This window comes from Podarcis bocagei (genome assembly GCF_964188305.1).
Source record: "Podarcis bocagei genome assembly, chromosome: 10".
In the NCBI taxonomy this organism is placed as follows: Eukaryota; Metazoa; Chordata; class Lepidosauria; order Squamata; family Lacertidae; genus Podarcis; species Podarcis bocagei.
The window spans coordinates 34601196-34723091 of record NC_138135.1 but is presented as its reverse complement, the minus strand read 5'-3'; the positions used below and the strand labels follow the sequence as shown (position 1 = coordinate 34723091).

The window sequence follows — 121896 nt, the reverse complement described above, 5'->3', positions numbered from 1 at the left end:
ACCCTTGATCCACAAAAGCTTTCTCTTAACATGGTATCATTTTGCATTAACCAAAACAATGATTCATGGCACCTGAATATTAAGAAGGTGATGCGTAAAGTAGCAAAATAGATTATTTACTGAGGTCAAGCACTTAGGGAATTTATCAGAAGTGCCTGCAAATTCTTTTCTTTATCAGTGCTCAAAAACAACTCTGAAATGCATGCTTCGCTTAACACATTTCCAAGGCAGACAAAAAACAGATTTAAAGTTTTTAATTTACAAGTTTAAACATAAACTACAGACTAGATTACAAAATCACTTCTGTAGGCTTTAATCACTTGTATTATATTCCTTTAAGCCTTTGGCTGGTAAGAAATTATAAAGGCAAGTTGCTTTATTCATTATGTTCTCTGTTCAGTATTGTTTGCCTCCTCATTTCAGTCTCTGATATGTGAGAGAGAAACTGCCACGCCTCCAAGACATCTGAATTCAAGGGCTTGAGTGAAAGAATAAAGTGTTGAAAGGATAATACGCTGCTTAGAAAATGTATTCGTTTATTCTTTTCCCGAAAACTCTGAAATATTTGCCATATGAACACATGTTGGCAAGAGAGCAGAAAATATAAGTTGCTCAGAAGTTTTGACTGTCAGCATCTAAATTTATCCTATACACACAGTACTTTGATGTCCAGAAAACACTGATGGAGTGTTTACACTCCATACCCATCCGCATTCTATTTTATACTTTCCCCCATAACTTTGCAAAGCACAAAAAAACGGCATGGGCTAGAGTCAACTAATAAGCCCTGAAAGTGGAAGCTGGCACAAGAAAGAACTTCCACTTGCACAACAGGTCTTCTCTCCCCAAATAAACCTGGCTTGGAGTGAGTGTTAGGAGAACCCCTGGAACAGCTGTGCGAGGTGAAGAGAGAGGGGATGGTTGCATCTGGCAAGCTGACAAGCCTGCCCTGACTGAACATAGCATGATGTTCCTCCCTGTGTATTTTCCAAGCGCCTTGGTTGTGCTAAGGCAGGCATGGCCAAACTTGGCCCTCCAGATGTTTTGGGACTACAACTCTCATCATCCCTAGCTAACAGGCCCAGTGGTCAGGGAAGATGGGAATTGTAGTCCCAAAACATCTGGAGGGCCAAGTTTGGCCATGCCTGTGCCAAGGCAACAGAACCCATTAACCCATTTAAACTGCACAAACCCAAAGTTCCAGTATGCACTTCAATTGCTCATGCAAAAAAGTAACAATCTGAAGGCACCCAGGGACATTCTGCAAAATGCCACAAAACCGACTCCCTGTTCTTCATTGCAAACATTACTAGTTTAAGCACTGCTTTGTTTGCAATCTAATACGAACAATGAAAAATATTAATGGAACAATGAGGAAGGCAAACAAGCAAGCCTTTGGATGCCTTCCGAGTTGCCTTTTTCAAAACAGGACTTTTTACTTTATTCAGGACTTAAGTAATTATTGTAAAGGGACGCGGGTGGCGCTGTGGGTAAAACCTCAGCGCCTAGGACTTGCCGATCGCATGGTCGGCGGTTCGAATCCCCGCGGCGGGGTGCGCTCCCGTCGTTCGGTCCCAGCGCCTGCCAACCTAGCAGTTCGAAAGCACCTCCGGGTGCAAGTAGATAAATAGGGACCGCTTACCAGCGGGAAGGTAAACGGCGTTCCGTGTGCTGCGCTAGCTCGCCAGATGCAGCTTGTCACGCTGGCCATGTGACCCGGAAGTGTCTGCGGACAGCGCTGGCTCCCGGCCTATAGAGTGAGATGAGCGCACAACCCTAGAGTCTGGCAAGACTGGCCCGAATTGGCAGGGGTACCTTTACCTTTAATTATTGTAAACTAGGGCCCTTTATATCTAATGTTGACTGCTTTACGTTGTCTGAGTGCAAGTGATGAAAAGGCAAAAAGCACTTTGACAGGGTTTTCTTTTTACCTTTTTGAAACTATATTCATACTCTTCCCAGTGGATGTCACAAAATAGGCAGTCTAGTCTCAACCTCAGACCTACACAGATGGCGGCCTGTACCTTACTCCAGTAACTTCGCACGCATCCTGCCAAAAGGATACATCATGCCTGGAAAGGTCGGCTGACTCCTGCTTGTTGCCGGGAGGCTCTCCAGCAAGGTCTGAACAGATGCTGCTTGAGTTGAATCCACCTGACATTTTCCCCTTTGAAGCTTACATCAAAGTGAAAGGAATTACAGAAATAATTAACAGGTTTGTTTCTTCCTATCTCCCTTTCCTTCATTTCCTACCATAGCAATAAAAACCAAAGGCATAGCCATATGTCAGCTTTCCATGCTGGCTTAGTGCTGTAGTACTGAACCAGAGGAACAAAGGGCACGTGGAAAGAGTGCTTCTCTGTAAATTAAGGAATAAGTAACTGTAGATGGAATCTAACATTTAGTCATACTCAGAGGAGACCAATGAAATTCATGGACTTAAGTTACCAACCCCTCTGCAATCTGTTTCCTGAAGCAAGTGGCTTTTGCTAAAGTTGTTAGAACCATTTCAGAATCACCATGGAGGTTACTCTCATTGAGGAATCACTGCATCTTATTTAAGGTATTTATTATTACCTTCATAATAAATATCCTAAGGCAGTTTACAATCCCAGTTAAAAAACTGCTGTTATCTTTTTTAAAAAAATTAATATTTTAATTTGATTTTTAAAAGTATAAACATACAACAAAAAACAGTTACGAATCCAAATATCGAGATTGCTCTGAATCTCCTGACTTCCCCCCATCCCTTCCATGGGTCCTAAATATATTATTTACAACTACATAGCAATACTTACCCAAATTTTTGATCCTTCTAAATTATCCATACATTCTATTACTTTACAAGTGTGGTTAAAATCCTGCTAATGTTTTAACCTGCCTGCAGGCGACCCCTGAGTGGAATGACTCAAGACAACGTGCCATGGGATTAAAATTGGCCACAACTTTATTAAGTTTCAGATGTAGGGAGACCTTGGCGTAGACACTGGGTGTTTATCCTTCCCAGTCCCCAGCTGGGGATCTGGGAGACATCAGGGTTATCCAGAATGTGTGGGAATTGGGCCGGCTCTGGAGAAATATGTTCAAGCAGAGAGCCCACCCCCCATTTCGCCACCGTCACAGGGGAGAGCAATGACAACCTCTCGGCGTATGGCCAATGCCTCCCCTCAAGACCCCTTTAACGGGGAACCCTGGGATCACCGCCACAAGGGAGGTGTGGGTCGCCGCTTCACCCCCCTCCACACACATTTAGGAAGATAGACTAAAGGATTCCGCCCAAGGCCTGAAACTCGAGGCTGCAAAATCAGTGCTGTAATGTGAAATGAACTTCCATTAATGATGATGATGAAGATGATGATGGCAGCAACAACAACAACAACCCATAACAACCATTCTTATGATATCACTCTCAAGTTACTGCTTACTGTTACGAGATCATTTCCAAAGGGCTCACCTGAACAAGAAAGGAGCGAAGTGCACTGATTGTGACATCAGAAAGTTCTGGCAATTTAGTACTAGCTGCTTCTTCAAGTATGCGGCCAATTTCAATTGGAGAAATAATTCTAGTGTTCTGATACCTTATAAACTTTAAAACATAGTAATTAAAGTTAATTTATTTTCTTGTGGCATGGAGTTCCATAGTTCAGCTTTCCTCAAGTACGATACAAACACTGGCTCCACAGCAGGGGTGCCAACTTGAATAAAATATTGTGGGGGCCCAGGTAAACCCCACCTGCATAACTGATCACATGATGAAGTGCACACTCACAGCATTTGAATGGGAATGCCCATCAACTTTGTGATTTTATTGTGGGAGCCGAAGCCCACACGGCTCCTAGGAATTGGCTCCTATGCTCCAGAGGTATCATAAAACAACTTCCCCATTTTTTAGGCAGAACTTGCTGACCTTGAGATGTCAGGGATGAAGAACTGGCTGTGACCCTTCAGGTCTTGTTGAACTCCCATAAGCCTCAGCTAGCATGGACAGTGGTCAGGGATGATGGGGATTTGAGTCCAGAAACATCTGTAGGGTCACAGGTTCCTTAACCCTGGTCCCTGGGGGAGGGGTATCTTTCCCTACTGTTCACAAAATCCCCAACTTTTTTTTAAAAAAAGTTTTTTATTTAAGTGGGTCTCCAATTTTGACTCGAGCAAGAGCATTGGGGAAGCAGCACTTAATCCTGCCTACTCCAACATTTCCCTGATGGAAAACGCCACTCACACAGTGAAGCTGCTGTTGCCTTTCTGGAGTGGAAGACACACTATACAGAGCTGGCGGGGGAAGATTTTGATCAAGGAAATAGTGCAGGATAAAGCGACAAGTAACTTCTCTCCAGTGCCACAACTCTGATCAGAATAAGAGCTAACAACTATATTTGATTGTTTTTGTTTTATTTTAAAATCAGGAAATTCAATTATTTATACCTGTTTTGGCCCTAACAAACACTACAGGGCTACAGATTTTGCCTGTATGTTACCCATTTTTAATGTACACAGCATAAATAGCTGCAGATACACTATGTTCTTTAACAATATACTAGAAACTTTCAGGATTGCAGTTTATAGCCCCCATACTCACCAAAGCAACTAGTCTTAGAATTTCAGGGTGAAGAAATGAATTATCGACACTATCTAGGAGTGAGATCAGCAGGAATTTATTCCATGGTTGTGAGACAATATGGGATGCTAGAAATGTAGAATGCAACCGCAGTTAGCTTTTTAAAAACCAACCGAGTGGAAAACATTCTAGCTAAAGAGACTTACTCATATGGAATGAAACTTCCTTGAAGTCATCAAAAAGAATTTCCGGAGATAAAATTTACTATTGCACCTCCCTGCCCCTCCCCCTGCAAAAAAATATTGCTGGTAATAATTTAAACTCTTACCTAATTCATTCATTCACAACAAAAATGTACTGGAGTAGTGAAGCAGGGAAAAGAAATAATAATTTCAGGGAAGGCAAGGTGTAGGAAAGTGACTATGTTATCATAATTGAGCTTAGACCACTGGAATATTATCTACTTTATGTGAAATATAGTATGAAAGTTGTTCAATAAGGCTACTTCTACCTCACTGCTGAATATACCATTATAAACGTCACATGACCCCACCTTAATACTGAAAAAGCTTTTTCACAGTGGTCATTGACACACCATTTCAAATCCATCTAAATGAAACCTTCCATAAAACTCTTCCCTACACCAGGGTACAATCCATATCAGCATTATTTTGCAGGATTGCCACTTTTTGCTTGCTTCTGGTGGGTCACATGACACATCTCTCTACCTGTAGTTATTTAATAGGCATGCAGAGAGGTGCATGTGTTTGCCTTCAAGGAGGAAAAGGGGGAAAGCACATCACATTTTAAGCATAAATGACTGTCTGTACAGGTGCACGTGCACTTTACCTGCGTGAAACGAAAACATCTTTCAAATACCACCCACTTCCTTGTTCAATTAAAACTAATTACAGTGATGTATGTCACGGAACTGAGTGATAAGGAACTACACCGTGATCACTGAGCAACAACGGCATTTGCAAAAAGTACAGGAATATCTTGGGATAGGGGCTTTGGTGCAGATTGTGCCCAGGTGCTTTTCTAAGGCAATTGTCAGAGACACCCTTATGCTGCTGGTTACCATTAATCCATAGAATAATTTACCAAACACTCTCTGCCCTAGTAATGCACCTTTTTGCTTGGTAAAGGCTGACCAGAACGTATCCTGTTGGCTCTGACCAAGATTGCCGTATAGGCAAGAGAGTTTGCAATGTTTTCTTGGGAACTGAATGAGATTCTTAGAACTGGAAACTTACATTTTGCTTTTCCATTACGTAGAGCGCATTCTCAACCACCTACCACCCTGATGCAAAGCAAGAAACACTCCGGAAAATGAGAGGGCAGCTTCTTCCCTCTCCTGCTACTAAAAATCTCTCCTGCAACTGGTGAAGATACTGTGCCCACTGATGCAGACAATCACAGTCAATCAAGTGAACACATATAAGGATGCTGAAAGGAGTACCAGCAATCGGGTTCCTCGAATACAGGTATTCCAACAAGACTTCAAGACAGCCAATAACAGTTTGAGACAGCAAAAGGTCCTTCTGTAAATATAAGGGAAAGGGTGAGGGCATGAATCACTGCCACCAAATCCCACAAAAAAACTACTTATTAGGTTTGAACTGATGTAGAAGTGGCTCCCCACCCCCATTCCACTATCGAAAGAATGCAAAATGTTGCTCAGAAAACTCTTAAGATTGCATGGCAGCCTCTTTAGTAAGGTAGCAGAAGTGAGCTGCTGCTAGTGAGGGACTTAAGCTGTAGGAAGCTACAGTACAGTACTTAAAAAAAGACTTGTCATGGACAGAGTCCTGGGATCTATATTCATTCTGCACTAGAAATTAAATAATGATCCAAAAAGCCTCTCAGTAGTGAAACAGTTCAGTTCTAGAAACAAGGAAAGTTTGCGAGGCGGCAGTGGACTGTATGCCTTCTCCTGTGTTTGAAATAGATCAACAGTGTTGCTGATGGCAAAATGGTTTCAGTTATTATCACTAGACTTCTACCTGGAGCAGGAGGTTCTGTAGACGGATAACCAAGGACACTACATGCCGCATGGCTACTGGACACAGAGAGGCATCCCCTTCTGACTGTGGAAGTTCATTCCCATGTTCATCTGTAGACCGGACAGCAAACTTCACAAAGGATGAGCAGAGGTTCTGCCTAAAGAAGGCTCTCAGAAACTGAAGGATGCTGACTGGGTATAAAACCATCTATTAGTACTTTACATTCGTACTTTAGCAACAATGATGTACTATTCTAGCATGATGACGACAATTGTATTTGCTAGTTACCTTTCTTACAGGTAGCTCTAAGCAACTTGCATTGTCCCATCCTACATGCGCAGTGCATGTTTAGCAGAGGCTGGTACACTAAGTCTACAGCAGCACAGCCTTCCCAAGGAACATGTAAAAAGAAAAATAAAAAATTCCCCCCAAATCTCAAAGACATACACTCTCTTTCCTGTCCTAAACATATTTTATACTTCTGTTTGAATCTACTGTTCTCTCTAGCCTATCAGGCCTCTGTATGTTAATGCCTGGATTAATCTTTTCGTTTTGTTTTGGGAAAGAAAATGGATTAGCTGACTTATTTATATGCAGTGTTAATTTCAAGTACTTTTATTCAATATGACTTGATTAAAAATGCATCTGAAAAAGACATAAAACCCATTTTAATGATTAGCCTTCTCAGAAAATAAAAACTAATGTTTGAAAGTTTGCAAGTTCCCCCCCCCCCCCATCTTTTATATAGTAATCTATAATGTATTCAAATGCTGCTATGATCTTCAAGCCACTTGGAGCCCAGTGAATGGCCTGGGAGCATTTGATGATGCAGCACTGTTGAAGTGTGTGTAGATTTGATCAGTGCTCAGGCAGACACCACTGAGAACAGTATGAGCTGTTAAAACAGAAGAACAGGTCAAAGGGGAGGGAAATTCAAGCCTCCCCCCATTTTTTGCTTAATAATATACAGTTTCATGTTCGAGAGGGGGAGGGGGGAATGTTCCATATTTACTTATGAACGTTCACCATTATATTAAAACAATAAATTTAATAATAATAATATAGTTTCATGTAGGAATTGAGCAAGCCCTGCATATAGATAAGATGCCCTGATCCTGCACACATAAATGAACTGGGAAACCACAAAGGACTGCAGCTTCCCAGGGATTTCTACATTAGGCCAGATTTATGCCATTTCTTAGCAAAAGTGACTTCTGTTTTTATAACATGTGAAGCAGCCTTTAGTGCTCTCTTAGCTGATGCTGGCAAATATGCAGCCTACCAAAGAACAGGGTGGGTTTCTTCCTCTTGAAGGCAAGTGCGCTGAAGACCTGGTCCACATCAAGGCAGATGATATGATCAACCTTTCAGAAATGAATCAGAAAATGTTTGGTGACGGGAGCGATTGGAGTGAAGGAAGCAGCCGGGCTGCTAATTTTCTTTGTCCAGCCGTCTATTACCAACCCCTCAAAAGACACTGGATCTGCAGCTCATTAAATGTATTCCCAGTATTATTCACTTATGGAATTAAATAGAGCTTCCATGACTTCTAAGGGATTATAGACAGAATGAGGGAACACAGGCAGTCAGCTATGCAAATCTGCTTTTGATTCATCCTCATTATTAACACTCTGGTAAAATGAATGAGGCTAATCATTTACTAAACTGCTGTTTCCCCTTCAGAGGATTAGGGAACAGCACAACATTAGCTCACATTCATGAGCTTTAGACGCATCCATCTAGCCATTCTGAACATTTTGTGCTTGCCAAAACTGAGGGAACAACATCAAACAACAGGAGACCATCAGGAATTATCCTAATTCACACACAGGATAAACTAAAGTTCAATTTCTGAATATGATATCAATACAGTGACCTTATATCACCTGTTTCTAAGCCATTCATGTAATGCCTCGTTTACATATAATACCTATCTATCTTATGGAATAACATGGTTTGGGACTTGAAATGCTGATTTTGCCGTTGGGCTAAATTATTCCTAGGCTGGGGTATGATAAACTATGTCTGTGTTCATTATTAAGCCAAGACAGGAACCAGATCTTTGCCATACACCAGTCCCTTCACAACGTAAACAATAAAACCAGCATGAGTGCTGTTACATACATATCATGTCTGTGGGTATTTGGTTTGCCACTATGGGAACAGAAAGTTGGACCAGATAGATCTCTGGTCTCATCCAGCAATACTCATCTTACATTCTTGAGTCTCCAATTAACCATGGTTTCCTGTTTCATTTGAACTGGGAAACTATTAATCCTAAACCTTAATTTGAAGTTAGTTTAAGACCTGAGTAGTTCCAAAGCTCACAACCATCATTTTTGATGGAAAAGAAAACAATGGCTAATTAGAGACCTCCTGGTTTGATTGATCAATTTGCAAAGAGGGGAGCAAAGGGCTGCCTATGCAGACAAAAGGCTAACTATTATCTCAGCTTAATAAACCAATATGAACTTTCAGACTGGGATTACAGTTAATTAATGCAATAGATTTAGGGAACCAATAATAAAAAAGTTAATAATGCTTAAACTTTGTGCATTGTGCCTATGAATAAAAGCAGTAATTTTTATCTGGACTTTCTAATGCAAAAGTTTTACAGTATTTCTAACCTCTGTATTGTAAATGTGTTGTTGAGTCAAGAGAGAAGAAATCAGCAGCCAAGCAGAGCAGAGAAGTGCTTCACTGGATGAGGGCAAAGCAGGTTCAGAAGAACAGGCAGGCAACCAAGTGAGGTGGATAATTTTCTCAAGTAGCTCTAGCAAAGGTGTGTTGGAAAATAACATAGCCACCACTGTGAAGGAAGAAAGGGTCTAACAAGCCATGTGCAACTGGCATAGCAGAAAGGCAGCAGAAGCCAAGAGCACCAGGAAGGACCAGTCATGAGCAGCTACTGAAATTAAGGGGCACCATCCTTTTCTGCCCCAAGTCCACCACGACTCCAAGATTCTTGGACTATCAAATAATATATTTTAACTACATGCATGATACTGTTACTCAGCAATGTAATACTGAACAATGCTTGTTAAGTACAAGTAGGCTCTTTATGATAGATAGATGATAGATAGATAGATGATAGATAGATAGATAGATAGATAGATAGATAGATAGATAGATAGATAAATGTGACTGTCCTCCCTTCTTTTGCACAAGATAGGCAGACAAAATATTCAGAATTTTTAAAGCCAGTGAAGGAACAAATGCCCCAGCATGTCAGAAAATTGATGTTCAATGTCCTCCCCGTGCCCCCTACAAGGGCTCCTGTAGATTTGCATCATGTAGTGGAAAATCACAATTAAGTTTGTGCTCTATACCTATTTTAAATAGAAAGTAAGTTAATGAGTTATATGTGCAGAATGAACAAGTAGGAGAGAGGCCTTTTTAAATAGCCTTTTCTCCTGTCATGCCATGTCTTTAGCAGTCCTCATAGTCAGATGTTGAAAGAGGGAGGTTCTGGCATCTGCACTGGATTCAAAGAAAGGCTCCAGACACAGCCTCTAAGAAGGATTTTTTCCTCCTGCCTTCCCATCACAACCGGCTGCCTACAGCATATTCTTTCTACTTCTTCATTTTGTGGGAGGGATTTATGCTGGGTGGGAAGTTCGGTGTGTGACTGGACCTTCGGTGGCTTCCATACTTTCCTGCTAAACTGCCGCGACTTGGCTGAATCATCTCATGAGAGGCTGCAGGCCTCCCAGCGCCCCTGCCATGTATTTGGCCATATGGAAGATGCTCCTCATTGTGTGGGGGCTTTTGGGAGGGGATTCCTGAAAGTGCGATGCCCTTCCCTTTCTTCTCTCTCCTCCCACCCCAGTAACTTCCCACTCCTTCAGTTTCCCTCAGTCTTTAACAAGATGGAGCCCTGGCGCCTACTCCTTTCTTCTCTGCACATGGCTCCTGTTAAGTTGTGGGTGAACATATCAGACGACACAACGATTCTTCAAACAGCTCTTGTTTATTCACAGGCCAGAACAGAACTGAACTGAAGGGTTCAGCCAGCCTGCTTATATAGAGCTCCACTACAACGCAACTGTAACAAATTTCTGTAACTATCCAATCACTGAACGTCACTTTCAACCCCTTATTTGCATATGTGGACCTGAGTGAAAACTATCTACAGTATCCCCTGCTGGCCCAGGGTGAGAACTTCAGTACATAACAGCTCCAACACCTACTAGTATGGACCAGAGAAACTGTGATTTCAGACAAGGGGGACAAACTCATTTTGCACATGCATATACTACAGTGGCTGAATTCAAATGGGGGAAATGTGGATTCACACAGCAACAGTGCTCCAGTAGGGGCAGGCCCCTTGTAGCAAACTGCCCTGAGACCTGCGGGTATAGGACAGTACACAAATTTAATTAATAATAAGGTTGAAGGGGGAGTGGGCAGTTAGAATCCATTTATCACTTTTTACCTGTTTTCTGGCTGGCTGGGGTTGTCTGCTGAAGGCTGCAATACAGGTAGTTGAGGGACGGATGCAGAATTTCATGGTCTGTTGGGCTGCATTTTCCAGACAAATTGCTGACTGTGTGATAGAAATACTCAATATAATTTTCATCTTTTTTCAGATTCCAATATGCTAAATATTTGGGGGGAAAGGCTCGATACGAAAACAGCTACACCTGCTCAGACCGCTAATCAAATCAGCGTGCAATGCAATTCACAGACACTGACAAAATCCATCTGGCTTCAAAGCAGAGCACAAGAAATCCTGAAATAAATATTGCCACAGCTGTGCATCATAATTAGGAGGTATGTTACAACTCCTCACCAGCATACATTTTGGAGGTTAAAGCAGGATACTGTTGCTACCATCAGAAACATATTACAGGGAATGTAGAAAACCTGGGGAAAGCTGACACATAGCCAGAGTGGCCTAGTGGTTAGAATGTTGGACTAGGATCTGTGAAACCAGCAGGGAGAACCATGTATGCCACTTTGAGCTCCTTGGAGAAAAAAGTGGGAAATAAATGCAGTAATAAATAAATCTATAAATCTTCCAGGGAGCTCAGAGTGGAGTTATTCATCCCCATTTTATCCTTACAGAAAGCTCTCTGAGATTAGGCAAATAGATAAACGCCTCACCCAATGTCACCCAGTGAGTTCAGTTCCTGAATGGGAATTTGAACCTGAATTTCTTTTACCCTAATCTGGCACTCTAGCCACAACACCACACTGTTGCTATTAGGCCCGTCAAGTAAGATGCCCCAGATAAAATATTCTCATCTCTAAACCAAAGATCCAGCCTGAACAAATTCAGAAGCTCACCCAGATGAAGCAATCTGAAATCCGTGCTGTCCAGCTCTCTTTCAGTCGCATGCCTGAGTTGAACCAGGAAGAGGAGGTTCAATAAAAGGGGCTGGGCCTGGTTGACTAAAAAGAAACATGAAAGAAAATTACTAATTGGCCTCTAGACTACAAAAACTGAGAAAACAAACAGGTGCTGCAGGAACTATCTTCTGTGTACATGGTGAACACCTTCTTTGTCAGAACTAATTTTTTTTAATCTGGAGAGCTAAAGAGTCATTATGTCCTGTTAGAAGCAGTGAAAAGCTATAATTAAAGTAACAGGCTGCTGTGGGCTGTCCTAAACAACACGTACCATTTCAAATCAGAACATGAGATTGACTCTAAGGCTGTGTTGCATTACAGCAGAGGGTCAGCTGATTTTGCATCAGAAGGACGCTGATATACAACTAACAGATGGCATGCTGCATATCAGATGAGCAAGGATGCACAGTGATCAACATGATTTGCCCTGCAAACAGATGTGCTCTTAGTAAAGACTTCAATGTCTGCCCTGAATCAAACATAGTGCTGGCCCAATTGATGGGTGTAAAACATGTTTGTTTGATAAAAAACTGTGTCAGTGCTAATTCATCACATATCTGACAATTTCTATCCCAATCAAGAAGGAAGAATCAAGTAGCATAATGGAGGAAGTATGAAGAACCACCACTTATTTCAAAGCAGGGATGATGATATCATGTCCAGGGGCACCATTTATTAACCCGCTGCATGGCAAATAGTAGGCTTTTCTCAGAGAGAGAAACCCACCAAATAAGCAAATCAGGGGAAGAGACAGATTACATTAGCAGGCATAGCTAAGGGTTAAACTTGCAGTTATGTTTGAAAAATTCCCAAATTCCTCCGTTAAATTTCCCCAAAATATTGTCTTGCTCTGACACATAGGAACAGGGAAATACTTGGCCCAAGAGCAGTATTTAAATTACTTGAGGGGATTTGGTACCCAACCACAGCTTCCTGCACTTAAGGCAGGTCTGTCACTTACCTTGCAAAACGCTGGAATTGTTTTCTACCAGAAGATTTTGCAGAATCTGTAGAAATTGGCTTCGAAGAAGGTCACAGACATGGGCATTCTCATCTATTTTCAGGAAGGCCTTCAGGGTAATGAGGACTTTGTGGGCTACTTCACCGGTGCCAACACAGACTAGATCCTGAGAAGAGAAGCAGATCAGGCCCAGTTTAAGCGAATATTGCCGCTGCTGCTCTCTATGGTTATGGCACAGCGACTTATCTGGACCCCTACCTAGAAGCCAAATTCCAAAATCGTCAAGTTATCATACTAACCTGGATGCATGAGACATCATAGCAATGCAGATATTCAAATGAAGTACTTTTTTAATCAACAGGCTGCGTTACAATTAAAGTCTGAATTACTAAAATAATTCTTGTAGCCTAATTATTTAAAATAAAAGCCAAGGTGCAGTCAAGCACAGCCCCCACCCACCAAGAGAAAACTGGGTGGCTCTGCTGCAATGCAGTCAAATTAGTGACACGTTTTAAAACCATTAAGATCAAAATTATTTGTGTGTTTGTGTAATGCACAATTAAGGTCATTAGAATGTTTCTTGACTGTTATTAAACCCAGTAGCACAAACAAGGGCCTGGCTGGCTGAAGAGGAGTGATGGGAGGCACCCAGAGATGGTTGTGGGCAGTATTTCTACATTCCAGGGGGTTTGAATAAATGACACACACACACACACCCAAGGTCCCTTCCAAATCTACAATTCTATGATTCTATCTCATAAGTGTTATTAGGTTTTTAAGAAGGAAAAAGGACTGATTTATATTCTATTCATGTCAGCTAAAATATGAGTAGCCTATAATTGGAAAAAAGGAGGAAGTCCCCCAAATAATAGCTTGGAAAGTTGAGCATTGATTAAACTGGTTAAGTTAATTTACTGGACTAAGGATGCAGAAAGACAAGGAAGAAGAATTAAAAGATTTTTTTGTAGATATCAGAGGAATTCCAGTTTGAGGAATATTAATTAAATTTATGGAATAATAAATTCTAATAAATATGGATAATATTGTATGTATGGAAGGTTTTATAACATTGTGCATCAATATTTGTAAGTATTTTGGTATGGCATTATTTTTTTTAACAAGAAAAACAGTTATGGCTAGATCTGTTAAGAGTGTTAACGCTGCAAACCCTTCCATCTTATGTTCAGCCTGTATGTACAAATAAAACCATACATCACAAAGACACCACCGTCTCCAATGATCGTCATTCTAAGAAAACAAATCTGAGGCATGCTACTTTTCCTCTTTAAATGTGTGTGATATTTAATGCTGCTGATGGTGATGATGAAAACAAACAGATTTTGCAGCACATGGAATCTAGGTAGGCAATCTAAATATTTCTACAAGGTGATCTTGTATTGATTTTTTTTAAAAAATATTGCATACCAGCAAGACAAGCAAAGCACTGGGATTGCCCTTCAGCATGCAAAGCAAACTGTTGAAGTTGTTTAAGGAGTCAGAAAAGCCAGCAGAGAGTCTTTTGTCAGTATCTTCAGATTCAGTGTGGCTGTAGTCTTCACAGGAAAGCCATAGATGAAGGATGCGGTGACCAAATCTTCCCATAAATTCAGGATAGCGTAAAAAAAAATTGAGGAGCAGAGGATGATGGACATACACCAGGCTCAGATCAGATATACTATCCAGGATCCTCCTTATAGCAGAGAGTGAAGCCTGGATTTGGAGAGTTGGAAGGGGAAATCAGAAAAGTCAAAACAACCTCTTTAGGGACTGGTACATTTATAGTCTCTCTTATGAGGAACATAATCCTCCTAAAAGGAAGAACAGGAAGAATTTCAGCATTATATCCATCAATACAAGGGGAATAGTACTATGAAAGCATATTGAAGTCAACAGCTTCACAAGCAGACAATACCATTTTCATTAAAAGTGTCATCACATGCACAACATTTCTTTAAAAATTAAAAACTGCACCCTATAACACTTTGAATACTAGAACAAAATTAAACAGCTATGTATTTTCCAAATGTAAATGGCACATTCCGGATACAATTTATGACAGCACTTGTGGGTGGGGACAATCCTCTCACTATCTTTTTGCAAAGGCCTGCCTCGTTTCTTTTAGTGTTCTTGGTGCCTCCTGTACACTCTTTTCCACTCTCACTTCCGAGTGTGTTACTACAGCACTGGAACAGGCATCTAAAACTGCAGACATCCAGTATTCCTGTACTGTCTCACTATTCCACAAACTTATTCAGGAGGAGTTTTCTCCTTGCTAGATGGGTCCTACGCTACAACACTACGCAAAACCAGAAAATGAATGATGGCTATTCTCCTATAGCAAGGCTACTTTCTCATGAGAAAGTAGATGAGATATTGTGCTGCTGGTGTTGTATCCTGGATACTAGTACTAAGGGAACAAAACAGTGACTTTTAATTGTCTCGAAAGGAACATCAATAACAAACTTTCAGAAATGTGACAGTGTAGATTTTAAAAGCTGCTCTTGGAAGCAGTGATTACCAAGTCTAAAGCTTCAGTCTTGTCTTGACAGATTGCCAGAAGGTACAAAACAGCTTTGAAGACATATGGGGGTGGACAGTCTCCTTGGTCTTGGATTGACAGAAGAAAACTTCTTATAGCTGAGAAAAGCTCAGTTTCTGGAACAAATCTGAGAGCAAGAGGGTTTGTTTTTTGTTTGTTTTTTAAGTTAAGCGGATTGATCTCACCTACTGTCCCCCCCACCCTCCCGGTTCCAGGCACTTCACTTACTTGTCTCCCTGACTAAAAGCAAAGTAGAAAAGAAGCAGGAGACTATACTGGTGACTACGAAGAGTTTCATCTAAACAGAAAGATTCTGGGGTCTCAGATAAGAGGCTGAGGCTTTCCTGTATCCCGAAGTTCAACTGTGGCAGACTCTTTTGCAAAAGTTCTGATAGGTCATGCACTAAAAAGAAAGGCAATCAGAAAATGGCATGAAAATGTCAGCAGCACACAAACACAAAATAAAATGCTGGGGGCACAGAACCCCAATGTCTGTTTACCCCCCTCCCCCAAAAAGAAATATTGAATACACTGGTATCTCTGGTTACAAACTTAATTCGTTCAGGAGGTCCGTTCTTAACCTGAAACTGTTCTTAACCTGAGGTACCACTTTAGCTAATGGGGCATCCAGCTGCCGCCGCGCCACCGGAGCACGATTTCTATTCTCATCCTGAGGTAAATTTCTTAACCCGAGGTACTATTTCTGGGTTGTGGAGTCTGTAACCTGAAGTGTTTGTAACCCGAGGTGTTTGTAACCCGAGGTACCACTGTAATAGTCCATGCTTCTCTCATATTGCCCTTCTATTCCACCTTACCCCACAAAAGAGACAGGGACATAAAATATGCTCCATAGCTCATGCTATCTTATATGAGACCGCTGGCCAGAAAGTGATTACATTCAATTGTTTTAAAGGTTTTTTTTTTGGGGGGGGGGGAATGGGCCATGCAGGTGTTGCAAGAGCCTCCACTCACAATACAAGGCTGTGTACACACACACACCCTGTTTACTCTGCATTGAATATGAGCCCATCATTGGTTTGGGAAGCAATGGGCTTTGGTCGCAATTCCTTATCTGTCCTGTATCTATCCTGTTGGTTCTTAAGAAATACTGCATTTTGATGTGTTTTCCTCCAAACCAGTTTCAATCCAAATGGAGAAAAAGAATGACCTAGCTGCACTTTAAGCTAGTAATGTATACACAGCTTAAATCATTTTATATTGCCAACATGCTAATGTCACTGTAGGCAGCCAACTCAAAGAGCGTATCTTCCCCAAACCTTTTGCCACTATTTCTGTTCCCAGACCCAGCTGTATGCTGCCAGGTTCAAAGACACATCACACACACACCAATCACTTTATCAAACTTGCCCTCTTGGGAAGAATCCTCCGGCTTCTTTGAGGATGAATGAAGATTGAGGCATATGCTATGCAGGAAACTTGAACAAGCATGATTCAAACCAGGGTTACTTGAAAGAGAAAATAAATTATGCAAAATGAGAAACTGGAGGTGCAGACTTGGTCAAGACACCATCTCTAGTTTATTAATATCATTAGCTTTGAAGTCACCAAGCCTTAAGGCAGTAGTTAATTGTAGGCTTTATTTGCCATTTCCAGAACATCCAAAATTAACCTGGTGCTCTATGAAAATCATAAATCTCATGTCTAAGGGTCAACGTTACAAATCTATTAGAATGTCTAGAGGTTAACACGGGAAATGAAGAGAAATGTTTCAAGAGAGATGAGCGTGAGAATTAGTTTTACTATCCCAATTTAATACCTTTGTGCAGTGCAGAATTTGGCCTTCAGCTCCAGGTTCAGTTGGATGAAAGAGGAAGATGCTGGAGGGAAGGAAAACTGTGCTCACACAAAATGTTTGAGTTAGGATTTTCAATTATACAAACTTAAGAGAATCTGCAGAGTACCTAGCCAAGCCTTACTCAAGCAAAGGCAACAATAATTTCAAGGCTCTGAATATTCTAAAGGATTCTCTACATACTAAACATGATTTCATGTCTCACGATGTCTCGCTGACATTTCCAAGCGTCATTAGAGATGATTCCAGAGTTGCCACTATGGAATTATTTGCTTTTTATGGGGCATTTACATGATATTGTCACCAAATTGTTGTTCTTCTGCATTTTCCTCGTGCTCCTCGTTTCTTCCTCAGATCATGGATAATCCAAATTTATGGTAGAGCCAAACAGTACCGTAGTCTCTGCAGGTGCAGGTACTCCTCTGTCTTTTTAAAGGTCTGGTTCTGAAGTGCACAGTGACATATTCAGGTGAGCCTATCCACATGCATCTACATTTTGGCTTGTCTTCATTGTTACCTTTCCAACTGGCCCCATTGAGGGCTTGTCTACACTTCCACTTGTCCTGCCGTTTCCCTCGAGGAAACCAACTTTTTTCCTGCTGAATTGAAACAAACATCAGCTGGGTTTTCTGCTGATTGATGTTTACTCCAATTCAGTGGTATAGAGTAGGTTTTCCTGGGGAAAGTGGTGGGACAAATGGAAAACAGCTTGTGCCCATGCCTGGAAAGCACGGGACAAGCGGAAAACCTATTGGACCCCTGCTTTCTACTCACGGGGCAAGCGGACGTGTAGATGAGCCTTTAATCAAATCATTCTTAACAGATTTTTAAAAATTTGTTTGTGCAAATAGTGCTTAAATAAAGAGGCATTTTATCACATCTTTTAAAATGGTTAAAAAACACGATGCCCTTCCAGAGGGCACAATTTTAGCATCATGGTATTATAAGTTTAAGTCTGCCTCTTTAAAAAGTGATTAAATAAATCATGCAAGAACGCTTAAAGAAAAAAAGTGTATTTGTACAAATTAAACAGAATATTAAAAATGGCTGTAATTTTTAACTCAATTTCCCATCCTTTCTTTCACGGCTATGTCAAATTCACTAATGTGGATGAAACAAAGCAGTATGTACACACACATACAAAGTGCTATATCCCCTGAAGTGTGATAGTTAAATTTTAATTCTGCATGTAGCTTACAGCAGAAGAGCAATAATTGGGGAGAACTGAGCCACTAGCCTGCAGGCACTCTAGGTACAGAACACTTCCATTTTGATTGCAGAATGAAACATTTCAAAAACACATCTACTCTAATAGATGCTTTGTTAATGTTAGGGGTTATTACTGAGCTTTATGACACATTAACATTCAGCAGCAACAAATTCTACAGCTTAATAATATGCTTCTGAAAGAAATATAGAAAATAGCCTCTTCCAGTTTTCCTTACCCAGCTTCATGGAGAATCTCTTACTTGAGTCTGGCATAACACTGAATAAGATATTGAGGGTCGAAATTAAGACTTCCATGAGAGCTGGGTGGACAGCTCTTTCAGAATATTTCTGCAGGGAAAGGGGGCAAATATACTTTCACTGCTACAGAAAGAAATAACATGCAACTCAGATAAGACATGAGGAAATCTTTTTAATGGGCCTGACAAGTTTGATAACTCCGAACCACAGGGTATGGTCTAATAGAAAGCTCCTGTCCAAAAACAGCTTGTAACAAGAATCTAGATCTACAGTGACTTCTGACAATAGCCTTAATTTAATCTTTGGAAAGGGATGCGGGTGGCACTGTGGTCTAAACCAGAGCTTCTTGGGCTTGCCGATCAGAAGGTCAGCGGTTTGAATCCCCGCGATGGGGTGAGCTCCTGTTGCTCGGTCCCAGCTCCTGTCATACCAAAAAGTGCAAGTAGATAAATAGGTACCACTCCGGCAGGAAGGTAACTGGCGTTTCCATGCGCTGCTCTGGTTTCAGTGTTCCATTGTGCCAGAAGCAGCTTAGTCATGCTGGCCACATGACCCGGAAAAACTGTCTGCGGACAAACGCAGGGTCCCTCGGCCTGTAAAGTGAGATGAGCGCAGCAATCCCAGAGTCATCTGTGACTGGACTTAACTGTAAGGGGTCCTTTACCTTTTTTAACTTTGGATGCTCCTCTTTATTCCCCACATACCTAATAATTGGGGCAGGAAGTAGAGGGAAGGGCACAGCATCACTGCCTCCACCAGCCAATCTCTTCTGCATGGGGCACAAACTCTGTCATGCTTCCTTTCCTAGTGCTGGTGTACTCAGGTCCTGCTAAGGCATCTAGTTAGCCACTGTGAGAACAGGACGCTAGACTAGGTGTTCCTTGCTTCCATATAAACATATGTGAACCACTTGATGCTTGGGTGGGGTAAAAGGAGACCCTACCATGACTATGGGAATGCAAAGAGAGTCAGAGATCCTCAGCAGAAACTCAGAAAAGCTTTTCAGTGTATCTTCATTCTCTGAGTTGGGAGCAGTGAAAGAATTCTCCTGAGCCACAGGGTCGTTTTGTGATTCCACAGCTAATCTAGAAAGACACACAGGACTGTCAGACAGACAGAAGCTATTGCATCGTGTTTCTACAGCATCCTGGCCGGACCTCAACTCCATAGCCAGAATGTTGAGTTTGAATGTGTTTAATCTCCTCTCTGGTTTTAATGGCCTCTCAGAGAGCTTTATGTCAGCAGAATCCCTCTCAAGTCTTCAAAATGTGTTCATCTAACTCATGAAAGGGGAAAGAAACCAAGACTGTGCCTACTGTCCCCTCCCAAATTCCGCACATTCAGCAAAGGATGATAGAGCTCTACAGACACACAGTTGTGCATCAGGCATGTAATTGTAAGCACAGAGTTCCATTCACACCTTCCACTGAACATGTAAAGGACAGAGCCACCAGGCATGTTCCTGCTTTACTTTCCATGCACTTTGAAGAGGTGAGTATGACTCCAAGCACTCAACCCTGCCTAAATTCCAGAGTTGTTACAAAGATCTTAAGGATACTGCTATGAACTTTTGGGAAGATGGGTAGAGTGTAAACACAGCACAATCAACAAATAAATGGTGCTACTTTGTGTTGGGGAGCCTACTTTAAAAGGCCCCACTGGGTTCCACTCCCCAACCCCCACCCGAGCCTGCTAAAACTTTGGGTTGGCTTTGTCCCTGGGGCTGGTGAGAGCCAGAACTGTGGCCCCCCAACCCATCCCAAAGCCAACTTGGCTCCCGGCCAGAGCACAACCTTATCCGCTGCACAAAGGTGGTTTACTGGTATTTTTAGCACATACAAAGAGTAAATCTCCAGGTCATCAGCTATTGAGCCACTTGAATGTAGAGGAGCAAAGCAGGAAACCCTGGTTCATACCCCTTTAATCATATCCTCAGACACAGATGCAAGCTTTGCGCATCTCCCCTACAATTTCAGAAAGCTGTGAACAAATTGCTATCTGATCTCTCTTAAATGTTCTTAGGCTAAAGACAGACAGAACTTCCTCACCTGCAAGCATTTCTGAAGCTTTCTAAAGCACTCTGCAGGAACTGTCCCTGCTGTGAAACTGTTTTGTTCTGATGTCTGCTGCCTGGTTGACCCTATGACATTGAGATGAGAGAAAAAGACTTTCTTATGACCTTCTACTTCATGCCACCAGAATATCACGTTAAATTAACAATTGCAGTCACCAAACGTTAGCTTGAAAAGCCCTCTAATTGTTTGAAACACTAAGGCTGCTCATCCATTTCTTCTCTTTTGCTATCATGAGCCACTGTTAATTCTTGTTCAGCAGATGCACACTAGCTTTTTGTACTGAAAAAGGCAGAAGAGAATTTCCCTCTTTTCTAGTGAGCAATAAATAGCAATAGAAGTTTTCGTAACTCCCATGTGTTTGGGTTACAGCACGTTATAGATAAAAGTAGTAATTCTGTCACACTATAAAAACAGGAGAGAATAAAACTAAGTTCTCCTAGAGATTAGCCTCTTTCTGTTTTAATGTCACTGCAAACTGATCCCTTGATTCTGAAAATGTGCCCCTGCACTGCACATATACTTGCAATACTTGTGTAATGTCTCTGGAACATGCACATAAAAGTCACATTTTGTGAAATTGCTCATCCTACATGTGTGGTATTGCAATTAAGATTGCAATATTTACACATCTACTGTAGAGGAACTCCAACTGAGCTCAATAAACCATACTTCCAAGTAAATACAAATACTGGTCAAATACAAAGATGGTCAAATATTGAGAGCCAGTGTGGTGTAGTGGTTAAGAGCGGTAGTCTCGTAATCTGGGGAACCGGGTTCGCGTCTCCGCTCCTCCACATGCAGCTGCTGGGTGACCTTGGGCCAGTCACACTTCTTTGAAGTCTCTCAGCGCCACTCACCTCACAGAGTATTTGTTGTGGGGGAGGAAGGGAAAGGAGAATGTTAGCTGCTTTGAGACTCCTGAAGGGGAGTGAAAGGCGGGATATCAAATCCAAACTCTTCTTCTTCTTCTTCAAATAGGATTTGGCTGCACATGCTCACAATGTTCTGGAAAGCAGGTAAACATCAGGTGCATGTGCAGAGGGTGTCACTCATTCCTGTATTTTGGAATGACAAGAATTCGTTTCTTCTCCATCAAGACACTTTGTAACCATCTCTGCGATCCCCAGTATAGTACTCCTGACTTTGGGCTACACTATAAGGCTTAGCATCAACATGCAAACATTTATTCATTTCTATATTTCTATATTTTAAACTTTGTTGAAAACGCATGTTTTGCCGTTCCATTATTTGGACCAGCTTTCTTTTAAATCCCTGCTGTTTGCAAGCATGTTACTGGGTTAGTCCCATGAGGAAATCCAAGTGGAAAATTCAGTCCCAAATATAAAAAAGATTCAGAGAACACCCTTCGGAAAGGAGTGAGGCAGATCAACTATCTCAAACTTAGCAACAAGTCTGCTAACATGAGAGGAGGGTTTTTCGTGGAAAGGACTGCCAGAATCCCACCACTATTTGAGGGTGGGAGCACGAAGAGAGGACTTCGTCACACATCTGGCCCACATTACCTGCCAATCAGAATAAAAACACAACACTGAATGACTAACCATGAGCCTCCTATTAAGAATTGGCAGTGGAAGATCACTACATCGTTTTAATACACCTTCGACCAGCTTCTGTAACTCTCTGTAAAGTACGGGAGGGATGGTCACATGATCCTTTCTGAAGCGAAAAGAGTAAGACAAGAAAGGCAATTAACTTGGAAGCAAACCTCAGGGGAGACAGAAATTCATGGTGGTCCAGATGTCAGCAAAACCAAGAGTGCAAGAAAGGACTAACCTGGGTGTCCAGCTACAAAGAAAAAGTTCACCAAATTGTTTCCCACTTACCTCAGTATTGCAGCCACAGCTTTCACAGCTTCAGCTGCTACTTCAAGAATAGGACAGTTTAAAGCTTCTAGAAGAACACTAACTGCATCTTTAAAGACAGAGGTATTTGTAAATAATTTGATTTCTGCTGGCTGCCTGAAAAAGAAGAAATGCAGATCAAATCTTTAAGTCATAGCCTCCTATCGAAAGACTGTCACATGCACACCAGTATAGGAATAAATTCTTTATCGGTTACTGCTCAGTTGGGATTTGGTCTGAAGCTTTAAATTATATTATTGGTAACAGTTTCTCAATAATAACCCTAAGCATGCTTTGTATGAACAACATGAAGGCTTTCGCTACAAAATACCTACAGGAACAAACAGTTACATTGTGAGTTCATTGCCAAAATTGCATATTTATTTATTGAATTGCTTTGCATAAAACATACCAAAGCAATTTAACAATAAACAGCAACAATAAATATTTGTGCATGTATGTACTGTATATAATTTCATGTCTAATACAAATGGAGTCCAGGATAAAAATCTCCACTTAATTTTTAAAATTTTATTTCACAAGCAAGCTAGTGGACAGTGTGTTATCGCTTATGAGAATATACCCTGGATATATCCCTTTCACCTAAAACCTCCCCCCCCCCAACAAAAAAACCACCAAAATCATCCATGAAAGGTGCTCCCACACACATTTTGCATATTAAAGGCAACCTGGAACTTTGAAATCTCTTACCATTTTAAAATTTCAGTGAAAAGTAGAAGTCCCTGCTTTTGCAATTCCACATTATTGAGATGCAAGATTTCTTTCAGGCTCCTTAAAATGGGTTCAATGCCTGGAATAAAGTCAAAAATATTTAAGCAGGCCCCAATCCATGAAAGGGGTTCCAATAGTGAAGTAGAAAGGTGGAAAGATTTGGGCAACCTATTTCCTGAACATCAAGTGATAGAGGCTGTTTGGGCTCACTTTAGCCCATCACCACATATGTGAAGTACTTTGAGCATGCTGCTTTATAGATGTGAGTCGTGGGCAACTTATAACCGTCAGGAGCAATGCCTGAACACCTTCCACATGAACTGCATCACAAGGATTTGGGGTAGCACATGGCAGGACAGAATTTCAAACAAAGATGTGTTCTCCCAAGCCCACATTCCCAACATGTTCGCCATCCTGTCTCAATGATGTCTAAGCTGCCTTGGTCATGTCCACAGAATGGAAGATGGCTGGATTCCCAAGGTCGTGCTCTCAGTCAGTTTCAGTTCCCCATTTTGCAGGGGATGGAAACTTTAATTACTCATTGCTTTTCTCAATCTGCCCCCCCCCCCATCCTTTTACAGAGAAGCGGCATTATCTTGCTATAAAAGTGAAAAGAAAATAATGAAAGGAAAGCCACAGGGAACAAAAGCTGAGCAATTAAGAGGCAATTCATCACCTGTCTCCCAGTCATGCCAAACTGGACACAATAAATGATCAGAACAGGTAGCTTTTGATTAAAGACACTGCAGCTTTTTAAAAGCCTTAGTAGTACTTGTGGAGTTGCAGTTGTATTACACTGCAGAACAACAGCCACAAATAAAGTTCAAAAACTCATGGAAGGACAACGAACAAAACCCTAGAATGCAGTAATTGGGCAATGTCATCATCTGGATTCTCTGAAAAGTTAATGAACAAAGAATGATGAGATAACAATGGATAGCAATTGCAGACAAAATGGCTAGTGTGGAAATGTTGAATGACATGGCAGCAACTGCATCAGGCTGCGAAGAATGGTGATTTACCATAGACAGTGTGACACTTGGAAAAGAAAAGCTGTTCCTCAGTCAGCAGCAGCAGGCAGCAATAAATTGACCAGGTGAGAATTTCGCTCATGCAGAAGAGACACTCAAACAGGAACTCTGCAAACAAAAACAAAAATAAATGTATTCTAGCATCAGTTGAGCCCAACACAACTACTCCCAAAAGGAGGGGAAATAAAGAAAAACACAAAAGAAGTAAACGTTAACTTAAAACTCTGACACATCTTGAAACTACCAGGGGGGGGGGGGAGGTGAGCGCCGAACCCTGCCATCTGCCTGCAAAGGAAAATGAAAGGCGAAAAAAGATTTTTACTGACCTGGCTGCTGTGCAAGTTGCAACTCTGCTGCTACAATTATTTTAACTGTTTGTAATTGGGGAAGGGGGGCAGTTCTTGTTGTTGTTTGCTCTAGTAACCTCTAGGTTAGATTACTGCAAAGTGTTATTCATGGGGCATAGAATTCTCCTTATACTGTACTTACAATTTCTAGTTTACGTCACTCTGAAGTATTATTGGTTAACAGTGCTGCAATAGCTGCAAACATAGCTTTGCAATCAAGTACCATGATAACCTGCAAAGTGGCAAACAATAAACAACAGCACATTATTTTTGTTACCTGGGATATCGGCATTGATAAAGGCAGGAGCATATGTTGCTGGAGAATGCACCAGTACAGCAGCCATACACTGAGCACTTGCTACCTGTAATACCTCATCTCTAGACAATAACAGCTGTGAAAGACATAAGACTAGGTATTAAAGAGCCATTGTTACACTAAATTACTGCAGCATTAGAAAAAATGTGTTGACCAAATGCAAATCAGAAGAATAATAATTTAAACTAAAAAGAAATGCTATTGTCATAGAGCCACACTAAGCTAAACCATGGTTTAGCATTCAAATATTTATTTAAAGAATTATTTTTAACAATTCAGATGTCTTGGTTCGCATGTCACACTACGCATGGGGTGGACAAATTTTTTGGCTCTGCAGGCCAGATCTTGATCAGGTTGTGCCTCATGGGCCAAATTTGACACGAGGTAGGACCACCTACCTGTCAATCATCTGACATCACCTCATAAACTGGAAGATGCTGCTAAAATGAAGAGGGTTTCTTAAAATAAATAAAAATAATGACAGACCTTGGTTACAATTCATGGTTAATCTAGCAAGCTAAACCACAAGCCCGAATTTGGACCATGGCTTAGATCATTACAAGACAGCAGCAAGACAACTGGGGGAAAGCAAGCCAACCACAAACTCCTCTCTAGGAGCCCCCACACTCATGCATTTACGCTAAACCATGGTTAGGCTTACTCTGGCATGCAAACCAAGCCATCTGAATAGATTTTATCTCTAAATAGAAAATACTGTTAGAATAATCACAAAACTATGGGCAAATACATCAAACAGCTGTGTATGCTCCATCTAGTAATCATAATGGGCATCATCCATTGTATTGTTACACACTACCCCAATCTTTGTGCAGTGCGAGGTTCTAGGGGTTCAGGCACTTACCCTGGGTTTGTGTCTCCTTTGGAAATGAGGCACAACAGAGACTGTGGTGTCTTTATGATATGTGGTTTATTTACAGATATATACAACCTAAGCCTACAATGGAGGGGCTTCCAGCATTACACTCCATGATGGTTCCATTTCTCCCATTGCTGCCACCTTGGATTCAAACTGTCAGCCCACATTATGCTTTGACCGCCCTGCCCACCCCCCAGCTTCAAAGGCTGACCCCTTTTTCCTTTTTCCTGCCACAAGGAACTGAAACCCTAGAAAACTTCCTAGAAAACTGGCACTGTCTTCTGGCTAACAATCTCAGAGCTCAGAGAGGGGCTCCCCCCATTTGTTGGCTTGCACAGTCTTTGCTTTGATGATGGCCCACCTCCCTATCTTTGTTCTCTGCTGATGGCCCATCTCTCAAGCACAGAAAAAAACTGGTTTGGCCTGTATTTTGACACGGATAAATTCAGCATCTGGCAGCCCATCTTAATACTCCAAGCATTGATTAAACTCCAACACTTACGAAATCCAAGAGTTATGGGTGTCTTGCACCCACAAACTCATAACGGTATTATGAAAATGACCCCATGTGCAACCAGGAAAAAGCATTCCCACCCATTCTCGCAGAATACATTTAGATGTAGCATAGCACCTTTAATTTTCTTCTACAACACAAGGTATTCACTAATACCTATATTTAGTGAATACGTAACAAAAACTTGCCATTAAGCAAGTTCAGCATTCACCATTAATGCGTCAACTCAGAATAATAACAAATCTAGCACCAGATGTTAGGAGGATGGGTTAAATCTTTTTGGCAATTACCTTCTTGATCATTAAAGGTAATGGACTTTCTCGCTCAAACAACTCTGGGCTTGCAGAATCTGCTCCTTTTCCTGAATTACTCATAATAACTGAAACAAACTTATCATATTTCAGTAGCTGCTTTAGCAAACCTGAAATACAGCAAGGGGAAAGAAAATGAGAAACTAACAAAACAAGAGATATTTAAACATCACATCATTGGGTTCTGAAACATCTTTATGATTCCGATTCTATTGTTGCTCTACTACCAAACAATATTTTGACCACTCTATAAGCAATATTGTATTATCTATACAGATATCTACATAAGATTTTTTTTATTTTCGAATTTTTCATCAGAAAAGCAAAAAGCCATTGTCCCTCAACTTTTTTTTTCTGGCTCTGTAAAGTCAAACTGACTCCTGATATTGCCTGGAACAGATGGTTAGCTATTAAGGAGTTACGCTTTCAATTTCCAAATCTCCTGTCCCTTCCCCACTTTAAAAAAAAACAACTTTTTTATTTTGCTAACAGAGCAGCTGGGCATTCTACAAAGTGCAGGACCAGCAAGAACCCAGCCATTCACCAACTTAATATGCCATAGATCTAAATTTGCATATATACATATAAAAATCAATCAACTCAACTTTTGTTGATTAAAATTTGACCATAAGAGTACAGCATAGCATATCCAAATTTGTGTTAGGTGCCCAGCCTTGAGGGTTTTTTGGGGGGGGCTGTTTTTGGTTTTGAAAAAAAAACTAGCAACATGCCTACACATGGGTTCAGAATCTGAAAGGCAAATTAAATCCTTATGTGCATGATAAAAGAGATTGAATTTTAAAATTGCTTTCTTCCACTTTCTATTCCAAAGCATTCCAGAATGAAAGGAATTACTAGCAGCATTTGAGAATACATCCCAAGCTCTTCCCCTCCTATTCCACTGATTGAGCACCTTACCCAAACAGTTAACTTGCAGCTCCTTGGTCTGTGAATTCTTTAGAGTAGTCAGAAAGAGGCCACACAGCCTCTCTGTGAAATGAACAAACAGCCTCTCTGCAGCACTGGGGACAGAGTACAGCTTGCCATAAAGATAACATACAGCAGCCTTTATGCTCTCATTTGGGTACATCAAACCTGCAGCCAGATGCTCCATCATGTTACATGCAGAGAGAACAGAAAAGGCAATTGTAAAGAGAGAAAACACTGATACCTTTGTCAATTGTGGGCTGGCCAACAGGGGCATCATTTAAGGAAGACAGAGGAGACAGTCACCCTCATCCTGAGTTTCATGCAATTATTCCTCATGAGACCCTTATCCCCAGAAAGCTCATTGGTTCTGTATGCTGAGCAAACTGATTTTTTAAAAAAGTTAACTGAGCCTACATACTACATCTGCACATCAAGGTACAAATCCCTTTACTTAAAAAACACACAAACTACAATTTGGTTCTTGATAACTGATAACATAGCTAATATGAGATATCAAAATAAACACAATGTATGTATGTATGTTTAACTTCTGGGTTTTTTAACAATTTAACCTTGCACCTTATTGAATCTTTCCTCCATACACAAATGGGGACCCTACTGGCTTGTGAAATGGTAGTCTTACAAAAGCCAAAACTCAGCTATTTCCAAATAGCAGGTGACAAAAACCCTAATCATCTCCAAGTCATCCTTGATGTAAGGTCATCCCACAGTTGTGCTGCTTCCATTCTTTTCATTTTTACTACCTCACATGCTGCCCTTAGTCTAAGTTCCTGGATCTTTTTATTGCCTCTGCATACAGAGACCTGTAAGCCAACCTAGCTAACCACTCTCAGTTTAGAGTTTTGCCATGTTTCCAGTTGTTGTGTCCCAGCAGCTTGGTGTTGCTACTGCTTATCACGTCCCACTTGTGTGCCTCTCCTTCTCTAGTTCACCCAATGTTTGCACATATAGGCATGAAAAAACATTCTCCTTCACCAAAACATTGTCTGGATTTGTTCATTTGGATACTTATTCAAACTTGAAGCAGGCTGATCTACTAATCCAGTCTCACAAAGACTGCTCATGTCCAGTTTCAATACACCATATTTGTGGATCTTGACATAAGCTTGTGGTTTTTCCTCATACAGTATAGGGAAATTGAAAATATTTTTGGAATTTGTTGAATGAGTCACCATTAGCTATATGGAAAGGCTTCCTATTAAAGCACAAAATGTTTTATGCCCCTTAAAGATATGCCCCTTAGAGACTAAACACTCATTTCCACTTAGTTAGATTTACAAGGCTGACCACCACCTCTCCAAAAAAGAACAGGTAGTCTTGTGAATGGCTTTCATGAGCTTTGCCAAGATTACATTTTAGTCTCCTTGTTTGCTGCCACAAAAAATTTTAGGAGCATTTAAAAAGACAAAATCTCTCACCTTCACAGGAGTTGTATTATACTGTATTGTTTTAATTAGTGTTTTTATAGTTGTTTTGATTTTGTGTGGAGTGCCCTACCTGGGTGGATGGAGCAGCCAAGTAATTTCGTTGTCCCCGAGAGGGGGCAATGACAATAAAGATATTATTATTATTATTATTATTATTATTATTATTATTAGTTCCAACACTGCATTTACAGTGGTACCTCGGGTTAAGAACTTAATTTGTTCTGGAGGTCCGTTCTTAACCTGAAACTGTTCTTAACCTGAGACACAACTTTAGCTAATGGGGCCTTCTGCTGCCGCCCCACGATATCTGTTCTTATCCTGAAGCAAAGTTCTTAACCTGAGGTACTATTTCTGGGTTAGCAGAGTCTGTAACCTGAAGTGTCTGTAACCCGAGGTACCACTGTACTTGTAATACTTACTGTGTTCAACCACCCATACATCAGCAAAAATTGGGATGGAGTCTGCCAGTTTTCCAAGAAGAATAAACATGGGCAAGCTGCTTCTTGTGGCAGCTACCTTGCATAACTATAGTGGGGGCAAACAAGTGAAAAATCAAAGCAGTGAGAAAATGTCCTTACATTAAAAAAAACCAAACCAGACAATTCAGCGGACTATCTTTTTGAAAATGCCCTTCACCTCACAGATACAGTCACACTGTAACTTGCATGGCAGGGTCCATATAGTTCTGCTTTCCCTAGTATGCTTTGAACTTGCTATTCAGAAGGAAGTGCCCTCACACCACCACCCACATAGTCAACTGATAAAAGTTTGTTATCACTTATCTTCAAGCGCATATGTTGGGGAAATATTTGTGTACAGGAAACAGAAGTTTGGTCAGAGTCAAGTGGCAAAGCACAGAGCAAATGACACTTTGCATTCACTTATACTAATCAGCAACCAATTAGCAACCAAAGACATCTGAATTAGCAACAGACAAGAGATGAAAGCTTAGGATAAAAGAATTTACAATTTATTGCAGGAGAGTAATACAGATGCATGTTGGAGGGAGGGTTAATAGGTGTGATGTCTGTCCCTTGTGATTCCTGAGGTCCTGCATTCAGCAGGGTTAAAATCCAATGAAGGATTCCATTGTTGAATTAGCCAAGCAAGGGATGTAGTTGTCACCTAAGTGACAACCCCTGGATAGTTAAGTCCAATTGAATTCGACTATGGGTGCAGCGGTCATCTCGCTTTCAGGCCTAGGGAGCCAGCATTTGTCTGTAAACAGCTTTTCATGTTGGCAGCATGACTAAAGTGCTTCTGGTGCAACAGAACACCGTAACAGAAGCCGGAGCGCATGGAAACGCCGTTTATCTTCCTGCCACAGTGGTACCTATTTATCTACTCACGCTGGTATGCTTTCGAACTGCTAGGTTTGCAGGAGCTGGGACACAGCAACGGGAGCTCACCTCATCATGTGGATTCAAACTGCTGACCTTGCAATCAGTGACCCCAAGAGGTTCAGTGGTTGAGACCACAGCACCACCTGCATCCCACAAGTTGTCACCTAAGTCTAGCCATTAGTATAACAAAGGAAGCTGTTCTGTGCCAAAGGACAATTGGGTGGGCTCCTTCCCTTGCCTGGCTAGTAGTGAGAAAGACAAAGGCCAGAGTTTTGCATGTGAGCTGAACTGGAAGGAGGCAAGAAGCCTGAGAGTGAGAGCCATACTGAATGTGCATAAGTAGGAGTGGAAATCTGTACATTTGAAGCAGCAAAGAAATAATCTGTACCAACCTCTTTCTGACATTCATCCAATAGATAGTGCAGGTACCGCTCCAACTTCAGTTCTACTACCAGCAGTACCAAAACTGAACACAAGGAGGGGAAGGTTAGACACAACACATTTGCCCCCTAAATTGATTTTTGAATTCTGAATTTATTGTTATTCACGCTTTATACTGTATTTTATGCTGTTTTTTGTTGCATCAATTGTTTTAAATTTGTTAGCCGCCCTGAGCCCAGTTTTCTGAATTATTATTTATTATTATTTCTCACTTGCTTTTAATAGGTTTTGCTGTGACTACTGTCTCTCATACACTTCCACTTATCCCATGCCTAGAAGGCACGGGTCCCAGCAGTTTTGTCTCTGTCCTTCTGCTTTCCCCTGAGAAACCCACTCTTTACCACTAAATTGGAACAAATTGCAATCCACGGAAAACCCAATTGTCATTGGTTCCGATTCAGCGCTAAACCGCGGGTTTTCCAGAGGGGCAAATGGAAGTGTGGATGAGCCCTACAGCTGGCATTATTACATAATAAAATATTGAACCCCACCTGCCTCACCAGGCTTTCCAGTGCAGCTCTTCCCTACAGAGCATTTGTCTGAAAGGAGTTGGGGGGGAAATGTGGCCTCCTTATCAGAGAAAAGGGCATCTTGCTCTTTTCCTTTAACTCAAGCACTACATCATAAGGTTATACATGATAACAGAAAGGAAGTCAACAGCGATGTGTCATATTTATAATGAAGAGAAATCAAGAAATAGCAAATCCCTACACACAACCAGAGCAATAGGTCCTGATGTCAGCAAATCTTTCAAGAGAATGATTTTTCAGGCTTAGGTGAAGGGAAAATTGTTTTCTCATAAATATACTCTAGGCTCTCTCCTCCGCATATCGGAGCAGGACACAGAGAGAGAAATACAACTCAGAAAACATAAATTAATTTGTCAGGTATTCATATCATAAGTGTTTCAGTTCCTCAACACCCACCAACTGGGACGTATTTTCTTGGCTCATAATCACTGCACAGTGATCCTATTCCATCTGTTCTACCAAAAAATAAGCTCATGGAAAACCTTGGCTTTGTTAAGAAGAGTGCAGCAGATGGTTCATGTGAAGCTGGTAAATCATTTTCCTAGTTTGCATAAATAGTATTAATGTAATTTTGATTCAAGAATTGGGTGTGTTCTTTGAATTCCAGTAGCTGAGACCTATAGAGTCAACCTCCTTAGGTTCCTTGCTAAACTACACAGCTCCTTAAAAACTAGGGAAGTATTTGAAAATATGGCTTGAGAGAAGAAAGCCACTTAAGAGTATGCTCCAGTTACTTATTTGATGCCAATTCACTTGATATAACAATTTGAACTCCAACCCAGTTCAAGAATGGATTGGGCTGGTGGGTTCAAGGGTCATGGCAATATCTGTACTGAGTCGTTTTCTACTGAAATCTGTATCATAGAATTGCAGAGTTGGAAGGGGTCCTGATGTGTAAACTCTGCATTAACCATAGCTACTACTACAGAAATATTTAATTTCCATATGTATTTTCTCATTAAGAATGTATGAAAATCTTAAAAGCTGAGTTACTCTCTACACAGTGCAACCTTAAGTGTGTTTACTCAGATTAACAAACACTGTTTGATAAAACTTACTCTGAAGAAAGTGAGTTTAGGATTGCAACCTTTACGAAATTTCTCATTTCATTTGGATTGGAGCTTTTTACACTGATAAAAATGCTAATGCAATTTTGACCTAAAAATAGTACAGTAATTGCTTCCCTTAAAGGTAAAGGTCCAGTCGCTTCCCTTAGGTCCAGTCGTGACCGACTCTGGGGTTGCGGTGCTCATCTCACTTTATTGGCCGAGGGAGCTTCTGGGTCATGTGGCCAGTATGACTAAGCCGCTTCTGGTGAACCAGAGCAGCACACGGAAACACTGTTTACCTTCCCACCGGAGTGATACCTATTTATCTACTTGCACTTTGACGTGGTTTCGAACTGCTAGGTTGGCAGGAGCAGGGAGCGAGCAATGGGGGCTCACCCTGTTGCGGGGATTCGAACCACCGACCTACTGATCGTCAAGTCCTAGGCTCTGTGGTTTAACCCATAGCGCCACCCACGCCCATTGCTTCCCTTACCAAACAGCAATTCACCATTTGCTTCTCACCTTCAATGAGTAAATCCAGTACACTGCCATCTTCCACAGTTTGCAATATCTCTGTTAAGATCAACCCACAGATTAATCACAATTATTTTTTGTAATCTATACTGGGGCTCCCATCTGTAACAAAATTGAACTTCCTTCTAAGTAATCATACACAGGATTGTGCTGCAGGGCTTAGAATTTTTTATGAAGATCATAGGGGCAGAGGAGAAAGATACGTTCTTCCAGCATTATCACATTTCCCCTTTTGGTAACCCTATTCTAGGTGTCATGAACCTGGGCTTCTGGTCAGGAGAGTCACAGCTCTTGAGTAGCAGGAAACAAGATAAATCAGCTGGGAGAGTTTAGAATGTGGTATATCTGGGTGTTAGAATTGCACCCAGGGTCAGCCTTTTAATGAGGCAATATGAAAAAGTTCTGTTTCAGCTGGCAAGATCCACAGGGGCAGCAGATCCAACCATCCAACAGATCAACTGCTGCTGCTGCTGCTGAAGAAAGGAGAAGTGGCTGTGCCTATGGCTTCTGGCCTCACTGATGTGGAGCAAAGGTAAGGAAATGAATATATTTGGCACCAGCTTGGCTGCAGGAACTTCCAGGAGGCATACAAGGCGCCATCCAATTATCTTAGGGACTCCACTCCAGATTTGTGTAGTGTTTACTCCATAGACTTTTGTTCTCCCAGAGACATCCCTCAAGGCAGTGGGGATGGATTTTTCCTCAGGGATTACTCCCAAAGCCATTCTCACGAATGAGTATAACCAGGGGTGTACAGAAACCACAATATTTACTAGCACATGTATTGTTCCAATTTGCTTCATTATTAAGGTGCAAATCTGATCTGTTAAATCCAAAGCTCTGTTTCACCCCTGTTGACTCTAATGGGAAATCCAAAAATGGCTATAATTTTTCTTTCTTATTATGTAAGTAGATGAAATTCACAGGGAGAAAATGTGTCCCTCTAAACTTCAACATCCTTCCCCAAATCCCTGTGATTGGAATGCACTTGGAAAATAATTGTGATTAACAGTTAGACCAACAGTTGTTATTTACCAGGGGCAGAGGAAAAGAATAGACATGTTAAACACAATCACACATTTAACATTCTAGTTTGGCCTTTCCATCAGCTTAGTCTCTATGGTACACCATAGTGGAATAAAATACTTGCTTCCAATCTTCTATCCCAGAAAAGCCATGAGTAATACTTCTATACCTGTTACATTCACCAAGTTAGTATGCTTTTCTCTTACCAAACAAAGTTGCTATGAAATGAGCACACACTCTTTCGTCTTGTGCAAGCAATGGCATGACCAGGGTTGCATGCCGAATCAGAACATCCCAAAGGCAGGAAAGCACATGTTTCTTGCGTACTAGCTAAATATTAGAAAAGCAAAACTGTATCAGTTATTTATTGAGAAAAATAAGCAAAGCTTAAAGCCTCGTGCCAACCTGTACTGGAAGTTTTCGAATTCACTCTTAATTTCCTCCTAGAATGGAACACAGGATATAAAACTCCCTGTGCCTTTTACCTCCATCACCCAGTTATAGATCCCTTCTTGGGTCCTAAAGCCTATTTTATGTACATGGCACCATCATTACTGTAACAAACGTCAAGAGTAAACAAGAGGCCTTGCATTGCGGATAGGTCAGAGCCCCAAAATACAGGGCACACAGACCACCGGGAAGGTGAGGCAAGGGGCAAGGGAGAATGGGTGCTGCTGGCTGCGTGCCTCAGAGCCGGGCGCACCCACCGAGGCCCCGCCATCCTGGAGCGTCTCAATGGCGCACGCCAAGCAAAGCGGCGAAGGCGGCAGCTCCAGGAGCCAGCGGGGGTCGTGCCGCGGGTGGAACCGCTCGCAGACGAGGAGCTCCGCCATCGCCGCCTCCATCCCTTCCCCGCTCTCGCTCCCTCTGTCGGATGAGGCGAAAGCGAGAGATTTGGCGGCAAATGTTTGCGCAGGCGCAATGCCTGCCGCGCAGCGCCGTCCGAAGGAGCAGCGCCTGCTGCGGAATCTGTAGCGCTTCCGAGGCTGCTGTCTGGTGGCTTCGCGGATGTAGAGCCCACCGACGGAGTCATCCTACGAAATGGAATGATTATTTGCAGCACAGGTTAAATCATTTTCTTAAAAGGTTGTGGGTTGGGTTTTTTTTCCCCCCTTCGTTTTTTTAGTATAGTTCTCTCTGTTGAAAACTGCTTGGAATTTCTTATGCTTGGAAGAACGTGGCGTGTAAATCCTGCACGCCGATAAAATGCACCTGAAACAAAGGCGGGGCTTGCCGCGGGATCCTAAGCATGCCTTCTCAGAAATCCCAAGAAGTGCATTGTGCTTTATTCCCTAATGACCACTTAAGGAGTGGAAACCCCACTGCACTCAGCGGGTCTTTCTTCATACAAACTGCGTAGAATTGCACTGTCAAGTGACTTGGACCTTAAGGATTGCATCCACATGTGCGCATCCGGGCAGGATTCTAGACTATTCCTCTAGATTTCCCCGAAAGGACTGTCGCTGAGTGGTTAAGTACCTGCTTTGTAGGCAGGGAGTCCCAGGTTCAATCTCGGGCACCTCCATGTCGAATTATCCTTCTGGAAACTCGACGCCACTCGGTGTAAGCAATCCTGGGCTTAGGTGGACCGATGATCTAATTTAGCATAAGGCAACTTCCACCGGCCTTGTGGTCTGTAAATTCAGGTTAAACTATTCCTGGCAAGCTGATGTAATTTTGAGGACGAGAGTCACACCTGTTTTAATTTCCGTCTCGCCGCTGCCAGCTGCACAGGAGTCGGGAACAGGTAAATCCTAAATTTGAATCAAAGCACATTGTGGATGCGGCATACTGTGGATGGACCAGGCACTACATAGTTGTACTCTTGGCTGGCTGGCTCAAAATAACCACCGGATCAATTTCATTAAACGCCTTTATGGAGAAGGCGATCCCGCTAGGCTCCATGGGATTTACTCCCTGGTAAGTAAGATTGCCGCATCCCCTCTGAGGTCCTGTCCAGTCCTTTCCTAGTCCGCCAACGCTAGAGGTCGCAATGGCGAGGTTGTGGGGGTTCATTTTCTCTCCCTAAGGGAAGGCCTGCGCGGTGTTTCCTGCCCTTTCCCCCTCGACGTCACTTCCAAGAGCGCGCGCGTCTGCCTTGCGTTCGAGAGCGTTGCGAGGCTCTTCCTCCGTGAAGCTTTCGGGCCGAGAGGATCGATCCAGAGCCAGGCGCTTCGAGTGGTTCTTCTGCTTCGCAGCAATGGTGAGTGGACTCGGGGCGAGGCGGGCGGAGCAGGCGAGGACCCCGCTTTCCGTCTGCGCTGGGGTCGCAGCGCAGGCGAGGACGCCGAGCTAGCTGTACTGGCGGCGGGGGCGAGGGAGTGGTCCGTGGGAATGTCACGCGTGGGGAACGAGGGAGAGGTTTCCCCGGCATGGCCTGCCCCTTTCCTGTGAAGGGGGGACTGCCACGTGCGAAGGAAAGAAGCCTCGGCGTCACTCACAAGGCGGCTGTTTCTTTTAATGTTAATGCGCTTTTTTAAGCAGCTCTGATTTATTGGAGAAACTTCGCCTTCACTCGTGCCGCTTAGAAGCGCCTTTGTAGGCACGTTAGGGAGGCCAGGGCTTCATCTTGGCACCCACGTGCTCCTACTGCCTCGTTTCTCCGGTTCACATCCGCTCTTTTTATTTCGCCCCTCCCCACCACCAACCATCTCATGATCATGCACATAAGAATCAAGCCTTTACCCCCCCCCCATAGGAGCCCCGAGTGAGGTTAGGCCAGTGGTTTTCAACCAGTGTGCTGTGGCACCCTGGGCCTTGAATTATGATCAGGGGTGCAGTGTACAATACTGGCCCCTGACCCTCTTCCCTCCCTTCTCCGATGCCCTCTTGCGTCTCTGCCTCCCAAAGGTCTGCACAGCTGGCTACGAGCTCCGCAGGCAAATGGTGCCTCAGGGAGGCACCTCTCTTTCGGGTGGGGTTGCAGCTCAAAGACCAGAGGCGGCAGCTGCCCAAAGGACTCATAAGGAGAGGAGGCTGAGGGAACACTCCATAAGGGAGGGTGCTCAAAAAAGGGTGAGAGGCTGCCAGCTCTGCAGGCAAGGGGTGACATAATTGGGCTCCTGAGCCCCACAGGGGTGCCACAGAAGGATGTAGTTGGGTAAGGGACTCGAAAAGGTTGAAAACCTCTGGGTTAGGCAGATTGCATGTGGCTAACCCAAGGATTGTCAGCTAGTTTCATGGCTGAATAACTACTTAGACTCTGCCCAGGTTCTGTGGCCAGTATGTATTTTGCCTTTTTTCCTCATTGGCTTGAGAGAAGCTGGAAAAATGGAATACCTGAACAGTGGGAAGTCTCTTTTGAACCAGATGTGGCCCTTCTTACATTGACCTAGCCGTTGTAGCAACTCACAGACTTACAGAACTATCTTAGGTTACACAGAAAGAGGTCGCTGTGACAGCAAATGCTTAGAAGAAGAGAAATTGTTGCCTATACCTTGATTCTTTGTTTCCTTCTATAGACTGAGGCAGAAGTGAATCCTAAAGCTTATCCACTAGCTGATGCTCAGCTCACCAAGACACTGCTTGATCTTGTACAGCAGTCCTGTAATTACAAACAGCTACGCAAAGGAGCCAATGAAGGTGAGATTGGGTTGAGCTTGTACCATTAATTGCCCATTCTTGTAGAGTATTAGGTTTGCATTGTCTCTTGTGGAAAAAGTAGTTCGTACTTTGCCTAAATATGCCCCCAAACACCTCTGCCTATTCTGTGGTTGTCATCCTGATCTTGGTGATTAGATTAACTTGCTACCATCAGCCCAGACACCCTGACTTTTCTTACTCACTATTCCAGTTCTGTAAATTTGGGGCAGTAGCAGGAAAGTTATCACAAATAAGCAATCTTAGTTGGGGAGATTGTTTTGTTCATGGCCAAAAATTCCAGTGGGCAAATGGAAGTTTTGGGATCCACCCAAAAGTTCTTTGAATCCCTAAGCTTGTCTTTGACAAGTAACGGAAACTTTAATTTTTTGTAGTAGCCAAGCAATTATCCAATAGATAGGTACATAAAACCTTTTACATTGGATTTGCCCTCTTAATGTTGCAACTAGCTGCTTGTTTGATTTTACTGAGTGAGTCCTGGCAGAGTGAGGAAATGGAGTTTTCATTGTACCAATTTCTTTTCCACAGCTACTAAAACTTTGAACAGAGGCATTGCTGAATTCATTGTGATGGCTGCAGATGCGGAGCCCCTTGAGATCATCCTTCACCTCCCACTGCTTTGTGAGGACAAGAATGTGCCCTACGTGTTTGTGCGCTCCAAGCAGGCCCTGGGGCGGGCATGTGGTGTTTCTCGGCCTGTCATTGCCTGTTCAATTACTATCAAAGAAGGCTCACAGCTAAAGCCACAGATTCAGTCTGTCCAACAAGCTATCGAGAGACTATTGGTCTAAATCTTGTCAGACCACTCACTTACTAAACTAAAATAACTCTGAAAGACGAGTCTTGTCACTTGTACAATGTTTACTACTGTTTTTGTTTTCTACCAGATCTCCCTTCTGCCTGTCTCCATTACACTTGCCATTTAGATGTTTAACAAGAGGATGTCCAGTCTTTTGTTTTAAATTCTTCATTCTGATGCAACTCTCCCCAGTGGAATTTTAGTTAGGCTATCCTTTTCGGCAATAAACAAACTTCAGTTGCAGAAGATTAGGCTGAAGATTTGTAAATACAAAACATATGACCTTGTTCTGGTCAATATGATGTTCACCCATTGAGGGTGTCCATCTTTCAAATACTAGTCCTAATACAACTTGATAGAACACTGTTAGAAATAAAGGGCAGATGAAATAATATTGTCAAAGGCAGTGGCTTTAACTTTTTATATATATTAAAAACACAATTATGTTTGTATGTTGTGTGATCTCAGTCTTTTGCATGGTTTAAAATATTTGCTGGATGGCCCGAATATAACAGGATGACTAAAGCCTTAGTCACTATGTTTTATATGGGACCAAGTTTTTATGAATATAAGCTATCAATGTTTGCATCTTCTGCAAGAGGGAATAAATAATTCATCAGGTGGTAGTGACCTGGATAAATTCTTCTTTGTGAAAACAATCCCCAGCAGCTTCAAACAGACCGGGGAAGGGGAACCTTTTTCAGCTCCAGGGCTGCATTCCCTTCTCAGCTGAGAGCCATGTGCCACTGGTAGGTGAGTCCACAGTGGAAAGTATAATGATGATGATGATGATGATCATAATAATAATGATAATAATTGCCATAAAGGCAAGGGCTGAGGGACATGCACAGTCGGTCAGACCTTTCTAAGCATCATGTCAGCCTCCTTGGGCCACAACAACTGAAACTAATCCCATATACTTTGTGCTGTGGACACTTCACTGAATCTGCAGCATCAAGTTCTGCATGAATACAAGCAACTCTGTGCTCACTATGTTTATGAAACAGCAAAAGAAACAAGAAGAAAAGCAGGGGACAGATATACATAACAAGCTCATTTATTAAGACACATTTTCATTAAGTCTAGAAACAGATGGGGAAAATGAAGCATTTTCCCATTAATCCTCATTATTACATAGTCTTAAACTCTCAAGAAAAAAAGTCCCTGTTCCCTTTGATCTATGGCTATAAAGATGCTGCACCCCTTTTCCTTGTCAAAATCTTAGGGAGGAGAGTGAGCATAGAACTCTCAGTGCCTACTGAAGTATTCAGTCACAGCATCTAAGAGTTCTTGCTTCTTCGTTCCTGCTGTCAGATTGTAATTTCTGCACACTTCCTTTAAAACTGGCACAGTCAGTTTACCCAAAGTGCCTTTTTGAACATGATTCCTCAGGTCGTCTTCAGAGATTTCGATCTTTGCTTTCTTTTCTAGTGGTATGGTACCATCCCCTACTGGAAAGAGATTTTTGGATTAATTGTGTGTTTCCAATACCTTGTTATAAATAAAATATATCTTACACAGCCATTACAAAATATCCTGCAACAGTACACTGACACAGTGTCAAGATAGACTCCTACCTAGCCCATGATAATCCAACCACAATATGGTGTGATAGAGCAGAAAATGAACTTGGAGGATGTAACTACCTCTCTCTTTGGGTTCTGTTGCAATCTTACCTTGTTTACGCTTTGTGGTTTTCCCATCCGGATCATAGCCTGGTGGGTAAACTAGTTGTTTGAACTCTTCTGCAAGATTACCCATTCTGCAATCCATCACCTCAACCTTGGGCACTGGAGAATAGGGAGAAAATGTCTGCATAACACACCTCAAAACAGTAAAAATATTCAAATATACAGAAATAATGGTTCTACAGAGGAAACATACAAAACACTGAGCTTTAAGGTAGATAGTTCAAAAGCACAACTGAAATATATACAAATTATAAAACCGTTTTAATTTGGAAAACGGCGTATCTAATACAAAAGAGCCACAATGAAATGGGGAAGCAAAAAGCTAGAATATACTGGAAAGACTGAAGAGCTTAATTTTTGCTTCAGTCTTCATGAACTAACAATCGGGTCCATTAGCAAAAATGATGCTTACACTGATAAAGAAGGAACCATAGATCACAGGATAGAGTTGTAAGGGTCCCACAAGCTAACTCCCTGCAATGCAGGAATCTTTCGCTCAATGTGGGGCTCAAACCCATGGCCTTGAGATTAAGAGTCTCATGCTCTACCAACTGAGCTCCATTGTTTCTAAAACCTCAAGAAAACAGGAGGTCTAAGGCCCTTTTTTATGAGATCCTGATTACAGTGGTGCCTCGCAAGACGAAATTACCATATTTTTTGCACCATAACACTCACTTTTTTCCTCCTAGAAAGTAAGGGGAAATGTCTGTGGGTGTTATGGAGGGGATGCCTACGGGTGGCATGCCTACGGATTTTTCTCCTCAAAAAACTACGTGCGTGTTATGGTCGGGTGCGTGTTATAGAGCGAAAAATACGGTAATCCATTCCGCGAGTCTCTTCATCTAGCGGTTTTTTCGTCTTGCAAAGCAACCTTATTAGCGCTATTAGCGGTTTAGCGGCTATTAAAGGCTTAGCGGCTATTAAAGGCTTAGCGGATTAGCGGCTAAAAGGCTATTAGCGGCTTAGAAAAGGGGGGGGAGCGAAAACAAATCGGAACACTTGCAAGACGTTTTCGTCTTGCAAAGCAAGCCCATAGGGAAAATCGTCTTGTGAAGCAGCTCAAAAACGGAAAACCCATTCGTCTAGTGGGTTTTCTGTCTTGCGAGGCATTCGTCTTGCGGGGCACCACTGTATTTCATGCGGTCAAAAATAAGATTCAAAACTGAATTTTGGCTATCAGTTTATGACACGAAAGGCACATTGTTGTTCTTATGTAGTCTTTACCCCCAAGGGTGAATTGAGGCAGTGGGTGGTGCCAGAGCTAATGTCCACCCCCCTCTCACATTTATAGAGTGGTACCTCGGGTTAAGTACTTAATTCGTTCCGGAGGTCCGTACTTAACCTGAAACTGTTCTTAACCTGAAGCACCACTTAAGCTAATGGGGCCTCCCGCTGCTGCCGGAGCACGATTTCTGTAAGAAGCAAAGTTCTTAACCTGAAGCACTATTTCTGAGTTAGCGGAGTCTGTAACCTGAAGTGTATGTAACCTGAAGCGTATGTAACCCGAGGTACCACTGTACACTCATTCAAATGTATTCTCACTCACAAATTCTTTCCCCAACACACACAGGCCCACAACCTTCCCCACTCACTACTATTAATTATTATTATTAACAGTAATAATAACACGTTGACATCTCTCCCCACCCACCCCTCTCTCACACCCCTCCATGCACTTCAACCTCCCCAGCACTCCAGATTCCCTCAGAGCTTGACAGCAAACTTGGCTGCATCGGGATTACTGGAGAGTAGAGGTTTCAACCTCTCCCTACCCATCCCAATGATCCAAAATGCATCCAGTCCCAATCATAGCTGCCAACTTTTCCCTTTTCTTGCGAGGAATCCTATTCGGAATAAGGGAATTTCCCTTAAAAAAAAGGGAAACGTTGACAGCTATGGTCCCAATACTGCTTTGGGCTAACAGCAGCATGAGCCAGTATCTTGGCTGCATGGAGAGTGTTGGGGATAGCCGGTTACCCTCCCCTTCACAGCAATCCCAATGCAGTCAAAATTGCTATATCCATGTGTTGTTCATCAGCACAGAAGGTGGGGGGAACCTTTGGCCTCCAGGTGTTGCTGACGTGCAACTTCCATCAGCTCCAGAGAGCATGGGCAATGGAAGTTGGATGATGGAAGTTGTGGCTCAGCCATTTCTGGAGGACCAAAGATGCCACACACCTGCAGGACAGGAACACCTCTCTTTCCCTCAATACAGTTGGTGGTTAATCTGTCAGGCAGTGGTGACAAAATGATTAGGGCTCCCCAGGGTCTCATGTGAGCCACAGGTTACCCACATTTGCTTCAGCTGCAACTCACTTTAGTCTAAAACCTGCAATTTTTTGTATGATGTGCAAACATACCATTGGATTAAACAGTTTGTTGCTTGTGGGAAATTCCAAGGACTGCAACAGGGGGGAAATGTCAAACTACACTCACTAAATTAGTCTTACCTGTCAGATCTTCAGCTTTTTCAGGTTCCAGTAAGTCCAGGGCCAAGGCCTCCAGGTTCATATAGTGCTGCTGTAAAACTGGATTCTCAAAGCTCTCACTCCTGTTGAAATCCCGGGTTAAAGTATCAATGAGCGCCAGTGCCACTGGGTTGTCCAAGAACTGTTTGCACATGGGCATTGATCCTGCCTTCCTCCCAACTCTACTCACCTGTACTTGAACCGAAGCTTGTGGACTATTTCCATCATTTTGCTTACTTGTTCTTGATTAGCTTGGAGCTTCTCTGTAAAGTCAACTTTCCGTTTGTCGTCCGCATAAGGTAGGAAAATTAGATGAAACCCTAAATAGAAGGAACGAATATATACATGAAAGAAATTAGATGCTCAAAAATGTTCCCAAATGCTCAGATCTCTGACAAATGATCTCCAGATCTGAAGTCACATTATCGTTAGGGTTGCCACTTAGATTGAAATCAACATGTGAATGCTTGATTACTAACTAAAACTACCAGTTGTGAACTAGTTGTTTTGAGTGTCAGTGAATGGGAACGTTTTGAAGACAACAGAATAATTTGTCAGAATAGGGACATAATGTGCAAAAGACATTAACAGATGCAGACCAGAAAAAAGCTACAGCATGTCTTAATTTATTTTATTAGAAACAACTCAGAATAAGACATCTTTAAATACCCATAGTGAGAGCAATAAGCCAGGAAAAATATTATGATATCCTACTTAACCCAAGAGTAAAATGTATTTCACCCCACAAGCAATTAAGGATTTTTTTTTACCGTTATTGATAAACATTTCTGCTCTGCATTCTGGTTTTGCTCTAAAACTAGTCCACAAATCACAGTATCTCATGATAGAGATGCCATCATCTCAGCTTGAAGATAGAAATTCCTGTTCTGAGAAACATCACATAGGCTAGGAAGAAGATCTCAACAGCTTCTAAGATATAGCTTATGGAAGTTTACAAGGTGAAACAGGCAGAGCCAAGATTCCACACACAAAACATGTAGACTTTGAAGCAGTTTGGGAAAAGGAAACACTGGAGGCTGACTAGGATCTTTGCCTCGCCCAAAAATCTGTTTTTGAGAGTTAAGAGTAACTTCCGAATAGGGTGGTATTAGGTGGCAGGCAGGACTCTGTGCACTGAGCGTAGAAATTGGTGGTATTTGGATTACCTTACAAAAGCAGAAATATTCTCACTAAGGCATCTCTGGGTCCAGTCTTGTTAAGTCTAGAGGAACTAACCTATGCAATTAAATAGTGGGATATTGAAATGAACCCCAAAAATATCTTGTGTGTTACTGATTACCTATCTGTAGGAGATGAGATACCCTTAATGAATTCATCAGAAGCAGCCAAAGTAATCCAAACCATACACTGGAAACTATATAAGACACCAGTGCATAAAAAGTAATGCTAATATTATACAAGATGGGGGATAAATCTATAGCCACTCCATGCTGCTCATCGAAGTATAAACCTCCGCTCCTTAAATTAGATGGCAGAAAAAACTTCTGACAGTGGTAGAACAACACCACACTAGCCATCTGTAAGACAGAAATCCCAGCAACTCCAGTTACCTGAGGGGGTCACCTGCACATTCTGCTCATCCAACTCTTCTTCCTGAGGAACCAGGGCTATAAACCGAGGAGGAGTGTTCCGACGGGGTGTGTACCTGCATACAGCCATCACCCCTTTCTCCAGACACTTTGTCAGCAGGGCATTAAATAGTGTGGTGCTTCCTAAAAGCAAAAATCCATGCTTGTTACTTTAATGAAACAACTCTGGTGGCTCAAAACACATATGAAATACCTACATCAAGCTTCTGCAGAGGACTATATGCAACTATATCTCTCTGTGTGTGGCTGGTTACCACGGTTTTGGGACAGATAGGTATAGTTTCTGCTTTTTTGTAAATGTGCTTCTTTTCTAGATGGTAGCAATAATCAGCAGCTCAAAAGTTTAGTCGGGGGGGGGGGCAGAAGCCCGAGAGAGGGCAATCTCCATGGCAACCTCTTTAAGTTTTGGAATTTCCTCAACAGAGGTGTGCCTGGCGCCTTCATTACGTAGTGTCCATTGCATGCTGAAGACACACATCTTTCCCCACCCTATTATTTTAATGGTTTTTGTTTTGAAATCATTTTAATATTGTACTTTTAAATCGCTGTAACCCACCCTGGGACCTTGTGGTGAAGGGCAACAAATCAAATCAATATAATGATGTATTTGATTTCTTATCCGCCCTCCAGGGTAGATGTTGGGAGTTGACCAAGCTACTTGCTGTTAGATGACTGTTGTCCTACACCATGGGATTTAACCTGTGCAGCCACAAGGTTTCATCCTGAGTGATTTTAACATATATATGATGTTTGGAATTGATAAGGAATGCAACCTTATCAATATGCTAATCATGGCACTGAGCCTAATCCTGCTCTGTACCCTGACTGGTATGGGTCCAAAAAGTCGACCTCATATCATCATCCCCTATTTTCATGTTTGAAATCCTGCTCTGCACAATGAACTTTCACTGTCAAGTTACAAAGCAAACTATCCTTCCCACAATATGCTTACCACTAATCAAAGACTCTTCAGGATAGATGAACTGGGCAGGCCTGATGTGATGGTGTTGTTTCAACATTACCAGGGGCTTGAAGCCAATCAGATACAAGCCTTGTGGCTCAAACCTTTTTGCTTCTTCCGTCTCCTCTTTCTCCAGCACAATCTGACGGTTCCCATAGATCTACAAAAAGGGAGCAGGGGGAAGAAAAGTAGCTAGAAAAATAACAAGCCTCGGCCCCAAGTGAAGTAAAATATAGATCTAGTGTTAGTGGAAACATAATCATGCCTATAGAGTCTAGCAAATCTGAAGTTACACTGTAAAAAGTCAGCAAAGAGATCTATGGCAATCATTCTTGTCTCACTCGCTAAGAGTAATTTTATCAGACAGCTACTCCTGTTTTTATCCACATACTGTAAATCAGGGATGGCTAACCTCTTAATCTCCAGGTGTTGCTGAACTACTACAAACCCCATCATCCCTAATTCCTGGCCATGCTGGCTGAGGATGATGGAAGATGCACTCAAACAATATCTGGAGAAGAACAGGTTAGTCACTCCTATTTCAAAAGCTCCCACTTGCAGTGGGTTCCCTCTCTTTGCACCTCAGGGTGGGAATAGCTATTCCAGGGGTCCACAAATTTAGGCTGCCTTTGGTAGTCAGCCAAAATTTTGACCCTTCCCCAACATTCTCCCAGCTGATTCTCAACTAGAGGGAGCCTCAGGCTTAAATCACTTTCAAAAAGCAGCGGCCTGGGGACAATCCCTGGTTCTCCTGCACAGTTCCAAGCTCAAGAGGAGAACCAGAGGTTGTCCATGATGAACAGGACCTCCGAGGTCCTTGGAACTAGAACCACAATATAAACGAAAGCGGTCATGCAGCAAAACCATTCATATGAACACACTTTTGTTAAATGCTTGCCAAAAACGTTTTTGCAACATTAGCCACCTGATCTGCAACATAGAGCCTTAGCTTTACTCCTTGTGGAGGTCATTTATTTGCAGGCTACTTCCATTTTTTTAAAGAACCTAGTTGACTGTCCTTTAAAGACCTTGGAAATTAGTGAGAACTAACTGCCAAAAGACATTGCTCAAAGAAAATGGAAAATTAGAGAAAATGCTTAAAACAATTGCCAGTGTGTGACACAACAGGGCCCAATTATTTGCAAATAACTATTTATAAAATTATTCATCTACTCGTAGCCCAACCCAGAAGTCTGTTGGGGAAAGGGAAGAAAAATCAGTACATATATAATCTTTGGTATATAAATATTAAAGAGACCTTATGTGTCACACAGGGCCAGGTTGTTAGGGCTTGCTCATCACAACAGGTGCTATGGTGTGTCTGGATTGTTTCTTCCATTTTTTAAAATGGGCTTGCAAATTCTGCCAATGGAAAATGGGGGAGAGGAGACTGAGTAAATAATTCTCAAAGTACCTTACCTGAGCCCTCTTGGTGTCACTTGGCAGAAGCAAACCACCCGTCTGTCGGTTAAAGGTTCGAGTTTTTGTTTTCACTGGCTCATTGGTTTCTCTGTAAAGTCTCACTGGTGGCTGCTTGAAAGCTTTCTGCACTAAGTTGAAAATGCCAACAGAAAGAGCCACATCTTTTCCCAGATACAAATTTAGCCTGCCAAGAATCAACAAATACAGATTTAAGCCTTCTAGATCCTGTACTGTCTTTCAGTTTCTACTTTAAAGAGATAAAAGCATATGAAAAGATTCTCATCCCAAAACAACACAAAGGAAACTTTCCACAACTTAGCATTATGTACTTTAACATAACTGTTAAGTGGCTGGCATTTATTGAGAGGAAGTATTTTCTCCAAAATCTCTCTTGACCACTACCCCACAAAAGGAGGAGAATTTAATTTTTTTCTCAATACAACACCTGGCTAAAGCTCGCTTCCTGGTCTCTTTTGCTCGTACTTTCTTCATGAGGTCTTCTAGCTTTCCAGACTCATCAAACTGGACTCCCAAGTCCTCATCTTCTGCTGTATTAATTATATCCCTGTAGAACAAGGAGATATCAAACCCCCCAGGCTTCTTCAAGTGCATTAAGTCAAGGTAGATACCTGGAGTCAAAACAGAATTGGAGCAATATAGATTACCAATTTCCTAGAATTTTAAAGGTTTTCATTTTGCAAAAGAGCTTAAACAGCCCCAGAACAAAGCACAGGAGTCAGGGAAGGAACAAGAAGCATGCGTGCCGCCTTGATTGAGAGGGCCCTGGCTGCGTGACATCAGTGTGCCATGCACGTGACATCATTGTACTCTGCAGTGTGTGCACATGATGTTGACCACCCAAAAAATATGGAGGGGGAGCACCCCTCTGATTTGGGATTTGAGGGGCCCTTGGTCCTCACAGCTCCACATACTTGGCGCCCGTGGCATAAAGCAAAGAGTATGGAGTTCATACTAGCAAGGGTTAATGTACACCAACGTTCTCCATTAGCCTGCTTTCAAATTCAGCCACCAATCACGTTCTGCACTATGCTAAACAGCTTAAAAGAAGTTTGAGTGCACAAGCAAGTTCCAATACCCACTCATGCCATAAAGCTTTCAAATGGGTGACTTTGGCCTAGTCACTATCTCTTAAGAGTCAGACTAACCCAACTCACAGAGTTGTAAGAATACAGGAGGATGGGGCAGAACCACGCATGCCTCCATCAATTTCTTGAAAGAAAAGTGGGAGAAAAATGTAATAAATGATTGTGCCCTAAGATTACTTATAACAAATAGCATTGGGAACCAGTTTTGCAAACACTGTTTAGTTCGCTAAGAGGTGGCACCATTTTAGTTTGAAGTACTGACCTGTCTCTCGGAGGTCAGCGGCTTTGGTCCTAGCAAATTTGGCATTCACGCTGTCTTGACCGTGAGGGTTATCTTCATTGGTGAACAGCATGATCCTTTTGTGGCTCATCTTGAGGCGGACATCACTGAAGAGATTCGAGCAAACCCAGAATGCCTCACCTAGTGAGTAGTCAGCATTATGGCCAAAGGATTTGTGGAAGAGCGCTCTCCCTTGCTCTCCAATGTACTTGGCCAGCTCTAACACTCGTTTTGCCCCTAAAATAAAGAATAGAAAATGAATGACTACAGTTCAGTGTTGTCCTACAAAACACAAAGAGCACTACTCTTTTAAGCCATGATATGCCAGAATTTGTAGTTTGTCTACGATGTTTCTCGTTCAACTTATGAAAAGAGATCAAGTGTTCAGTAGAGCAGTTCTCTGTGTGCAACAAGGGCTACTGCCTTTTCTTAGTTGCTAATGAAACTTGGCTCAAAACTGGAACAGGCCTGAAACTGCAAGTTTGGCTAAGTGAAGCCTGAGGAGCATCAGAGATGAATGAAGTAACTAACGTCAACATTTGGTGATAGAACTTATCCACAAAAAACTTTTTGAGTATTTTGGAAGAAACAACAAAATACCTAAGTGGATGACTGAATTGCATTTGGTTACCAATGTTGGTGTTGGTTTTAATTAAATCTGGAGTTAAACTTTGTAATCATTAAAACTATATACATTTTTTGAAACTGGACTAAGCTGTAGTTTCTGGGATATAAGACTTCTTATGCAGCTACCTGCAGAACCTAATGCCATAACAAACACAAAAACCAATGGGTGAGATTGAGCAAAGTGTGAATGGATATCTGCTACAAAGGATTGGGGAACTCTCTGTAGCAGGTTTTGGGGGTGCACAGTGGGCTGGAGAGAGAAGTGAAATCAGAAGTCCCATTGCATGTGGATTTCCACTTTGCAAGGAAGAGTTACTGCAGAACTGTTCTGGTTTGACTAATGGCTGCTTTACACTTAGCCTATTAGCCTAACGCTAGTTTCTTTATGACTTCTAACATTAGCTTACTGAAATGGATTTTGCACTGTAGCTTGCAAGTGTCTGAAGCTACATGTCAAGCCATGTGACACACGTCAAAGATTCCACAAATGGGTTGATGGGGCATACTAAATATGGAGAAAGCTGCTACAACACAATGACTTCACTACAGACTGAACTCTGAAATGGACAGTCCCTTAGATTGCCACCAATTGCAAAAGCCACTTAAGTTGATACTAGTTTGGAAAATTGTATCTTAAACAAATATGTGAATGGGGTGGGGAGAGCAGACAGCCATAGGGAGGAGCTCTTCCTCCAGTTGTGACTATTATCAAGTATTTACAAAGCATCAACACTGGCAGAATTTAAGTATTTTAAAAGCACCAACCCTAAGCATTGTGCAGAATAGTGGGCCACCTCTGCTACTCAAAGTATCATGCCTCATTCCTGTATTCTTCCTTCACAGTTACACCTCATATTATTATATATTTACCTGGATTGTCCAAATCCTGAAGAACATAAATGTGTTTAAAATCCACAGAATTCTTATGTTGCTCAGTACCATAAAACACAACACCAAGGAGGTCCCGGTCATGGCTGATGATCTTGTTTGTGTACACATTCTTAATGCACTGGTAAAAAAAAGTTCAAGTGAGATGGGAAAAGAGAGGAAAAGTACCACTGAAGAAAACAGTGTTTACAGATCAAAGATGGTGTTAAAACATCTAGAAATACTTCCAAGGCTGTCACAGTGCTTTAAGACATTTACCCCCTAACTCCACAGGACATTTATAGATGAGAGAATCTAGATGTTCAACACTGAATTAGCCCATCTAGCACAGTGCTGTCTACACTGACTGGTAGTGACTCTCCAAAGTTTCATAGCAGTCTTTCCCAGCACTTCCGGGAGGCGCCATAAATTTAGCTGTGGCCCTTTTAGATGCAAAGCATGTGTTCCACCACTGAGCAATGGCCTTCCGCTTCATTCTATCTTGTTGGTATTCTCAGAATTGTGCTGGACTGTAATCCTACACACACTTACATGGAAGCAAGGCAACTGGACACAGGTGGGCCTCACTCCTGAAGCAATACATGCAAGATTTCATTTCTTTTCATTTTTTTGGTCTCACACTCTGATTTTTGCAGAACCAAGGTCCATCCATTTTTAAGCAGGGCTGGCTAAACTGTTTGGGCCTAAGGGCTGCATTCACCCACAGTCAACCCTCCAGAGAGCTGCTTACCAGTAGTGGGTGTAGCCATCCACATTCTCACAACTGAAAACTCATAGTCCACACCTCAGCTGATCACTGCAGATCAGCTAAAAGGAGGCGGGGTATAATTCCCTCTGCACTGTTGAAATAATCGTTCTGATTCATGGGGAGTGGGGGGTTTGCATCCTCCATCAGAGCACTAGGCTGGGCAGAGTTTGAATCCTCTCTGCTCATCCTAGAACTGTTCTACTTTATTTATTTTTCCCCCTTTTGCCACTACCACCAGAATTGTTGGGGGTTTTGGTGAACACAGCAGCAACTAACATTTAGAATGTATAATAAACTGGCAAAGACAGTAGGAAAGGGGAGAATCAGCAGCTTCTAGAAGTGTTCCTTTTGCAAACTCAGGAATGGAGAGGGGTTTTCAAAACTGCGTAAAATTGTGCCAAATAGCACTCAGGAAAGTGCCCCAGTACCACTACATACAGAACTCAGGAACTATGCTTAGAATAAAATATGTATTTTTTTATTGTAGCATAGCACAGGGACAATGCAACTGCCTGCTTTTCAAGTGTTTAAACTCTCCCATAGATGAAGACAGAAGACAACCATTTCCAGAGAATGTTGCTCTGCTCCCAGATTTGGTTTTTAATTTTAAGAACACAACTTTCATCTAAATTTCTATAAACTGAAAAGAATTTAAGAGAAAAGTAGAACTCAGCATTACTTTGTTCTCTCTGCATAAAATACCTTTCATTATCCTAAGAAAATTGGAATAATATGGCAACTGCCAAAACATAAAACAGAACTGACAGCTAGTTCTATCAGGTTATACTACAAACAACACATTTAAGGAACTTTCAAAACATACAATATGTAATATTAAATTTCTGAAGGGTCATCTTACCTGGATTGTCATATCAAAAGGAGTCAAATCACCATTATCATAGGAATCAAACATGGCTTTTGAGGCATCCACTAAGAAAACCAAGGTATCCCGACCTGAATATTTATATTCTCCTACGGAGAAAAAAATGTCAAACCCTGTATGCAAATCATTCTCATTTCACTCAATTCTTGTACTTCATTATGTTGCCTTATTACAACTCACACATTCTTTAGACTATGCACAATTAAACGTGGTCTTATGTAGAAGAAAGGGTATGCATTTGTACAGCCATGGTGGGCTAAGAGAAGACTGCTTTTTCTCAATAGGCTGCCTGCACCACGACTCATCATGCCTTTCACTGGTATTGCAGTGGTCAGTGTGTTTGTCTTACCAAGAAACTGCATAAAGCAGCCCACTCTAAGAGCATGTAAAGTGACACCAGCCTTTTGCAGACAGTGCTCTCATGCTTTCACCTACCTCTGTATCACAAAGGCTAAGCACTTGCCTTCTTAAAAAAGCAAAACCAACCCGGGTTTCTTAGCATCCTGCACCGGTAGCAAAATGTTATAAGTATGCCACAAAGTGTTTCACATATACAAATGCCAGTTAAACTACTGGCTCAGCTGTACTGGTTCCCAGATATTTTCAGTATTGATGTGCTAGATTAGCTGCAAGCTAAAATAGCTTTAACTCATCTATAATAAATAATTAGCCCACACAAGCCTATAGACCCATGGTTCCCAATACACGCCCCACAGGGGGGCAATTTGATTTTTAAGGAGGGCAATTCGAGAATGAGTTATTAACAGTGAATGGCCTTTTAGGCTTCCTCCACGTGAATAGGAATTCACTTTTTAAATAATAAGAATTATATTTCACAGGGGCTGGGATCAGGATTTTACAGATGCGTAGGTGGGGCATGGCCAAAAAAAGGTTGGGAACCACTGCTTTAGACCAATTCTTACCAATTGTTTCAACATCTTCATTTTGTTCCTCTTCTTCTTCACCTTCCTCATTTTTGTAGTATGATAGCCAGTCTGCCATGGCTTTCACGTTGTGCTAAGGAGAATGAACAAAGAAGGTATATATACTATATTACATGTTCTTCCAGGCATCCCCCAAAATCATGACTTTGAAAGGATAAACAGTAGGTGGGAGAAGAGGAATGCTGTTGCTTTTTTCAAGTTGGCAGTCTTACACAGCTGCTTTTCAGCAAACACAAAAAAAGTCCGCAGGCTGTTCATGTATTTCCCACACATAACACTTTGGCCCTGTCTGGCATCCCCAAACCCCATCTCGTACCACAATGGCTCTCTCAACAGCAGCCCATGGAATAAAATGAGCTACGAATGGAGTATGATTACATCTGTGTCAAATTTACAGTTAAAATACAACACTACATAACAGCACTACAGCAGGGAGGTAATTTGAAGCTTGAAAAATGTCACTTACCTATCAGTAAATAAGTGGTCTGCCATAGAGAGAGAGAAAAGGAAGAAAATTCAAGTAAGCTCTGTTGTATTCATTTAACCAGCACATTAATCTTTACAGTGGCATGGTAAGAAACTGGCATATTGAAAATAAATCAGACATGTGTGAAGAATCACAACTATTATTTTAAGGCAGTTTTAGACTCTTCACATTGTTAAATACAATGACAGTTGTGGGGAGGGGGACTCAGGAGAAACATATTGTTGCACACTACTCCAATCTCCAAGCAGAGTGAGATCCCAGTGGTTTCAGATGCTATGCTCAGGGTTAATGTTTCCTTTTGGAAATGAGGCACAGCGGAGATTGTGGTGTCTTTATGATATATGCTTTATTTACACATATATACAGTGGTACCTTGGTTCCCAAACTCAATCCATTCTGGAAGTACGTTTGACTTCCAAACCGTTCGCAAACCAAGGCACAGCTTCTGATTGGCTGATTGGCCCCAGAAATAATGCTGACAGCCGAAGTGATCATTCAGCTTCCAAAAAACATTCACAAACCGGAACACTTACTTCCGGGTTTGCAAGGTTTGGGAGCCGATTTGTTCGGGAGCCAAGCCATTTGGTGGTACCTCGGGTTAAGTACTTAATTTGTTCCGGAGGTCCGTTCTTAACCTGAAACTGTTCTTAACTTGAAGCACCACTTTAGCTAATGGGGCCTCCCGCTGCCGCTGCGCCTCTGGAGCACAATTTCTGTTCTCATCCTGAAGCAAAGTTCTTAACCCGAAATATTATTTCTGGGTTAGCAGAGTCTGTAACCTGAAGCCTATGTAACCCTAGGTCCCACTGTATAACCAGAGCCTACAATGGAGGGGTTCACTGCATTAACACCCCCAGAGGTTATTGTTTCTCCCATAACTATATCCTTGGTTTCTAGCAGAAATCGGCAATGGCTTTCTCCCTGCCTTTTCCATCCTGCAACCTTTTTTTCCTCTAGGTCACAACACAGCCAACTCCCAACTCTGGTTTTTGTCCTTCTAACTCACTGAGAGCTGGAGGAAGCTCCCCCACCCATTTGGCCTCTGGCACAGAGCCTCCTCTCCATTGCTTTCTTAATGGCTCATCACCTTTCCTTTGTTCTCTTAACAGCCCTTCACCCAGGCAATTTCCTCAGGAGGAAGCTGGCCTGCCTTCTATTTCAACCCTTGCTGGATCCAGGAGTTCAGGAGGCTAGATTAAAATCGGACACCTACTGGATCCAGGAGTTTAGGGAAATCTGGCATCCCCAAACACGTGACAATATGCACGTGTGTGTGTGTGAACAAGACCTGGGACCCTACTGCAGGCAGAAATCAGAGAATAAGGAGCTTCCTTAGCTCCCGCAAAGCAGTCCGTTCCCAACCCACGGCCACTAAGTGTACCAGCTCGGGGGCGGCGCCCCCCTCAGACATGGAAAAGCTGCACAGCAGGCGCGAAAACTGCAGTTACCTGAGTTCCCCCGAGCGCCTGTTTTCGTCCCCGACACCTTACTAAACCCGGAATCTGTCAGTCACGCCTAATCCCCACCCCTAACAGCGCAGTTGTCCAATGGGGAAGGGAAAGAAGGCTGCGCCTTATCCCAAACACGCCCGCCGTAGCCCTGCGATCGATACTCACACCATAGACTTTAAAAAGTAGAGATTCACACTGACTTCTCACCTTCGGGCTCCCTTACAGCTTGTTCTCCTTTCCCCCACCCACTTAAAATTGCATATAGCCATTCAAAATGATTGTTTCGGGGAGTTTCGCTTAGCTGAGTCTGGGAAGCAGCGAACCACCCACAAAACCAAAAGTAGCAGCAAAGGCGAGTGTCCTGCCCTTTCCAACATGTCTCTTAGGAGCGGGATCCTATCCCTATCTACCCACAGTTAAGTCCTATTGAGTTCAGTGAGACTACTGCGGGTAAGTGTGCATCAGATTGCAGCCTAAAAGTTTTAAAACATTTTAAAACGCAACGCTTGCAGCGTGCAAGGCTTCTAGTGCAACTTGAGCGCCGAATTTGAGCTGAAAGGGCAAAACTTACTCTTCCTGTAGCTTGAAAGGTGTCTTGCATGAGAGTTTTCTGAATGAAAAACTAAGCCTTCTAAAATCCGCTAACTTGCAATAATCCTGACGGTTTTTGTTTTTAAATTTTGTCCGCTGTATATTGCTTTAACTTAAGCCGCTTGGAGACCTGATGGTGAAAAGCTGGGGTATATTTTTTTTGTAAAGAAAGGAAGAATAGCAAGCATTGAAGGGCCACAAACCACTCTTCCAGACCTAGCGGGCCCTCCCAATATGCAACATGAAATGTAACGGCCTACTTGGCAATTAACTCTGAAAAGCAACAACACCACATCGTAATACGAAATAAATGAGAAAGAACAGGAATCCTACACTTATTCATTGTTTTCCGTGGGCTGTGCTCCTGGGGAGGGGGGAAAAGAGCCTAAAGGAACCAGGAATATCCTTGTTCAGACAATGGAATTCGATACTCTCATCTTTCCTATTTCTATGGAACGGTTGGCAGCCTCAAGTTCGCTCGGAGGTCCTTTACGTCTCAGTTACATACTCAAGTCATGCCCCCTGCCCACTCCTGCGTTGAATAACCCCGCCCACCAGTCACTATGCAACCTGTTACTGCTCGGGAATGGCTATACGCTTCGCCCTTCTCCCCGCCTCCTACCCAATCGCCCCGAAGAACTCTGGTCACATTGTCCTCGTCGATGCCCGCCCACATGGAACCAAACCACGCTCGCCCCCTGGCCCCGCCCCCCGGCTGCCTAGCGCCCTTCCCTCACAGAGGCGCCGTGACTGGCAACCTGGATTCGCCTTGTGGGGGCGGCGCATGCGTGCGGCGAACGTTCCCTTCCCCGCTGCCCTCCTCCCATCTTCTCTGTCCCCTTCTGTCAGTTGGCTGTCACCCGCCGCAGGAGCAGGAGCCGGGCCGGCTGGGCTCCCCGCTTCCCCGGCCCCCCGCCCACTAACCACCGTTACCACTGGCCTCGGTCAAGAGCTTCCTTCCCCGTCGCCCCCTCCGTCCTCTTTCTGTCGCCCTCCGCCAATGCCATGGACTCGCCCCCGATGCTGCACCCGGTGAAGCTCTACGTTTACGACCTGTCCAAGGGCATGGCTCGACGCCTCAGCCCCATCATGCTCGGTGAGAGGAGCCCCGGGGGGGGGGGGATGGAGAGACGACCCCGTCCGTCGCCTCGGTTTCTGTCAGATGATGCCTGGGGTGGGGGGAGAGGAAGCCTTTGCCCTCGTATTATTGGGGAAGGGGGTGGCTCAAATGGGAGGGGGGAGGGGACGGGCAGGGGTCCTACAGCCGGGGAGTGGGGAGGAAGTTGATGTGGTTGATCCTTAACCGCCGTCTGTGTTATGTACATTAACGGGCGCCCTCCTCCTCCTCCCCCGCCCCCCGCACACATAGGTTACGTAAGAGGCTTCTTCGGGGCTTGGAGGGTGACCCGAAGGAACAGGGAAAGTGGTAATTTTACCTGTTCGCAATCCGAACAACTTTCTCTGTTTTCTCGTCCCAAAGGGGAGGTAGAGGGCTGGATGCACAACTCAAAGGTGGAGGGTAGACAGGGGTTACGTTAAGGAACAGCAGCAACTATACCCTTTCAACGTATCAGGGATGATATGCTGTACAGGATCTGCACTCACTTCCAACGTACACTCCCCCAGTAGTACGAATCACACTTGTCTTGTCCGTGTGCGGTAGTGGAGACAAAGTCTGCCCTGCCTCTAGGCTAAAGAATTGGTATACGGTATTTGTTTCCCCAACATAGTAACTGTCTGAATATTCATTAGGTCCATAAGCATGGAAACCTTTTGTTGCAGAAGTACTATCCTTGCACATTTTTGTCTTAATTCATGGAGGAGAAAGCTAGCAGAGGAAGTAAGGACTATTCTTAGTATTGCACAGAACAGTTAGGAGTTTGTGTCTGGATGAAAGGGCTGCTGGTCTAAATCATTTACTTCCTGGTATTAAGTAGTTCTAGATGCTTAGTCATAACAGATCTAACAAGCCTAGAGTACTTTAACTACTTTGCTATAAGTAGTGCTTTTTATGTAGTTTAACTAAGAAAAGAATATAGGAGCAAAGCATTGGACTGTGTTATATAGTGTTTGAGAATATACTTCTTTTATCACATTCTTAGCTCTCCCTTCTATTTTTTTCCTTAAATTTCTATCTCTGATAGTTGTCCAGGGCACCAAACACCAAAGCAGTAAAACAATACATTTAAAAATAAACTAAAAACATATTTAAAACACTTAGAAACATGTAAAGCATACCTACATGGCTAGTAATTGCAAAGTTACAAAGAACAGTATTTTTAAGCCATCAAATGCCTGAGTAAACAGGAATGGTTTTAAAGTCCTCCTGAATGTTAGCAGTGAGGGAAACAGGCAAAACACATCAGGGAGGGCATTTCATAAAGGGGAAACAGCCACCCAAAAGGCTGTGTCATGGGTCATTCCCAACAAGGCAGCACCATCTTCAAGGGCAGCCCCACATTGCAGGAAGTCAGCAGAGCATGGACAACTGAATCCAGGCTATCCAGGAACAGCCATAACTTGTGAACCAACTGGGCATATGCATTCATAGACAAAGAAGCCACTTGAGACTCCAGTGACAAGTTAAGAGTCCAGGAGTTCTCCCAGGCTATGAACCTGGGAGAGTGCAACCCCTCACAGAACAAGTTGTCCACCTAGTTTTTGGAGACAGAAACCGCTCACCCCACAGCACCTCCATCTTATCATGATTCAGCCTCGGTTTATTGACCCCCAACACTACCCAGACACAAGTGTCCAACATTTCTAGAGAGAATTCCTGGACACTTTCAGGAACAACCTGAAGAATATCACACAACCTGAAAGTAGAGTATGATTGCTTTTTGATATTAAAGTAGGGGTATGCAAAGTTACCAGAAATTACTCCTTCAGACATGTGCCTGTATGCAGAGGAAGGCTCGCATACAAAAAGCAACATACGTATTTTATACTTTTCTGAACATAACATTGTCCTGCAATTCCATTACAAAATTTATATTTCACTGCAAAAGTTCTGTTCGACAATAGGTCTGTCATGAGTTATGAGAGACAGGGGAGTTAAAGGACAACATTACAGAGATAGAAGCTTTTCATTTATACATACAGACTAGAAATTTAGAATAATAGTTTGCATCCTAAAATGAGTTAACTTAATGAAGCTCATTGAAGGAAATCTCTACATCTGAGTTTGCACTGTCACTATGAGCAAGGAAAGTTTCACAACAGATTTAGCCTGCATGGAATATAAGTACCTCCCACACTGAACTCTATTCTACTTAAGGCTGGGCTTTTGCTTTTATACTGCAGACTTAGGCAAGTTATTCTGCATTCTTTCCCAAGAAACAGGGGAAGTATATTTGTATGTGATAAATACACTAATTCCTTTTTCCAATAAATCTAGATTAAAAGGAGCCACTAGGTAACTGAATGAGAACTGATTCACACAGATAAGTGATTCCAATTTAATTTATACTGGTTTCAGCTATCTCTGTCTCTACCATCAAGCCAGTACAAGTATCCTAAATCTAAATGCAGCCTCATGTGTGTTACACTTACTATGAAGTGCACAGGCACAGGACTGAAGCCTCAGCAATATGTAGGGAATTGGGCAGGGGGAAATATTACTAGGATTTTCCCAGGTTAGAATTTTTTAAAAATGTACTTTCACTGTTATATTCAAACCTGATGTATTTTGAAGGTTAATATTAAAGATACAGAAACTCCAAACTGCATGGTCAGAAGTGAATACAAAAAAGAGAGGAATAAATACTTTGTCGACTTACATGATTTGTACTATAAGAAAGGTTAACATTTACAATAAATCATCATGATAGAGTTTTACACATTATACTTCACAGCCTACCCAGGTCCCACCCATTTCTCTAGTAATTGTCATTCTAAATGGAAGTGAGAAGAACCACCTTTCAGAAGTTTACAAAAAGTTGCTCTGCCTGGTTTATCTGGACATTCATATGCACTGCAGGCCAGTAACTGTTTGCAAGCCTGGCAAATCTGTAGTCCAATACATTAGTTATAGGACCTTTTGCATTATGTCTCATCTTCTGAGCTGTTTGTAAAGTATGTTGCTTTCAAAAATTAGCACTTTGTCCTATTCAGAAAGTCTGAATTCTTCCCCTGTAATCATAAAACCCAGGGATTAGGGCACAAACTATTCCTAATTCCATCAAATACCAACTTTAGGGTGGGAGAGAACACTATTTTTCCTGCTTTTTCTTTTAGAAAGGCACTGTTATGAGTTTACGTGTAAGTGTATTCTAGGGAAATGTGAATTGATAGCCATGGAAGGCGAGTAACAGATTGCAGCATGCAAACTGAGTTGCTGATGGTGCTTTTCTTTTTATATGCAGGTAAGCAGTTGGATGGCATTTGGTGAGTAGCTAGACTTAACATTAATTGATGTTTTCATAGCATAAAACATTTCCACAATTATGTACTTCACAAACTATTTCATGAGTGTTCGGGAAAGTAGCAACACCAAATTAGGCCGTGTTATTAGGTGCTTTGCATGGTCCTTTCAATGCTGGATGGTGGTGCCTCACTTTTTGGAGTAAGGGCTCATTCACATGCTTTCTAGGCATTTTGATTAGAGACTCATTAATTATTTTCACAATTTGTAAGGACAGAAAATGCTGTCTGAAATTGGGTAAGGATCTGTTTTTTTGTTTTTCAGTAGTCTTCCTAAACAGATTGATATAGGACTATATGAGGCTAGAGGCTGCAGGTAACTTTTAGTCTTGGTTATGTTTAATCTCTGGTGTATCTCACTACATAAATGTTTCTACCTGTCTTGTTTGCCACCCCCTTCAGGCACACTTCCATAGTTGTTCACAGGGATGAGTTCTTCTATGGTAGTGGTGGGATCGCCAGTTGTCCACCTGTAAGTCTTGGAACTTCTTTTCTATACCTACTTTTTCCTCTCTTATTTTTCCCTTTTTTGTTGTTGATCTGTTTCTGTATCCCATTCAGAAAAATAGCAAGTAACTGGAATATTTAGTGCATTATGGCCAGCTTTCGAGCATCCAGTACATCATGCTCTAAAGCAGGGGTGGGGAAGCTCTAGCTCACAGGCTCCTCAGTTGGCCTGAGATGCCATTTCAGCCAAGACACACCCACTTGCCAAACACCTGGTCATATAGGACGTCAGGTGTTGGGTAGGTAAAGATGGGGCTTCAACAAAAGGGACTAGCAGGCACTGCTGAACAACCTTTTTCACAGCGCTTCCCAGGCGTCCAACAGTCAGTTGATTGGCAGAACTTCAGAAATGCGGTTCAAGGTACTTTGCAAGCCCAGTACTTAGCACATGGAAATCACTCCACAAGGGGCAGCACAAGCTTCCTTTGGAAAGAAAAAATAAATGCGCCATTTTTAAAAGGAGCATTTATTTTATTTCCAAAGGAAGTTGTATTCAAAGCACTTCAAACAGCCTTCGCTGCAGAGGAGATGGTCCAGTTTTAGGAGCATTTTCCTCTCTGCAGAGACTTCAAAGGGACTCCCTCTAATCAAAAATCAGCTGACTGTTAGTTAGAAGGAGCTTATTTCAAGGTGCTCCCAGTGCCAATCATTGGTACTGAAGGGATATATTGAAAAGAGGCTGTTCTAACCGTTGATCAGCTAATCATTTTTTACAGCAACTTTTTTAACTTTGACATGTGTCAGTCACCTGAAGTCTTTATTATGTCAGGTGATTGACAGGTAGATGTCCCAACCCACCTATTAAAGTTGGTCCATGATTGGGGGAAGATAAGTATCTAGGCCATTAGCAGGATCCAGTTCCCTACCCCCGCTCTAAACCATTTATTCAATCAAACTTGGTGTAATTTTAATGTATAGTAAAACTGAAATGCTTTCCTTGCATAGCTGATACTGAGGTTCTAAGTTCCCCTTAATCCACAATTTTTAAAGCTGATTTGTAGGCAACAGAGTAGGAATCAAATTTGGTTTATCTTTTTCCTTCTGTTCACCACCTCCAAACTGAGTATGTACAAGAGTCCTTCTGGAACTTGACTGCTATAAGCTCTTACTAGTGTTTTGGGAAATATGGTAATTGATGTAAGCAATTGGGGGGGAATGCAGAAATATTTCAGCATTATATATTCCCCATAGGAGGCTGGTAAATTGTTCTTGGTGTCTGAATATCTTCCTGCATATACACTTCACAGGGTGGGACTCTGCTTGGGCCCCCAGACTCTATTGTAGACCTGGGATGCTCAGAAGTTTCAGAAGAGCTGTTCTTGGAATACTTGTCCTCATTGGGTGAATCTATATTCCGGTGAGAGAATGCTGCTTTGTTTCTATTCTAATATTCTGGTGACTGCATGTAATTCCTGTTGATAGCGATGCCCATGCCCCTTCCTGCCAAGCTGCTTCACTATTGAGTTATGGTTAGTTTAATATAGAATTGTGTCATAATCTTAGAATGGTGAGTTCTAAATAGTTTCTGTACTTCAATACACAACTGAGATGCACTTCAATACACAACTGCACGTAGATTGAAGTCCCAACACTCTTTGTGTATTAAAACGTGATTTGGAGAAGAAAGGATTTTTAGTGGAGAAGCAGTTGGGGGATGGAATGCTTAACTCATTTCCTGCTTGTAGCCTTTCCATTCCAGATTCCCAAATAGGCAAATATACATTTGGAAGCAAATGAAGAGAGGCCAATTTCATGTGAAGTTGCAAGCAGGAAACAAGTTAAATATCACCTTTAGCTTTTCCATTTGACATTCCCCCTGCATAGCTGCTCTTAACACAGGTCTGAGTGTTATGGGGTGAATTAGCTTTACACACACACACACACACATATTCCTGTAATCCCTCTGAAAGAGGTCAGTCTTGCTATATTCATTCATTATTATTCTTTCTGAACTTCTTTTTCTTGGGGTCACAGAGGAGAGGCTTATAACCTTTTTGACCATAACTGCAATACATTCAGCAATGAAGTGGCACAATTCTTGACAGGGAGGAAGATCCCTTCCTACATCACTGACCTTCCATCTGAAGTTCTTGCAACGTAAGTAGAGTCCTCTTTTTTATTACATCCATATTATTGATGCCAAATTTAACAGCCATGGCTTTTCAGGAATACTGAGGACATGGCACAGATTTTACTAACTTGGAATACAGATATACCTTTCAGACTGACTTGCAACCAAATGACACTAAGATCTAAACTATGATAAACACCCTTTTCCAAAAAAGCAGTCTGCATCTGATAACAGGTATTTTGAAAACAAAGCAACTGCAGGGCCCCATTCCAGAACATGTTCCCGATCAATATTGGGGGTCTGTGTTGGTTTCCTCCATGGCTTCTATTTGCCCCTGGAGGTGATGTTTGCAATAAACAGCACTTTCAGGGACGGTTATTTGTCACAGGAAACCAGGGCAGGGCCCTAATCTGTTTGAGGTCCTTGTGGCTGCTTTTTCATCAAAATAAAAGTGGCTGGTTTAAGCATGCTTCTAAAAAGCATGCTTATTGTAACATGTTTAAGCCTAAAAGGGGTACTGTTTCATCTCAGTTAATGTAATTCTCTAAAGAGCCATCACAACTTTTAGGACTTTGGCTACTTTATAAAACAAACAAATTGTGGGGGCAGGTGGCAGAGAAACAATAGTAGGAGATCTTACCAAAGTTATTTTTGAAGTGACTTACTCAAAAAGCTGTGGAAACCTAGCGGTGGCTGGAGATGAACCTTGGACTTCTTTGGACATGAAACTTGTTGGAACATGTGGTTGTTAGTTGCATTAGTTAAGAGTATTGTCAGTTTTCAGTCCTGTCTATCTTTGGGCTGGACTAGCTCACGAGCATTACAAGCATTGCATTGCTTTGAAAAGTACATCTGTAGAGGGTTCAGTGGGTTACGCACCCTGTTATGTGTCTAAAAAAAGGTAAAGGGACCCCTGACCATTAGGTCCAGTCATGACCGACTCTGGGGTTCCGGTGCTCATCTCACTTTATTGGCTGAGGGAGCCGGCGTACAGCTTCCGGGTCATGTGGCCAGCATGACTAAGCCGCTTCTGGCAAACCAGAGCAGTGCACGGAAACGCCGTTTACCTTCCCGCCGGAGCGGTACCTATTTATCTACTTGCACTTTGACGTGCTTTTGAACTGCTAGGTTGGCAGGAGCAGGGACTGAGCAACGGGAGCTCACCCCGTCATGGGGATTCAAACCACCAACCTTCTGATCGGCAAGTCCTAGGCTCTGTGGTTTAACCCACAGCGCCACCCGCGTCCCCGTTATGTATCTAGGCTCATCTAAAACATAGCCATGGAAAGTAGATGCAGCATGCAGTTTGAAACAAATATTCCCCAATATGGCTTGCAATATGGGAGAATGCTGGAACACAATTCTCAGCATATTACATTGCCAGCTGTGGCCAAAATGGAGAGGTGCAACTCCCCATACCTGTTGCAGTGGAGACTGGGGCATAACTTTAGGCTCACAGGCACCTGACACCACAGCAACATGCAGCTTATGTTCTATGCTTCAGCAGCCAATACTACACTGCAAGCAACCCTGGGGCTCTGTAGTTTGGGATGGCAACATGTTTTTGAGTAATGCACACCAACCCAGATGTTTATGCCGCTACAACCAAGAGACACAGATGGTCCACCCCCTGCCCTAAAGGTGGACTTGACAAAGAATTGCTTCTGTGCCACTGTACTTCTAGGTGTTACAAGTGAGGCCTGTGCTGATCTCCTTTACACTCCATCTGTTTTGCCGATGGATGAAATAGTGGCATGGGCTCGGCTCAGCTCATGTATCGTTTTATAGGAACATCCTTAGTAGTTTGCCTTCATTCTTCTCAATAAGCAGCATGTTTTTAATTTTAGTTGAGAACCTATTTGTGTTCAGAGTGCTTGGAAAACTTAAATTCTCTTTTCCCCAACCATCCCTTATGTCTTTCTTGTGGCTTCAGACCTTTTGGACAAGCTCTACGGCCTCTCCTCGACTCTATTCAGATCCAGCCACCTGGAGGAAATAATTTCAGCAGGCATAATGGACAGAGCTAGCATACCTGGTGGAAAGTGCCTCAATTCACCACGGCATTTACTTTTTAAACTCCAGTGTACCAGATTCCTATCTTATCATTCATGCCAGCGTTAACAGCAAGATGGTGCGCCAGACTTTCCAGGGAGAGCATTTACTGGATTGCATGTGATACAATGCTACCGGGGGGAAATGATCATAAAGTCAAATAGCATATTTACTTACTAAATTTGTTTTTGTCTTGGTTATGTTTGGGTGCTTTTGAAATATCCCTTGCTGAGAAAGTGGAGATTAGGAAACCCATTGCACAACTTAAGTAATGCGAGTGGCACCGAGTATGCTAGTCTAAGCCATTCCTCGCAAGACTTGCTTATTTTCATTACCCTTGTTACAGTGTATTTCTGGCAGAAATAACCCAAAAGGTGTGAGTCTTGCAACACTGAAGTTCCTAATACTCAGTGCTAAGCTTGAATGTTCTTTTAATTCTTTTGTAGGCGGGGATAAGCTAAAAACAGTCATTGTAAACTAATTTCTGTCTTAATTTGATAATATAGGTTAGTTCCTTTATGGCAGTAATCTCTACGGTAAACTACTGAACGGATTTCTAATTCTGGGTAGGAGTGACTGCAAGACATTCAAGTCTTGCAATACCTAAACTTGACTGGAGACTGTGTATGTTCTTTCCACTGTCAGGTGAGATCATTTTTAGCCCTATGTGAAGAAAAATGTGTTAGAATTGGGATCTCACCCCCTCAGCAGTCTGCCCATGTTAAACAGAAAAGTATGTAAACAGAAAAGTCTGTTTGATTACATACCTTCTATCACAATTATTTCTTTAAGGTAAGACATAGGCTGTTAATTGCTAAATAATAGCTGCTCTGGAATGAAGTCCAAAACCAGTATTATCACCCACTATTTAAGGAAGAGAGAGCTTGGTTCTCAAACTAGACATGTCTTAAGAACATGATTGAAAAATATTTGCTTGGACTGACCATGTCATGTTTGTTCAGTGGTTAGGAACTTTTCCCACACCATGGTCTCAATCTGGATCAGGAGCCCCTGCAGCTGCTTTTGCAAACAAAGAGACACAGTCAGTCTAAGTACATTTCTGAACCATCTGCTTAAAAGTCACATATAGTCCAAAACATCATGTCTTCCAGATTTTTTGAAGATTATATTTGGAGGGTAATCTATTCAGGAACGGAAGCAAAAGGATCATTCTTTCCCCTCCTTTTCTCTTCCCTCTCAAGAGCATTTTCAAGGAAGCATTATGGAACAATAGCTGCTACCATTTGAAAATGCCCTGTCTGCCTAATAAAGGCCTTCCCCAAATTCAGCATGATCAATTCATTATTGAATACCAATTAACTCTGAAAGGGCTATATCCTTTCTTTTTTAACAATAGGCTGATCCCCCCCCCTAAATTAATGCTCCTGAAAGATGCACAATGGAAAGCTATAATTTTCTGTTCATACATGCCAGGAACAGGGGGACTCTGTTAATGCTCAGTCATAATATTCACATGTACCCTAAAATACAGCAGTATTCAATAATTTGTTAATCTAAAATACAACCCTAAACAAGCAGCTAGATTACCATTTGGGAAGATGGTGTGTATGCCTTTAGGTTGAGGCAGCAGGAAAGGCTACTCTCTTGCCCCATGCCACCACCATTCATCTCTTCTCTGGTATGAAATTCTTCCAATGGCAGGCAGTAAAGGAAGGGATGAAGAGAGTGGTGAAGGAATTGGGTAACCTCCTCTGCTGCTTCAGAACCTTTGGACAAGATCTCCAGATTGCCACCTGGCAACCTCCTGTTTTCTGCTGGTAGCATTTAAAACCTGTTTTGATGGCCATTTCTATGTGTGAAGTAGGGTAGCAGTAAATTTGGTCCTGAATGTTCTTTCAATAGATCATCTTCTGCTTGTAAAAACACACTTGTCTCCCCTCATTTATTGCAGTGGATAGGGGTTTGTGGTAGGAGAGAAAAACAGCAAGTCTAGTAACCATTAAAAAACCATCCTGCTGAAGGTTGCCAGAGCACTGAACAGTCTATACTTAAGTTTTTTTCTTCCATTTCTACAACCACAACCAAAGCTTATTTATTTCCTACTTGAGTCCATAGAGTTCAATGGAACATACTTTGTAGTAAGCATGTTTTAGGTTTTCACCTTGAGAAATGCCAGCAGTTTGTTTTTACCTTTGTGTATCATAAGCATTCCTTCTAATTCTATTCCTTCCTACATGCCTTTCTCCAGCTGACTGGTGCATCTGGCCAGATGGAGAACTGGAATAAGTCCTGGAACTTACTTGACCACCCTTCCAAGCACTTTCCTTCCCACAGTTTCAGGAATGTGCAGTGTGATCTGGTGTATGTTTACTCAGAACTAAGTCCCACTGATTTCAATGGGCCTTACTCCCAAGCAAGTACATATAGGATTACAGCTTTGGACATCTTCACTGGGACTGAAAGTAGTTGATGCCTTTTGCATTATGGAACCTAATTTGTCCCCCGCTGCTGTTTCCAGTAAAGAGATGAGCCTGTTTCTGTTCTGTATTGTGTGTGGGCTCTTTCTTCACTTGTGTGCAATAATGATTAGAGCCTCTGCATCTAGGGAAGTTCTAGAAGAAGCTGCATTTTAGGACATAAATTATCCAGTTGTATCTTCTACCCCCTACCAGTTAACATGGCTGAGTATGGATATTCCATAGTCAAGGGCTTGTTTTAAAACGATTAGACAGGACAGCCATGTTCACACGCAGCATTCCACTCAGTCCCATGTATTTATAAAAAATGAAACATGTATATGTGTGTAAATGGATAGATACACTTGCAGCCTAAACTGGCTGACAGTGGGCAGGGGAACCTGAATCCGCTCTTGTATGAGAGCAGAGTCTTGGTCCAAGTGATGGATCTGTCATTTCTGGGGATTCCGTTTTGCCATTTTATAATTAAAATAAAGCCTTTGCCAGAAATGAGTGTGGTCTCTTTCGTTTTTTTGTTTTATCATCACTGTTCCTGTTTACCTTGATAGATAATAGTCTGGAATGGTACTGTATTATACAAGTCATAGCATTTATTATATTATTAATTATTAACCCCCGTCACCCTAAGGTCCCAGGGTGGGTTGCCGTATTAAAAACATCATTAAAAACAAATCAAACGAACAGTTTAGGGAAAAGAGCAGGGGTAGAGTCGACTACTCCTGTCATCCCTGGCCATTGGACATACCATCTGGGACTGATGAGATTATCTAGGCCTTCTTAATAGGAAGATGCTTGTCTGGAAAGGGGGCCTCAGAAGCCTGACGTAGAAAAAAATTCCACGACTCAGAAGGTAGCTATAGCTCCTAATCATTTCCCATCATTCGCAGAAGAGGAACAATTAGAATGAATTATGAAGAGCAAATACATGCAAATGTAACATGACAGTGCAGAACTTGGGGTATTTTAGCTCTGAATTTGTTGCATGCGTACATACATGTACAATAACCCAAAGCCTTAGAATCTAAGGCTTGGACTAATGGAGCTGAAGCTCCAGTCTCATCATATCCTTCATAAAATATTCCTGATGCACATAAGATGCCACAGTGGAGGAATACAGTGTTCTTCTAGCCAATATAAATACGGTACAAAAGCTGGGTAAAGAGCTACATAGTGGCCCAAGTAGACTGAGTGAAGCAGAAAGATTATGACTGACCAGGAGATTAAGGTAATATTAGCAATAAATTTGTCACAACTATGACGGCTTTTAAAACCCCAGCTAGGTAGAATGTCAACTCATTTCTTACAATACATTACCATTAGGTGGCACTAGCAGGTGACTGTTCTTAGTTCTTCAGACCTTTAACATACAGTGGTACCTCGGGTTAAGTACTTAATTCGTTCCGGAGGTCCGTACTTAACCTGAAACTGTTCTTAACCTGAAACACCACTTTAGCTAATGGGGCCTCCTGGTGCTGCCGCACCGCCGGAGCACAATTTCTGTTCTCATCCTGAAGCAAAGTTCTTAACCTGAGGTATTATTTCTGGGTTAGCGGAGTCTGTAACCTGAAGCGTATGTAACCTGAAGTGTATGTAACCCGAGGTACCACTGTATTGGGCCTTAAACTAGAAGTTACACATGTTTGCATGGGAACATACTTTATTCCTACTTTTAATTAGGAAAAGTAGCTTCAGAAGGGAATGATTTTCAGTGGACAAGGAGTGTGGGTGGCTGGCACGCCATCTATGGGGAGCGAGGCCCCCAAAAAAATTCAATGAGGGGGCTGGGCCCCCTCAATATTCCGCAGTCAGGCCCCATTGGGCCCTCCCACAGCTGCAACGGGCTTTGTCGGGCCCTCCCATGGCTGCAACTAGGCCCCATCAGCCCTTTCGGAGGGTGCGCCAGGCCCCATTGGGCCTCCCACCATGTGACATCACTTGCACCACACACATGATGTCACACACACGCACTGGGCTCCCCCAATGTCGGGCCGAACCCGGCACACCTGGTGGGTGGTTAAATCTTTCCACAGATGCCCTTTTCCTACTGCCACAACACCCTCCAGCCTACTATCTGTTTACACCAGAAGTAGCTAATGTGTGAACCCCTGACTCACGTTGGGTTACAACTCACATCATCCCTGACATGCTGGCTGGAGCTAATGGGAGTTCAACAAGCTTTGGAGGGCCAAAAGTTTCCCATCCCACTGTGCCGCTGATTCCATTTCTGTCCTGCTTGTAGGCAAGAGACTAGAAGCACTGGTTCCTCAAATGATTTAATCTAATCAAACTAAATTTACCCACTGTACATACTTTAGGCAGACAGAACTGAACATCACCTGCATATTGATGTTCTTTCTCAGTGGCTTCATATAGATTTTTAAATAGCACAGAATTTTGTGAGGCCCACAGCAAAATGCTATGCAGTTCCCCAGAACTGCCTTTTGGTACCAGACACAAATGGAAACAGAAACACTGCACCATTGTGCCTCCTACTGCTAATTCATATGGCTACTTCAGGAGGATACAATGATAAATGAAATCTAAACCCACTGAGAAGTTCAGCAGAATCAACAATTGCATTCCCTCTGTCTCTCTCCCTGAATAGGGATATCAGAAAAACCAGGCCTGAAACCTGCTTGAAATAGGTCTAAAATCAGTTTCCTTCAAGAGTCCTAGAATCATATATGGTCAACACCCAAAAAGGAGGGTATTAGTGACCATAATTTGTGATAATTATTAACTTCCTCAAGGTTAGAGAGGTTTTTTAAAGGAATGGTGGGGCTATTGCTTCCTTCAAGCGGTATTAGCTTATCTTGTTGTTTTTCCTCTGAAGCCCAAAGCTCATTTCCACTGCCACTGGCATTTGTATTGCCTAAAGTTAGCTTATCCCAGATAATACCAGCCCATATTATGATCTCTGGTCTCAGCAGGAGGTGCAAATCAAATATCAAACTCACCTCTCAGCTTCTGTTCTCTCTTGAACATCAGAGAATTATGGTTGTGATCAAAAGCAGGACGAAAACCGTATCACCTTCATACATCCTTGCGCAAGTTCAGCCTTGGTAAAGGTGGTAAAATGGGTGTGCATTTCTCTCTCCTAGGTTACAGAGGAGCAAAGGGAGCCTGACTTTCTCACTAAGCGGCTGTATAGTGTTGACGCATTCAGAATCACCCGGGACTGTGGCTGGCTTTTTGCCAAGCTCAGCTTCATTAAGGAGCTATAGCAAATATCCACAGAGAGAGTTATAATGGCCATACTGCACCCTTTCCATATTTAGTAACTCTGAACTTGGTTCCTTAGTGCTCAGCCTTCATTTCTCAGATATCTGTCAGAGTGAGATTCCTTAGACAAAAAAAAAAAAAAAAGGTATGTGGGGAAAAATAGGGGTATCCCAAAAACTTTCAGCACCCATAACAAAGTACAGTTCCTAGGATTCTTTGAGGGAAGACAAAATTGTTAAAGTGGTATCACAGCACTTTAACTTTATGCTGCGAATATGGCCTGGCAATAAAAATAGAATAAAAGTAAAGAGCTAACAATTTGCTGCCCTCTCATGAAACTCAAGGTCTGCTGCTTAAAATAGATGGTTCACAATGCCTAGTGGTCCAGTTTTGCCTATGGCCCATACTTGTTTTAAAAAAATCTCTTATTTATTCAAATTTGGTATTTTCTTAACACACATACTTCAGATAAATTTTAAATAGTTCCTTAATGGACACAGTTTCCTGATGATGCTATCACTAGATCTTTGAACTGAAATGTCTGCTTAATTTTGAATTTTTAGTAATTCTGTTCCTGCACCCACACATGGGATGCCTTTGCGCTATAATCATTCTAAGAACTTCCCACTTGCAGCACCGCAGACTGAGTGGCTGCCTTTGGTCAGGCCACCAGTTTGAAGCAAGTCAAGCCTCAATTCCCTTCTGTAAAATAAATGGGAAAGATAAAACTGAGCTTAGCCAATCTAGTATATTTTTTTAAAAAAAAACCATACAGAGCAGCACTAAAAGGTATGTAGCAGAAAGAGATAAAAAGGGACTTATTTTTATTTATTTCATAAAATTGATATACCACTTGATTGTAGAAAACCTCAAAGCAGTTAACAAAAAGTTTTTGTGGACTAACATCTGTTTAGAAACCCTGCTGCAATTCACAGCTCGGCCTATCCCAACTACACACTTGCTTGGGCATGGCAACGTTTTATTTTAAATGCAGCAGTGAAGGAGCTTGCAATCATAAAGGCATGCTCCAGAATACATTGCAACATTGCAGGAAATGATGTGCATCACTCAGCCAAGAGGTGGACTCCAACCCTCTGAAGTGACCCTGGAATGATCCTAGAGCTATGAATGCAGCTAAACATTCTGTGCCTTCTCTGGCCACTTCCAAGACCATAACACAGAAGAGTGATGACAGGTGAAAGATATCACACTAGCCTGAGCACTTGGAAATCATGGCTGGTACTGAGCTTTGTGCCTCCTCTCTTGAGGCATTGTGCCCTGTGCCCCATTCCCCATCCGAACCAAGATTAAAGCCCTGTTGGCATCCAAAAGGGAATATGGTGACCATTCATGCTTTTTAAAAAGTTTCAAAATAATGTCCCAATAACTTAATCTTAGGGACACGGGTGGCGCCGTGGGTTAAACCACAGAGCCTAGGACTTGCCGATCAGAAGGTCGCGGTTCGAATCCCCGCAACGGGGTGAGCTCCCATTGCTCGGTCCCTGCTCCTGCCAACCTACCAGTTCGAAAGCACGTCAAAGTGCAAGTAGATAAATAGGTACCGCTCTGGCGGGAAGGTAAACGGCATTTCCATGCGCTGCTCTGGTTCGCCAGAAGTGGTTTAGTCATGCTGGCCACATGACCCAGAAGCTGTACACCGGCTCCCTTGGCCAATAAAGCGAGATGAACGCCGCAACCCCAGAGTCAGTCACGACTGGACCTAATGGTCAGGGGCCCATTTACCTTTTTAACGTAATCTCAGGGCATCCAAAAGATAGTGCTTTCTGTTGCATGGCTAACATTACTTCTCCAGCAATTATTATTCAGGAGGAAAATGTATATATGTTCTATAATACATCAGTGCTATTGAATCTTTAACAAGTTCTTTAAATTATAGCTCGCCATAATTTCAAGGAGTTACCGCTGCTGCCTTCTAAAGCCAAATATTTTGCCAGGTCTGGGGGAAGGATGAATACATTATAATAATGCCTGCATTGAGCAAGGCTAGCACTCGTGACAACTTCTGTTTGAGCAATTTGTTGCCACATCTCCAGCACATAATCTTTGATTTATCATTTGCATCCAAATGCGATGATTGATGGCTTTAGGCTCATCCCAGCATTCAGGACAAATGAACAAATGTAATCATGCCATACAGCTTTCAGTCATAGACAGATGACTTCATTGTTATCTGAGAGAGCGAACTGTCATATCTTTCCTATGATTTCACCAGTTCTATCAACATGAATTAAGTATTATTGCAAACAATATGCCCAGCCCTGAAGGCAAGAAGCATTTCAACATCATTTTGGTTAGATTTCTATGCCTCTATTTGAAATCGTCTAGACCTACTTCAGTTTGATAGCTTTCAGATTGCTCTATATCAGTCTACCTGTTTTCCCCTCAGTATTTAGATGTTAGTGCAGATTGGAATGCTGTTCTAAAATACTAGAATTTTGGAAGTTTTGCTCTCCATCCCTGTGGTATATTGTTATGGGTTTGCAGTGGGTGGGGGATGATCCCCTAAAATTCCTGGGTGCCATGTTCTCCCCATAATTTCTGAAATTAGTAAATGCGGGGTTTGATCAATGGATTTAGCAACGCCTAAAAAATAAGTCAGGACAGGAGTGCCTGGAGTGCTCTGGTCCATGGGGTCACGAAGAGTAGGACAAGACTAAATGACTAAACAAAACAACAACAAAAAATAAGTCAAGCCAACTTCCTCAGGAGATTGGCTGAGAGAGGTGCCATCAAAGAACAAAACAGGTGGTGGGAAAGTCATTACCCTGACAAAAGGCACCCACCGGTGTGTTAATTAGCAAAAGAAAATAGCAGAGTTGGGAGGGGGCGGTTGCTAGAGTTACAGGGGGCATGTTGTTACCCCTTTTGCAAAAAAGTGCCCCTTTTGCATGAGACTTGGGTTGCCTTTTAGCAAGGGTTTTGGTCAGGCTTCCTCAACCTCAGCCCTCCAGATGTTTTGAGACTACAGTTCCCATCATCCCTGACCACTGGTCATGCTAGCTAGGGATCATGGGAGTTGTAGGCCAAAAACATCTGGAGGGCCAAAGTTTAGGAAGCCTGGTTTTGGTGAACTAAAAGGGTGGGGCCAGATGCCATGCAAGCTGATGGACAATCTGTGTGGCGGAGACATAGATACGGCATTCTGGTTACTTTTGAATCCAAAGCTGTGCTGCTGTGGGGAGCAAGCCCCTCTTGAGATGTGATGCACAGAACCCTCTCTCCATCCAAACTCAGGTGTAAATATGTGTAAAGAAACCATATTCCAAAAAGAGACTACAGTCTACACTGTGCCTCATTTTTCCCAAAGGAAACACAAACCCTGGTTAAGTGTCAAAACCCCTGGAATCTCATACTGCTTGGCAGAGATTGGGCTGGCTGGTAAAAATATATCGTCTGATACTTTGATCAAAGAACCAGTTGAATGAAGATTCAACCAGCCAACACGTGTACATGGACTAAAGGAAGCCCATTTGTTCTTTGCTTCAGGCAGCAAAATGTTCAGGGCCAGCTCTGATCATGTCTCTAATTACATCAGGGTGAAATATTAATGTGTAACCTTCCAGCAGCCACCTAAGATGACTAATGCAATAAATAAACAAACAAAGAAAGGGAAGGTGCTGTTTGTTATTTCATGACAATGCTAAAGTAAGTAGCATTAATGTGGAAGCTGATAGTTTTTATCAAATATGGTTGGATGGGTGGATAGGATAAAGGTCATGTACAAACGTGGTAAACTGATATAAATACATGGTTTATAATGTAAACAAGGTTGGGGAAAGACTACAAGAAACTTTCAGTTTACTTGCATTATACAGTGGTACCTCGGGTTAAGTATTTAACTTGTTCTGGAGGTTCGTTCTTAACCTGAAACTGTTCTTAACCTGAAGCACCACTTTAGCTAATGGGGCCTCCCACTGCCGCCGTGCCGCTGGAGCACAATTTCTGTTCTCATCCTGAAGCAAAGTTCTCAACCCGAGGTACTATTTCTGGGTTAGCAGAGTCTGTAACCTGAAGCCTCTGTAACCTAAAGCGTATGTAACCCGAGGTACCACTGTAGATCCTATCCCTGCCCTTGACAATATTGTACCTCTTTACTGAGACTTTCTGAACATAGCAAAAGTAGCCTCTGTCTAGTGCAACTGAATCAAAAGGTATATAAAACACTTTATTGCAACCTGAGGCATTACTGCTTCATTAACTCCAACTTCTTTTCGGTGCCTTGCTATTCTAACAGGCATTTAAGTGATAATGCCATTATGATCTTTGCAGCTATTTTAACTAAGATGTTGTTGCTGTGAGGGGAGATATTATTTATGTTATAAAATTTTAGTTTTGCTGTTACTGATTTTAATGTTACCTTTGTTTGAATTGTATTACATGGGTTGTTGTTTTTTTCTGTGTGAGTCAGTTTGGGACTTTTTTGGGGAGAAGGGGCTAGGCAACCAAGAAATAAAATATATACTTTTTAAAAATTCACAAGAGTTTCAGTATTTCCAGAATAACAAAGAAGAGGCTAGTAGAGTAAGTGGAACTGGGATTGGTGGGAGTTGTAGCCCAAAAATCTGGAGAGCACAGAGTTGGAGGAGAAGGCTGCCACAGACTTGATTCTTATACTGTATTCCTGTTTCTAATTTCCCATTTACAGCTCACTTGCTTAGCCGGTGCCTCTGACCTACTGTAGTTTTTCTGACATCCTTTTGTCTACCTGGTACGTATGGAGTTTCACATACAACTTATTATTATTATTATTATTATTATTATTATTATTATTATTATTATTATTATTACTACTACTAGTACAGTGGTACCTCGGGTTAAGTACTTAATTCGTTCCGGAGGTCCGTACTTAACCTGAAACTGTTCTTAACCTGAAGCACCACTTTAGCTAATGGGGCCTCTTGCTGCCGCCGCGCCACCGGAGCCCGATTTCTGTTCTCATCCTGAAGCAAAGTTCTTAACCTGAAGCACTATTTCTGGGTTAGCAGAGTCTGTAACCTGAAGCGTATGTAACCCGAGGTACCACTGTACTATACATGTATTTTTATATCCCGCCTTTTCCCCTGACAGGGACTCGAGGCGGCTTACTGCTGAAAACATAGAATTCCTCGTGGAAGTGTTTTTGTTCCGCGTCGGTTTCTTCTCCTTGCTAAAACGTGATGGCGGGAAAACCAAGACGACTATGGCAACACGTTAAGAGAAGTACCGCGGGCGTCCCTTACGCCGCCGCCGCCGGTGGGGAACGGCGGGAATCTTTGCCCGGCTCTGCGTCGTTTTCCTCGGGAAGGACGAGGCAAGCGCAGCCGAAGGAGCCGCGCCGAGGTCCCGCCGAGAGAGCCAGCCAGCCGACCGGCCTGCGCTTGGCGCCGAGTCCCCTCCGCCCCCCGGCGGGTGTACGTGTTGCCAGGCCGGTTTACACGAGTCACATGGGCGGCCCTTCGCGCCGCAGTTGGGTCGCCTTCGGGCCGCCGCCTCCCTCCCGCCTCCTTCCCGCCTCCCTGCCAACTGCAGCCTCGTCCCTGCGAAGGAGCCGCCGCCGCCGCCGAGGAGGGAGGGAGGGAAGGAGTCCCGCGGCTGCAATGGCTGCCACCGGGAACCGGGAGCGGATCCTGTGCCTCTTCGACGTGGATGGGACACTCACTCCGCCTCGCCAGGTAGCGGATTCCCCCACCCCGATCCCCCACCCCGCTTCGACGGCGCGCCCAGGTCGCCCTTGGGCGATCTTCGGAATGAATGGAGACCCCACGCCGGAGTCGCGCCTTTCCTGCTGCAGTCGGGTTCTGGCGCTAGAGCTGCTGTCTGGATCGGAGTGCGGACCCAGCTTGCCCAAGCCCGGCAGAAGGGAAGGCAAGAGCGACCCTTCCCCCCCCCCCAACCTCTTCTTCTTCTCCTTCCTGCAACCGGTTACGCAAGAGTTCAACCGCGGGCCAAGAGGTCCGTCAGGATGCAGGCAGGCTGCCGGGTCAGGTCTGGGCTTCGCTGCGGGGCATCTCCGCTAGACGGTTACGTAAGAATGGTGCGCATTGGACCGGACCGCAGACGTGCATCTGCAATATTGCAGCACTTAACAGCGCGATCCTCTGCAGGTCTCTTCGGAAGGAAGTCTCGCTGTGTTCAGTGGGGTTTGCTTCCTAGCAAGAGTGTCGGAGCGAGGACAGCAGTCTCAGCGCCGCTGGACAGGCTGGGAGCAACTTTTGAGCAAACATAGGCTTGAGCTATTGGTTTCCACAAACTGGTCAGCTAGGTGCAAACTCTAGGAAGCTCACAAGCAAGGCAGAATGGAACTATCTGATTACTTACTTCTTGGTCCTAGGATCTGGAACTTGGAGGCAGGGATGCCAACAGGATTTCCTGGGTCCTGTAAGCTGTATGTGGGTTGGGTCCTTGCATTGGCAAGAACTGCTGCTTAATCGCAGTGGCATAGCATAATCTCAGTGACATAACAGGGGCGATTGTCCTGGATGCAAAATTCTTAGGGGTGCAAAATTTCATAAGAAAAAGAAAGAAAGAAAGTAGTAGTAGTATTAGTAGTGAAAAAAAAAAAAGCAGATTCTTCTCCTCCATCCAGTGTCAGATTGGCAGCAACAATAACAAGCTTCTCTTATTTTTTTCTGATGCTCTGGGAGGCTCCCTTTCCAAGTCCTATATCAGCTTTTCTTCCTCTGGTTACTTAACAAAAGTGATTAAAAGACTTTAGCAACAGCTGTTTATTTTCCTAATAAGGCTTACAGTGTTGACTCCACAGTTTGCTTTCTAACTTTTTAAAATAGATGTCTGGTTGACTAATTTTTTTAAAAAAAACAAAGGCTAAGAGTTTTGGGTCCCTGCAGGCTTGGAGCCCAGTACATATGTTCAGACTATAGTTGCACACAAGTGCAGGAAAAAGCCTTAGCAGTTGATTATGTCCAATGTAGAGACTAGTCTTCAGTTTTAAGCCTTCCCACCTCCTCAAACTGCAAGGTGGATGTGTCAGGCAATTAGATTTAATCAACTTTAATTGTTACTGTTCTTTGGAAGGATGGGAAAAAAAATTAAAAGAAAACCACCTCAAAGTATTAACCACTGGGCTGGATCCAAAGTACTGCACATGGAAGTAAAAGAGCTGCTAGTGTTGTTCCAAGATTGGTGGGTGGAATAGCAGTCCTTAAGCTCTTATGCAACCTCTTGCCTATGTGTCAGATTGTTTCATGTCTGTTTCACAAGATTCTAGCTCAAAGGGTAAAGTAGCACTTCCTTGAGCAGAAGACACTTTCAACACATCAAATAAAAAGATTTGATGCATTCCATTAAATTTTCAGCAAAATAATGCATTAAACTGCACTGATATGCCCAAATTTGCTGAACTGAGCTGAGAGAACGTGTCACATTTTGGTCCAATGTGTATAGAAACAAGCTGAAAAACTCATCCACTGCAAAAAATTTAAGGTGTCTAAAACTCAGGCCCCCTTTGAGCTTGAGGCTCAGGCCAAATGACCCTCCTGGCATCATCCCCTCCACCTCTGATTGGCCCTGGAGGCACCAAATTTAGTATTTATGGAGTCCAGGACCAGGTGGGCTGTGATTGGCATTGCACATACACAAGAAAGCAAGCTTAACACTTTTTGGAAATTGGGAGATGGGTGGTTGAGGTGCTAAGTTCATGGGATGTTCCTGACCTACAGGACATCTCAGAGGAGGGCTCAGATTGCATGTACGCCAAGGTTCAGGAAGGACCTAACTGGTCCACTTGGACAGCTAAAGAAATTGTGTGGGGTGGTTCTGTATCACAACAACTTGGAAGTTCCACAGGATTCACCTGATGCTGCACATTGCAGGGAAATACTGATAATATCAGGCAAGCAGTCAGTCAAAGAAGCTTGCCATTATTAATATTCTCATTGGAGAACTAATAAGCTCTCAAGGCAACTCCAGAGCACAGTTAGACAGCTGTTGCCACTAACCATTCACGAATATATGATGCTATAACCACTGTCAGCCCAAACCATTTGGCTGCCTGGAGTGCAAATGGTGCCCTACCCACTAAGGATATACCTGTAGCCCTCCAGATGTTGTTTGACTCAAACTCAAGTCATCCCTGATCACTGGCTACAACATCTGGAGATCCTAAGGTCCCCGAACGCTGCTTTAAGTCTTGCTGCAGGTTTGGACATCAGTTGCTGCCTTCATCTGTTCCTTCATAATGCTGCTTGAAGAAGGTCCCTACATTCTGCTGCATGGCAAAGCCTTGGCTGTGTCCATTCACTCCACCCTTCGAATTTATTTATTTTTAGATTCACTAGGTGATAAAATCCTAGTGGGAAAACAACCAAGGAGACAACCTAAATATGATTTGCCTTGTGATCACAATGTTGATTTACTCAGATACTAGTCTTATCTCTCTTGGAGGGGCATAGGGCATGTCCAGAAGTGTTGGATTTGGCGCACTACAGGCGGTTTGCTTCGCTGTGGATGAGAGAGTATGTCCAAGCAGCTCTGAAGGGTTGGCAGAGTGGCTTCCTTTGCATGCAGATCATGTGAGCTCCCATTGCTCTGTTGACGGTGCCTTTGCATTAGACCAGCCTGTCCCTTAAGTGTTTGGTTGTTCATTTAACCATCTAATATTTTAATTGTGGCAGGGTGCTGGTGCTGTGTGGATTTTGCAAAGTGAGAGACATAAATTAGGTGCAGATGGTGTTTTTTAAAGTCTGCTACTGCCGTAGCTAAACTCATTTGCAAAACATGCTAGATGAAGTGTGTGTGTGTGTGTTAAATTGACTCTTGTAGGTTGTGAAGAATATATGGTTTTGTTCCCAACAGCTAGAGGTTGGATCACTAGGAGGTTCCTTGCTTTTTTGCTTTGAAGTGATGGGTGAATTTTCACCAGTGTAAATAAAAGTTACAGTTCAGTTCACTAGTGCTTCTGATGATAGACAGTGGCAGGGCTGGCTCCAGGTTTGAGAGGGGACTGTGGGCAAAAGTGTCCTTTGGCAGGCCCCCTCCTCTTGTCAGTGGGTCCTGATGGGCTTATCTGCCTATGGTGCCAGTGCTTCAAGTAGCAGTGGGCAACTGCATCTAGCAACATTTTCTGTTTCCCACAGTGCCTCCCAGGTCTGGGGCATTGTGGGAACTTAAAAAGATGGTTGTATCCAACCACCTGGCACTCAGTGCCAGTTCAAAAGAGGGGGCAAGGCAGGTCAGCCATCAACAGTGGACCTTGTTGTGGTGCTGGGGCCCTGGCAACGGTCCAAGGATGCCAGCTGCTGAGATGTTAGCCCTTTACAATTAAAATACAACTGTTCCTTTTGACAAATAACAGCGAAATCTCAATTGTTTGGGGGGTGAGATGGGGTGTAGCGAACTTCAATATGTGTTTGGAATCAGATCTAAATTGTCACATTATTTTTAACATACACTACTGTTTCCACTCCAGCTAAATCTTTTTCAAAATCACGTATTAAACAATTAATTGATTAACCACTTTGACCATTCAGTTAATACTTTTAGGAATTGTAGTTCATCAACATCTGGAAGTCCTGAGGTTCCCCACATCTGCTTTATGATATCAAAGCACAACTAGGAAGAAAAATAATAGAGTATTCGGTCTCTTCATTTTGTTGATTGTTCAGCTTTGCTGTGCAAGAGCCTTCCACTTCTATGGCATAAATCCACCAGCTCTCCTGGCATTTCTCTGTTGTTCCAGGTTACAAATGCTCATTCTGCTGCAATGAGTTTGTTAATCTCTAGGCAGCCTTCTGCAACATGACGCTGTCCAGATGTTTGGCACTATGACTTCCCATTGCCCCACCCAGTGCTGATCAGATGGGAGTTGTAGTGCACAACATATGTAGGGCACCAGGTTGAGGAAGGCTGCTCTAAGGCAACACAGGTCTCTCAGTAGTTTTTGTTTCCTGATGGCATGCCAATAACTACCACTCTTTCTCCTTTTCCCTCCAGAAAATTAAGCCTGAAGTAGATGAGTTTCTTCAAGAGCTGCGTACGAGAGTGTTAATTGGAGTAGTGGGTGGCTCAGACTACTCCAAGATAGCTGAGCAGCTGGGTGAAGGAGATGAAGGTGAGCAATACATACTTCTGCTTTCTAGGTGCTTTTGTTTAATGGAAGCATTTTGTTTAATGCTTTTGTTTAATGGTGCTTTTGTTTAATGGTGCTTTTGTTTAATGGATTGCAAAATCAAGCAATCGTAGCAGTCATATTGGTGAACAAAAGGGTGTGCAAATTGACACATGCAGAGGAAAGCACATGGTATGGCTGCTGTGGACTGCACCATTTCAGACTGCAGGGGTGGGGATCATGTAACTCCATGCACCTCCGTCCTTTTTCAAGGAAAGCTAGTGTGGGGAGAGGTTTGGGCCTAAACTTCACCCAAACAGGCCCCATCTGAAGAGTTTTGTTTTATGTGCAGAGGCATTCAAATGTGTGATTCTCTACCACTCTGAAGTGGTACAGCCTGGGAAGGAATATCCATGGGTTGTTTCTGCATATTGGATCAAACCCAAGACAGTCGTAGCATTTCTGTGCTACTGTAACATAACTGTACTGCAGATCCACAAAGCCAAACTCAGTATTGGAAGGTTCCAAATAGTCCTTGGAAGCTCAGCATGTTCTCCTGTGGCTTCGGACTGGTGGGAAGTGGAATCAGCTCTGGCCTTCGAAAGTGGGTTAGCCACATGGACAGGACAGACACCTGTGGCTTCTCTCTGTCCTACTCCCTATATCTGCAGCATTACCCACTGCACTTTCAGTTCAGGATTTCCAAGACATCTCGTTATATCCCCAATCTATAAGGGGTGGATTTAAATTGACCCAATGCAGTTTCGGGATCCTCTTGATCAGGTCCAACAAGAGCTGTGTGCCTGACTTATTCCAATGCAGGTACATCACGAGGGAAGGCAGATGAAGGTCCCAGCAGAGAAAGCAGGAACAGGAGCAGAGCAAAGAGGGAGGTACTGAGGTGATGGGGAAAGGTGGAGATGGGGACAGAGCCAAGGGCATCATGGGATATTTGTTTGGTACAAACATAGAAACAGGGATCCAGAAAACTGCAGGCACTTGCAATGCAGCGCCATATGGAATAGCAGCAGCTTCCAGAAAAGCAGAGAAGGAAGCCACCAGCTGAATTTATACTGCAAACAGTCAATCCTATCTGGCCTGCAATAAGCCTAATAAGGTTGCAGGGCATCCTACAGTAAATGGCATCATGAGTTCATTCACAGCCCATGTTTCCAGACTTAGTTGGTGGGGTTCCTCTGAGCCTGTGGTCCTAAGTGCAAGACTCACATCCTTTTGCAGAAGTAAAGCAGTAAAGCAGAACGGTTGTTCCATGCCTTTGCATTCCCCTCCATTGCCCCTTCCCCTAGTGACAAAGAATAATATCAGATTCTAAAACCTTCCTTCTAGACTAGAGATAACCTAATGTTCCCTTAAACGGAAAGTGAACTGCTGATTCAGCATTGGCCTTTTTATCACTGCTGGGAAAGGCCAGTGTGAAATAACCTGTAGCTGCAGATCTGTGCACATTTGCTTGCAAGTAAGCTTCATTGAGCACAGAGACACATGCTTCTGAGTAAACAAGCTCAGGGTTGCACTCTGAGTTACTGAGACGTTCCAAATGGAAAAGTGGGGGAGGCCAGACAAAGAGAGCATGGGCAGGCACAATTCAGCTTTGTTGCTGTGTCTGTCAGATGATTGAGTTCTCACTCAGCAACTTGCACACCTTCATCTGTAAAATGGGAGCATCACTACCGGCATTCACGAGCATCACTATTTTCAGGGCACCTCAAATCAAATTTTGCTGAAGTGTCAGAATAAAACCACAGAGATCCTGCGATTCAGCATCCACTTCCCTTGCAGCCCCTATCCACCTGACTGATTGATATTTCTCTCTCACCTTCATTTCCCTTCCTTCACTTCTTCTCCTCAACATCCTTTTTGCCCCTACAAATCTATTCCCCACAGTTATCGACAAGTTTGATTACGTCTTTGCAGAAAATGGCACCGTGCAGTACAAGAATGGGCAACTGGTCTCCAAGCAGGTAGGCCCAGCCGCTTTGTGCTCTGCCACCAAGGCTGCAAATTTCCTCCTCCTCTCACCCTCCTTCTCTGCCAAATCTCTCAGAGAGAGATGATGGTATCCAAAGTCTCTCGGGTTATCTGGCTCCATACAGTTATCTGATAAGTCAGTATTTTATTGAGGAAGGGTTTCCCTCCCCCCCCCCTCCAAAAAAGGAGGCAAAACTTTGAAGTAATGCTTGAACAATTTTAATTCATGAAGTAATATGCCTAACATCTTTCTGGCATCTTCAGGGGCACTCAGAAATGACAATAAAGATTATGTTAAAGAGTACTCAGTATCAAAGCTAATAATCTTAACGTAAAGATATACACTTTATATCAAATATGTAAGGTATTTGTATGGGTATCATTTATAAGGATATTAATATTCAGTACTATTATATATATATTATATATAGTACTGTATAACTTAGGGCTATGGAGTCCCCGTTGTTTTAGTCCCTGCGAGGACACAGTATCTCCTCACAGGAGCAACTGGATAATCTGTTGCTCCTGGCTTTTCCCACAGCAGGAAAGCCCCTCCCCATGCCTTAGATAAATGCCTGTAGACTTGGAAGGAACCCCAAAGGTCATCCAGTCCAACCCCCTGCAGTGCAGAAATGTGGACATCTAATCCTTGTTGTGATTTCCTTTAGTGCGAGATGATACGTCAAAAACATGTTCAGCACATTACAGCACAAAATAGAATTCTCAAGCAGCATTTTGAATCTTCACTTCCTTTTTTCCTTGATTTACTGGTCCTTTTGGTGCTGCCCCTATCTTTTCATTTTTGTTCCGTTCAACATATAATAAAACAACCTGTTCTGATGTTCACAATGTGGGTGTGTTTGGTAAGAGAATTGCACTCTGTTGCCTCAGTGTGACCTTTGGCTTTTTTTTAACAGGCTATCCAGAACCACCTTGGGGAAGAACTTCTGCAGGATCTGATCAACTTCTGCCTCAACTACATGGCACTTCTAAAGCTGCCCAAGAAACGGTAATGGTCCTTTCTTATTCCAGGGCATGCAGACTCTGGCTTGTCTCCTTAAGGAAGTGTCCCAGTCCCATTGTTCAGGAAGTGCCCCAGCTTCTCCAGAGAGGCTTTTTAGGACAAGCGTGTCACTTCGAGCTTGGGGAGGGGCTTTCCTTCCTTAAGTTAACTCATCAAAGGATTCAGGTCTCTCTTTTTATTTTCCAGATACTATGTGAGTGTTTAGAACCACAAAGTTGATAATCCTGCCCGCCCAACTAAAACAAAGAACCTTAATCTTCAAATAATATCCAACAGAAACCTTTCCACTGTTTTACTGAATACCTGAAAGGGAAATATTCCACAATTTCTTTCAGCACTTGATTTCATTGCATAACTGTTCTTAGAGTTGGGTAACATGTTAAGAAGAAATTCCATCCTTTCTGGAGTTTAAACTCATTGCCCTGTATTCACTATGCTTTCTAACGTTGCTATTGTTTCCCCACTTTTTCCAATATCCTTCTATATATTTTTAAGTAGTCAGTGTTTAGAACAGAAGGAAAGCAACTCTGTGCGCAGCTGATTTAACTTAGCCTTTACAGATGTTGTGTCTTTTGAGTACCACTTTCTAAAAAAACAAGTTAACCTCGACTCAGTTTATGTTATTTTGCTATACTATAATGCTGTGACCAACATTGTCCATGGGAATTTTGCATCATGAATAAATGAAACATTAAAGAGTGGTATTCTAGGCATTTACTTCTAATAGCTCCAGCTCTCGTAGGGGAAAAAATTACCCTGGAAAAAGTAAGATGCGATAGGTAAGGGCCACGAGGAATCTATGATCAGCTCTCTTAGGAAAAGTTGCATGCCACACACCATAAGCAAGGTAGAGGTCCCTCTTCTTGCGATTAGTTTGACTTTGTGTTGTATCACGGCGGGAAGATTCTGCTTGACTTCATGTTAAAGAAATCATGAGGCTGTGCAACAGGACTGTATTTTTTTTTTACAACCACATACCCAAGTTTTTCCTTCTCTCTTCCCCTTAAAAAAATATATATTCTCAGGGGGACGTTTATTGAATTTCGCAATGGGATGTTGAACATCTCTCCTATTGGTCGAAGCTGCACTTTGGAAGAACGAATAGAATTTTCAGAACTGGACAAGGTAAATCATGAGCATTAGGCTCCAAATGTATTTGTGGCACACTGGAGCCTGTTAGAACCCCAGGGTGTTGTGTTGTGTGTGTGTGTGTTTTCTAAGTATTAAGCCTGTTGCTAGGGTACCTTGCCTATAAGCTGGAGCGAAACAGGAATATTATTCTGACTGGTCACAGTTCTTGAAAGAAATCGCAAGGCACAAACACAAAATACTGTGTTTCATGGGGGAAAGTGGGATCTGACAAGGATCAAAGTAATTGAGGGGGATGTTTCCTTATCCCTCTTCAGTTCTCTCTCATTTGTTTTCTCTTCATCTCCTTTACAGAAAGAGAGGATTCGAGAGAAGTTTGTAGCTGCCTTACAGAGGGAGTTTGCTGGCAAAGGCCTGCGGTTTTCCCGAGGTGAGAGTTTTCTTAGTCCTCTCTGTGATTTGGGAGGAATGGATAGGAAAAACAATTGATTTTGTATTCAAGAAGAATATGTATATATTCTTGTTTTGGCTGTGTTGTGCTTTTGTGCACACAAGTTCATTATTCTTGTGCTAGAAACTGACAATAAAAAAGATTTTTTTAAAGTGAGTTTGGGTACTTGGTACAATTAGTTTTGGGGTCTTAGAAAAGCAAAATACCTAGCATGGTTTATGTTTTAAAAAACTGGGTAAGTGCTTCGTTACAGGACTTAAAAGAGGTTTCCCTGTGGTGATCCCTGTCTGCAATGAGTTTCTTTTCCATACTATTCTAAAACCCTCAAACTTTTTAGACATAACCCCCATTTAATTGAGTGAAACATATGTCCAAGTTAGCGTTCTTGGAAGGACTGCTGTTTTAACAGAGGGATCACTTTCTTTGCCAAGAATTGTCAGGATCAGAGCATGGTCTGTGGCTAGCAGTGCTCTGCCTAATACTCCAGTGGTCTGGCAGCAATGCTCTGTTTTGGGTGCAACCCTATCCATTTGTTAGCCCTCTGTGCTCCTGCCCCCCCCCATCCCAAGTCTGTGTGCCCCTTTCACTGCCACCCCTCTGACCTCTACACGTTCAGCAGGAGACTGAAGGGGGAAATGGCTGTACTCTTAAACCTGAAATCGTGGGCCTAATCATTTGTACATCCTTCATGTGGCTAACATTTGACTAGGAGTACAGTGCTGGCAATAGTGGGTTCTTTGTCCCTTATTAGGGGGCTGGCAGGTGGCCATATTTCCTTTATTTGTGGTGGGGGCAGTTGCTATTGGAGCTGTTGCCACCAGCATGCCAGAATAATTTATCTGGACTACAGCTGTAGTACTGCCAAACTGACAGCGAATGAGGTCTCATGGCAAAAGTCCTTTGCTCTACCCTGCAGTGATCCAATGCTAGGACCAATCTGCATTTTACATTCGTCCCACAGTTAACAGACTCTCCTTTCCCTGCCCAGCCGTACTTAGAAGATAAGAACACTTTAGAATAGGGTTCCCTGCCAGCCCTCCAGCCAAAAAGCTTGAGAGCCACCCTTCCCCCTTATAGATATTTTTTCTGAGAAGTCATTAGCTCCTTCTCCTCACACTTCCCCAGCCAACTGTTTCTTGTTTGTGCCTTTGGCTGATGCGGCCTTGCTGACGCCATTCCGCCCCATTGCCATAGAAACGGCAGCTACTGAATTAATGTGTCAGAGAAGCAGGCAGGCTGGCAGCCATGGTGCATGACCATCTATCACGGAACAATTGATTCTACAAAAGCCATTTGCACCTGAGGTGTTGAGGGGAGATCTTTTTCCTGCAAGCCTCCCCCTTCAGTCTGTTTCCCTTAATTCCATCACGCTTTCCCCCTCTGGCAGGTGGGATGATCAGCTTTGACGTCTTCCCTGAGGGCTGGGACAAGCGCTATTGCCTCGATATCCTTGAGGATGAGAGATTCGACACCATCCATTTCTTTGGGAATGAGACAAGTCCAGTAAGTAAATCTGACCAAAGCCCTGTTCTTTGACAAGGGGCCAAGTCCTGTGTGGGATCGAGGAAGATAAAGCTGTCCATATCTAAACTGGCAGGCTCTCCACAGAGCTACAGTGGTGCCCTGCAAGACGAATGCCTCGCAAGACGAAAAACTTGCTAGACGAAAGGGTTTTGCGGTTTTTGAGCTGCTTCGCAAGACGAATTTCCCTATGGGCTTGCTTCGCAAGACGAAAACGTCTTGCGTTTTTTGCAAGTTTGTTTCCTTTTTCTTAACACCGTTAATACAGTTGCGACTTGACTTTGAGGAGCAACTCATAGAACGCGGTGTGGTAGCCTTTTTGAGGTTTTTGGTGATTTTTGATGCTTTTCCAAAACTTTTCCGACACCGTGCTTCGCAAGACGAAAAATTCGCTAGACAAAAAAACTCGCGGAACGAATTAATTTCGTCTTGCGAGGCACCACTGTACATTGCATTAAAATAACCAGCAGACTCCCATTTCCACTGTGGCTCAACTGTGTCTTTTCTACAGTGATTAAAGGGCATTTGTGTATTTCAAAACATTTGGTAAATAAACCTGGGGACCATGGCTGAAAGCCTGTTTTCAGATGTGCAAATGCCCTTTGGATGTTTCAGAGAAGACACAACTGATGTGTGATGGGAGCATTTGCTGTAAGGTTTGAAGTGGCTCTCGTTCGCATTTCCCAGCCTTACAAGTTGGTACCTGGACTGCATGAAAGCAACTATAAACTAAGAGTGCCCTCTTCTGGTGACTGGAAAATGCAAAGACATCTGTTAAGGTGCCATTTCATTTCAACATCTCTAAAGGGATTTGTCTGCGCAGAAGCTTTGCGAGGAAGGAGAAAAAGAAGTGGGCAACTTTTGTATCACATGAACACAATGAATCTTACAGTGCAGACAGTGCAGAAGGTTGGTGGTTCAAATCCCTGTGACAGGGTGAACTCCCATTGCTCTGTCCCAGCTTCTGCCAACCTAGCAGTTCAAAAGCATGCCAGTACAAGTAGATAAATAGGTACCACTGCGGTAGGAAGGTAAATGGCGTTTCCATGCACACTCTGGTTTCCGTCACGCTGTTCCGTTGTGCCAGAAGCAGTTTAGTCATGCTGGCCACATGACCCATAAAGCTGTCTGTGGACAAACGCCAGCTCCTTTGGCCTGAAAGCAAAATGAGTGCTGCACCCCATAGTCATCCCATAACCGTCCAGGGGTCTTTTACCTTTTACCTTTACCTTACACAGCTTTAAAAAAAGACTCTGAAAATGCTCTGAAAATAACCATTTTAAAGCTCACAATGGAAAATTTCATAGGAAACTATTTCAGCTCAACAGCACCATCTGGTGTCACAATGTTGGAACAGTGCAAGTAGATAAATAGGTACCGCTGTGGCGGGAAGGTCAACAGTGTTTCCGTGCACACTCTGGTTTTCCTTACAGTGTTCCGTTGCGCCAGAAGCGGTTTAGTCATGCTGGCCACATGACCTGGAAAGCTGTCTGTGGACAAACGCCACCTTCCTCAGCCTGAAAACGAGATGAGCGCCGCACCCCATAGTTGCCTTTGACTGGACTTAACTGTCCAGGGGTTCTTTATCTTTACGTGTACCTGTCTGCACAGAAGCTTTGCGAGGAAGGAGAAAAGAAAGTGGGCAACTTTTGTCTCACATGCTCATCGTGAATCTTACAGCGCAGACAACGCAGCCCACACTTCAGCCCTTGCGTAATTGCTTTCAGGTGCATTGTGGACACATTCTGATTATCTGGTGTGGGTGCTCTGCAGAGATTGGATTTACCAGTTAAGCACACCCAACCCTCTTTTTTAAAAAAACAACACAACCTACACATGGATACACTTATATAAAACATGCCTGAAATAGTGTGGTTTATTGGCTCTCCTCCCTCCCTGTCAGCATGTGAGGTCATGACTACTGATGCATGACAGGGGGAAATCAATACCATGAGCAGCAGCATCACTTCAGATTAGGTTTTACATGAAGTCAGGTCCCACAAGAAATACTTTAATTTACAAATTCTGCATAACGGGGGTACGCAGTCCCTTGGGTATGCAGAAACAACCTTCTGATCCGATAGGCACGACACAACCCAAGTTCAGGATTAGAAGGGAGCAGGAGAGGGGGGAAGATATTCTTTCCAGGGCTCAATAAATCCAGTGTTTTCCAGAAGCAGTGATTTTTGTGTCTCACTGCCCACCCTCTGCATTATTTTCAATTCCTTGCCGGTTTCAGATGGCTTGAGCCTCCTGGCACATACACTGTACTGGGTGAGGATCCTGAGACTCTCCAGATGTTGCTGAAATCCAGCTCTCATTGGCCCCAGTTGGCCGGTGGTCACTGGTCACAGGCGATGAGGACTGTAGTGCAAAAATATCTAGTCCATCATTGCATTTTCACTGTGGCCAATCAGATGTCTAAGGGAAGTGAGACCTGAGTGCAACAGCATTCTGCTCACTTGTGATTCCCAGCAACTGGTATAAAGCGATCCATTTTGGGGTGAAGGTGTGGCATATATGCCTTGAAGTAAATAAATAAATCTGACGTCTGGCGGGGGGGACTCATATTCTGCCTTAATGGGGGGTGGAAATTGGATGGTGATGATGATGATGGTAATAATAATTATTATTTATACCCTGCCCATCTAGCTGGGTTTCCCCAGCCACTCTGGGCAGCTCCCAACAGAATATTAAAAACACGATAAAACATCAAACATTAAAAACTTCCCTAAACAGGGCTGCCTTCAGATGTCTTCTAAAAGTAAGATAGTTGTTTATTTCCTTGACATCTGATGGGACGGCGTTCCACAGGGTGGGCACCACTACTGAGAAGGCCCTCTGCCTGGTTCCCTGCAACCTCACTTCTTGCAGTAAGGGAACCGCCAGAAGGCCCTTGGCACTGGACCTCAGAGTCTGAGTTGAATGATGGAGGTGGAGACGCTCCTTCAGGTATACTGGGCCGAGGCCGTTTAGGGCTTTAAAGGTCAGCACCAGCACTTTGAATTGTGCTTGGAAACGAGTCTGTGTTTTTCAAGTATAGTAAGGCTGCAACATACAGAGGGAATACACCTAAAGCCAAAATTGTGTATTGTCCAAACACATTGGGTTCAATGGCAGATGGGATTGCCAGTCTTTTTTCCTGGACACCCACTCCCTTTCTGCCCCCTTTTTATTCATATTTTTTTTTATGCCAAGCATGTTGAGCTTGAATGCGCACATGTTAAATACACTCAGGTTGTGGGCTTACGGTATTATATACTTGCCTGCTCATTTTAACCACCATGTCCAGCACCTTAATTCTAAGTGGCCAATAGTAAAGATTCTTCTTATCCTTAGGGTGGGAATGATTATGAAATCTATGACGACCCTCGCACGGTGGGGCACAGCATCCAGTCTCCCCAAGACACAGTCCGGAGGTGCCAGGAGATCTTCTTTCCAGAGACAGTGAATGAATCTTGACTCGTGGTGTCCCTGCTGCTCTCAATCACTCAGATGAGACCCTCACTCACCTTAGGAAAGCACCTTTTGGATCCTTTCAGGACTTGCTGAGGCCCAAGGTCAAAATGCACTTTGGAAACGGGAGCCGGAGTGTCAGAAAGGGAGGGAGATGATGAAAGCTGTTCATCAGTTGTGCCATCATCTTGCTACTGCGGAACTGCAGAACCCCAATTGCCATACCCTCATTCCCACCAAACAAGGTAAAGTGTTGTTGTTTATGTTTAAAGTGAAACCTGTATCCTAGTTAAGGCTTTTTTCCTTTCTTATTTGGAAGCTAATAATCCCCACAGATTCACCCAAATGAACCTATTTTTGAGATGGTGATTATAATGATTGAAATAATTTATATACCCCCTTCCATTTCTAGAAGAAATGCCAAGGCGATATTTTTGAGATGAATCTCAGAAAGACACTAAAGTTATATTTAAAAGGGAGCAGGGCCTGTAGTGTTACAAGTGCAAGACCTGTCAAGTATTTTCATATTCTTGAACCATCAATGTGGTTGGCAAATTATTTTTTGAGAGCCTTTTTAATGTGTGAAATGAGAGCGTAACCTGAACGATAAATAATGGCCCCTCCTAGCAGTAGTAATGTTTTGTTTTGTTTTTTAGACATTGACACATGGCTATTGTGCCAGAATGTGGATGGGATATGCACTTCACTCCCATTGAAAGCAATGCAGTATGGATGCTGGCATCCACACTGAGATGCACATCTCATTTCTGCCTGTGCTTCCTGATCTGGCAAGTGATACCTGTACAGAAACTTTCTGCTGCATGCAGATCTCCATCACTCGATCAGGCTGAACAACAGTGCTGAATTGTGCATCTTTAAACAGATTTCAGCTATGTTAGTTGGATGACCTTTGAGCAATGCTAGGGATTGGGCTGTTGTAAAGGACTTTGTAAGAAAGGCAACATCTTCATTTGGCCCCCAAAGTAAAGAGTATAAAAGACAAGTGGGGCCCTTCAACAAAATGTTGCAGTGTGGAGAGTTCCTGTTCAGTGCCCTCCCCCCCGGATATTCCATTCCATCCTCAGAAAGCATTCTCTGGCCCCTGAGCACCTTCAGGCTTCAGCAGTTGTTTTGGGTGGTGGTTGTTTTCCTTAAATATCCTCTGTTCTTCTTGAGCTCTTCCCAAACCTGCAACTATCTCCCTCTTCTGTGTATGTGGTGTTTTGTCTACATAAACAATGGCACTCGCACTGAAAATAGGGAGAATGGTGGTTTGAGCATAGGGCAACAGAAGTTCTAATGCATTCACACGTTCATAAATCCAGATGAATTAAACCAGGTTTATGAATGAGGAAATGTTTACAGCTGTAGCTTTAATATCATTCCTGATTAGTCATCAGATTGTGATGTAGATTTCCTTCTAGACTTGTCTGATTAAGAATCTAAAGTTCAGATTTACTAAATGTTTGAATGTGAAATTAGCTATAAACTACTGAGACTAGCCAAACTGTAGCAAACATTGCTACTGTTTATTGTTTCCATAAGCATATATTCTATTTTAAATTACCTTCAGTGCAGACAGAGCAGCAGCCTTCGTTACTGTAGTCTCCAAACCCTAGATTTTTATATTTAACACAGAACTATTTTCTTTAGTTTCCAGAGGGGTAATGGTGTTAGTCTACTGCAGCAAAAACAAAGAGACTAAAATTTGCCTGTTTCTGCCTTTAGATAAAAATAGTGATAAGAGTGATGGTTAATTGCAAAAGGTTCTTCCTCTGGTTGGTGACTTCCCATGAGATACTGTCAGAGTACAATTATATATGCTAGGGCTGGGCAATATATCAATATATTGTCCAAAACCCGTTTGAAGGCCATATGGTGATATCAGTTTCATAAATCACGAATCATGGTGTGTGTTCAGACTGGACGATATATCATCCAAAACTGTTTTGAAGTCCATTTCATGGTATGGGGTTCATAATTTTTGACCTGGCAAAATATCATAAATCATAATGTGTGTATGTATGTATGTATGTTGCTATGCAAAAATCACGATGTTAACTTTTGTCGGCTCAGCTCTTCACTGCCTCCTGCAGGGAGCAGCAAATCACAATAGCAGTCGCTGGCCAAAATCACGATGCAAGAAAAACTGTGAAGCCAACCAACGCCTCTACATAACTCCATCCTTATTTCAGACATTGTGATATATTGGTGTATCACGATGTTTAGCTGTGGCTATATCACGATGTTGAAAACCAGATTATCGCCCGGCCCTAATATATGCATTCCACATACTGTGCCACACTAAGATTGAGTTGCTTCATGCTGCTTACTTTTCATTAAACAAACAAAGAAAGAAAAACAACCCCAGTTCTTAGCTCTCATGGTTTCATGCACAGTGTTGTGAATTTGGAAGCAAAGCCTTCCAAGCAGTAAAAGAACACAGAACTGGATGCTATGACTCAACTTTCCTTTGTATCTGTTAAGTTCCCCCTCTGGTCATTGTCTTGTCTGCCCTTTGTATCCTATTCCCTTCTACACTTGTCCTCATCATTCTTTCACCCCAGTCAAAAAATATCTCAATATTTTCCAATAAGCCAACAATGTATTTCACTCGGAGCCAGTTATGGGTTGACAATTTGCATATTTACAGGTTTATGCTGATGAAGATGAGCATTGTTTTTGTCAGTGCCAATAGATCAAGGGTACAGAAGCTGTGGCTTGACTATAATTCCCATCACCAATGACCACCTCAGCTTTGGACACTGGGAGTCCAGCAGTATCTCAAGGGGAAGAGGTTCTTTCAGCCATGCAGGACACCCAGGCCATAGCACATTTGAGCAGGGCGTAAGGAGGACACAGGTAGAGTGTATGTGCCCTTTAAACAACAGGTAAATAAATTCAGGATACCTGCTGTCCTACAAGGCTGTCCCCTCCAAGATTCCTGAAAGAAGGAAAGCACAGAAAACATTAATAAAGGGCACGACCCTTTTATTATATACTCAGTAGAAGATAGCTGTCCACACTCCATAGGTCTCATAAACGGTGTCTGTACTCCCACCCTCTGCCTCAAAGGCTTTGTATGGCACAGATCAGAACTTATACAGTTCAACTGAAACTCCAGGAAAAAAGTGACAACTGTAGTAGTCAGGGCAGGGCAGCTTCTTATGAGTAGAAAATAAGACTGCCCTATTCCCTCCCCTACTCAGTGGAACATGGACCTCTCCAAAGTGAATGTTCATATTACGTAGCTCATATCATCGTCATCTGCAATGAATGCTTCCAGCTACTTTCATATGAACATGAACGCAAGGTGTAGGACGGCAGCTTGCTACCTGCATGAATGGATATTTGAAAATAAAGGGTAGCAAGGAGGGGATTTATCTTAGGTAATTGTTACTGCCGTTCCCAAACTGGTGCCCTCCAGGACTGATAGCCTTGCAGCTACCGAAGTCAGATGTAGCTGATGGACACTGCAGTCTAAAACAGAGGACACCGGGCTGCAGAAGTCAGGTTTGAAAAGTTGCATCAATGATGTTTTCACCTAGTACTGTGTCTTCATGTCTGCATCTTCACTTGCACCTGGTTTAACTCCTGTGCTGCTGTATTTCTGTTTTGAAGAGATTACTCTTCCTTTCCCCTTTACCCACTGCCTCTTTTCAGCAAGAGATATTTGAATGACTTTCACAGGAAGGAACTGATTCCGACACAGAGCGACTGGGTTTTTTTAGAATGGACCAAAAAAAGCAATGTTCAGTTAATGATAAATGTATCCTTATTTAAATTTTATGTGAAAACCAGATGTCTATTACTGACCAATTTGTGGGTTTTTGTTCACAGGCAGCTGTTTTATATATATACTAGAAATATATGCTTTCGTAGATTTTCACGGGTACAGGAATGCAGGTTTTGGTGTCTTCGGGTGTCTTCCCGTGTAAGAGTTGGGGTGTCTAGGCGACGTTTCGACGAGGTCTCACTCGTCATCTTCAGGCTGGTGCTTTCGGCTTCTTGTTACTGGAACAGAGCAGGATCTCAGTGTTTGAGTTCCTATAAATACTGTTGAGGGGGTGTGGTGTATAGCCTCCAACGTTCTGGGCAGAGAGGGAGTTCCCAGGTTAGTGTGCCTTTTCTTCTTTTGTTCCTTAATTACTTGAGGGATATCTTGAGTGATTTCTTGAGTGATATTCTGAGTACCACTTAGGAGGGTCATTAGGTGTGGATTAGTTGCTAAAGCTTTCGTGTCTTGACCTCTTGACCTTGTGAAGAGTTTTTTCTGAGAAGATGGCTGTACTGCACTTAGTTGTGCTCTGGCTTGGCTTCGTGTATAGGGGCGAGCTGTGGTTTTGTGCCCTGTGCCAGCCAGATCTGTGTAGGGATTGCAGGGGGGTGCAGCATCCGGAGGTGCCACTATGGTTTGGCTACTGGATGGTGTCTGTAATTTATCTGTGGAGAGGGTCTGGGTTTGGGTCTGGTGTGGTTGATTGGAGATGGCGTTCTGTGTGCCTCTGGTTCTGGTGTCAAAAACCGACACCAGAACCACAAAAACCGACACCAGAACCAGAGGCACACAGAACGCCATCTCCAATCAACCACACCAGACCCAAACCCAGACCCTCTCCACAGATAAATTACAGACACCATCCAGTAGCCAAACCATAGTGGCACCTCCGGATGCTGCACCCCCCTGCAATCCCTACACAGATCTGGCTGGCACAGGGCACAAAACCACAGCTCGCCCCTATACACGAAGCCAAGCCAGAGCACAACTAAGTGCAGTACAGCCATCTTCTCAAAAAAACTCTTCACAAGGTCAAGAGGTCAAGACACGAAAGCTTTAGCAACTAATCCACACCTAATGACCCTCCTAAGTGGTACTCAGAACATCACTCAAGAAATCACTCAAGATATCCCTCAAGTAATTAAGGAACAAAAGAAGAAAAGGCACACTAACCTGGGAACTCCCTCTCTGCCCAGAACGTTGGAGGCTATACACCACACCCCCTCAACAGTATTTATAGGAACTCAAACACTGAGATCCTGCTCTGTTCCAGTAACAAGAAGCCGAAAGCACCAGCCTGAAGATGACGAGTGAGACCTCGTCGAAACGTCGCCTAGACACCCCAACTCTTACACGGGAAGACACCCGAAGACACCAAAACTAGAAATATATATATATATATGCTTTTTAATGCATCACAAACAGGCAGCGGAGCTCCTACACCCAGGCTTCTATGCTTTGTAGTTCAATATTGTAACTTAATGTGGAACTAAATAATAATAATGAAGGCACAGGAAATCAATACTATTTGTTTTTGTTATTTCTGGGTAATTTGCATGTGCTCAAATTCAAACAGACAAAAAGCACAAACAGTAACAACTTGGTAACTTATTTTGACCGACCACCTACAGTATCTGTGAAGGTCACAGATACAATTCCCTCACAGAGCCTTCTCCAGCCTGGATTATGCTGGGCTTCAGTCAGCCCCAATCCTTATGGCCAATTGCCAAGGATAATGGTATTGCAGTCTAAAACATCTAGAGGACACCAGCTTGGGGGAAGCTGCCCTAACACTTCCACATAAAAGCTTGTGTTGGGAGGAAGAGAAACACATTTGCCTGAAACTTTGAAAAGCTGCTGTCATTCAGAACAGCCCGTCCCGTGCTAGATGATTACATGTATGGCTGTTGTCCTCGTAAAGCATTATAGATGCCTTAGACCAGGTTTCCTCAACCTCGGCCCTCCAGATGTTTTGAGACTACAGTTCCCATTATCCCTGACCACTGGTCCTGCTAGCTAGGGATCATGGGAGTTGTAGGACAAAAACATCTGGCGGGCAGCGTTTGAGGAAGCCTGCCTTAGACTATATTGACACCATACATTTAAAGCACTGCTACCACTTTAAAGAGTCACAGCTTCCCCCAAAGAATTATGGGAGCTGCAGTTTGCTAAGGGTGCTGAGAGTGTTGGGAGGCCCATCTTCCCCATACAATTCCCAGAGTTCCTTTGGAGAGGGATTGTGGCACTACAGCTTCCAGAACTCTTTGGGGGAAGCGGTGAATGTTTCAAGTGATATTGTGCTTTACATGTATGGTGTGAATGCGGCCTAACTGCAGGAGGGGCAGGTGCACACATGCTGCCCTCATCCCCTCCAACACTAGAGTTTCTGCTTGAGCAGGGAGGTCAGCAAAGGGAGTGTGGGAACCCTACACAAATGGGGCTCCCAATCACAAGGAGGCTTGTGAGTGCCTTTAGTGGAATGTATTTACAATCCCAATTAGATCTTCCACCAAACAGGAGGTGATCAGCCATGGAACAGCCCCACACCTCCTACGTGCTTAGACATCAGTGCCTGAAGGACTTTAGATGCGAGGTGAGTCCTTACATCTTTCCTAAGGTGCCATTTGGGCAGAGTATATGGCCCATGGTGGTCAGTCTTTCTATCTGTCTTGAACAGAACAGTCAGACACCTGAAGACTAGCCACCCAATTCCCTAGATCCAGATTTTGTGACGTCATTCTGGTATTATCTCCTGTACCAAAGAACCGCCCTATAAAGGAAGAATGCAAAAAACAGGAGAGACTTGTGGGAAAGTCACTTTAATGGTTTATTGCCGGTGTTACAAAGGTCAACACGGGGTCAGACAGGCAAGGACCACACCAAAAGTTGTAAAAACACAGACACACCATAGGTAACAAAGATTATTTCAGAAAGAATCAAAAGCTTTCCCAGAGAGAAGATGCCATTTTGTGGCACTTCCACTGCTATTGCACCTTCAAGGGGAGGAGCAGAGGCGAGGAGCTGCTGGTGTTTAATGTAAGCAGAACAGCAGCAGGAAGTCCCTCTGGCTGTCACAGGAAGCAGGTCACACATGGGGGTCTGGATGCACCATGGGAAATTGCTTCCTTTTCCTGCTTCGTTCCTCCATTGGACTGTTTGTTCACCTTGGGAGGGAAAGACTAAAACATGTTCCTTCCCCAATGTCTATGCCTATGTCAAGAGTATATGCATCTGAGTTTTAAAGGCCTTTAAAATAAACACCTCACTACTCTCATTTTATCTCGAATACAGAGAGGGGAAGCCCCTCTGTACAATTTGGCTCCAAGACACATAGTTTTGGATGTTGTCCTTTTAGTCCAAGAAGGACACAGAATGTTTCTATAACCAAACAGATTAGAACGTGGAAAGAACTAGTCTCAGAAGCAAGAGAAAACCAACACCCTCCCTAGAATGTAGTTGGGCAGCCATTTTGAGTAGTGCTATTTCAACCCCACATGGTTGTGTTTGCAATAGTATGCTACAGATTTAGAAAATTCACATTGTCAGAGTTTCCAGGTTGTTCCTTCAACAAAGTAGGTACAAGGAGGTGGTGTCATTGTTTTGGTTCCCTGTATGTGGAAAGTAGCACATCAGGGGCGGGTTAGATCAGAACCTCTCAACAATGCACTCTTTTCTAGATGTAGGGTGTATATTCAAAAATATACCTGCAATGCTCAGTCTGTTCCAGAAAGACTCGTGATTTCGTTTAACCTGTAGATGAACCCAAACCATTCTAGACATATCCATCTGACCATGTGCTCCTTCTGGAGGGCCAGTCCTCATTTCATTTAGAAACCAAAGCCCACATACTTAACTGGAAGCTACTCAGGTCACATCTACACCATACACTTTCCTCCAAGGAATCCTAGGAAATGCAGTTTCCCCCTCACAGAACTATAATGCCAAGTACCCTTAACAAACTACACTTCTCAGGATTCTTTGAGGGAAGCCATGTGCTTTTAAGTGTATGGTGTGGATATAACTCCAGTGTTCTAACAGGACTACATTTAATCTTCCAGCATTGTCAGCACACATGGAGGGAAATACTCCCCCTCTGGGCATCTTTGCACAGATTTTCCTGTGATCATAGTTTGACACTGTAGTGCTAAACTGAAAACATGAGAGGTGCTCCTGGAAAGAAAGAAAAAAGCATGATGTTATAATGCTAGAGAACACCAGGCTGCCATTATACACCTGTTTCTTGCAGAGTATGCAGTCTATGCTGGCTGCACAGTCGCACTCCAGTACCTAACTATGCAAATTCTGCACCCCTGTGGGAAACCTTTGGCCCTCCAGATGTTGCTGAACTACAGCTCCCCCCGTCCTTCACCATGCTTGCTAGGGCTGAAGGGAGTTGTAGTTCTGCAACATCTGGAGGACCAAAGGTTCCTCAGGTCTGCTCTATACTGTAGTGCAACTGTTTCCCAACTGTGGGTCTCCGGCTGTTTTTGGACCACAAGGTTGGTGAATGTTGCTATAGAGGACCAACTGAAGTCCCAGAGATGTGAACCACAGAGGACAGGTGTGCAGTAAACAGCCACACACCACCACATGAAAGCCTCTGAAGATGCACTGCAAGTACAAAAAGAACGACTCTGAAGACACCAGTCTCATTCTCACGATTCCAGCATACTTTGGGCTCTATCTACCAAGCTCCTTCCAACTCTCAAATTAAGCCACTCACGTGCATACTTGCTACTTAATCACCCCTCTTAGCTCCTACAACAGTGGTGTGTGCACTTCTAGTGCATCATACAAAAGTTTTACGATGCATGTTCAGCCCCCTCTGCAAGGTCAAGCAACATCTGATATGATATTGCCCAAGAAGCTTTAGACTTGTCAGTCTACTGTTCAAAATGAGGTTAGCAACTGATTGACACCATGCAAATTCCTAACATGCACACCCTATCCTGGGAAAAAAATTTTCTACTCAGAACATCTATTAGAAATCAGGTTTGTGCTTTAGACATGACCCTGTATATCCTGGGGAGAGAAGTAAAAGTTGGGGAAGGCTGGACAAGAACCAAAATATAACTAGATACAATGCCACTAGAGCCCATTATCAATTACTGGCCCATGAATCTTGTCATTGATACACAATTCCTCCATCTCTTGTGCACATGACCCTCATTAACTACAGAACTAGGGACACAGAGGGCCATCAAAATGTACAGGTTAGGATAATAGTAGGAAAAGCAGGAGAACGTCCAAACATCCATCTTGAGGAAACATGATCTGCAACATTCAGAAACGCAAACACATGCAGACAATACTAAAGCCTACATCTCTGGAGATGCAGAAAATCAAAATGCTATTCTCAAAGCAAATATCCACAGCCAGGAACCACCATACATTGCCCAAGACCATAAAACAGATGCATCACATAGGCTCTATTCCGTTTCAAATGTTAAAATAGATTATTTTTCTAGCAAAAATGCCTTCATCTGCAGTATTTTTTAAATTGCATTATTTTTAAGCAAGACAAATGTCCTGGGGGGACTTACATTTTAATATATGTGGGAAATGTAATGTCAGCAGGGTAATAGTCTAATAGCGAAGACTTCAAAGTCAACCTCCCCCAACTTATTACCTTCTGTTTGAAACCAATGGGAAAATGATACATGTATTGATTCTTCTGGCATTGCATTATGTTGCAAATTAAGACACTGCACTGCCATCAGAGAGTGCAGCTGCATTTACTTTAGGAGTAACAGGATGGGGGACGGGGGCAGAGAGAGAATCTCAATAGTTAAGGCAGGACGACCATGACGATGTCTGAGCAGGGCTTGTATGTCTGTACCACACACTCCTTACCACCGCATCACTGCTATCAAGAAATCTGGAAAGTGAAACAAGCTGGGAACGAGATATTGCCACAACTGGGGCCTTCTGGAACAAACCACTGCTATGTGTAGGAGAGTACAGAGTCCAATTAGAATGGAAGAACTTATAGTGACAGGTCAAGTATTATTTGCAGATTTTCAATTGGCTTATGTAATCCAATGCAGGAAGATTCCATTCTTAGACTTTGTAGGACTAAGTTTTGCAACACTGAAATGGATGTCTAGCCTTCCGTTAACTGGCTATGCCTAAGGCAGGGATAACTAGCACAGTGCCTCCAGGTGTTCTGAACCACAACTCACATCAGCCCTGGTCATTGGCCTTGCTAGCCGAGGCTAATGAGAGTGGTAGTCCACAACAACTGAAGGGCACCCTATTGTGTACTTCTCTTCCAAGCAAATGATCACCTTACCTTGAGAAAACCTGTTCTAGTGTTCATATATATATATTCTCTTTCCTGGCTCCCCCTCTCCTGATTTCTGTTCATATAAAAAGCCACTGAAAATAATCTGCCAAAGGGGGGACCATTTCAACAGGAATTTAAATGAATAAAGACTCCTTGCAACATAGCATTCAGAATGATCTGCTTTTGAAGTAAACCTGTATCAATGGCACAGAGAACAGACCAGCAGTTTTCACAATATTGTGTATTCATCATTTAACTGAAGGATTAAGTACCTAAACTGCCGCATAATACCAAAGAATTTAATACTCAGCGCTTCTGCCACAAAGTAACTCACATCATGCCTTGGACAGATAGAAGCAGCACAGGATCTGATATTTCCAAGACAGCTTATGATCGCAAGTTCAGCTTAATGATCATGTCCAGTGCCCAGTTAACCGCAAATCCCCAACCCCTGAATTCTTGTCTCCTGGTTCAGTCAGGGGACTGAGTAAGAAAAGTAATTTATTTATGCCATATGAGAAAGATCTGACAAATTCAGTTGTGAATACCACTCAAGAGAGGGGCTTCATGGATCTTGATAGTTTTCAGAAACTGCTTCTTCAGTGATGCATTCTACTTGCCCTCTACACAACATCCTTGAGATACTAGACATCCAACGTGCAATTATGTGTGCAGGGGTGGGGGTGTTGGGGGGTGGGGGAGAAGCAGCATCTGTCACCAAACCAGTAATCCAGTTGCCACAGTTTGCCTAGCTGTGGTAGCCAAACCACTGATCTCAACAGACAACAACAGTGACATCAGTGGACTTAGGGAGAGGAGTGCAAGTCATGTGGTCCCTCCCTTACACAGGGCAAGGTGGCTGGGGAGGGGGACAAGATGGGACAAAAAGCACATACCTACAAGTGTCTCTGAAGATGGCACAATCTGTGTGGGGCTCTGGGAGACACTGTCTTCAGGCAATGTACAATTGTCCCCCCCCTACAAAATATTACTGCATCTCTTAATACCTACTCTGGCTGAGAAGAACAAGAGAGCTTAATGCAAACTCCCCTGGGTGGAGTGCCTGGACCAGCCCGTTGAAAAAGCAATGGGATCATTTGTTAAACGGAGCAGGACAATACATAAGACTTTTGTTAATGCATTTAGGGTAGCAGCGAGACAAATAAAAGTCTGCCTTTCTGGATAAAGACACACCCCAAAAAAACCTCGAGAGCTCTTCGTTTGTCTATTTCTGGTACAATTATGAGCTCACGAGACATAGGAGAAAATCCACCCAGCAACCCTTTTCCACTTCCTGCTTGCCATTTTGAAAAAAAAAGAAAGCACAGCTACAAACCAAAAGGTAAATCTTAGAAAAGACAACATAAATGCCAACATGTCACACTGCAAACAAGAATTGCCAGCCTGGGCTCTCTGCCATTGCTCCAGCAGTTCCACCACCCACCACACCATTCAACCCCACCTCCTTGGTGGGGTTGTCCTGCAGGCTCAAAAAGAAGTTTACGATCCAATGATTTGGCCAGACCACGTTTCATGCTTTGTGTGTGGAGCTAAATGGGTAAGCACCACCTCCACAGCCTGGAACTTCTGGTTCTTTGGTGGGATGGGGCAGATTTTGTATGTGACCTCATCTCCTTCTACTGGAACATATTCCCCCTCGATGCTGAAAAAGAAAAAGTAAACAACATTTCAGCATTTTCTTAATTTTCTGTTTAATTCATCATCGCTATTATTAATAAATCTATCAACATCCAGGGCTCCTTCATAAATGTGTCCTTACAATGATACTGTTGACACAAGTAGGGTTTGGGAGAGAGAAAGGAGCAGTGACTGTTCAGACATGAGATACTGGCATCATAACCTAAGATGCTAAAGGCTCTGCAGACATGGAACTTACTCGGATACATGTACAAATATGTCCTCTGTGCCACTCTCTGGGGTGATGAAGCCGTGGCCTTGGGAGCGTGAAAACTGCTTACATACACCCTTGTAGACAGGACCAGCGGAAGCACGAGCCGTCCTAGGAAGAAGAAAGAGGCTTGAGACTCAGTCTAAACCACACTGGCATTTCCAGCCAGGAAAATGTTCATGTGTTACCTTTCTACACAACCTCACGGTTTCAAGGCTCCCATTTCCCCCCCACAGTCCAGACTATAGCTGGAACAAAATTTTATACCAATTTAGCAAAGCCTCAAAAACTTTTTTGAAATCTGACAGAGGATATCATTTTTTAAAAACTTACATTAAAAAGCAACTTGCACAATCTAACATCTCTCAATTCAACAACCACCATAGCTAGGAACGTTGGGGGAAGTTTGAATTAGAAGAGTGAATTGTTGGCAAGGAAACTCTTACTTTGCATTAGAGTTCTTCCCCCTCCCCCCAAAAATGTTTAAACCATACCTGTCAACTTACAGATTTGAAAATAAGGGACCAGCAGCCTTGAAAATAAGGGACCAGCAGCCAAAATAAGGGACCTGCAGCCTCACCTGTTCCAGGCACTCCAGTCTTCCTGTCCTCCTGCAGTCTGGTCAAACTCATGCTGGTAACTTCAAGAACACTGTCCAACCAACTTTGTAACCAGAGGTTCAACTGAATAGAATCTGAATCACATACACCACAAGGCCTATGCAGCCTCAACTTAAGATGGCTCCCTGGCCTGGCTTTGCACTGCAAAGTTTGCAGCAGCATGTGCAGCAAAATGGCGTCCAGCATTCAAAAAACCCCTCAGCTTGCATTAATTAGCCACACACAAGGCATGCAAGCTCCACCTCCCCAGTCGTTCTTAGACTTCTTAATAGGTGAGCAACACAGCCAAGCAACACAGTTGGAGCCTCCCTCCTCCCTGGCCGGCAGGGAGGGAGGGAGGGAGAGGAGCTGCTTCCTTTGAAATTTAAGGGACATAATTTGAGGGACATCCATCAATAAGGGACAGCAGTGGGACATAGCGCTGGAATAAGGGACTGTCCTTTCAAATAAGGGACACTTGACAGCTATGGTTTAAACTCTAGTCCAGATGAGTAAGGTTCCTTAAAGCCTCACAGGTCATACAATTGATGGGGTCCAAGCATTGCTCAGGAACTGCAAGATTCATAGTTTGTGCCAAGGACTGCTCAGAAGACTCTGGGGTATGAATACAAAATGATTCAATAGGACTATTTGACATGGCATTAACTGAAGTTATCAGAAAATAGTGTCATCGTGGTCTTATCACACTACCACTTTCCATCAAAGTCTGAAAGAACTCTGTCAGAAATTGACCACAATCAAATAATGTGTACAATTCAGAACAAACTCAATTCCTCCTCTCCCCAAGCCCCCTTGCCCCGGTATATTCCACACTGTCAAAGTCTAATTGTTAACCAATTTTAGAATGGGAAAAAAAATGACCCTGGTGATTCCTAACTTAGTGGCACAGTCTGGTTACTTACGCAGAGTATGTCCTGGTTCTTTTTGTGGGAAGTGGGCTGGGTAAGTCCCGAAGAAGGTGGGCACCTCTCTCACAGATCCGGCTTCCCTCTCTGTTAAAAGGGAAAATTGGCCACACAGGTGACTTTGGAGAGTGGAGAGGTGGCACAGTGGACTGAGAAGTCTGGTCAGATGACATGGTGTGGCTGTCCTCTGGTATGTCAACAGGAAAGAGGTGATCAACGACTCTCAGCCTTTGGGATCAACCTGTCTTGCAAACAGAAAAAGAAGAGTCCTAAGTAATGGAAAAGCTGATTGACAGTGGTGCCAATAGCATGTCTGTGGGCTCCAAGACAATGGTCTATAGCACGGATGTCAAACACAAGGCCCGCGGGCCGAATCCGGCCCGCCAGACCTCGTCATGTGGCCCATGTAGCCGCCACCGGCCGCCAGCCTTCACCTTTTATTCTCGCTTTTTTTTTTTTGACACAAGAAAGCCGCCTCTTCAGCGCATGCGCGGCAGCCTACAAGCCAGAGAACGTCTGCCCTCTAGCGGCGCCGGCCGTTCTACACAGGAAACCTCCACTTTACATGCATTCAGGAAACCTCCCCTTGTTTTTATATTGAGCGCATGCCATCCTGTGATGTGACAGATCCAACGGCTGCCTGAACCCTTCTCTCCTGTACTGTAAGTACATATGATGTATGTGGGGGGGGAGGGGTCTGCTTATTAGGGGGGGGTCTGCTTATTATTCTGCTTAAAAGTCTGAGCGGTAAACTTTGGATATACTGACCACTTCCGTGTCACTTTACAGTGGTATAGGGACTATAAACTACAATCAAATAACCCAAAAATGTCCAAGAAAAGAAAAGTTGATGCAGAGGGAAGGCAATTTCAGGAGAGACGGGAAAGTGAATACATGTTTGTGATTAATGGAGACAAGCCGGTATGTCTTACTTGCTATGAGGCAGTGGCAGTGATGAAGGAATACAATTTACGCCGGCACTTTGAGACCAAACATGGAGCCAAATTTGCTAACCTTAGGCACCAGGAAAAGCAACAAAAGGTCAAAGAATTAAGTGGAATTAATAGAACTTCAGTGCAACAGCAGCCTGAAAGCGAAGTTCCAGGATGTGACAGTCGACGACTTTTACCGTCTCCTCCCCCCTGCTTTGTTGCCACAGCTCCGACTTCAAGCTGCACGTGTTCTGTCCATGTTTGGGAGCACCTATCTATGTGAACAGATGTTTTCAGTCATGATTCTGAACAAGACCAAGCTCAGATCACGCATCACTGATGATAACCTCCATGCTGTTTTGCGGATTGCTACAGCACAAGACCTAACGCCAGACATCGATGGACTGACCTCAGGAAAACGATGTCAGCCATCTAGTCAGAAAAGTTAAAAAAAAGTTAATGCCTTGTGTTTGCCATATGTGTAATAAACAGTGTTTGGCAATATTTGTATGTTTAAAAAAAATTACTGTCTGTTACCAAAAATCATTTTTCAATAAATTGTACAATAATTGTACATTTGAATATCTACTTGCCATTATTCTGACTATGTTTCTGCTTTCAGAGCTAGTTATTACTTGCATTATTACAAAAAACAGTAATAATTGAATGCAGTGACAATAATTTATGATAATAAAGAGTGGACACATAGTCCTATAGATACAACCGGCCCTTTGAGGGTGACCAAACTGCTGATGCGGCCCCCGATGAATTTGAGTTTGATACCCCTGGTCTATGGAGACTTCCACAGCAGCATTCCAGGGTACTTAAAAACTTGTGTACATGTTGTCATTAGCCCAGAGTGGAATAAATAGTTCTAACTAGTTGACGGAGGAACTGTGCAGGCTGGGGCTGAAAAGGCAGCTGGATGGAGCTTCTGGAATCATAACCAACTGCCTAATGGAGGGGTAGCCAGTGTGTGTTGGACTCCCAACTCCATCAACCCCAGCAAGCATGGTCAACGAGTCAGGAGAATGGGAGCTGGAGTCCAGCTATGTCTGGTGGGCACCATATCAGCTACTCCTGGTAGAAAGCCTGCAATGCTGAAGACACACACACACACCACTTTCCTCTTCCTAGCCTTGAGATCAGATCAGCCCAACCTCAGAGACCATTTTAACATCACTTCTAAAAGAGATAAAAATGCTGCAGCTCAGTTTGGATAATTACATTTCATCACACAATGCTACCTTTCGGCACTTCCTATGACATTTCGGGTTTGTCTCTTTTGACCACCACACTGCAAAAGAAAAGAAATGCCCCCCCCCCCTTTAGATGCAGTTGCAACACAGATGCTTCAGGCTTATTTAACCATATGAATTATCCACACAGAACTGTGCAGATAATTAAAAGGTGGCTGCATGACGTCTATGGCTCCAGTATTATCCTCCAAATATCTAGCTTGCTAATCTTTGGTGGGAATTATAACATCATTTGCTTTCTCTCCTTTTGCTACGTGAGCTGTCACTTCAAGGCTAAAGGAATTATTTCTGCAAGTGATCTCACAAGCCCAAATCGTCTACTCTTCCCGTGCTCCCCTGTGGTCCCCCAGTCCACCCTGCTGTGAAAAACGGAAGGATGCTGCAGGCACTGTGATGCTACAGTAACAGCAATACGTGGCCAGGAAAAGAAAGGTAACTAGGTAGGTATAGGGGTGTGCATAAGACACAGACAGAGAGGGAGAGGAAAACCGGCTGACTCAAAGAACACAGACCTGTCACTAAGCCAAAAGAACGGGGATTTAAGCGCTCAGCTATTTGGTTAGCAGCAGGCGCCTATTTACTTGCATTCCTTCTGACTCGCCAAAATGGGTGTTTACATAATGCCATAGTAGAACACAGAGAAATCATGCAAGCTTCCTAACCAGGGATCAGGACTGAATTAGGGCAGCAAAAGACAACAGATTCACTGGAATGCCTCTTGGCCAACTCAAAAACTAGTCCCTATAGCAATAGGGGAAGAAGGCAAGAGCAAGAAGGGGATACAGATAACTGGGATGTAATGACCTTAAATATGCATGTCAGTGGTAGTGTGTTTTTTAGGTGCTCTAGGCCAGCTGCCTCCATTCCAATGCCTTGATGGACTACAACTCTCATCAGTGTAGGCTCGCCGACAAATGGTAATTGCTTGTGTATATGTTAATTCATTTCTATGCATACATTCAAGACTGACCCCGCTTGATATGGCCAACTAGCATAGTGTAGCAGTTAATATGTTGAACTAGGACCAGGAAACCCATATTCAAATGCCAACACAGCCATGAAACTCTACTCTTGGGCCTAACCTCACTCTCCATACTATAATGTTGAGATGATAAAACTGGGGTTGGGAAAGAGTTGTGTCTGAGGCCTTGAGCTCTTTTGGAAAAGGATGGGATATTAAAATTATATAGAATTCAAGCACATGTTTCAAATTCAAACTCTCCAGTACCACTCAATCATTAACCTGCGACGTGACACTGAAAGCCCAGAACATACAGTATATGCATTTTAAGCCTGCTTAAGTCCACAACCAAATACAGATTTTAGAGCGAAATGCTTTCCCACTGACCTTAAGTATTTAACCACACAGTTTAAGACTAGCTGCAGGGCCAATGGCAAGGAGGGGAAGCCCTCTAACATCTAGGAATAGAGCTGAGGGCAATTTGCAGTACAAGGGCTTCCAACACTCAATAGTTTAAATGAGGAAGTAAAATCACAAGTCCAAAAATGTTCTGTGATAAGATGGCATTGTGCTAATTTCTTATCAGCCTCCATGTTTCTCACTTGTAAATTATTAACTGGTTTTATTTATTTATTTATTTATTAAAGATTATATCCAGGTCCTTTCACCATCTAGGTCTCAAAGCAGATTACAATGACAAAGTATTCCATATTAAAAATGTAAAATATAAATTAAAATTAAAATTATGGTTGCCTTTGACCAATTCTTTATGCTGCTCTGTTTATCAGTTTTGTCTCAGAAGAATATCTGATCAGTTGCAGAGTTATACTTTATATTCAGGTAAGCACAGGGCACGGCTCAGAAGTGAAGTAGAATTAGCTGCACTTCCAAGCCAGAGTGTCAGGACTGAGCTTCAATCTGTTGGCCCTCATCCAGACCATTACTGTTCCCAAGCACTGATTCAGCACCTGAGTCAGATGAAAAGGAGAAAAAGAGATGGATGCCACTGAAATATTGATGGCACCTCACTAGGAATATCTAGATGACCTCACTCCCTAGTTTCATATGAAATGTTAAATAGCATGGAAGTTGAAACCCTGTGGGACCCCATGGTATAACTGCCAGGCCTGTTCCCAAGCCCAGTCTTCTGGAATTATCTATCGGACCACAACCACTGCAAAGGAATGCCACCCCACCACCACCACCATGGACAGCTTACCTAGAATGATACCATGGATAGTGGTATCAAAGTCACTAAGAGATCCAGTAGAATCAGCAAGGTCACACTCTCCTGTTCAGTGGCAGACTTTGGGCTCTCAAATTTCAGTAGCGTCCTGTGTGATGCTCAAATTCAGCACAAACCCACCCACCCCTGCCTCTTGCCCTCCATTCTACGTCACTGTTGCAGTGCTAGCAACCAGTGCAGCCAAACCAGTCACAGTACCCTAAAGCCACCTCTGCCCAGTCCTTCTGCCATACGTCATCCATCATGGTGACCAAGGGTATTTCAGCGCCAAACACAGGCCTAAGGCCAGATAACCTCCAGTCTGCAAACATAATTAGGCTCACCAAGCTTCCCTATTTAGCCTAAACCAGGGTTTCCCAAAATAGGGTCTTCAGCTGTTTTTGGACTACAACTCCCATCATCCTTAGCTAGAAGTACCAGTAGTCAGGAATAATGGGAAATGGAGTCCAAAAACAGCTGGAGATCCATGTTTGAAAACCCTGGGCCTAAACTATACCCATTTCTATCCACCTGTCTATCACCTGATGTCATAAGGAATCAAGCACAGAACAGATAAACCCACAGGGTCAAGCTGCAGAGCAAGAATTTCCTTTCTAGCTGCTGATAGAGTTAAGCACTATATTTGAATTTGACAACAGAGAAAGGTGGCGGATTCAAAAAGTACCAAAATCTATCAGTAGCTGGAAAGGAGAATCAGAGTGCATCTGGAGTGTACTCCTCTCAATCCTTCAAGTGAAATCAAGTCACTTGACATCACTGGACATCAAAGGACTGACAGGTGGGTAGACCTACCCATCAGGAACTAGCGAGTGCAGTGTAAGAGGCTTGGTCTCTGCTCAGCAGGGACGACAGAAAGGATGACAGAAGCTGTGCTTTGTCTTTAAGAAGAGTCGTCCCAACGCCACTTTAGACCCACTAGTCCTTTTTCGGAAGAAAGGACGAGTGCCGTGGATACCTAGGAACTGGATGTACAGTGGTACCTCGGGTTAAGTACTTAATTCGTTCCGGAGGTCCATTCTTAATCTGAAACTGTTCTTAACCTGAAGCACCACTTTAGCTAATGGGGCCTCCTGCTGCCGCTGCACCACCGCTGCACAATTTCTGTTCTCATTCTGAAGCAAAGTTCTTAACCCGAGGTACGATTTCTGGGTTAGCGGAGTCTGTAACCTGAAGCGTCTGTGACCTGAAGCATCTGTAACCCAAGTTACCACTGTATATGGTCACTAGCCATTTTCTGGTTCACAGGAAGTGGAATGGCTTTCCACTGCTATCCAAGTGGATGTTGTAGGCCCATATACTGTAGCCCTGCTGGAACAGAGGGGCCTGGTAGGTAGTCAGAAGTCATCCCTGAAGAGCTATCCATCATTATGTTCTGTGGGTGTGATTTCACCCTCTGTATATTTACAGCCAATGGATTAAGCGGCAGGCTAGCAGGATGAAAAGAAGTAACACTTGGCATCAATAACTACAGTACTTTGCAGCTTTAGAAAGCAGCAGAACTATTTCATTAATCCCTTGAAATCACGCTGTCTTGCAGTAAGTCTGCTAACAGGCCTACTATAATAGGAAATTCAGAAGAAATGTGAGAGGAGGTAAAAGAATGTAGAAGATCAAACTCTGGCGTCCAAATAATATATTTTCGTTTTGTCCCATACCAAACTTCATTTCTCTGTTCAAAAACCCTTGAACTACTGCTAACAAAATACATTTTATAGCAGCTCTTTCCAGGGTGCCAAGATGACAAGAACCACCATTGTGGGTGGAACAAAGGAGTACCTCAAGGTGGAGAACCTGTAGCCCTCTAGATGTTGATGGACTACAACTTCCATCATCCCTGACCGTTGGCCATGCTGGCAAGGGCTAATGGAAGCTGTAGTGCAGCAACACCTGGAGGACCACACAGAGGCCTGGTCTACATAATCTAGCATTCTGTCCCTCAACCAGATGCTCTGGGAAACTCACAGATAAGGCATGATGGCAACCAGCTATAAAAGCCTAGAGACACCACACGCATTACCAGTCTTCATCATTGCGTATGGAAGTCACCATCCGAAATCCATCATGAAACCACCACAGATTCTACCCAAAAAAATGTCTGTTTCAAGACAAGTCCTGCTAACTATGCAAGGCCTCCTGAGCTTTTTCAGCTTTCACAATTAATAAAAGGTGAAAAGTAAGAATAGGACATGGCAGCAGAGGCCTGTGATATGGCACAAGCAGGCCAAGAAAGGGGATTCTAGTCCATTACTCAAAATGAAAGCCAAAGTCACAGGTTCTACTCCTATTCTGGATATCAGATTTCAAATATGGTGAAGCAGATTTCTGCATCGTGACTGCAATCCAGCTACAAACCACTTCACAAAAACAAACTGCAGAAGTTATGCCCTTGGCAATCAATGGCCTTGGAGAAAATAGATGCAACAAGCCATCCAAAAGGCAGCACAGAACTGCAGCATTCTGCATCAGCTGTTCAACAGCTTACACTTCAAAACACGAAATGTTCTGTGAAGGTTATTTTTTGTTGTATCATTTTATAGGAACAGCAGACCCAGATGCCAGCTCTGTCCCATTGTCTACCTAGCCACACTATGGCCAAACCTACTGAAGCCATCCACAACGACATCAGGCTCATTCTCTTGCTTATCTTCCCATTAGATATATACCATCGTCTGCAGACAATGCCCTCCTGCCGACGATGCATAGCAAAACAAGCCAGTCTCTGCACAAAGGAATGGACACAAATCTAACATCAGAAATGGCAATAAATAAATAAAATCAGTGGGAGGAAAGCTTCATCCTGTCAGGACACTCTGTACCTGACCTTAAGGTGGCCATACTGGAACAAAGGAACTTCAGAAGGGAGACTGCGTGTAAAACTGCTAATAAAACATTCTGTGCTACAACTTGAGGTTTAATCAAGACAAAGGTTTTTCTAGCTACACTACACATAATTGGCTTACCAATGCCTGGATGTCGGTGTTAACAACTATTTTTTTTAAATCCCCTAGCCCTGTGCCTATAGGACTGCAACTCTTCATGTACCTGATATACAGGACTGTGGTCTACAAAAGCTTTTGCCATAATAAATAATAAAGCATCATTTTCAGCTTATTCTTAAATGCAATTTGATTTATTGGGTTTATTTTACTTTACTTTCAATTCAGCATTCCAAAGCAGTAATGCTCAGGCTGAAGAGAGGCTGCTGAACTCTGCAAGATGCTTCCCAGCCCACAGGACAGGCTAGCTGGTATTAGAGATTCGTCCATTAGGGCAAGTTGGGCATTGCCCTGCCCACCTCAGCCTGCTCTCAAGCCAGTGCCCCAATCTTCTTACTTACAACCAGTCCACTGGGTGGCAGCAGCCGACAACCTCCTCCTTCTCCTCCAGGTTCAAAATTAGCAGGGTGCTAGGTGCATTTTGCTCCTAAAGATTCTCCATTTGTGAGCACCTCAAAAAGTCTGGGTGCCATTTTTTGTGCCTGGCTGACACTCAAGAATTACTGAAATGTATGTTCTCGAAGCTACAAACATGAGCCTGACCAAACTGCGGGAGGCGGTGGAAGACAGGAGTGCCTGGCGTGCTCTGGTCCATGGGGTCACGAAGAGTAGGACACGACTAAACGACTAAACAACAACATGTGATCTGAAGCCTCGAAGTGTTTGTTAACATAGGCAATATTGTAAACACCAAATTAAACATGTATTAACAATTTCTGCTAAAAATGTGGTGTGGATAATGTGTAACGTATGTGAATTGTGTATTAATTCATGCTTATCAAAATAATAAATAAAAAGTATTGCCAACCCCCCTCCCTAGTTTGGCAACTAGACATTCTGTTTTGGCACCCACAACCCAGGTCCCAGAAGCCATTTGGCTCCTAGTTTTTCTATCTCAGTTTCTAACACTGCTCTTCCTCCTCCTCCTCCTCCTCCTCCTCCTTAGTCCCAGTGGAAGTGCCTTACATAGAGAACAGCCCCAGACTCTCTCCAGCCCTGCCACCACTGCAGCAGGCAGAGCAAATCTCTCAGATGGCACTTTTCGCTAAGCTACTACATACACATTTGATTAACATAAGCTGTCCCGCAGACCAATCTCTTCTTTCCTCTCAGGCCCCTCATCTTTAAATCCCATAATTCTCCTTTTTACATACCTGAAATATCTTGTCAGACTGAAGGGAATCCAACTGCCAGAAAGCACACTCAAGTTTCGTTGCTCAGAACCACCCCTGGCCCCCGATCTAATACTAAGGTGCAAGAGTGGTGTATCAATGCATACTGTACATTCTTTTGAAACAAGTGTGTATACATATACTCACACAAAATCTGAGTTTAAAAGAGGGCCTTCTCCCACCCGAAATATTCCCATCTTCTTTCTCAGAGGCTAACCATATACTCCTATGCATCAAAGGTGTGGAATATTTCTTCCCATTGAGGGCCATGTTCCCTTGGAGTAATCTGTCACCGGCCACATACCATCAGTGAAATTTCAGTGCCAGAAGCTGGGAGGGCTGGAACAAAAAGTGAAAGGGGCCAGAGCTCCTCCCACCCATTTTGTGTGTCTCTGTCACTCCTTTCTTCATTTTCTCCTCCTTGCTACTATTAAATTAGACTAAGGGCCACATTAAATTAGACCAAAGGCCACAGATTGCTCACCCCTGCTATACACATCTACAGTATTTAGATGCAACCCCACTGTGATGTTCCTTCTGAACTTACTTCCAGCATTGCATCCTAAACTAGTTATCCTCATTGCATTTTTAAGTGGAGATTTATTGAAGTCTTTCCAGTGTCTGCCCCCTTCGGAGATACACATTAGGCTCTTGGTATCCATCAAGTGCCCTCAGTATTCTATGCAAGACATCATAAATTTGCTATTTTTCTTAAGGCAAGAACTGAGTGTTCATTTATGCAGGGGGTTTGTGGAAGCCTCTCCCTTTCCACCAAATAAACACACATACTTATTCTTAGCACCTTCCCATATATAGCCACACCTAAAACTTTAGAGAGAGAGAGCCCATAAAGGAGATAGAAAACAAAATACGCTTTCTGGCTTGTAAGCCTCCAGAAATAGACTGACCCCAAACTTATGTAGGCAGACAGTGTTGCTGTGTCCTACTCAGACAGGATTGCAATTTAAATTGTGGTTATAGATCTGGGCAGGGCCAGAGGCTAAGAGACTGAGGCTATGTGGATGTAGCCAGGATTTGGGGGGGGCAAGTCTTTTGTTAAGGGGGCAGAACCTCAGCTATGTATTTTTATTAATTGGGGGGCAGACAGCCCCCCTGCCCATGTCCACATTAGCAGCTTGAAACTCATCAAGGTCATGCCCCCCCTACTTTTCAAGTCATTTTTTAATGTTGCTTTTCACTCCTGAGAAAAAGGTGAGGATGCCTTCTTCACCCAAAGTGCATCACCTGATTTTGTCTTCCCTGCACCTAACTCCAGTTCCTGGATGCTGTCACATGCTCAACAGCTGCCTGAAATATACAACTCCTCAGTCTAACCACAACTTCCATTTTCTAATTGACTGGAAGCTGGTTTGAGAGAAAGCACGTCAAACAGGAGTATTTTTCAAGAAGCTACAGGATACCTATGGATTGTGACTAATTACATGTGTAAAGGTAAAGGTACCCCTGCCCGAACGGGCCAGTCTTGACAGACTCTGGGGTTTGTGCGCCCATCTCACATCTATTGGCCGGGGGCCAGCGCTGTCCGGAGACACTTCCGGGTCACGTGGCCAGCGTGACAAAGCTGCATCTGGCGAGCCAGCGCAGCACACGGAACGCCGTTTACCTTCCCGCTGGTAAGCGGTACCTATTTATCTACTTGCACCCGAGGGTGCTTTCGAACTGCTAGGTTGGCAGGCGCTGGGACCGAGCAGCGGGAGCGCACCCCGCCGCGGGGATTCGAACCGCCGACCTTTCGATCGGCAAGCCCTAGGCGCTGAGGCTTTAGCCCACAGCGCCATCCGCGTCCCTAATTACATGTGTACTCTGCTTCAAACAACAGCAGTGGAGGCGAGCTGGAGTAAGTGGTCAATGTATGCACATGCTGAGCTCCAGAACAGGAAGTTCCCATGTTCTTGCTTTTGCCATGGACTCACCAGGCCAGAAGGCTTTTCACAGGATCACTGTGCAGACAGCAAATGGGCACAAAAGGAGCCGCCGGATTGTGGCGTCAATGCCCACTCCCAATTTTCATGTACTAGACCATACAATCCCTATGGATATACAGATTGTACATGGAACCCCAAACCCCAAAAGAGGGAAGATGAACCTGTGGCCTTGAGATATTGCTGGACTCTTAACTCCCATTCACCACAGCCAGGGATGATAGGACTTGCACTCCAACATCCAAAAGGTTGTGTATGCCCCATCCTAGAAACAAAGTATAGTCCCTGACCACACATGCAGTTTGTACATGCACTGGGGCCATACACATGAACTAGTAAACGTGATTTTGTACCACAACTAGTTTATTAGGCCCATAGTTATAGAATTAAACACAGTACCATCTTTAAGATGCCCATCTTAAAAGCACACCGCCCAAGAGGTTTGTTATAACATATTGATAATTATTCTTAACAGACTACAAGCAGCCAGAAATACTTAAGTAAACCACAGTCATAAAGAGGGTTTCCTCCAGGTTACAGATTTCCAGGTTACATTTATTCTCTCTCTTATACTGTACTGTTCTCCATAGACTTGTATCTAGCAGGGTTTTTTTAAAAAAAACCATACAAAGGCTATCTAGCCAATGCTCATAAAAGCCTATTTCCTTCCAAGACTGGTGATGATAATGTCATGCAATTGAGAACATTAATCAACTCATTCATTTCCAGACAGACACCTCTTTGGTGAAAAAGAACTACAACAAGAAAGAAATTTTAAATAACTAATAAAAAAAACCCTGGGTTACATTCTTCAAGGCCTCAATCTCCTTATCTAAAAACAGTCCGTCTCATCCCTCTGGTGGAGCTCTGGTTAAGCAGTCACATATACAAGAGGCCGATTATCCAATGAGATTCAAGTGCCATCTTTATGATCTGAATACAGAAGCATCCTTGGAACTGGGAAACAAGATATTTGGGTGGGGGTGGGAGAGAGAGAAAATAAGAAAGGCAGCCAGCGAGAAAGGCAGGACCAAAAAAGGGGTGGGGACTCCAAACCACCATAGCACCTTCTGGTGGCTTCATCAAAAGCCATGCAAACCAAATACTACTTTAGGTGGTGTTGTTTTTATAGGACTATCACTAAGCTTCAATTATTGCTTTCACATGAGTCCTTTCTTTGACTTGCTGCCGTGTCCATTATAACTTGTTAGGTGCCAAAGCAGATTTAAACACACACACACACACACACACACACACACACACACACACACCCGTCTTCCTGACCAGATCCCTCACCCCTTGGAATAGCAGACGAGAAAGGCGACCCCAGCCTTCGGTTGCAAAGTAAAGCTACCATACAGGCAGGCAGCTATTCGCCATCACCACCTGCACGGAAAACACCCTTCCCCACAGCCATTCGCCCCCAGCTGAAATCGCCCGGCGCGCACAGAGGGGACACGCCTCTCCGCTCCCAGCGCCAGAGGACCTTCTCTCCCCACCCGGGAGACCCGACACAAAAGAGTTAAGCGAGCCACCCCACGCGAGACCATTCGGCAGCCGGCTCCATCACCTTCCTCGCGCCTCCTCGGCGTGGCCTCTCCCATCTGCCCCTTCCTCCCGCTCCGGCGCCAATTCACAAAGCATCCCTGCGCGCCCGCGGAGGAAGTTACCTTGCGGCCAGCGGCGCTCCTTCTGCTGCCAGGCTTCTGCTCGCTCTCCTCCTCCCTCTTCACTGGCAGCCTTCTGGCGAATTTTAAACACGGGGGAGGCCGTGGCACCCACACGCCTCCCTCCTCCTGACGTCAGGGCGATGATGGGAGAGCAGCGAGGGAGGCAGGTGGGAGGGATTCGGAGGGGGAACTTCTGCTCCGCGCTTTAAAGAGACGCGGAGGGGGAAAGGAAACTGGGTTATCCGCAATGGACGCTGGTTCGCAACGCAGGCACCGACGAGGAACCGCCATGTCGGGGGGTCCGTGTGAAAATGTCTCCACCGTGGTACCGAAGGGTGCAAGACTTCTTTCTTGTTTTTTTGGAGGGGGCACCCACATAGGAACCAGCTAAGGGTGCAATACTAATTGTCCATCCAGATCCAGCGGTGCCCTGACCCTGTCACTCCCGAAGGAAATATCTGTCAGAGGTAATCTTTTTGTACAGGAGAGAGAGAGCGTTAATATGAAGAGTCTTGTCGTACATGGATAGCAAGCTGCACTAGCTAATACATGGCTCTTAAGAGGGGTAGGGAGAACTCTGTTTTCAATTATTTTTAAATTTGTATCCCACCTTCCCTCCAAGGAACTCGAGGTGGTGCATACAGTTCTCCCCTCCTCCCCGTTTTATCCTCGCAACAACCCTATGAGGTGGGTTCAGCTAAGAGACTGGCTCAAGGCCACCCTGTTTTGCTTTGTAGCTGGTCACCATAGGATCCTCCATCCTACAGCATATTCCTTTGTTGTTTATACTGCCAGCCACCTTTTCACACTCTCAAAGGCAGCACACAAAAGCAGACGGAACAATACACTCGCACCCAAAAAGCTGCCCTGCGAAAACGGCAACATTAAACACCCCAGGCAAGTGATCATCTAATTAAATCAAATACTAGCTGCCTGAAAAGATGCATTTTGCACCCTCTCTGGGATTTAGTTCTGAGTCCAGGGGCTTCCTGTTTTATAGAGCAGGCTCTTAGTCATGGCTTTCAGAAGTCCAGTTTCAGGAAACACCCAGGAGCTTTCATTGCCTGTCACACCAGACAGTCCCACCTTCTTTGCAGACAGCTTGAACAGTTGATCTCATGGCTGTTATTACAGTACGTCAGCGTGGTTTTTGTACTCTTTGTCGTCATCCCCCCACTTTGTGTAACATCTTGCCTGACAAAGAGTTCTGGAGAATTCAAAAGCTTCCCACATTCCTGTGAAACTTTGGTTCTTGCCACTAAAGATGTTGCCTTACTGTAGATAGGGCTGGTTCCCCCCCCCCCCTTTATGGACCAACACGTTACCAAGGACAAAGAAGAATGGAGGTGCTTGCACCTTTAATAACTGTACAGGGTTTTTGGCAGGTCAACTTGACTTGCAGAATTGAGATATGCTGCACCTGTATAAGTACTCTGGTCACCACACAGATATGTTAATCAAAGACTGGTGTGACAGAGGCCTGAGCTACTGCAGATGTGAAACAGAGTCAACAGAAGCTAGGCTCTAACTTTCATTGATCTCAGTGGGGCAGCCAAGACTAGCATGGCCAGATGCAACAGCACACAGGGGTCTTGCACCTTTAATTGTTGCATAGAAGAGGGAATGTCAGCAGGTGTGGTTTGCATAGAAAGCTACAGCTTCTGCAATTCCCGCTTCTTTGCAACAATTAAAGGTGCAGGAGCTCTGTTGCATCTGACCACCCTAGCCAGAACTTGCTATCAACCTTGCATGACAAACTACACCGGCTGAGGTTCCCTCTTTCTACACAATTATTAAAGGTGTAGGAGCCTAGTCTGCTTTTCATCTATGCAATAGTCATGTCTGGGATCCTACATAGCTGTGATGGGCTTGTATTCAACTAACTTTTATTCAAGGAGATTAATGGCTATAAATAACTTAGGTCCCTTAAGTTTAGTGGATCTAATATGAGTAAAAGTTCCTGAATTGCAGGGAGTTGGACTAGATGACCTTTAAGGTGCCTTCCAACTCTTCAATTCTATGATATGCCTATGTTTTTTCTTGAACCAACGCTCCCCTCCTGGGATTTCCAGCAATTGGCATCCAGACAGATGCCACGCAGGCAGGGTATAGCCATCATAGCTAGTAGCCACTGATAGCTTTATCCTCCATTGATTTGTTTGATCCCCATTTAAAGCCCTCCAAGTTCATGGCCATCACTGCCTCCTGGTCCACAGTTTAACTATGTTCTGTGTGAAGAAGCATTTTTAAAAATCTGTTCTGAATCTTCCAACACGCAGCTTCATTGGATGTCCATGAGTTCCAGTGTTATGCGAGAGGGAGAAAACCTTTTTATCTATCCACTTAGAATCATAGAATCATAGAATCATAGAATCATAGAGTTGGAAGAGACCACAAGGGCCATCGAGTCCAACCCCCTGCCAAGCAGGAAACACCATCAGAGCACTCCTGACGTATGGTTGTCAAGCCTCTGCTTAAAGACCTCCAAAGAAGGAGACTCCACCACACTCCTTGGCAGCAAATTCCACTGTCGAACAGCTCTTACTGTCAGGAAGTTCTTCCACTTGCTCCTTGCAGTACCTAATTTTATACATTTTTGCCATGTGACCGCTTATTTGCCTTTTATCTAAACTAAAAAGCCCAAGGGGATGTTTGGAGTGAGGCTTATCTCTTAGATGAGTTGGACAGTCATGCTCAGGAAAATCACCTGAACAGGGATGTTGTTGGCTCACTATGGAGCAATGTCCATTGGGTGGGCAACTCAGGCCATCTTTGGAGCTTAAGGTTATGTAGCGCTTTAAAGTTGTCTGCTATGGGCACTAAAAGTCCTGTCATCTGTCTCCCCATGACTCCTGGTACATAATGTTGCATATGAAAGCAGACAGAAGGCAGACGACAGGGCTGTGTGTGTATTAATAGATGATGAATTAATAGATTATGTTACCTTATACAATATTGGTCCATCTAGCAGCAGCGGAGCAAGCCGATTGGGGGCCTGGGGGTGCTGGGCCAGCTGCCCGCAGGGGCACCGCGGGGCCTCTAAGGCAGCGATTCTTAACCTGTGGGTCCCCAGATGTTGTTGGACTACAACTCCCATCATCCCTGAGCTCTGGCCTTGCTAGCTAGGGGTGATGGGAGTTGTAGTTAAACAACATCTGGGGACCCAAATGTTGAGAAAGGCTGCTCTAAGGAGTCTGCCTGCCTCCTCCCACTCAGTCACCCTACAGTTGAGGGGGAGGCAACGGGCAGACAGTTTGGAACAGCGCAGAGGCTGTGGGCACTCAAACCACCGTGTCACTCCCAGGAGAGATTCGTGTCTTGGGCATGTTGCAGGCCCCGCAGTGAGTGCTGCCCGCCATTTTATCACCCCCAGCAGTGGGGACACCCGGGGCAGACCGCACCTACTGCACTCCCCTTGCTACGCCCCTGCCATCTAGTATTGTCTACTCTGATATGCAGTTCCCCAGGGTTCCAGTCAGAAGTCTTCTCAACATAATGATTTTTTCAAACTTTAGATAGCAGTGAACTTGGAACCTTCTGCATGCAAAATATTAAACTGAGCCGTGGCCCTTCAGAGAGACATTCTCTCCTCTCACTGCATGGGAAACCTTAAGCCAACAGACAGGTTCTCTAGGTTGCAACCTGGCACCCCTGATGCATCTCTCTTACTTTGTTCTCAAAGACAAGCCATATCCTGTGTGGAGCTGATCTCTGAGGCTTCCGTTTGGCAGTACACCCTCACAATTGCTTGCCCTCAGCAGTGTGTTTTGTTTGCATCTGTTATTGCAATTTCTCACAGAAGCTCCAATTAGGGGAGATTGCTAGGCACCACATACACAAAGGAAGGCTGGTCCTGATGCCAGGAAGTTCACACTCACAAGGGACTGGAGCTGAGACCTGAATGCAAATGTTCTCCATTGAAGGTGGGGGAGATGCTGTTTTAGACCCAGTGGGTGAATCCTCTACCAAAGAGAATCAGCCCATTCCTTCTTTTGTATGGCTGAACAGCTGCCCCCTCTCCTTCTTCACTCCTACATTTGATGCATAGTCAATGAGAAGCAAATGCCAGTCATGGGGAGCCCAAATCCTTCCCAGGTGTCATTAATAAGGTGGCATATTTCTGCAATATTAAATGCTGGTGTTTATTTCATGGTAGGCATTGGCGTATGCCACAGGGATCTGTCCAAATAACATGCTTTTATGAGTCAGAATAAGTACTAAGTAAATAAAGAGCCAAATAAACCTAACCATGGCTTCTTTGTGAATTGGGTTCAAATCTACTCCAGAGCTAAATCTAGTTTGTGCAAAATGATTAGGTACATAATTGCAGATATAAATGCTACTTTTCAGAAATGAAAGGACATACATAGCCCCAAATTAAAAATTCAATAATGCCTACATGTATTTTTGTTGACCCCAGAAAATTTCTACGGTCTTGTTCATTGGTTTGTCTGGAACGTTTTTAGCCCATTTTGCAACCCCTTAGGATTCCCAGAGGGACGCGGGTGGCGCTGTGGGTTAAACCACAGAGCCTAGGACTTGCTGATCAGAAGGTCAGCGGTTTGAATCCCCGCAATGGAGTGAGCTCCTGTTGCTCGGTCCCTGCTCCTGCCAGCCTAGCAGTTCGAAAGCACTTCAAAGTGCAAGTAGATAAATAGATACCTCTCTGGCGGGAAGGTAAACGGCGTTTCCGTGCGCTGCTCTGGTTCACCAGAAGCGGCTTAGTCATGCTGGCCACATGACCCGGGAGCTGTACGCCGGCTCCCTCGGCCAATAAAGTGAGATGAGCGCCGCAACCCCAGAGTCGGCCACAACTGGACCTAATGGTCAGGGGTCCCTTTACCTTTAGAATTCCCAGAACGACTAATGGTGGAAACAATAATTAAAACAGTTCAGATAAAAATAGAAATGCTATAACAAAACTAAAAACATCAGAACAACAAAACTGATGTTAAAACAAGATAAATCCAGAGCTAAGCAGAGATTTTAGAAAGACATATAAAAGCCCTGAGCAAATAAAAAGGTGTTAACCTGGCACCAAAAGGGCACCAGGTTTGGCACCACACAAAACGTCCGGAGGCAGGTGCTGCCAGTGAAATGCTTTATCTCTTGGGTCTCCATCTGTCAGCTTACCTCTGAAGGTAAGCAGTTCCAAAAAACTTCCTGTGAAAATGACCCCAAGTTCCAGACAGTCATCGGGGAGTAAGCAGTCCAGGATGTGCACACCGTCACTAAGCTACATAGGGCTTTAAAGGTCAAAATTAGCATTTTGATCTGTGCTTGGAAATAGATTGGGAGCCAGTACAGTTGCTTTAAAACTGGCAAGATGTGTTCCAAATACCCAGTCGTAGTCAGTACTCTAGGCTAGCTGCTGTGTTTTGTGCCAACTGAATTTCCTAAACAGTTTTCAAAGGCAGCCTAATGCAAAATGCATTAATGTTATCTAAATGGGACACTACTAGAGCATGAATAACTGGCCAGACTATTTCTGTCCAGGAGACAGTGGTGTGATCTGAAGCTAAACCAGCCTAGGCTTGGCTGGTATCTTAAAGGAAACCACCCTGAGAACCCTCTGTAAACAGATCTGGGCTTTTGGGGGGAAATCTTTTATTTATTTAAGAACATTTATATACCACTTGGTTGTAAATATATAGGGCTGCCATATTGTAAATATATAGGGCTGCCAAGTGAAGAGTTGTTGAGATTTTCGGGGGGGGGGGGCGGAATCAAATGTTGGTGCTTTTCTTAGATTTTTGAAGAAATTCTTTATAAAAATAGCCCAACTTGCCATACGTCCAGGTTTTCCACCTGGACGCCATTTTTCTGAGCGATTTCTGGACATATGGCAGCCCTAAAATAGAACCTAAAAATAATAATAATCAATAAAATTGTCAATAAAAGATAATGCTGAAAACAGGTATTTTTAATATATTTATGCAGTGGTTTTTCTGGGGGTACGCATAGATATAATAATAATAATAATAATAATAATAATAATAATAATAATAATAATAATAATAATAATAATATCTTTATTGTCATTGCCCCCTCTCGGGGACAACGAAATTACTTGGCTGCTTGTGAATCTAAGTTTGGCCTCATTGAGGGACTGTATTTCGATATGAGTAGGAAAATGAGAAAATTGTTTTTAGCAGGTATCAAAAAGAGCCCTTCAAAGGCACTTACCTGATGTTGATAGGCAGGGAGCTTCAAAGTGTGGGAGCTGCCAAACTGAAAGACTGGTTTTGTACAACTGCAGAACAAATATTTTGTGGAACCTCTAACTGTGTCAGTTCCATGGGGATGAAATATAAATATTGTAAATAAGGCATGTCTTTCCTTTGTATATATTTGATGTGTATATTTTTAAAATATACACATCTAACATTTAACCAAGACAATAATCAAGTGATGCTGTTTGCACTCAACCTTCATTTCCCCTGTAGTTTTCCTAACGCTGTCCTATCTGCTCTGATTATAGATAAAAAGAAATCTATTTCTGGTCTGTCCAGCTTGCAGAATGTTTTTTTTAAACAACAACAACCACTCAGCTGCTTAGAACTGGATGCTTTTATGTTTTGCATAATCAGCTGTGCAAACCAGAGAAACTTTGCTGATAAATTCTGTTTCTTTGGATCCTAGTTCAGCTGCCAGATTCTGCAACACCATGGGTCATGCATGTCCCAGGTGATCAGAGCCATGCAGATTTCTAACCCCCACCTCTGCAAAGCCATAAACTTATATACTTATGTGTTCCAGTCATGCGAAAATATGTCACAGTGCTTTCAAACAGAAATATTCATTTTGAGAGCTGATGACGCAGTATGCTGTTTTCTGGAGAATGCTGTTAATGGGATTGCTGCATTCTTTGATTTATTTTGTTTTTTAAAAATGTAATTGTGGGAGGGAGATGGGACTTTTCCAAGTATGATGCTGATAGTTGTTGTTCCTTTTGAGTGCTTTTCTGGTACATTGCATTTCACCCTTGCTGATGGAGATTCTGCTTGGTGAGATAAAAAGCTTCAGTCTGAAAGGAATTAATGATAAATAATTTAATTTTGAGAAAGGAGACGGGTGCTTTTGAGACAGCCACGGCCAGTCACAGAAGCTGAAGGTCTCTAGACGGCTAGTTGTGAGTGTAGAGAACAGCACAGCACATTGTATGAGGGGAACCAACAGAGTGGATCCCGAAGGGAAGCCATTTTGTTAGTCAAATTTAGGAACCAGAGAACAAAGACTTAATTCCCATGCGTTACCCTGATTGTTGTTATTATAATGACCATCATTATCGTG

General features: G+C 43.3%; 7 protein-coding genes across 17 annotated transcripts; 3 read left to right on the top strand and 4 right to left on the bottom strand.

Annotated features, from left to right (window-relative positions):
* Positions 1-239: 239 nt before the first annotated feature.
* On the bottom strand, positions 240-29137 carry LOC308595400 (meiosis inhibitor protein 1-like). Of its 5 annotated transcripts, none has more exons than XM_081209490.1 (26): positions 27680-29137; positions 26741-26871; positions 25021-25135; positions 24388-24504; positions 23345-23444; positions 22616-22750; positions 22334-22448; positions 20745-20836; positions 19640-19781; positions 18675-18786; positions 17194-17254; positions 16785-16882; positions 15645-15819; positions 15396-15543; positions 14303-14587; positions 12878-13043; positions 11854-11958; positions 11000-11110; positions 9192-9373; positions 7847-7928; positions 6565-6755; positions 6021-6102; positions 4580-4686; positions 3455-3586; positions 2066-2175; positions 240-478 (listed from the first exon to the last, which is right to left on the bottom strand). In XM_081209490.1, exons 1-26 carry the CDS (start codon positions 27966-27968, stop codon positions 472-474), a joined length of 3390 nt encoding a protein of 1129 aa, XP_081065616.1. In that variant the 5' UTR covers positions 27969-29137; the 3' UTR covers positions 240-471. The 5 variants fall into 5 exon arrangements, with proteins under 5 accessions (XP_081065616.1, XP_081065615.1, XP_081065617.1 ...); XM_081209489.1 differs by having other exon boundaries at positions 240-465; XM_081209491.1 differs by having other exon boundaries at positions 240-465; positions 4580-4632.
* Positions 29138-29309: 172 nt separating this feature from the next.
* LOC308595441 (meiosis inhibitor protein 1-like) lies at positions 29310-34995 on the bottom strand. Of its 2 annotated transcripts, XM_081209596.1 has the most exons (5): positions 34770-34995; positions 34269-34392; positions 33025-33075; positions 30875-30948; positions 29310-29664 (listed from the first exon to the last, which is right to left on the bottom strand). In XM_081209596.1, the coding sequence occupies exons 1-5, from the start codon at positions 34905-34907 to the stop codon at positions 29485-29487; spliced, it is 567 nt and encodes a 188-aa protein (XP_081065722.1). In that variant the 5' UTR covers positions 34908-34995; the 3' UTR covers positions 29310-29484. The 2 variants fall into 2 exon arrangements, with proteins under 2 accessions (XP_081065722.1, XP_081065723.1); XM_081209597.1 differs by lacking the exon at positions 33025-33075.
* On the top strand, positions 33541-38913 carry SNU13 (small nuclear ribonucleoprotein 13). Of its 2 annotated transcripts, none has more exons than XM_081209594.1 (4): positions 33541-33568; positions 36093-36265; positions 37524-37644; positions 38191-38913. In XM_081209594.1, the coding sequence occupies exons 1-4, from the start codon at positions 33556-33558 to the stop codon at positions 38451-38453; spliced, it is 570 nt and encodes a 189-aa protein (XP_081065720.1). In that variant the 5' UTR covers positions 33541-33555; the 3' UTR covers positions 38454-38913. The 2 variants fall into 2 exon arrangements, with proteins under 2 accessions (XP_081065720.1, XP_081065721.1); XM_081209595.1 differs by lacking the exon at positions 33541-33568 and adding an exon at positions 34999-35127.
* A 589-nt stretch (positions 38914-39502) lies between these two features.
* Positions 39503-69211, bottom strand: XRCC6 (X-ray repair cross complementing 6). Of its 4 annotated transcripts, none has more exons than XM_081209533.1 (13): positions 69066-69211; positions 52069-52162; positions 51122-51234; positions 49497-49635; positions 47982-48236; positions 47059-47242; positions 46611-46797; positions 45183-45351; positions 44192-44353; positions 42811-42940; positions 42603-42703; positions 40138-40251; positions 39503-39912 (listed from the first exon to the last, which is right to left on the bottom strand). In XM_081209533.1, exons 2-13 carry the CDS (start codon positions 52145-52147, stop codon positions 39710-39712), a joined length of 1836 nt encoding a protein of 611 aa, XP_081065659.1. In that variant the 5' UTR covers positions 52148-52162; positions 69066-69211; the 3' UTR covers positions 39503-39709. The 4 variants fall into 4 exon arrangements, with proteins under 4 accessions (XP_081065659.1, XP_081065660.1, XP_081065658.1 ...); XM_081209534.1 differs by lacking the exon at positions 69066-69211 and adding an exon at positions 54025-54157; XM_081209532.1 differs by lacking the exon at positions 69066-69211 and adding an exon at positions 52556-52574.
* Positions 55364-66597, top strand: DESI1 (desumoylating isopeptidase 1). The gene is made up of 6 exons (XM_081209599.1): positions 55364-55714; positions 58983-59004; positions 59443-59512; positions 60795-60904; positions 61522-61644; positions 63552-66597. Exons 1-6 carry the CDS (start codon positions 55624-55626, stop codon positions 63643-63645), a joined length of 510 nt encoding a protein of 169 aa, XP_081065725.1. The 5' UTR covers positions 55364-55623; the 3' UTR covers positions 63646-66597.
* Positions 69212-74923: 5712 nt separating the features above from the next.
* PMM1 (phosphomannomutase 1) lies at positions 74924-91291 on the top strand. Its single transcript, XM_081209620.1, has 8 exons — positions 74924-75002; positions 79282-79399; positions 81302-81378; positions 82303-82394; positions 83435-83534; positions 83853-83928; positions 85337-85452; positions 88810-91291. Exons 1-8 carry the CDS (start codon positions 74928-74930, stop codon positions 88930-88932), a joined length of 777 nt encoding a protein of 258 aa, XP_081065746.1. The 5' UTR covers positions 74924-74927; the 3' UTR covers positions 88933-91291.
* Positions 91292-95507: 4216 nt separating this feature from the next.
* On the bottom strand, positions 95508-114696 carry CSDC2 (cold shock domain containing C2). Of its 2 annotated transcripts, none has more exons than XM_081209602.1 (4): positions 114604-114696; positions 102422-102665; positions 100888-101010; positions 95508-100653 (listed from the first exon to the last, which is right to left on the bottom strand). In XM_081209602.1, exons 2-4 carry the CDS (start codon positions 102595-102597, stop codon positions 100491-100493), a joined length of 462 nt encoding a protein of 153 aa, XP_081065728.1. In that variant the 5' UTR covers positions 102598-102665; positions 114604-114696; the 3' UTR covers positions 95508-100490. The 2 variants fall into 2 exon arrangements, with proteins under 2 accessions (XP_081065728.1, XP_081065729.1); XM_081209603.1 differs by having other exon boundaries at positions 114504-114609.
* Positions 114697-121896: the final 7200 nt, after the last annotated feature.

What these genes read in the sequence shown, in the direction of transcription:
- LOC308595400 (XM_081209489.1), bottom strand. Translation starts at nt 27,968, where the DNA reads ATGATGCCCCTGTTGGCCAGCCCACAATTGACAAAGGTATCAGTGTTT. An exon ending in AGCTTCAGAAATGCTTGCAG is followed by an intron (nt 19,782 to 20,744) that starts GTGAGGAAGTTC and finishes GTGTCTTTCTAG; the next exon opens with ATTAGCTGTGGAATCACAAA. An exon ending in GCTTTTAGTCAGGGAGACAA is followed by an intron (nt 15,544 to 15,644) that starts GTAAGTGAAGTG and finishes TCTTGCTCTCAG; the next exon opens with ATTTGTTCCAGAAACTGAGC.
- LOC308595441 (XM_081209596.1), bottom strand. Translation starts at nt 34,907, where the DNA reads ATGGAGGCGGCGATGGCGGAGCTCCTCGTCTGCGAGCGGTTCCACCCG. An exon ending in TTTCATAGCAACTTTGTTTG is followed by an intron (nt 33,076 to 34,268) that starts GTAAGAGAAAAG and finishes TGATCTTAACAG; the next exon opens with AGATATTGCAAACTGTGGAA. An exon ending in TGGATGAATGTCAGAAAGAG is followed by an intron (nt 29,665 to 30,874) that starts GTTGGTACAGAT and finishes CCCCCACTATAG; the next exon opens with TTATGCAAGGTAGCTGCCAC.
- SNU13 (XM_081209595.1), top strand. An exon ending in TCTTCTGCTTCGCAGCAATG is followed by an intron (nt 36,266 to 37,523) that starts GTGAGTGGACTC and finishes TTCCTTCTATAG; the next exon opens with ACTGAGGCAGAAGTGAATCC. An exon ending in ACGCAAAGGAGCCAATGAAG is followed by an intron (nt 37,645 to 38,190) that starts GTGAGATTGGGT and finishes TCTTTTCCACAG; the next exon opens with CTACTAAAACTTTGAACAGA.
- XRCC6 (XM_081209533.1), bottom strand. Translation starts at nt 52,147, where the DNA reads ATGGCAGACTGGCTATCATACTACAAAAATGAGGAAGGTGAAGAAGAA. An exon ending in CTTTTGATATGACAATCCAG is followed by an intron (nt 49,636 to 51,121) that starts GTAAGATGACCC and finishes TTTTTTTACCAG; the next exon opens with TGCATTAAGAATGTGTACAC. An exon ending in GTGACACCAAGAGGGCTCAG is followed by an intron (nt 45,352 to 46,610) that starts GTAAGGTACTTT and finishes CCCTTTTTGTAG; the next exon opens with ATCTATGGGAACCGTCAGAT.
- DESI1 (XM_081209599.1), top strand. Translation starts at nt 55,624, where the DNA reads ATGGACTCGCCCCCGATGCTGCACCCGGTGAAGCTCTACGTTTACGAC. An exon ending in CCTCAGCCCCATCATGCTCG is followed by an intron (nt 55,715 to 58,982) that starts GTGAGAGGAGCC and finishes TTTTATATGCAG; the next exon opens with GTAAGCAGTTGGATGGCATT. An exon ending in TTGGGTGAATCTATATTCCG is followed by an intron (nt 60,905 to 61,521) that starts GTGAGAGAATGC and finishes TTGGGGTCACAG; the next exon opens with AGGAGAGGCTTATAACCTTT.
- PMM1 (XM_081209620.1), top strand. Translation starts at nt 74,928, where the DNA reads ATGGCTGCCACCGGGAACCGGGAGCGGATCCTGTGCCTCTTCGACGTG. An exon ending in CTAAAGCTGCCCAAGAAACG is followed by an intron (nt 82,395 to 83,434) that starts GTAATGGTCCTT and finishes ATATATTCTCAG; the next exon opens with GGGGACGTTTATTGAATTTC. An exon ending in AGGCCTGCGGTTTTCCCGAG is followed by an intron (nt 83,929 to 85,336) that starts GTGAGAGTTTTC and finishes CCCCTCTGGCAG; the next exon opens with GTGGGATGATCAGCTTTGAC.
- CSDC2 (XM_081209602.1), bottom strand. Translation starts at nt 102,597, where the DNA reads ATGTCATCTGACCAGACTTCTCAGTCCACTGTGCCACCTCTCCACTCT. An exon ending in AGAACCAGGACATACTCTGC is followed by an intron (nt 101,011 to 102,421) that starts GTAAGTAACCAG and finishes TCTTCTTCCTAG; the next exon opens with GACGGCTCGTGCTTCCGCTG. An exon ending in ATATTTGTACATGTATCCGA is followed by an intron (nt 100,654 to 100,887) that starts GTAAGTTCCATG and finishes TTTCTTTTTCAG; the next exon opens with CATCGAGGGGGAATATGTTC.